The sequence below is a fragment of the Pseudophryne corroboree genome, chromosome 5, assembly GCF_028390025.1.
Source record: "Pseudophryne corroboree isolate aPseCor3 chromosome 5, aPseCor3.hap2, whole genome shotgun sequence".
NCBI classification, from domain to species: domain Eukaryota; kingdom Metazoa; phylum Chordata; class Amphibia; order Anura; family Myobatrachidae; genus Pseudophryne; species Pseudophryne corroboree.
The window spans coordinates 49,444,039-49,588,217 of NC_086448.1; the positions used below are offsets into that span (position 1 = coordinate 49,444,039).

The 144,179-nt window shown below is 46.9% G+C and overlaps 1 protein-coding gene across 5 annotated transcripts; it reads right to left on the reverse strand.

Moving 5' to 3' along the window:
- Positions 1–8,517: 8,517 nt before the first annotated feature.
- Positions 8,518–116,585, reverse strand: CCN4 (cellular communication network factor 4). 5 transcript variants are annotated; one of them, XM_063921251.1, is made up of 5 exons: positions 116,259–116,585; positions 34,664–34,940; positions 20,000–20,257; positions 17,931–18,124; positions 8,518–11,250 (listed from the first exon to the last, which is right to left on the reverse strand). In XM_063921251.1, the coding sequence occupies exons 1-5, from the start codon at positions 116,304–116,306 to the stop codon at positions 10,951–10,953; spliced, it is 1,077 nt and encodes a 358-aa protein (XP_063777321.1). In that variant the 5' UTR covers positions 116,307–116,585; the 3' UTR covers positions 8,518–10,950. The 5 variants fall into 5 exon arrangements, with proteins under 5 accessions (XP_063777321.1, XP_063777322.1, XP_063777325.1 ...); XM_063921252.1 differs by lacking the exon at positions 116,259–116,585 and adding an exon at positions 37,160–37,256; XM_063921255.1 differs by lacking the exon at positions 116,259–116,585 and adding an exon at positions 35,390–35,472.
- Positions 116,586–144,179: the final 27,594 nt, after the last annotated feature.

Sequence of the window (144,179 nt, forward strand, 5' to 3'; positions counted from 1 at the left end):
ATTGCTGGAACGTACGATTAGTTAAATCAGCCATTAACCCAATCATCACACTCATAGTGGGACATTCTATAATAATGGAGTTTGGCAAAAAGTCTATAAAATGACCTTAAAAGCAATCTCAACATGTTTGTGCACCTAATTCTGTGTCTTTGATTAAATTCCAAATAATAATAATACTGAAATGTAACATATTATTTAACGCATTTATACAGTACTCCATATTTATAGAATATCCCGTAGGGTGTACAATTTCTGACAATCAATATCATTTAAGACCCAAGCATTTTGGGATATTTGGGGGTACAGAACCTAACACTAGGTGGCAAACAACATAGATATTATGGGGTAGAGCTGTATCAAGACGGCTAAAGACTGGAGAAGACGCCACAGATGTCATACACTGAGACTTCAGACGCGCCAAGCAGACCCACTCAGCACGCCAGGTCCCAGAGGTGGACTGGCTGCACCGAGCATCTTTCTTGATCAAAATACACATCTAATTTGCATAAATAAAACAACAGGAAGTGACAAAACTGTTTTGCTAGATTACACTGATCAATGTGCGACATTTGTACTTGTGTGTGTGCGACTGAGGGGGTCATTCTGACCCGATCGCTCGCTGCAGTTTATCGCAGCGCAGTGATCGGGTTGGAACTGCACATGCGTCGGCACCGCAGTGCGTTGGCACATGCCAGCCGTCGTTGCCTAGCGATCGCCTCTGAGGAAGAGGTGGTTGCTGGGGGGGAGGGGGCAGGCTGTGGCGGACGCTGTGCGATGCTTTTGCATTTCTGCAGGGGGGGCGGCACTGATTGCGGGACGGACTAACCCTGTGCTGGGCATCTCCCCCCCGTACGTCTGAGTGCCTGATCGTGGCTGTGCTAAATTTAGCACAGCTACGATCAACTCAGAATGTCCCCCTGAGCCTGAATCTGTGTACAGGGTGCTCCAATGCATCGGCTGTGTCATTAACTCACACCAAGTTCATTTGTGCTTCATCTGTGACTTTGCAATTAATCCCTGTGTGGGTAACGTTGCAGCCAAGCGTCTCTAGCACACTGTGTGTGGTGTTTTGCTGCATCTGCAATTCAAATAATACACAAACTTTAAAGAAAAACACGCAACACCTGTCGGAGCATCTAGGTCCCATCGGACGCCTTGTGCCATATGGCGCATACATTGCTAGGTCACATCGGTAGTAACCAACCAGCTTCTAGCTAGAATTTATCAAATACATTGTATAAAATGATAGGTATAAGCTGATTGTTACTATGGGTCTCTCCTCTTTAGAAGGCTTGATACATCTACCCGCAGTATTTAAATTAAAACATCATTTACACACAGGCATATCACAGTTGCCTTCACTTTACAATAATTTCCAGTGGTAATTAGCATAACAGAGAATGGCATACGTGGTACAGAGGACATTCGTATTTCTCATCTCTGCCACCAGAGGGAGCACCTTTTCATTTTGAATTTTGTTTTTTTTACATTTATTGCGATTAAACTGTAAACATCAAAGCATTATATTACCCATACACTCCTTTCCTCGTGCTTGTGTTAAGTAATATTCATGAAATGGGGAACTTCTAAAAAAAAAAAAAATAATAAATTACCCGTGTCTCATTGTTCACGTTTAATCCTTTGTTTTGTTATTATGTATGAGTGCTCAAATATGCGCAGGTGGTCACACATAGCACAAGGACGCCCAGCGCCGCCCCCACAACCCGTGGTAACAATTGCAGTTGAGCAGCGTAAACTTTACAGCTTCATTGCTTCTAATTCCATTTGAAATTCAGTCCTTAGCCAGCTCCTCTTTCATTCGGTTGCTATTGGCAACAGAATCCATTGTCGTTTTCTGCACCGCAAGACTATTTGCATCTCCCGTGAAAAAATGTTCCTACCGTGAGCCAGCTGCTCCAGATGTACCCCAACTGCTCCAGACTCTGTAACCTCTAGTGCGATAGTGTCATTTACCCAAACAAAAGTCTTCTTCTTCTTCAAAAAAAATATTTTTTAATATTAATAACAAAAAGTAACATCTCGCACCTTCAGAAAAGGTATCTCGCACCTCCAAGGATTTGCACGCTCCGATCAGTTGCGAAGAATAGTAACATCCCGCACCTTCAGAAAAGGTATCTCACACCTCCAAGGATTTGCACGCTCCGATCAGTTGCGAAGAATAGTTTTAGTTGGAGCACAAAGCTCTCCATAATATGTTAACTGTGTATTTAAATGTTACGCTTAAATAAATAATAATAAGAATTTACTTACCGATAATTCTATTTCTCGGAGTCCGTAGTGGATGCTGGGGTTCCTGAAAGGACCATGGGGAATAGCGGCTCCGCAGGAGACAGGGCACAAAAAAGTAAAGCTTTACTAGGTCAGGTGGTGTGCACTGGCTCCTCCCCCCATGACCCTCCTCCAGACTCCAGTTAGGTACTGTGCCCGGACGAGCATACACAATAAGGGAGGCATTTTGAATCCCGGGTAAGACTCATACCAGCCACACCAATCACACCGTACAACTTGTGATCTAAACCCAGTTAACAGTATGACAACAGAAAGGGCCTCTTAAAGATGGCTCCTTAACAATAACCCGAATTAGTTAACAATAACTATGTACAAGTATTGCAGATAATCCGCACTTGGGATGGGCGCCCAGCATCCACTACGGACTCCGAGAAATAGAATTATCGGTAAGTAAATTCTTATTTTCTCTATCGTCCTAAGTGGATGCTGGGGTTCCTGAAAGGACCATGGGGATTATACCAAAGCTCCCAAACGGGCGGGAGAGTGCGGATGACTCTGCAGCACCGAATGAGAGAACTCCAGGTCCTCCTTTGCCAGGGTATCAAATTTGTAAAATTTTACAAACGTGTTCTCCCCCGACCACGTAGCTGCTCGGCAGAGTTGTAATGCCGAGACCCCTCGGGCAGCCGCCCAAGATGAGCCCACCTTCCTTGTGGAGTGGGCTTTTACAGTTTTAGGCTGTGGCAGGCCTGCCACAGAATGTGCAAGTTGAATTGTGTTACAAATCCAACGAGCAATCGACTGCTTAGAAGCAGGTGCGCCCAACTTGTTGGGTGCATACAATATAAACAGCGAGTCAGATTTTCTGACTCCAGCCGTCCTTGCAATGTATATTTTTAAGGCTCTGACAACGTCCAACAACTTGGAGTCCTCCAAGTCGCTAGTGGCCGCAGGCACCACAATAGGTTGGTTCAGATGAAATGCTGATACCACTTTAGGGAGAAAATGCGGACGAGTCCGCAGTTCTGCCCTATCCGAATGGAAGATTAGATAAGGACTTTTATAAGATAAAGCCGCCAATTCAGATACTCTCCTGGCAGAGGCCAGGGCTAGTAACATAGTCACTTTCAATGTGAGATATTTCAAATCCACCTTTTTCAATGGTTCAAACCAATGGGATTTGAGGAAATCTAAAACTACATTTAGATCCCACGGTGCCACCGGAGGCACCACAGGAGGCTGTATATGCAGTACTCCCTTGACAAAAGTCTGGACCTCAGGGACAGAGGCCAATTCTTTTTGGAAGAATATTGACAGGGCCGAAATTTGAACCTTAATGGATCCCAATTTGAGACCCATAGATAATCCTGATTGCAGGAAATGTAGGAAACGACCCAGTTGGAATTCCTCCGTCGGAACCCTCCGATCCTCGCACCACGCTACATATTTTCGCCAAATGCGGTGATAATGTTTCACGGTGACTTCCTTCCGTGCCTTAATCAAGGTAGGAATGACTTCTTCTGGAATGCCTTTCCCTTTTAGGATCTGGCGTTCAACCGCCATGCCGTCAAACGCAGCCGCGGTAAGTCTTGAAAAAGACAGGGACCCTGCTGTAGCAGGTCCCTTCTCAGAGGTAGAGGCCACGGTTCGTCCGTGAGCATCTCTTGAAGTTCCGGATACCAAGTCCTTCTCGGCCAATCCGGAACCACTAGTATTGTTCTTACTCTTCTTTGCCGTATGATCTTCAATACCTTTGGTATGAGCGGCAGAGGAGGAAACACATACACTGACTGGTACACCCAAGGAGTTACCAGTGCGTCCACAGCTATTGCCTGTGGATCTCTTGACCTGGCGCAATATTTGTCCAGTTTCTTGTTGAGGCGAGACGCCATCATGTCTACAATTGGTCTTTCCCAACGGTCTATTAACATGTTGAAGACTTCTGGATGTAGACCCCACTCTCCCGGATGAAGATCGTGTCTGCTGAGGAAGTCTGCTTCCCAGTTGTCCACGCCCGGGATGAACACTGCTGACAGTGCTATCACGTGATTCTCCGCCCAGCGAAGAATCTTGGCAGCTTCTGCCATTGCACTCCTGCTTCTTGTGCCGCCCTTCCTGTTTACATGGGCGACCGCCGTGATGTTGTCCGACTGAATCAACACCGGCTTTCCTTGCAGGAGAAGTTCCGCCTGGCTTAGAGCATTGTAGATTGCTCTTAGTTCCAGAATGTTTATGTGAAGAGACTTTTCCAGACTCGTCCATACTCCCTGGAAGTTTCTTCCTTGTGTGACTGCTCCCCAGCCTCTCAGGCTGGCGTCCGTGGTCACCAGGATCCAATCCTGAATGCCGAATCTGCGGCCTTCTAATAGGTGAGCCTTCTGCAACCACCACAGAAGTGACACCCTTGTCTTTGGTGACAGGGTTATTCGCAGGTGCATCTGCAGATGCGACCCTGACCATTTGTCCAACAGATCCCTTTGGAATATTCTTGCATGGAATCTGCCGAATGGAATTGCTTCGTAAGAAGCCACCATTTTTCCCAGGACTCTTGTGCATTGATGTACTGACACTTTTCCTGGTTTTAGGAGGTTCCTGACCAGATCGGATAACTCCTTGGCTTTTTCCTCTGGAAGGAAAACCTTTTTCTGAACCGTGTCCAGAATCATTCCTAGGAACAGCAGACGAGTTGTCGGGATTAAATGGGATTTTGGAATATTCAGAATCCACCCGTGTTGTCTTAGCACCTCTTGAGATAGTGCTAAAGCTGTCTCCAGCTGTTCTCTGGACCTTGCCCTTATTAGGAGATCGTCCAAGTATGGGATAACTAATACGCCTTTTCTTCGAAGAAGAATCATCATCTCGGCCATTACCTTGGTAAAGACCCGAGGCGCCGTGGACAATCCGAACGGCAGCGTCTGAAACTGATAGTGACAGTTTTGAACAATGAACCTGAGGTACCCCTGGTGTGCGGGGTAAATCGGAACGTGTAGATACGCATCCTTGATGTCCAAGGATACCATAAAGTCCCCTTCTTCCAGGTTCGCTATCACTGCTCTGAGTGACTCCATCTTGAACTTGAACTTTTTTATGTAGAGGTTCAAGGACTTCAGATTTAGAATAGGCCTTACCGAGCCATCCGGCTTCGGTACCACAAATAGAGTGGAATAATACCCCTTTCCTTGTTGTAATAGGGGTACTTTGACTATCACCTGCTGAGCGTACAGCTTGTGAATGGCTTCCAACACCCTCTCCCTTTCGGAAGAGACGGTTGGTAAGGCAGACTTCAGGAAACGATGAGGAGGATCCGTCTCTAATTCCAACCTGTACCCCTGAGATATTATCTGCAGGATCCAGGGGTCTACCTGCGAGTGAGCCCACTGCGCGCTGTAATTTTTGAGACGGCCCCCCACTGTCCCCGAGTCCGCTTGAGAGGCCCCAGCGTCATGCTGAGGTTTTTGCAGGAGCCGGGGAGGGCTTCTGTTCCTGGGAAGGAGCTGCCTGTTGGTGTCTCTTCCCTCTTCCTCTGCCTCGTGGCAGGTACGACAAGCCCTTTGCTCTCTTATTTTTGTAGGAGCGAAAAGGCTGCGGTTGAAAGGTCGGTGCCTTTCTCTGTTGGGGAGTGACTTGAGGTAAAAAAGTGGATTTCCCGGCAGTAGCCGTGGCCACCAAGTCTGATAGACCAACTCCAAATAACTCCTCCCCTTTATACGGCAAAACCTCCATGTGACGTTTTGAATCCGCATCGCCTGTCCACTGTCGTGTCCATAAGGCTCTTCTGGCTGAAATGGACATAGCACTCACCCGAGATGCCAGTGTGCAAATATCTCTCTGTGCATCACGCATATAGATAAATGCATCCTTTATTTGTTCTAACGACAGTAAAACATTGTCCCTATCTAGGGTATCAATATTTTCAATCAGGGATTCTGACCAAACTACTCCAGCACTGCACATCCAGGCAGTTGCTATAGCTGGTCGTAGTATAACACCTGCATGTGTGTATATATTCTTTTGAATAACTTCCATCTTTCTATCTGATGGATCCTTAAGTGCGGCCGTCTCAGGAGAGGGTAACGCCACTTGTTTGGATAAGCGTGTGAGCGCCTTGTCCACCTTAGGGGGTGTTTCCCAGCGCGCCCTAACCTCTGGCGGGAAAGGGTATAATGCCAATAACTTTTTTGAAATTATCAACTTTTTATCAGGAGCAACCCACGCTTCATCACACACGTCATTTAATTCTTCTGATTCAGGAAAAACTGTTTGTAGTTTTTTCACACCATACATAATACCCTGTTTTACGGTATCTGTAGTATCAGCTAAATGTAACGTCTCCTTCATTGCCAAAATCATATAACGTGTGGCCCTACTGGAAAATACGTTTGAATTTCTACCGTCGTCACTGGAATCAGTGCCCGTGTCTGGGTCTGTGTCGACCGACTGAGGCAAAGGGCGTTTTACAGCCCCTGACGGTGTTTGAGGCGCCTGGACAGGCATTAATTGATTGTCCGGCCGCCTCATGTCCTCAACTGACTGTTTAAGGGAAGATAAACCATCACGTAATTCCACAAATAAAGGCATCCATTCTGGTGTCGACCCCCTGGGGGGTGACATCTGCATATTTGGCAATTGCTCCGCCTCCACACCAATATCGTCCTCATACATGTCGACACCACGTACCGACACACACCGCAAACTCACAGGGAATGCTCTAATGAAGACAGGACCCACTAGCCCTTTTGGGGAGACAGAGGGAGAGTCTGCCAGCACACACCACAAAGCGCTATATATACAAGGGATATCCTTATATTAAGTGCTCCCTTATAGCTGCTTTAATATATATATATATATAGCCATTAATGTGCCCCCCCTCTCTGTTTTACCCTGTTTCTGTAGTGCAGTGCAGGGGAGAGACCTGGGAGCCGTTCTGACCAGCGGAGCTGTGACAGAAAATGGCGCCGTGTGCTGAGGAGATAGGCCCCGCCCCTTTTTCGGCGGGTTCTTCTCCCGCTATTTTTCCAGTCAGGCAGGGGTTAAATATCTCCATATAGCCCCTATGGGCTATATGTGAGGTATTTTTAGCCTTGTATAAGGTTTATATTTGCCTCTCAGAGCGCCCCCCCCCAGCGCTCTGCACCCTCAGTGACTGCCCAGTGAAGTGTGCTGAGAGGAAAATGGCGCACAGCTGCAGTGCTGTGCGCTACCTTATGAAGACTGAGGAGTCTTCAGCCGCCGGTTTCCGGACCTCTTCACGCTTCAGCATCTGCAAGGGGGTCGGCGGCGCGGCTCCGGGACCGGACTCCACGGCTGGGCCTGTGTTCGATCCCTCTGGAGCTAATGGTGTCCAGTAGCCAAGCAGCAAATCCACTCTGCATGCAGGTGAGTTTACTACTTTCCCCCTAAGTCCCACGTTGCAGTGATCCTGTTGCCAGCAGGACTCACTGTAAAGAAAAAAAACCTAAACTAAACTTTCTCTAAGCAGCTCTTTAGGAGAGCCACCTAGATTGCACCCTTCTCGTTCGGGCACAAAATCTAACTGGAGTCTGGAGGAGGGTCATGGGGGGAGGAGCCAGTGCACACCACCTGACCTAGTAAAGCTTTACTTTTTTGTGCCCTGTCTCCTGCGGAGCCGCTATTCCCCATGGTCCTTTCAGGAACCCCAGCATCCACTTAGGACGATAGAGAAATGTTATTAATCCTGGAGAATGGGCACAGATTGTGATAATGATATTGAATAAACTGTATTAGGTGAATTATATTTGCGCCTAACCAGTTTTGAACAATAGGGAACTTGTAATGGTGGAGCTGTAATTCCCTCCCCCTAAAAAGTTATTTATTTATTTGTGCCTGGCACGAGAGAATTTATATTATATATATTGTCTGCATTTTCTTCTGTACAGGCTCTGGGAAAATTCAAGGGGTTGTGCCAACGTTTATCTCGACATCTGAGATAATGTAGTATGCACCTCTTGTCTTCGTGATCGTCCAAAATAATGCCCCAATTAGCCTATGCCCTACAAATTGTTGAACTGCAAGAGACTTCTCACAGCTCAAAAAAAAAAACCGACGGAAGGAGGGTTCTTTGAAAACAGATTACAGTGGGGCAAAAAAGTATTTGGACAGCCACCGATTGTGCAAGTTGACCCACTTAAAAAGATGAGAGAGGTCTGTAATTTCCATCATAGGTACACTTCAACTGTGAGAGACAGAATCTGAAAAAAAAAAACAGGAAATCACATTGTATGATTTTTAAACAATTTATTTGTATATTCTTGCAGAAAATAAATATTTGGACAATCAAAAAGTTTAACTCAATACTTTGTAATATAACCCCGGTTGGCAATTACAGAGGTCAAATGTTTCCTGTAGTTCTTGACCAGGTTTGCACACACTGTAGAAGGTATTTTGGCCCACTCTTCCATGCAGATCTTCTCTAGATCTGTGATGTTTTGGGGCTGTCGCCGGGCAATACGGACTTTCAACTCCCTCCACAGATTTTCTATCGGGTTGAGGTCTGGAGACTGGCTAGACCACTCCAGGACCTTGAAATACTTCTTACGGAGCCACTCCTAGTCCTTAGTTGCCCGGGCGGTGTGTTTGGGTCATTGTCATGCTGGAAGACCCAGCCATGTTCCATCTTCAATGCTCTTACTGAGGGAAGGAGTTTTTTGCCCAAAATCTCACAATACATGGCCACATTCATCCTCTCCTTAATACGGATTAGTCGTCCTGTCCCCTTTGCAGATAAGCAGCCCCAAAGCATGATGTTTCCACCCCCATGCTTCACAATGGGTATGGTGTTCTTGGGATGTCATTCATCATTCTTCTCCCTCCAAACACGGTGAGTGGAGTTTATACCAAAAAGTTTGATTTTGCACTCATCTGACCACATTACAAATCCTCCTCTGGATCATCCAGATGGTCACTGGCAAACTTTAGATCAGCCTGGACATGTGCTGGCTTAAGCAGGGGGACCTTTCGGGCCCTGCAGGATTTCAATCCATGACAACGGAGTGTGTTACTAATGGTAACCTTTGTGACTGTGGTCCCAGCTCTCTTGAGGTCATTGACCAGGTCCCCCCGTGTAGTTCTGGGCTGATTCCTCACTGTTCTCAAGATCATTGATACCCCACGAGGTGAGATCTTGCATGGGGCCCCAGGTCAAGGGAGATTGTCAGTGATCTTGTATTTCTTCCATTTTTTAATAATTGCGCCAACAGTTGATCTCTTCTCCCCAAGCTCCTTGCCTATTGTCGAGTAGCTCATCCCAGCCTTGTGCAGCTCTACAATTTTGTCCCTGGTGTCCTTAGACAGGTCTCTGGTCTTGGCCATGGTGGAGAGGTAGCAGTCTGACTGTTTGAGGGTGTGGACAGGTGTCTTTTATACAGATAACCAGTTCAAACAGGTGCCATTAATACAGGTAACGAGTGGAGGATAGAAGAGCTTCTTAAAGAAGTGACAGGTCTGTGAGAGCCAGAAATCTTGCTGCTTGGTAGGTGTCCAAATATTTATTTTCCACAAGAATATACAAGTAAATTGTTTAAAAATCATACAATGCGATTTTCTGTGTTGTTTTTTTCAGATTCTGTCTCTCACAGTTGAAATGTACCTACAGATGTTGCCACCTTTATCTTGACCGATTCTCCGCCAAGACGGACGTTTAGTCACGCTAAGGCGATAGCTGAGTTTAATCACAGGCAGGCGCGTTGAGGCGATTCTAGATACTCAGCATGCATTACACATCTCCACCACTGGGTGGCTAATGCTCCACTAATCCAGTACTTTCGATCGTACAGTATTGTGGCGGATTGATCTACAGCTCTGGCAATTGGTCAGTGACGACTGTAATGTTAATACTGTAGGCGTAACGGGAGGCGGTGGAAAAAGATGGTGACCTACACTGTGCTTTTAAAATACATGTACAGTACATGAGCGTCTGAGTTCCCTAAGGCATAATGGGAATGGTGGGCTAGCGGGAGGCGGTGGAAAATACCGTGCTTTACAAATGCGAGCGTCTGAGTCCCCTAAGGCATATGATGGAAATTACAGACCTCTCTCATCTTTTTAAGTGGGTCAACTTGCACTATCGGTGGCTGTCCAAATACTTTTTTGCCCAACTGTATGTGCAAGAGAAGAGAAGCAATGGCACCTGTACTGAACGATGAAATCTGCAGGCAAACTTATTAACACCATCATAGAAACTTGTTAAAGTCCTATAACATGGAAAATTTTATACTTTTGTGCCTTAATGTATAACTTAGGCGGACAGTGGAAATACTGTTAAAAAAGGATTAGAGTGCCTTTAAAATGTGACACTGGCGCTGGAAATTAGGGTCAGTTGGCAACTATGACACGGGTACTTACTCTTCAAATAAAGAAATGAAGAGGCATCTGACGGAAAACACTGACAAAAAGTGGCATAGTGTGATTACATATAGGCTTCAAAAGATATAAAAGTAAAAAGAGGCATATTGTACAATTTTTACATTCTAATATCCTCATAGACAACAAGTGCTGTAATTCCTGTAAATATAGAAAATAATGGTAATAATTTAGGATTATGAAGTCAAATCTGGCCCTGAGACTCGTTATTACGGCACTTTTTACGGTATAGCACCAAATGTAATAATGGCATTTATATCACCCCCCTCCCACCCTGTATTCTCTCTTTACATGCCCATGCTGATCCTTTATCCTGATTGGTCAGTTCATGACTTCGGTATAATCGTGATAGCTTTCCAGATCGGCAAAAATGTCATTGGGCTTTTTGCAGTTCAGGTTACAAAAGCAAGCGTTGATCCACATGACGTTCCAGGAGACCCCGCTACCGTCAGGGCAGTCGAACTGGACTTCGATGGTCTTTGACTTGTAAGGGGTGCAGCACCTGTCATCAGTGCACACCCCGCAGTACTTGGGCCTGTAGGCTTTCTTACTCACACAGCCAGATATTGTAAGATTCTTTGGTTCATTTTCCCGGTAAACCGCCAGACATTTTTTGCCAGGCTATAAAGAAAAAATATATATTTATTATTATTAATAATAATAATATAAAAATAATAATCATAATATAAAAAGAAGTAATTTCAAAAATATTTGAGAAAATAAAAAAGTTCAACCACATTTATTCTTATGCTGCTCTGCAATTATTTGTTTCATCTCTTACATCTTAAACTCTATTTTAGGTCTATACCTATCACTTAGTGTCGCTTAGTTTTAAATATTCTCGCCAAAGGACACAGAATAACTGTATGAAGCATTGAGAGTAGTAATGTCCGTTCGATGGCTAGGACTGTCAGTCATAATGATTGACAGGAGGCTAAGCAGCACTTGACAATGGGGGTCATTCCGAGTTGATCGTAGCTGTGCTAAATTTAGCACAGCTACGATTATTCACACTGATATGCGGGGAGACGCACAGCACAGGGCTAGCCTGCCCCGCATGTCAGTGCCGCCCCCCCCCCCCCCCCCCCCCCCAGTGCAGAAGTGCAAAGGCATCGCACAGCGGCGATGCCTTTGCACTTCAAGAGTAGCTCCCGACCAGCGCAGCTTTAGCGTGCTGGCCGGGAGCTACTCCTCGCTCCCCGGCCCGCAGCGGCTGCATGTGACATCACGCAGCCACTGCGGCCCGCCCCCTGTTTGGTCCGGCCACGCCTGCGTTGGTCGGACCGTGCCTACGTTGCCGTTTCGTCCCCTCCCGCCCAGCGACCGCCTCTGCCTGTCAATCAGGCAGAGGCTATCGCAGCCCTTCCACGGCCTTCGGCCGTCTGGCATGCGCAGTAAAGACCCGGTCGCTTGGCTGCGATAAACAGCAGCGAGCGAATGGGTCAGTATGACCCCCAATATACAGAAGCTCAGAATGACAACCAAAGTTTTATGTAAGTAAATATCACAGTCGGGTTGCAGCGATTTCAAGAGAACACCGTTAGACAATGTCTATTTAAAAACCCAGCTCTAGTTATTATTGTATGGTAATAAGGTAAACGGTCTTTAGGTCGACACAGCTTCGGTCGACAGTCATTAGATCGACCACTGAAAGTCGACATGCATTCGGTCTACATGGTCAATATGTCGACGTAGTCATTAGGTCGACATGTACTAGGTCGACAGGTCAAAAGGTCGACATCAGTTTTTCACATTTATTTTTAATTTTGTAAAAAAAATTCATACTTCACGATCTACATGGACTATGATTGGAACGGTAACCTGTGCTGAGCAAAGCGGTAGCGGAGCGAGGCACCTTGCCCGAAGCATGGCGAGTGAAGCGAGCCATGCAAGGGGACACAGTGCACTAATTGGGGTTCCCCTTCACTTTACGAAGAAAACGACACCCAAAAAAGAAAAAGAAAAACATGTCGACCTTTTGACCTGTCGACCTAGAGATGTCGACCTAATGACCATGTCAACCTACTGTCCCTGTTGACCTAATGCATGTCGACCTTCCATGGTCAACCTAATGACTGTCGACCTAAGTTGTGTCTACCCAACGACCCATACCCGGGGGTGGTCTTCAGTATGCCGGCTCTTGGGATCCCGGCGCACAGTATACCGGCGCTTATTCTCCCTCGTGGGGTCCACGACCCCCCTGGAGGGAGATACGCGCGGCACCGTGCCCGCAGCGTGGCAAGCGCAGCGAGCCCGCAAGGGGCTCATTTGCGCTCGCCACACTGTCGGTATGCCGGCGGTCGGGCTCCCGGCGCCGGTAAGCTGGTCGCCGGGAGCCCGACCGCCGGCATACCATACTACACCCATACCCGGTAATAATGCTGGACAACTCATGTAATGCAATGATGGTTACCTATGAGACTGTACAGTGGGCTGAGGCAAATCACCTGTTACAAAAACTATTACATGCGCATATTTTATGGAAAAGTAAGTGCCACAGATACTACATACAATTCACCAAGAAAAAGTTCCAGGGAGACAACGGGTCCAGACAAAACTTGATTAAGCAAACGAGAATTTAAAGCTGGTCTATTGTATACATAGAGTATGGGAGGTGGCCATTTGGTGGGCTGGAAATTAAGCCCATCAATTCAGAAGGACGGCTGCCTCAGGCCTTATAAATAATGTTCCTCCATGTTGGCACTAGTTGAGTCCATTCATCTTGAGCATTGAATACGTAATAAGCTCCCGACATTTTGTAAAGTTAAATCAGTACAATACAAGGACCGAGCATGATGCACCACAACTACACCCCAAACTGCCCGAACTACAGTACACCCAGACATTCCCACCAATGCCCACATCCTCACAAAGCCCAATGGCAAACACAGAATTTCTAGAGGGGGGTTTCCAAATGCAGTCCACAATCTCCCCTCTGCAGAACATTGGAGCAAGTGCAGGAGTCTGTGGTAGCAGTAGAAGAACCTAGTAACGACCCTGGACATTAATGTAAGCATTGGTCTTTTTATACACTGGATACTGTATGGAATACAGCATTAATATCTAACACTATAGATGGTCTCTAGTATAAGCTGTATCAAACATTTAAATAATATAAATACTGTAAGTGGTCAGAAAAAGGTTAAACATACCATAATAAATAAATAAATACACAATATTATAGAACAAGTACTGCACTTTCTAAGCACACATTCTCCCACCTCAAGGTAAGGCTCCCGTCTCTTCTTCCTGCTAGCTACTCTCTGGTCCAGTGCACAGCTGGGCATGTGCAGCACCTCTGCTCTGTCCCTTAAACTGCAAGTTTTGGCAACAGCTCAAATAAATATACCATTGCTGCTGTTGTCATAATTTGAGTCACTTGCCAAGAGGAGGGGTGTTTCCAGGCAACTTTAACCCCCCCCCCCTTCCCCCCCTGCATTTGCCTATGAAGCCACACCCTTTTTGGGGTTCAATAATTAAAATGATGCTGCCAAACTGGGACAACTGAGATGTACAATTCAGTCCTCATTGGAGGTCACTGTCATTTATGAAGGGAAAAACAGACACTGTGCCGGGCAAAATCAGCTCTGTACCCACTGCACAAATGCACCTAGATTTCTTAAGAAGGACATAGTTTTCTGGGACAAAAAAAAGTCTCTTCCCTCCAAGATCCTTAGCTAAATAGCATTAAGGCCCATATAGATGGGCCGATGTGGAAGAGATGTGTGCTGAGCGAACCGCTCAGCACACATCTCTCCCGCCGCTCAGCACAGCGCAATCTGTGCTGAGCGTGCGGGGGGAGACGGGGGGGGGGGCGCTCATTTCACCCAGCGGGTGAAAATGGCCAATCTAGCACCAGCGATAGCGATGTGCGGGGCTGCGCATCGCTGTCGCTGTAGGGGGCACACACGGAGCGATAATGCTTAAATTCTAAGCAATCTAGTCAGATTTCTTAGAATATCACTCCGTGAGTACCCCCCTTTAAGGTCTACCCAATACCCAGGGACAATAAGGGGTCAGAGAAATTAACAATATCCGGACCGGGCCCACAGTGGGCCACCATAACTTGGGTTCATTAAAGGCTTTAAAAAAATAATTAGGAAATTATTTTCATTCTATTAATATATGTTTGTTAGTATTTATGTTGTCCTCAAAAGCATAAGCTCTTTTTAAGTGAAGCTTGTAATAATGGATTCATTTTCTTATAGGCTATGGTGGTCATTCCGAGTTGATCGCAGCAGCAATTTTGTTAGCAGTCGGGCAAAACCATGTGCACTGCAGGTGGGGCAGATATAACATGTGCAGAGAGAGTTAGATTTGGGTGGGGTGTGTTCAAACTGGAATCTAGATTGCAGTGTAAGAATAAAGCAGCCATTATTTACCCTGCACAGAAACAAAATAACCCACCCAAATCTAACTGTTACATCTGCCCCCCTCCCCACCCCCCTGCAGTGCACATGGGCCCTCATTCCGAGTTGATCGGTCGGTATTTTTCATCGCATCGCAATGAAAATCCGCTTAGTACGCATGCGCAATATTCGCACTGCGACTGCGCCAAGTAATTTAACAATGAAGATAGTATTTTTACTCACGGCTTTTTCATCGCTCCGGCGATCGTAATGTGATTGACAGGAAATGGGTGTTACTGGGCGGAAACACGGCGTTTTATGGGCGTGTGGTTGAAAACGCTACCGTTTCCGGAAAAAACGCAGGAGTGGCTGGAGAAACGGAGGAGTGTCTGGGCGAACGCTGGGTGTGTTTGTGACGTCAAACCAGGAACGACAAGCACTGAACTGATCGCACAGGCAGAGTAAGTCTGAAGCTACTCTGAAACTGCTAAGTAGTTTGTAATCGCAATATTGCGAATACATCGGTCGCAATTTTAAGAAGCTAAGATACACTCCCAGTAGGCGTAGGCTTAGCGTGTGTAACTCTGCTAAATTCGCCTTGCGACCGATCAACTCGGAATGAGGGCCATGGTTTTGCCCAATTGATAACAAACTTGCTGCTGCGATCAACTCAGAATTACCCCCTATGTATCACAGTAATGCTACTGGTTCCCAATGAAATAAAAGGTTGGGGCAGTAATCTTGTTCCCTTGATATAATAAACAACGGGGGGATCTGTAGAGAACTGATGGAAAGGAAACCCCTGGGGGTGAGATGTATCAAGCCTTGGAGAGAGATAAAATGGAGAGAGATAAAGTACCAACCAATCAGCTTCAAGCACAGCCTGTAAAATGACAGAAGTTGCTTGGTTGGTAGTTTGGGGGATATTTATTAATGTCTGGAGCGAGATAAAGTAGAGACAGATAAAGTACCAACAAAACAGTTCCTAACTGTCATTTTGCAGGCTGTACTTGAAGTTGATTGGTTGGTACTTTATCTCTCTCTCAGTGTCAGTGTAGTATCAGATTAGATTTTTTATTTTTTTATATAGGAGGGGCTTTGATGTTTTGTACAAGGCAATAGAGTGATCCTTCCTCTTTTCTTCTGTTCTCCAACAGCCCCTCCCTCACCACCACACCCTCTCCTTATGGGGCAGATGTATTAAGCCTGGAGACAGTGGCGGAACTACCGGCTCAAACTGACTCATTACATGCCGCTGTGTGCTGCGGGCCACCGCCGCCCGCCGAGGAGAGGAGCAGCAGGGACGCAGCGGCCACGGGGGGTAAGGAGGAGGAGGGAGGTGGAGGAGGGAGCCGCAGCAGCGCAGTGTAATTGGTGGAGGCGCTGCTGCAGCTGTCCCTCTCCTTCCACATAGGCTGTCCTCCACCGCTGTGAATGCTGGGATGCGCTTCCCTCATCACAGCGGCGGCGGGCAGCCTATGTGGAAGGAGGGACAGCTGCAGCAGTGCCTCCACCAATTACATTGTGCTGCTGCGGCTCCCTCCTCCACCTTCCTCCTCCTTCTTCTCCACTGCCCGGCATCTGCCAGAAGAAGCTGCACCGAGGAACCTGACTGCCAGCAGAGAAAGTAAGTATGATCTATTGATTCTTTCTGTCTATCTATCTATCTATCTATCTATCTATCTATCTATCTATCTATCTTATATCTATCTATCTGTTCTGTCTGTCTGCCTTAATGTGTAAAAAGGGGGACTGTCTGCCGTAATGTGTAAAAAAAGGGGACGCTGTCTGCCGTAATGTGTAAAAGGTGGACTCTGTCTGCTGTAATGTGTAAAAAGGGGACGCTGTCTGCTGTAATGTCTAAAAAGGGGAATCTGTCCGCCGTAATGTGTAAAAGGGGCTCTACCAGAGACAGTAAGTATGATCTATTCATTCTTTCTTTCTTTCTGTCTATCTATCTATCTATCTATCTGTTCTGTCTGCCTTAATGTGTAAAAAGGGGGACTGTCTGCCGTAATGTGTAAATAAAGGGGACGCTGTCTGCCGTAATTTGTAAAAAGGGGGACATTGTCTGCCGTAATGTGGAAAAGGTGGACTCTGTCTGCCGTAATGTGTAAAAAGGGGGACGCTATCTGCCGTAATGTGTAAAAAGGGGACGCTATCTGCCGTAATGTGTAAAAAGGGGACTCTGTCTGCCGTAATGCGTAAAAAGGGGAATCTGTCCGCCGTAATGTGTAAAAGGGGCTCTACCTGGTGTAGTGGTGCTATCGTGAGGCGTAATTTGAATAATGAAGAATACTGTGCACCGTTATATGAATCGGTATTATTTTGTGGCCACACCCCTTCCCCATGAAGACACGCCCCTATAATTTTTTGCGCGCGCCTACGCCATGCACTGCCACTGTTTTACATAGGGGGGGGGGGCTCCGATGCTGTTTCTTGCACACAACGCTAAAATGTTTAGTTACGGCACTGTTGCTAGGTATCCATTTCCCTGGCCCTGACCAGGTCCCCCTCACCAGATCCTCTCCAGGGGTGAGGGGGTGGCATTGGACGGGATGAGAGGGGTTCGGGGGGCCCAAAGCATTTTGTCGCACCTTGGCCCACCGCTCGCTAGTTCCGCCACTGCCTGGAGATGTGATAAAGTGGAAAATGATAACGCACCAGCCAATCAGCTCCTAACTGTCAAGTTATTGTCTGGGTTTGAAAAATGACAGGAGCTGATTGGCTGGTACATTGTGTTTTGTATTTGTCTACTTTATTTAGGCAGGAAAGAACGCCAGCGGAGGCACCATCTTGGGTGCCCCAAGAGCAGCAGTAAGGTGTGCATCTGCGCGTCCAGTGCATGTTGTAGATGAGCCCCCTCCTATTTAGGTGATTTCACAGGTAAGTATATATTACGTGGTGTTTCCCAAATAAATGTTTAAAAAATTATATTTTCCAAATTCCTACCCGAATGTGCTTTGTTATATCCACCTCACAGGGTCTCGTGTTGCACAGGCGACTTTCCTTGAGGAGCTTGCACTTCTTGTTGTCATTGGATATCCGTGTAGATATTCCCATGCCGCAGGTCTTAGAACAGGGGCTCCAGGGAGTGGTCTGAATGATGCAGTTATTGTGCCAGGACTCACTCTCACCGCCGTACGCTGAAACATTTCCCAAGACAACAAGAGTCAGACCAATAGCCCTGCACCTTAGATAACATAGTGTGTGTGTGTGTGTGTGTGTGTGTGTGTGTGTGTGTGTGTGTGTGTGTGTGTGTACAGCCAGGCACAGCCCTGACAAAGGCATCACAATCCACTCTGTAGCCATGTACAGGTGAATCTGAAAAAGGAGTGCACTGCTGCGCTTACTCCGGTCTTCTTGTTCTCCAGGGAGGCTTCATGCCCTATCCCAAGATGGCTATCAAGATCTCTACTGAGCATGTGCACTGGCCATCTTAATGTCTTCCACTTAGATCTAGAGTGTTCTTGCACTACAACTCAGTGCCTACATACACTCACCAGCTGGTGAGCTGTATGACAACCCCACTCCATTGAAACTCTGCTCCATCGCCAGAGTACATGCAACAGTGAGTACGGCTGTACGTGCTATCTTTCATTAAACAAACACCACTGAGCTGTTCATAGTTTGAATCATAGGCAGGTGTGTGCCTATATAACGCTGCAATATCAACACCTGCACACACATCATTCCCAACAAATGTAACAAACTATTTGCGTATGTGAAAGTAATCCAACAAATAGCGACTTTCAAAATATGACTCATAGCGGTTACTTGAGGACCAGAGATGATAGACTACTACATATCACTCAGGCATTGTGTATTCCCTTTGCTCTGGAATATATCACCACTTTGTCTGTTTATTTAATAAAATGACATATACAGTACAAGAACTACATTATCATTAAACGGCTGTGATGTACCATTATGGAAAACACATAACAAAGCAATAAAACAAGTGAACTTGCTTACTGAGAACTTTCAGGTCTTGTGCCTGGTACCCTTAAAGTGAACCCCTGACTTAGGGGCATATTAATCACCATAATGCAGCCAGGACTGGTGATCGGTGATCCGGTGAGGGCAATTGGTCATCTGACCCTGTGAGTACACTGTACTGCACCGGGGGTCAAAGGAGGAAAACAGGATCAGATGACCGGCTGCACTCACCGGATTACCGATTACCAGTACCTGGATGCTGGTACAGTTGGTGTTACATTTATTCGAAAACTTTTTATTTTTTACACACTGATCAGACTGTGGTCTATCAGACACACATGGCTGATCACAGGGGCCAGATCGGAGCTCTGCCTTGGCCCTGCCATCAGGCAGGGGAAGGCTGAGTTAGAGTAGATAAACCAGAGGGAAACCTGGATAAAGCTATCTGAAGATGACATTAATATCACAGTGTTCCCCCCGGTATTTTGTTATAATGCAATTTTTAGTCAATTTGAGCAGATCGCATTTCCCATTACAAGTATGGAAAATGCGATCTGATTATTAAAAGATTGCGAATTTAAGGGCTTGGAACAGAATTTTGTGAATTTGTGAAAATGGCCATTAGTACATTCAGATGATGCTAGAAAAATGTGTAAGAAATAATAGTAATAAATTAGTAAAAACAATTTTGCTAAATATGCTCATCAGTGCCTCCGGTGCTACATAGGATCCTTTCGCCATATTAAAAAGAGAGCAAACTCACCAACTGGGTAATTGATGATTTCATGAAGGGGGACATTTACTAAGCAGTGATAAGAGTGGAGAAGTGAGCCAGTGGAGAAGTTGCCCATGGCAACCAATCAGCACTGAAGTAACATCTATAATTTGCATACTATCAAATGATACAGAGCTGCTGATTGGTTGATGGGGCAACTTCTCCACTGGCTCACTTCTCCGCTCTTATCACTGCTTAGTAAATGTCCCCCGAAGTGTAATAACAACATGTGATATCACGCTAGGCTTAGGAGGGGATATATGGACATTCTGGGCTTCATACGATGACATCGCTAACAGCAACCCACCTGGCGAAGCGATGTGGCGTGGAGACGCTTTCCGAAATCTCTTTGATTCATCACATATCCACTGCTCGCAGCATTTTCCTGGGACTTTAACACGCTTGGGGCTCTGACACCAAACCAGCGGTGGCCGGGAGTTTCTGCAGAGCGGGATGCAGCCTATGTCCCCATTCAGGCAGGTGCAGTTGTACTTGCAGTTTGGCTGGAAACTCTGCCCATTGATGTAGCGCACACCATTGAGAAGGCAGCCCACTCCGGTCATTGCTGGAACAGGGAAGAAACAGTGTCATGTATTTGTGCGACGGTGCCTTCCTGATGTCACACGGTATCATTTGCATTTTGCGTTTAAATATTCACAAATGACCTTTAATGAAAACATGCCCTTGATTTGGTTGCTATGATTTAGTTCCAGATTACTAAATGCGGGGTTAGTAAATGGGCTGAACGGTGGGTTATTTATTAACATTACATTCAATCAGATTGGCACCAGTGAGCAATGGTAATAAACGACATTCAGTGAACAAGAAGTAAGTTTTGCTCTTCGGAACAGTGGATATATTAATATTCAATATTTTCAACAGTTGATTAAATGTTGCATGCATGATATTTTTCTGAAATACATAATCAATTTCTTTATCCTCTGCTCCATTTAAATTCATCTGTATAATGATAAGTTTCTTGCAGCAATAGCTCAGCTACCGCACAATTGCCCTCATTCCGAGTTGACCGCTAGCTGCTTTCGTTCGCAGCGCAGTGATTAGGTAAAAAAGCGGCACTTCTGCGCATGCTTATGGGGCGCAGTCCACACGCGCAACATACTTTCACAAAAGCCGATGCAGTTTCGCACAAGGTCTAGCGACGCTTTTCAGTCGCACTGCTGACCGCAGAGTGATTGACAGGAAGTGGGTGTTTCTGGGTGGTAACTGACTGTTTTCGGGGAGTGTGTGTAAAAATGCAGGCGTGTCAGATACAAACGCGGGCGTGCCTGGGAAAACGCAGGCGTGGCTGTCCGAACGCAGGGCGTGTTCGTGACGTCAAAACAGGAACTAAACAGTCTGAAGTGATCGCTAACTAGGAGTAAGTCTCGAGCTACTCTGAAACGGCACAATCTTTTTATGTAGCAGTGGTGCGATCCTTTCGTTCGCACTTCTGCTAAGCTAAGATACACTTCCAGAGGGTGGCGGCCTAGCGTTTGCACGGCTGCTAAAAGCAGCTAGCGAGCGAACAACTCGGAATGAGGGCCATTGGGGGTAATTCAGACCTGATCGCTCCTCTGCGATTTTGCAGAGGTCTACGATCAGATAGCCGCCGGCCAGACAGAGTGAAAACCCGCCTCGTGCAAGTGTGCGAATGCATCCGTACACCGTACGAAAACTTCGCCAGACAGCGGACATCTGCAAATCCATTCGCAACTCACTCACGCACCATCAAATTATTTTTCCAGTGTGTGCGCAGCCCAGGACTTACTCCTACAGTGCGATAGAAACAGGCTGATCAGGCCGGAGCTGACGTCACACACCCTCCATGAAAACGCTTGGGCACGCCTGCGTTTTTCCCAACACTCCCAGAAAATGGCCAGTTACCACCCACAAACATCCGCTTCCTGTCAATCACCTTGCGTAAGCCTAGCGATCAAAATTTTTGCACCATTCTATCGCTGTTTAGGCTCACGCCTGCGCATTGCGGTGCATATGCAGTCATTCGATAATTGCCTGTTGTGCAATTTCGCATAACAGTGATCAGGTCTGAATTGGGCCCAATTAGGGCTCAGAGCTGAGAAGATTAAAAAAAAAAAATAATAATAATGATAATAATAATAATAATAATAAATAATAATAATAGTATTAATAATAATTTGAATTATACAAATATATCAGGTCGACACAGATCAAATTGCAGAAAATACAGTTGGTGATAACCAGGAACCTGTCTCAGTTTTACTCATTTGTGTCAGAAACCCATGGGATGGGCAAATGTAATTAATTTGTGGACCGAAATAATATTCTTGTGAATAAATCCAGGAGGCAGGAGGCACTTTGCGCCTCAGAATGAATGACTTAATAGGGGCCCCATTGATAAAGTTGCTGCATCTGTTGTCTGTAGTTAACAGTTGTCCTATTCCCTGCCACAAACTTTCTCTTCTCCCCTAACTCGAATGCTCCGTACTGGCTGCTCTGCAACAACTATCTGATGCCCTGCTTCCTGCAATCACTGACAGACATTGTATCTAAAGATGGCATTACCCACCGGGTTCAAGCTCCAGAATCTATCTCATAAACTTTCTATTGGCCGATGCCGGACTGTATGACATCATTACACAATAACTTTACAACTAAATATGAACTAACTTAACTTATCTAGAAATAAAGACACAGAGAAATAACAGAAACTGAAATGACCACTGAAATGCCATTAAAATTGGTCAACCGTTATTTATTTATAATACTTAAACTAAGTATGGTGGCAATCAGTGGCGTAAGTTCGCCCCAGTCGCCCGGAGGCATGATAAATGTTGGTGCCCCCCTACATACTGTATACACACACACACACACCCTTCATATGTAGCTATCCGGCACTCATGGTGAACAGTAGTAGCGTGCTCAGGTGCCTTTCCCAATAGTAATATAGATACACAAGCAAAGTGGACGGAACTCCAAGTCAGTCATCACAATAAAATAGACACCAGCATACCTTTATAGCACACCTACAGTGCTCCCTCACCCGCCAGAACGGGCAGGAGAGTGCGGATGACTCTGCAGCACCGATTGACCAACATGAGGTCCCCATCAGCCAGGGTATCAAACTTGAACCCTCGGAAAGGTGTTTGAACCTGACCAAGGAGCCGCTCAGCAAAGCTGTAATACCAAGATCCCTCGGGCAGCCGCCCAGAACGCGCCCCCCTTTCTGGTAGAATGGGCCTACACCGATTTCGGTAACGGCAATCCAGCCGTAGAATGAGCCTGCTAAATCGTATCACAGATCCAGCGTGGAATAGTCTGCTTGGCAGCAGGAACCCCAATCTCGTTGGGAACATACAGGATAACAGAGCGTCTGTTTTCCTAATGTGAGCCATTCTGGCAACAGAGAGTTTCAAAACTTAGACCACATCGAGATATTTCGATGTCGCCCAGGCGTCAGTAGCCACCGGCACCACACTAGGTTGGTTCATGTGAAGCGATGAAACCACTTTTGGCAGAAAGTGCCAACGAGTTCTCAACTCTGCTCTATCTTCATGGAAGATTAAACAGGGCTCTTGTGAGACAAACCGCTAATTCAGATACCCGCCTTGCGGATGCCAAAACCAACCGCATGACCACTTTCCAAGTGAGGAATTTTCACTCAACCTTATTGAACAATTTAACCAATGAAATTGCAGGAACTGCAACACCACGGTAAGATCCCATGTTGCCACAGGGACACAAAGGAAGATGGATGTGCAACACTCCTTTCACGAAAGTTTGAACCTCTGGAAAAGGAGTCTAATTGTTGTAGGAAGAAACCCGATAAGGCTGAAAACGGAACCTTAATCGAGCCCAACTTAAGACCCGCATCCACATGATTTTGTAAGAAAAGAATGGAGAAAACGACCCAACTGGAATACTTCCCTAGGAACTTTCTTGGATTCACACCAAGACACATACTTTCTCCAAAAATGGCGGTAATGTTGTAACGTTACTTCTTTTCTGCCTGAAGAAGAGTAGGGATGACTTCACTGGGAATACCCCTTCGGGTTGGGATCTGGCGTTCAACCCCTAGGCCGTCAATGGAAACCGCGGTACATCCTGGAACATACACGGCCCCTGCTGTAACAGATCCTCTCTCAGAGGAAGAGGTCAGAGAACTCCTATGAGTAATCCCTGAAGATCTGGATACCAGCCCTCCGTGACCAGTCTGAAAGAATGAGGATCACCTGAACCTTTGTTCTTCGTATAATCTTTTAGCATCTTTGGAAAGAGTAGAAGTGGAGGGAACACATAGACCGACCGAAACACCCACGGTGTCACTAGGGCGTCCCCCGCTATAACTTGAGGAACCCTCGACCTGGAACAATATCTCTGAATTTTCTTGTCGAGGCGAGACGCCATCTTGTCTATTTGTGGAATTCCCCAAAACTTGTCACTTCTGTGACACTCGCTTGATGAAAACTCCACTCTCCTGGCTGGAGAACGTGTCCGCCGAGGAAGTTTGCTTCCCCGTTGTCCACTCTTGGAACGAACATCGCTGACAGAGCGCGTAAACGTTTTCGTCGCCCAGCGACAAAGCTTTCTGGCTTCTGCCATTTCTTCTCCGGTCTTTGTTTGTAGGAAATCGTTATAAACGGCCCTTAAATTCAGACCGTTATCGTCGTGACAAGTATCCTAACTTGACCCTTGTCCTCGGTGAGAATTGCGACGCTACCACAGGAGTGATATTCTGGTCTTGAAACCATGATTATCCCAGGTGGGAACCGGACCACTTGTCCAACAGGTCCCGCTAACACTCTGGCATGCAAGCTGCCCACTGAATGGCCTCGTAGGCTGCAACCCTCTTTTCCAGTAACTGAATGTATTGAAGGATTGACCCTGTTGCAGGTCTGACCAGATTCTGAATCCTCAGAGCTTTTTTTACTGGAAGCAAATAATATTTCCCAAGCCGACCACCGCGTCGTTGGAGCCAACAGGGATTTTGGCAAGTTCTGCTGTCGAAGAACTGTCAGGTAGAAACAACGTTTTTCACCATTTGGCTTCTTAATCCCTCCGTAATTCGGGAGAGCGATCCAGTACAGAATAATTATGTCTCCTTCCTATCGAAGGAAACCCATCAACCCGCCATTACTCTGGTGAATTGGTAACGACAATCCTGAATCGCAAACCTCAGGTAAGCCTAATGCGAAAGAAACCGTAATTAGGCCTCCTTTCTCCATTTTGAGAGTAGAGAAACCTGCCATGAGAGAATCCCTCATGGATTTTAAGTAGGAAATTTGAGATTTCAGATATAGGATTTGGTCTGACCGAGCCGTCCGGCCTCGGAAGCACGAAAAAGCTTGAATAACAGCTTCTCTTTTTTTCTCCTCTTTTTTTTTTTTTTTATGACTGGGACAGCAGGACAATGTCCTGATCCTGACTAGAGATGAGCGGGTTCGGTTCCTCGGAATCCGAACCCCCCCCAACTTCACCCATTTTACACGGTTCCGAGGCATACTCGGATCCTCCCGCCTTGCTCGGTTAACCCGAGCGCGCCCGAACGTCAACGTCATCATCCCGCAGTCGGATTCTCGCGAGATTCGGATTCTATATAAAGCCGCCCGTCGCCGCCATTTTTCACTCGTGCATTGGAAATGATAGTGAGAGGACGTGGCTGGCGTCCTCTCACTTTGTTTCAGGGGGCTGCAGTGCAAATATCTTTATTCTGGGGACCAGCAGTATTATAGGAGGAGTACAGTGCAGAGTTTTGCTGACCAGTGACCACCAGTATTATACGTTGTCTGCCTGAAAAACACTCCATATCTGTGCTCAGTGTGCTGCATATATCTGTGCTCACACTGCTTTATTGTGGGGACTGGGGACCAGCAGTATTATATAGGAGGAGTACAGTGCAGAGTTTTGCTGACCAGTGACCACCAGTATTATACGTTGTCTGCCTGAAAAACGCTCCATATCTGTGCTCAGTGTGCTGCATATATCTGTGCTCACACTGCTTTATTGTGGGGACTGGGGACCAGCAGTATTATATAGGAGGAGTACAGTGCAGAGTTTTGCTGACCAGTGACCACCAGTATACGTTGTCTGCCTGAAAAACGCTCCATATCTGTGCTCAGTGTGCTGCATATATCTGTGCTCACACTGCTTTATTGTGGGGACTGGGGACCAGCAGTATTATTATATAGGAGGAGTACAGTGCAGAGTTTTGCTGACCAGTGACCACCAGTATACGTTGTCTGCCTGAAAAACGCTCCATATCTGTGCTCAGTGTGCTGCATATATCTGTGCTCACACTGCTTTATTGTGGGGACTGGGAACCAGCAGTATTATATAGGAGGAGTACAGTGCAGAGTTTTGCTGACCAGTGACCACCAGTATACGTTGTCTGCCTGAAAAACGCTCCATATCTGTGCTCAGTGTGCTGCATATATCTGTGCTCACACTGCTTTATTGTGGGGACTGGGGACCAGCAGTATTATATAGGAGGAGTACAGTGCAGAGTTTTGCTGACCAGTGACCACCAGTATTATACGTTGATCTATTACTGGCATATAATTCCACACATTAAAAAATGGAGAACAAAAATGTGGAGGGTAAAATAGGGAAAGATCAAGATCCACTTCCACCTCGTACTGAAGCTGCTGCCACTAGTCATGGCCGAGACGATGAAATGCCATCAACGTCGTCTGCCAAGGCCGATGCACAATGTCATAGTAGAGAGCATGTAAAATCCCAAAAAATAAAGCTCAGTAAAATGACCCAAAAATCTAAATCAAAATCGTCTGAGGAGAAGCGTAAACTTGCCAATGTGCCATTTACGACACGGAGTGGCAAGGAACGGCTGAGGCCCTGGCCTATGTTCAAGGCTAGTGGTTCAGCTTCACCTGAGGATGGAAGCAGTCATCCTCCTGCTAGAAAACTTAAAAGAGTTAAGATGGCAAAAGCACAGCAAAGAACTGAGCATTCTTCTAAATCACAAATCCCCAAGGAGAGTCCAAATGTGTCGGTTGCGATGCCTGACCTTCCCAACACTGGACGGGAAGAGGTTGCGCCTTCCACCATTTGCATGTCCCCTGCGATTGCTGGAAGGAGCACCCGCAGTCCAGTTCCTGATAGTCAAATTGAAGATGTCACTGTTGAAGTACACCAGGATTAGGTTATGGGTGTTGCTGGCGCTGGGGAGGAAATTGACAAGGAGGATTCTGATAGTGAGGTGGTTTGTTTAAGTCAGGCACCTGGGGAGACACCTGTTGTCCGTGGGACGAATATGGCCATTGACATGCCTGGTCAATATACAAAAAAAAATCACCTCTTCGGTGTGGAATTATTTCAACAGAAATGCGGACAACTGGTGTCAAGCCGTGTGTTGCCTTTGTCAAGCTGTAATAAGTAGGGGTAAGGACGTTAACCACCTAGGAACATCCTCCCTTATACGTCACCTGGACCGCATTCATCAGAAGTCAGTTACAAGTTCAAAAACTTTGGATGACAGCGGAAGCAGTCCACTGACCACTAAATCCCTTCCTCTTGTAACCAAGCTCCTGCAAACCACACCACCAACTCCCTCAGTGTCAATTCCCTCCTTACACAGGAAAGCCAATAGTCCTGCAGGCCATGTCACTGTCAAGTCTGACGAGTCCTCTCCTGCCTGGGATTCCTCCGATGCATCCTTGAGTGTAACGCCTACTGCTGCTGGCGCTGCTGTTGTTGCTGCTGGGAGTCGATCGGCATCCCAGAGGGGAAGTCGGAAGACCACTTGTACTACTTCCAGTAAGCAATTGACTGTCCAACAGTCCTTTGCGAGGAAGATGAAATATCACAGCAGTCATCCTGCTGCAAAGCGGATAACTCAGGCCTGGGCGGTGAGAAACGTGTGTTCGGTATCCACCGTTAATTCAGAGGCAACTAGAGACTTGATTGAGGTACTGTGTCCCCGGTACCAAATACCATCTAGGTTCCATTTCTCTAGGCAGGCGATACCGAAAATGTACACAGACCTCAGAAAAAGAGTCACCAGTGTCCTAAAAAATGCAGTTGTACCCAATGGCCACTTAACCACGGACATGTGGACAAGTGGAGCAGGGCAGACTCAGGACTATATGACTGTGACAGCCCACTGGGTAGATGTATTGCCTCCCGCAGCAAGGACAGCAGCGGCGGCACCAGTAGCAGCATCTCGCAAACGCCAACTCGTTCCTAGGCAGGCTACGCTTTGTATCACCGCTTTCCATAAGAGGCACACAGCTGACAACCTCTTACGGAAACTGAGGAACATCATCGCAGAATGGCTTACCCCAATTGGACTCTCCTGGGGATTTGTGACATCGGACAACGCCACCAATATTGTGCGTGCATTACATGTGAGCAAATTCCAGCACGTCCCATGTTTTGCACATACATTGAATTTGGTGGTGCAGAATTATTTAAAAAACGACAGGGGCGTGCAAGAGATGCTGTCGGTTGCCTTGAAGAATTGCGGGCCACTTTCGGCATTCAGCCACCGCGTGCCGAAGACTGGAGCACCAGCAAACAGTCCTGAACCTGCCCTGCCATCATCTGAATCAAGAGGTGGTAACGAGGTGGAATTCAACCCTCTATATGCTTCAGAGGATGGAGGAGCAGCAAAAGGCCATTCAAGCCTATACATTTGCCTACGATATAGGCAAAGGAGGGGGAATGCACCTGATTCAAGCGCAGTGGAGAATGATTTCAATGTTGTGCAAGGTTCTGCAACCCTTTGAACTTGCCACACGTGAAGTCAGTTCAGACACTGCCAGCCTGAGTCAGGTCATTCCCCTCATCAGGCTTTTGCAGAAGAAGCTGGAGACATTGAAGGAGGAGCTAAAACAGAGCGATTCCGCTAGGCAAATCGCTAGGCATGTGGGACTTGTGGATGGACCCTTTAATTCGCTTAACCAGGATTCACGGGTGGTCAATCTGTTGAAATCAGAGCACTACATTTTGGCCACCGTGCTCGATCCTAGATTTAAAACCTACGTTGTATCTCTCTTTCCGGCAGACACAAGTCCGCAGAGGTTCAAAGACCTGCTGGTGAGAAAATTGTCAAGTCAAGCGGAACGTGACCCGTCAACAGCTCCTCCTTCACATTCTCCCGCAACTGGGGGTGCGAGGAAAAGGCTAAGAATTCCGAGCCCACCCGCTGGCGGTGATGCAGGGCAGTCTGGAGCGAGTGCTGACATCTGGTCCGGACTGAAGGACCTGCCAACGATTACTGACATGTCGTCTACTGTCACTGCATATGATTCTGTCACCATTGAAAGAATGGTGGAGGATTATATGAGTGACCGCATCCAAGTAGTCACGTCAGACAGTCCGTACTTGTACTGGCAGGAAAAAGAGGCAATTTGGAGGCCCTTGCAGAAACTGGCTTTATTTTACCCCTCCAGTGTGTACTCCGAAAGAGTGTTTAGTGCAGCCGCTCACCTTGTCAGCAATCGGCGTACGAGGTTACTTCCACAAAATGTGGAGAAGATGATGTTCATCAAAATGAATTATAATCAATTCCTCCGTGGAGCCTCCAGAAAGTACACAGGGACCTGAGATGGTGGATTCCAGTGGGGACGAATTAATAATCTGTGAGGAGGGGGATGTACACAGTGAAAGGGGTGAGGAATCGGAGGATGAGGAGGAGGTGGACATCTTGCCTCTGTAGAGCCAGTTTGTGCAAGGAGAGATTGATTGCTTCTTTTTGGTGGGGGCCCAAACCATAATTTCAGTCACAGTCGTGTGGCAGACCCTGTGGCTGAAATGATGGGTTTGTTAAAGTGTGCATGTCCTGTTTATACAACATAAGGGTGGATGGGAGGGCCCAGCTTAGTCACACAGCTACCTCATTGCGCCTCTTTTTTTCTTTGCATCATGTGCTGTTTGGGGACTATTTTTTTTGAAGTGCCATCCTGTCTGACACTGCAGTGCCACTCCTAGATGGGCCAGGTGTTTGTGTCAGCCACTTGGGTCGCTTAGCTTAGCATACCTCCCAACTGTCCCGATTTTCGTGGGACAGTCCCGTTTTTTGGGGACTGTCCCGCTGTCCCACCCGCGGGCCGCAGTGTCCCGCGGTGGGGGGGGGGCAGTTGGGAGTCTCTGTGTCTCGCTGCCCTGCTTAGCAGGGCAGCGGTGAATAGACGCTGTGCGCATGCGCACAGCGTCTATTCACTGGATTCAGAGGGAGAGGGGGCATGCCAGCGGCTCATAGAGCGCTGGGCATGCCCCCTCAGTGACGAAAACGGGGCGTGGCTCGCGGTCGCGGGTCCTCCGCGAAGCCACGCCCTTTTTCTTAGGCCACACCCCCTTTTTCGGGAGCACACGCGGCTTCGCCGCGCGCATGTCCCTCTTTAGGTAACTGTAAAGTTGGGAGGTATGGCTTAGTCACACAGCTACCTCATTGCGCCTCTTTTTTTCTTTGCATCATGTGCTGTTTGGGGACTATTTTTTTGAAGTGCCATCCTGTCTGACACTGCAGTGCCACTCCTAGATGGGCCAGGTGTTTGTGTCGGCCACTTGGGTCGCTTAGCTTAGTCACACAGCTACCTCATTGCGCCTCTTTTTTTCTTTGCATCATGTGCTGTTTGGGGACAATTTTTTTAATCTGCTATCCTGTCTGACACTGCAGTGCCACTCCTAGATGGGCCAGGTGTTTGTGTCGGCCACTTGGGTCGCTTAGCTTAGTCATCCAGCGACCTCGGTGCAAATTTTAGGACTAAAAATAATATTGTGAGGTGTGAGGTGTTCAGAATAGACTGGAAATGAGTGGAAATTATGGTTATTGAGGTTAATAATACTATGGGATCAAAATGACCCCCAAATTCTATGATTTAAGCTGTTTTTGAGGGTTTTTTGTAACAAACACCCAAATCCAAAACACACCCGAATCCGACAAAAAATTTTCAGGGAGGTTTTGCCAAAACGCGTCCGAATCCAAAACACGGCCGCGGAACCGAATCCAAAACCAAAACACAAAACCCGAAAAATGTCCGGTGCACATCACTAATCCTGACACAACTCTTGTATTGCGTCACTTACCTACCTCCCTGTCCAGAGGAGAATCGGTAAAGTCTATTTGAAAAAATCAGTGAGGGGAAACGTCTGGAAAAACTCCCGTATGTCCCACTAGGGACTCTATCCTTAACTCACTGGTCCATGTCCTTTCCAGGGCTGACTGAAGAGTTTTAGACGTGGTCCCACCGGTGTGGGCTCCCGCAAGATAGACCCAACGTCCTGCGGTGGACATGGCAGAAAACATAGGACAAGTTCTGCCTGTGAACTTGAAAAAGGTAGCTGACCTCCTACCTCTTTTAACCTTCCTTTACCTGTAAAGGAAAGGGAAACCTTATCCATTCGGTCGAAATGACTGCATCCTACAATAATGCGTCCCCAACCGTAGTGATGTATCCTAGGGCAAGAAGGTAGACTTACAAGTGGTATCTGCCGTGAGCATATTAACAAAGCCATCAGCAAACCAGGCTTCACCTTCATAGGGAAGAGACTCCGCTTCTTCTAGGAGTCAGCACCAGCATCCCCTTGGTGAATCCACAATGCCCTCCTAGGCGAGACCGCCATGGAATTGGCTCGCGAACCCAAAAGTTACGAATGCCTTGTAGTCGCACGGTAGTATGCTACACTGTTCTAGATATGACCCAACTTAAGGAGTATCCCATCTCTCCCCAGGGTAATTATATCGGATGACAAAGTAACCGACCATTTCTGAACACAAGCACTCCCCCATGCGCATGTAATGCAAGTATAATCAACGTATAAAATTAAAATATCACTTAGCTTCCTGTATACGATCCTCTGTGACAGGGCCCCGTGCAGGACAGGGGTCGACTCTCACTTTATTCTATCCACGGCGGGAAAAGAATAAACACTCGGCCTCCTCGTGAGGATTTGAAACCATCTTGTCACGGCTGACCTTGAGTATTTTCTACAGAGCGACCAGCACATGAAAAGGAATAACTTTACTTCAGCCACTGGCGTGCGCAGCACATTTTGTTAGGGGGTGCACCGTCGGAGGGGTGTGTCTAGCACCGCCTTTTGGGCGTATCTAGCACCATCTATTGATGGTCAACGCATATAAAATATCCACCTTTGTACCAATCCTAATAAAGCAGATACATTGTCAGATGTTGTGGTGTGCTCCAAACAAACACCCCTGATGGCACTCACTGCAATTACACTGTTCCTCCTCAGCCTGGTCTGGCTCTCCCTCGCTTTCCCCTGCAAGATGCAGCAGCTTACTTAGAAGTCAGTCTCTCACTGACACTGACAGTCGCAGACTAGTATTGCCGCTGCTGGAAAAACAAGTGATGTGTCCATGCTGCTGCCGGCCGTCTGCCAGTATTGAATTTGTCTTCCTAAGAGGAACGTTGGCTGCATGCTGATCCTCATCAGTGGCTGGCGTTGGCATAGCATAGAAGGAGAGAGGTGGGCTTGTGGCGGGTGTGACGGATGGGCGTGCGAGCAGCATGACATAATCATGTCACATCACACTGTTTTTATACATGGAGGTGGAGCTGGGAATTTGAAAGCCGGTGTCAGTGGCACCCTTGATTAACCCAGGCGTCCGGTCAGTAATGCAGTCCTGACAGGGTGCAGTGCAGAGGGGACAGTAATCAACCTGCTCGGCGATCGCTGCATCAGGCATGTGAGATCGGGGTGCCGGACATTAGGGGGTGCCTGTGCGCACCAGGCATCCCCCCTGCGCACACCTATGACTTCAGCATTCATTATAAACCCTTATGCACATTTAAATACACATATACACACATATATCTATATATACATACCCTCCAACTGTACCTTTTTAATAGGTACAGTACCTTTTTTTCATGGTCTGTACCGATTTTTGCCTCTCCAAACTTCCATTGAAAGTATAGGAAAAGGGGCGTGACCACGCCCTCTTTACACGCGGCCACGCCCCCTTTTCGGATTTGTACCGATTTTTCTGTGTAAAATGTTGGAGGGTATGTATATATACATATTTTGTCAGGAACAGCAGGGTCCCTAGTGACGTCAATACGTTCTTAATGTGTATGAAACATGTACTGAATGCTGATTTTTGTGGCTCTAATCAGGAAACATTATGGTTGACATAAGAAACAGTATTCATGTCGATATCAGGGAGTAGTAACTGGGCAAAATAAAATTTCTTTTTTTTTCTTTCTTTTTTTTTGGGACCCCGAGGGGTCTGAGAGAAATATATTATACATATATACATACAGGTATAGCTTTGTCAATTTTTACGCAGTCAGATTTGTTGGCGCCGACAGGGTCACCCACCCACCCACATCTGTGTCTCCCATATAGTTTTCTCTTTGGAAAAACATACATCTACCGACATGTGACACTTATGTACATGAACCAAGTACCATCAGGCGTCGGCGATGCCGACTGAGACATTCCCATAGCCGCTTTTGTGGCAGAGTGCTCAGCCTCAGACATGCCGACACACATGTACTAAACACCCACTGACATTACACTGACTATTTTGTGTCAGGGATAAACAGAAGACGTTTACTAGCTCTTTCACACCATGCTCCCTATCTATTGTGCTTTACTTTTCACATATATTGCACCAGAACACTGTGCCCCCCCCCCCCCCCCCCCCATTTTCCACTGTGACCTGTTCAGCAGTGCTTTGGCTGGGCCAGCGTCTCTGTGAGGAGAAAATGGCGCTGTTTAGAGCTGTGAGGGATAAGCCACGCCCCCTTAATGGCGCGCTTCAGCCCCGCTATTTTCTAGATATTTATACTGGCGGGGGTCTGTATACAGTGCCTATGCACTGTATACCTCTTATGCCAGGATAGATAGTGAGGTTTTATTGCTGCCCAGGGCGCCCCCCCCCCCCTTGCGCCCTGCACCCTTGTAGTGCCGCTTGTGTGTGGGAGCACTGGCGCGCATCGCGACCGCTGCGCAGAACTTCTGCCGTCTTAACTGAAGTCTTCTTGTCTTCTTTTACTCACCCGGCTTCTTTCTTCTGGCTCTGTGAGGGGGACGACCGCGTGGCTCCGGGAACGAGCAGCTAGGCAAACCAAGTGATCAGACCCTCTGGAACTAATGGTGTCCAGTAGCCTAAGAAGCAGGGCCTTTAAACTCACAGAAGTAGGTCTGCTTCTCTCCCCTCAGTCCCACGAAGCAGGGAGCCTGCTGCCCGCAGTGCTCCCTGAAAATAATAAACCTAACATAAAGTATTTTCCGAGAAACTCAGTAGAGCTCCTCAGAGTGCATCCAGTCTCACTGGGCACAGAATCTAACTGGAGTCTGGAGGAGGGGCATAGAGGGAGGAGCCAGTTCACACCCCTTTTAAAGTCTTAACGTGCCCAAGTCTCCTGTGGATCCCGTCTATACCCCATGGTCCTTTTGGAGTCCCCAGCATCCTCTAGTACGTATGAGAAAAGCAAGTAACAGGGCAAAACCATGTTGCACTGTAGGTAAGACAAATGTAACATGTGCAGAGAGAGTTAGATTTGGGTGGGTTATATTGTTTCTGTGCAAGCTAAATACTGGCTGCTTTATTATTACATTGCAATTAAAATTTCAGTTTGAACACACCCCACCCAAATCTAACTTTCTCTGCACATGTTACATCTGCTTCACCCGCAGTGCAGCATGGATTTGGCCAGTTGCTGTTTTTTTTGTCTTTACTTACAAACATGAATCAGGACCTTCATCTCTCTCAACAGATTTACCATATTTCCCCCCACAGTGTGCAAATAGACGTCTCCTGCTCCTACCTTGCAGGTGACACTTGGCTAAAGACAAGGTAGCGAGGTGATACAGCTGTAAGGACCAGAGAGGGACACTAGGAATGGCCGCTGGGGGTGGAAACACCTGTGCCATCTTTGAGATGATGCCCAAAGCTTTTGCCTTGATTTAATTTGCCTCTGTACTATGAGCTCCTGTTGTGCATATAATTTACAGTGAGCAGACAATATAAAACACATGAGTAAGAAACACGTGCGATACTTACGTCCACAGACACCTACTTCATACCTAGGCATGTCCGAGCTGTAGTCACAGTACAGTCCTTTGTGTGTGTCACACGTGTCTGCTTCCGTGCAGTTCTCTCCCAGCTGCTTGGCGCAGGTCTTGCAGCAGTCGCAGCCGTCCGTGACCACGCTGACCCCTGGTGGGCACACGGGGCGGACGCGGGGGCACTCGCAGGGCCACTTACAGTACTGTGTCCTAGTGTACTCTTCTGAGACAGCAGGGGCAGGTGGCATTGTGGTGGTGTTTTGTAAAATGACCTGAAATAACACAGAGATAGATTTATCACTGCCGGAGAACTATATAATAATGAAGAAAAATAACATTGTAAGAATATTCCTGACATGGCCCCGATGTGTCAGCAAGTCATTTAAAATCCATGTACAGTAAATGATTCATTCCCTGGGAGCCTGTAACAGTTCTGGCTCAGGTCTGGGTGATATCACTAGTTCCTAGTGGACTGAGACATATGTTTGGAAGAAGGTTGCACCTCACTGAGATCATTAGGATGAGGGAAATGGGCCTGAGTCAGGCGCAAAGTGGCTGTACAGTAGTTGCCGGCAGACGCAGAAGCCCGATTTACTCTCTTCTGCTAATGCAGGAATCAGCGGGACTGATACGTGGATCTGTGCGTCGGCAAGCGGAAAGCCACAACGCAGACTGATTTTATGTGAAACACAGCAGCAGTCATACTAGCACTTATACCAACCAGCTAGATGCAAGCAGGGCAGTCAAGAGCCGGGATGGGCCCAGGTACTTTTCAAGGGGCGTGGCCTCATCACAGGAGGTGTGGTCATGTACCCTTAGAAAAAAATTGTATTTTAAACACCTCCATGGCCACACTGCAGCCCAGTACACAGCGGCGTGTGATGGGCTGAGGAAAAGAGCTGCAGCTGCTGCTGCTGCTGCTAGGTAAGGTGGAGGGGGCCTGGGCCCCTGCATCAGACCTGGGCCTGGGTAATTTGTACCCTCTCCCCCCCTCTCTCGGCAACACTGGATGCAAGAGATCCGTTATAAAGTGGCTTCCACCTGGCAGGCGTGTGACTTATAATTGCACACTGCTTTACATACACTCCCAAGGCACACCTGTGACACTCCCACAACTCAAGGTGGATACCACGCGATCGCATTGTAGCTGCCCAGTTCCTGCCCTAAAAACGCCCAAGGTCCCGGTTGGGTTGACCATCGATGGTTACAAACCATCAATTGTTTTATAGCAAAATTACCAATTACCAATGGTTCGCCACCGTTGATGGTGTAGAACCATACAGTGGTTATCCCCGACCAAATGCACCCTCCCCCAGCACCCTCCCCAGTTTGTGTCTGGACACAGAGCCTAGTTCTACCACCCAGTGCACCAATGAAGCTTTGCCCCCTGGACCTGATTGGCACGTGGGCCATTCAGTGAAAGAGCCACCAGTGGCTTTGGGATTCCCAATAGCTGCGTATGAAGACGCAGTGTCGGTCGCAGATCAGTCCTTTATCAAAGTTCTGAGCAGCCTATGGCAGCGCAGCCTGGCTGCAGGAAGGAAGACGCCGGAGCCATTGCAGCTGTATACAGGATTCCAGCCGTAGTCTCAAATACAACCCCAAAACGCCCCCGTTACCTCCCCTAAATGTCCCCTGACTGTCAATCACCTTGTGAATAATTCCTCACTGCGACCACCGTCCCAATCCCGCGGCAGCACATGTGCAGACCGCCAATAATCACCCAACTGCACAAAAATCCAGTTTGCGTACATCTACAACAACCCAAAACCTGATGGGGCTTGTAGTTCCACAGCAGCTTTCGATTTACAAATAGTTTTTCTTTTTATTATACAGTGGTGTTGAATTGATAATGGGGTATACACCTCCTGAACGATACCCATCGATTTCAGGAGGAATCACTCGCTGAGGAGCCTTCACCCCAAGGATAAGACAATATGCGTCCTTGACATAAGAGAATCATTTGTATCATACATAAAAGACACATTGTTACGTAACAATAAGAGCTCTTGTGCTAACATGTATCAGATTAGTGACAGGTCATTTGCATTGTACGATACTTTCTGCATGTTTGTTCATATGCACAGTCATTGTATAACCTGATGTAGGATTCAGATAGGTAGAAGCAAATTATAACTTGGAAATCCTTTTCAGAAAATGAATATAGAGACACGCTCAATAAAGCAGCACTAAAGTTCAGCACGTTGTGTATTTGGGTGCTACAGGGTGCGTGGCTAAGCCGACTCGGGGAAGTATTTACTTGGAATTCTATACTTTGTGGTGCATGCCGATAGGAAAGGGGCAACAGGCAACCCCGTTCCTGTGTAATCTGTGCAATATAATTATTTAAATAACTCAAAAAGAACTTCACACCTCATGTGCCGCAGCAAAACTGAAATTGCGCAAAAACTATTTTTTTGCAAATTAATTGTGGAAACAATATTAAAAATACAATAACAAATACAGTTAAAAATGCATAATAATACATTACATTTTCCAATCTACTGTAAAAGTTGCACATTTGCAGTCAAAGACATCTCTTTCCCCAATGCTCTACTTTATCTCTCTCCGAGACTTGATACATCTCCCCCCAGGGCTGGATTAAGGGCCACATGTGCCTGCTGCTGAAAATGTTCAAGGGCCTATACTGAGAAGGGGAGGAGCTTTGAACAGTGCTGAGTGGGTGTGGCCAGTAGTGTGTGGGTGTGGTCAACACTATGTGGGTGTGGCCAGTGCTATAACCGGTACCAATGGCCAATGTATACACACAACACAGCTGACTGTGTGGCCAGCTGGAGCTCCGTCCACCCAATTGTTAATCTGGCCCTGGGTACTCTGTAGCCTTAGCGCATTCTGTGGCACCTCCCAACATTTGGAAGTTACAGACCAGGACCCCGTGTGCATTCCTAAAAATGGGTGTGGCCTCACTGGAAGGAGCTTGACCTCATGGCATGTGCCCATTTACATCACACCTGGAGACATGGGCTGCCCCCCAGCTCTCCCCGCACTGTAGAGATGATGTGCGCATGATATCTATTCCCCCGCTGCTCTGCTGTGCTGGGTTATGGTGACAGAGTGTTCCCCGCACTGTAAAGATGATGTGCGCATGATATCTATTCCCCCACTGCTCTGCTGTGCTGGGTTGTGGTGACAGAGTGTTCCCCGCACTGTAAAGATGATGTGCGCATGATATCTATTCCCCCGCTGCTCTGCTGTGCTGGGTTGTGGTGACAGAGTGTTCCCCGCACTGTAAAGATGATGTGCGCATGATATCTATTCCCCCACTGCTCTGCTGTGCAGGGTTGTGGTGACAGAGTGCTCCCAGTAACTCTAAGTTTTCCACCCTGCACGACACTGCAGCCTGTGAGTGGGGTAGCAGTACAGCCCAGAAAAGCGGAACTGCCTCACCTAAAGCGGGACAGTCAGGGGTCTGGCCATCAGTCCCAACATGGAAGATCGCTGCTACCCTGTGGCAGGTGCAATTTTGGCATCTGACCGTGGCCACCTGTGTCAGTGCAACTGTGTCTTTAGATGCATTCGCTGAGCGCTACACGCCCGCGTCTGGCTAGCCGACTCCATTACCTCTCTGAGACACCCGCTGCATCTCTCTGCCTGCAATATCATTCTGCGTCTCAGAGCGGTAACCATAGGGGACGCATATGCAGTGCGACTCGGATGCATGCACAGACTCCTGCTTGCGTGTGTCAGCAACACTGCGACCACCCCAGAATGAGGCCCTGTAACTGGAATAAGCTGGCAGGAGCATGAAAAAGGCACCAATTTAATTCAGCGCACACAGCACAGCTATTGCTGTAGTACCGGATAGAGACGCTCACAAACACCCTGTAAATCACTGCTTGGAGATTGGACATTTATTATTTCAGCAAACGCTGACAGTATATGTGCAAGTGTCATATCTAATCTTCCATTCCGGGAAGCTGTGACCAGTGTATAGCCTGCATCAGTGTCTGACTGGGCCATGAAGGGCCCAACGCGGAATGCAGTGTTAAGGGCCCATATTTATGGGTGTGGCCGCAGAGGCTTAGCTAACCATTAGAGAGTGCCTGGTCTGGGCCACTTGATAAATATCCATATACTGTATATATAATGTAACATATGCATAATGTAAGTACACAGGGCCTACTTCAGACCTGTTAGCTCGCTAGGGTCTTTTTGCAGTCCTGCGTTCACATAGTTGCCGCCCATAGGGGAGTGTATTTTCGCTTTGCAAGTGTGCAATCGCATGTGTAACGGAGCTGTACAAATACATTTTGTGCAGTCTCTGAGCAGCTCAGGACTTACTCAGCCGCTGCGATCACTTCAGCCACAAACGCCTTTTTCCTGTCAATCTCTTTGCGAACGCCTGTGCGAGTGGATCCTCCGCAAAAACCCATCGCTGAGCGGAGATCCGCTTTGTACCTGCGCGATGTTCCTGCGCATTGCGGTGCATATGCATGCACAGTTTAGACCGGCAACTATGCGAACGCAGGACTGCAAAAAAACCCCTAGTGAGCGAACAGGTCTGAAGTAGGCCCACAGTCTGGAACCTGAACCCTAGAGGAGGAGATGGTCCCCCAGGCATTGGGGCCCACCGGAGGTTTCCCCTCTACTCCTGTGGGCCAGTCCCACCTTGGCCTGCATGTTGCATAAGCCAGTGACAAGCCTGTACGCTGCATACGCCTCATTACAGTGACAGCACATGTAACACCTGCGCATCTCCAGCCACATCTGTTCCGGCACACGCACCTGGGGATGAGAGGCCAGTGCTTATTAGCATTGGTACCACCATAGTACCCCTGACCGGTGGGAACAAGGGAGAAAAAAAGTGTACCCCCTTATTAGCATACTATAAATAAACAAATATAAGCAACACCATCATAAATTGTTTCCCCTCTATTGTCTTAGGGGGTCAGTCAGATCTGATCGCTGCTTTGCGTTTTCGCACAGCCAGCGATGATATCCGAACTGCGCATGCCTATGCACCACACTTCACCGGCGCGTCACACGGCTGCAACGGGGATCGCCGTCAGCGACAGGATTGTGCGAAGGATCCATTCGAACGGGCGATCGCAAGGAGATTGACAGGAAGAAGGCGTTTGTGGGTGGCAACTGACCGTTTTCTGGGAGTGGTTGGAAAAAGGCAGGCGTGTCCATGCGTTTGCAGGGAGGGTTCCTGACGTCAATTCCAGTCCCGGACAGGCTGGAGTGATCGCAGCGGCTGTGTAAGTCCTGGGCAACTCAGAGACTGCACAAGATCTGTTTGTATAGCTCTGCTACTCATGGGATCGCACACCTGCACGGCGAATATATACTCCCCCAGTAAGCGGCGACTATCTGAACGCAGGTCTGCAAAATTCGCTCCTTAGCGTTCAGGTCTGAATTACCCCCTTAGTTTGCACTGTTGACAAATAATGACCCCTGTGATAAACACGGTTAGCGGCTGCGGCACGGTGCTGCGTCTCCCTCGCTGAATGAGGTGTGAGAATCTGTGCTAAGCCAGATGCTTTTCGCCCTGTGCACCAGAGCCCTGGGATGCAGCCTGAGCAGTCATAGTATAGGATTACTGTGTCACTCCCTGAGCCTATGTTTACATTTCCTCCTCGCTATCCCCTGGGTGGTCTGGAAAGGCTTCTGTTCTCTGCAGCTCACTAACGAAGCGTCGCAGGAGGAGCAGAGAGCCGTTACTTCCAGCGATTAATCAATACCAGCGCCCAATATAAAATGTTAATGAGATCATTCCCGTGGAAGGATACGGGGAGGACGGAACTCGGAAACATTATATCCCTCATTTCTCGGAGATGTACATTCCATACGTGTGAAATCATGAGGAATTACTGATACTTCCAGGACCTAGCGAGAGAGAGCCGGGGCCCATCCAGCAGCGCAGTACAGTCCAGGCAGACCATGGCCGCTCTGTTCCGTCTACTCAGCCGGAGACAACGGACGGATCACAAACACAAACATGAAAGTGACAGCGTGCGGGGGACAACTGCCAAATGGCAAAGCCAAGAACGTTAGTCAGGATGCTTGGAGGCCAGAGCATGAGTTTGGAGGCATGCTGGAGTGTTAGGACGGGAATATAAAACAGGCTGTGAAGCTGGCAGCTGTGGGACAAAGAGTCCCAGCATGCCCTGTCAGCTTCTGATCAGGGAATGCGAGAACTTGTTACCAAACAGCTTAGAAAGCGGGAAATACACTCCCCTGTAGGCGGCGACTATCTGATCGCAGCAGTGCAAAAATCTCTGCCCAGCGACCAGGTCTGAATTAGCGCCATAACTACTTATTGACTGTCTTTCATTTCTCTATTGCCTTTCTGAAAATGACAGACAGCATCTGATTGGTTGATACGGGCGACAGCACCAATTCTCTGTTTTAGAAGCTTTAGTACAATTACCCCATACAACCAATTCATGAACAGATCAAGACTTATCAGCTCAATGTCGCGGACATGTCTCCTGTACATTGCCTGTGTACATTGAATTGTGTGGATCGCGCTAATCTGCGCAGTTCATTCACAATCTTGGTTCGCGGTTCACATCCGTAGCAATGATAATATGTCAAAGTATTTTTTTGGCATCTTTAAATACTAATATTTAAAAATAATTAAAAATTATTTGAACATTTCTAAATTCAAACCGCCACTGTTACTGTGTTACCCTTAAGAGCCCGTCTTAATTTATCATTAAAGGGGGCTCTTTAACGGAAGAACCATGGGGGCCATTCCGAGTTGATCGCTCACTAGCTGTTTTTAGCAGCTGTGCAAACGCTATGCCGCCTCCCACTGGGAGTATATTATAGCTTAGCAGAAGTGCGAACGAAAGGATCGCAGAGCAGCTACAAAAAAAAAATTGTGTCGTTTCAGAGTAGCTCCAGACCGACTCAGGGCTTGCGATCACTTCAGACTGCTCAGTTCCGGATTTGACGTCACAAACACGCCCTGCGTTCTCCCAGCCACGACTGCGTTTTTCCGGGCACGCCTGCGTTTTTTCCATCACTCCCTGGAAACGGTCAGTTGACACCCAGAGACGCCCACTTCATGTCAATCACTCTGCGGCCAGCAGTGCGACTGAAAAGCTTCGCTAGACCTTGTGTGAAACTACACTGGCCGTTGTGAAAGTATGTCGCGCGCGAGCATTGCGCCGCATACGCATGCGCAGAAGTGCCGTTTTTTTGCATCACCGCTGCGCAGCGAACAGTTTCAGCTGGCGATCAACTCGGAATGATCCCCCTTGTCTACATTCACTGTTACTCAGTGGGCGCACTCTCATTGTTACCCCCCCCCCCCCTGAAAATGACCATGGCATAATGCAGGTGAGCTGCGGTATCAGAGTATAAATTGTTTTTTCTCTAACACAAACAATTAATAATATGTGTCCAAGCAATGACGATAGTGCATGTGTCACCATTAGCAACATATTTGCAACCAGTCAATGGCTAGCAGCCGGCTAGTGCTGACATCATCCACTATTTGCACCTCTCATTGACCTCATGCTTTTATCAAGCCATGTCCGGGGGCACTGAGTGGGGTGGGAGTGGGTAGTGATCACCTGGGCCACGCGTCTCTGTAGGGGACCGCAATTACATGGAGACGTAGCCATGCGCTCACTGTGCCATGGTCATACCTGCGTTATGCTGCGGCCTTTGCGGTATCCGGGTCATAGGTCACAGTGTCTAGGTCAACAAGAAATAGGTTGACACCATATAGTCGACAAACATTTGGTCAACAGGGTACAAAAGGGTCAACAGAAGGCCGACAGGTACAATAGGTTGGCATGACAATGGTCGACACAAATGGTAGTCACATGTTTTTTACATGTTTGCCCAGCTATTGCTTGATTCACTATCTATGTGGACTACGAATGGGAATAGTGACCGGTGGCGAACGCAGCGGTAGCGGAGCGAGGGCAGACATTTCGACTGATTGTGGTCACATATGATGAAACATACAAAATAACACCCAAAAAACCAAAAAACTTTTAAAAAACTTGTGTCAAACATTTATGTGTCGACCTTTTGACCCTATCGACTTTTAAGTGCCTGGTGACCTTACCCACTCTCTACATTTTACCTGTTGGCCTTCTGTCTCTGTCGACTTTTTGACCCCATCGACCTAACGCATGTCGACTGTATGGGGTCAACCTAATGACTGTCTACCGAGACACTGAAGACTTTCTATACCACTCCCGGCTTCTGCATGCACATAATACAGGAGATATACAGTAAGTAAGGGATTTGGAACCCATTTATCAAGCCTTGGAGAGTGATTAATAGCACAGTGATAAAGCACCAGCCAATCACCTCCTAATTGTCATGTCACAGTCTGGGTTTGAAAAATGGCAGTTAGGAGCTGATTGGCTGGTACTTTATCACTGTGCTATTTATCACTCTCCAAGGTTTGATAAATCTGGGCATTAATATGATATCCCGATGGACGGAATGCCGGCGGTTATAATACCGACACAAGCATCCTGACCATCAGAATCCCAAAAACCCCACATAAAGAACCCTAACCCTCCCCTGCCCCCTACCCTAACCCTCCCTTGTGGGTGTCTAAACCTAACCCTCCCCTGTGGTGCTTAACCCTAATCTCCACTTCCAAGTGCCTATTCCTAACCCTCCCTCCCTGGTACCTTACCCTAACCCTCCCTCCCCAGTACCTAACCCTAACCCTCCCTCCCTGGTACCTATCCCTAACCCTCCCTCCCTGGTACCTAACCCTCCCTCCCCGGTACCTATCCCTAACCCTCCCTCCCCGGTACCTAACCCTAACCCTCCCTCCCTGGTACCTATCCCTAACCCTCCCTCTCTGGTACCTAACCCTAACCCTCCCTCCCCGGTACCTAACCCTAACCCTCCCTCCCTGGTACCTATCCCTAGCCCTCCCTCCCCGGTACCTAACCCTAACCCTCCCTCCCTGGTACCTATCCCTACCCCTCCCTCCCTTGTACCTATACCTAACCCTCCCTCCCCGGTACCTAACCCTAACCCTCCCTCCCCGGTACCTAACCCTAACCCTCCCTCCCCGGTACCTAACCCTAACCCTCCCTCCCTGGTACCTATCCCTACCCCTCCCTCCCTGGTATCTAACCCTCCCTCCCCGGTACCTATCCCTAACCCTCCCTCCCTGGTACCTATACATAACCCTCCCTCCCCGGTACCTAACCCTAACCCTCCCCGGTACCTATCCCTAACCCTCCCTCCCCGGTACCTATCCCTAACCCTCCCTCCCCGGTACCTATCCCTAACCCTCCCTCCCTGGTACCTATACCTAACCCTCCCTCCCCGGTACCTATACCTAACCCTCCCTCCCCGGTACCTACCCCTCCCTCCCTGGTACCTATCCTTAACCCTCCCTCCCTGGTACCTAACCCTAACCCTCCCTCCCTGGTACCTAACCCTAACCCTCCATCCCCGGTACCTATCCCGAACCCTCCGTCCCCCGGTACCTAACCCTAACCCTCCATCCCTGGTACCTAACCCTAACCCTCCCTCCCCCGGTACCTAACCCTAACCCTCCCTCCCCCGGTACCTAATCCTAACCCTCCCTCCCTGGTACCTAACCCTAACCCTCCCTCCCCCGGTACCTAACCCTAACCCTCCCTGGTACCTAACCCTAACCCTCCCTCCCCCGGTACCTAACCCTAACCCTCCCTCCCTGGTACCTAATCCTAACCCTCCCTCCCCGGTACCTAACCATACCTTTCCCGTCCCTGCACCCTAACCCCCCTTCTCATGTCTAAACCCCCCCCCCCCCCCCCGCATGCTCGCGGCAGGACGCCAGCACGTCCCGCTGGAAGAACAATCAGGATTCCAGCTGTCGGTATTTTGACACTGGTAATCCCGAGCACCGTCGGTATTCAGACGCCAGGAATCTGGCGTCAGTATATCAACCGCCGGGATCTCGTCCTTCGGGATATTAACTGCGTCCCATAAGTAATACAGCAATAGACAAGCCACAGACATAAATAATACACAACTTCCACGGCTTTTGTATTCCACCCTCACAGGTACCAGGTGAGGCAGCCATCTTGGTCGCGCTGCGTAGGATTAGCCTGGGTGGAATAGTCCACCCCTAGAAGAGATGACACTAAATGGGGTGACTGCAGCGTCCTAACGCTCAGAATAGGGTTCCAGCAAAACCGTCTGTTGTACTTTTTATTTTGTCCCTTCCCCACCTTTCAGCCCAGATACATTTCTCCAGGGGCAAATCCTAAACCCAGTAGCGGGATTTGCTCCTAACCCTAAATGATCCCCTTAGTGTGTACACGACCCGCAGGGCGTTGCTGCTGTGTGATGTGGCTGGTTGTCAGGATGGACAGAGAGCAGGAGAAACATCTGGTGCTCTGGCTGAGAGGTAGACCGCGGACGTGGAGTTTATAGAGAGACAGGGAGACGGCAGCCTGTGTTACAGGGTCAGACAGTATATGACACGTTACTGTAATATCAGCCAGGACATCTATGTGCGAGAGCTGATGTCAGGCTGATTTCCCGACCCCGTGTGAGGTTGCCATATGGAAAGTCTTATATTTAGGTGGCCCTGAATAGGAAATGTTAAAACATTATTATAATGCCTGTGAACGAGAACATCCTATATAATAAAAGGCTATCGCTGCTCCTGACCTCTATGGGGGGAATTCAAGTGTTTGCGTGCCGGCAGCCACTAGATGGCGCCTGACAGAGCATTTCAAGTGTTGCTCCATTCTGGCACGCAGCGCGCGGAACTGACATTACCGTTATGCTGTTCCGCAGTGTCGGACTGGGTCATGAAGGGCCCACCGGGGGGATGCAGTTATAGGGGCCCGTACTTAGGAGTGTGTCCAGCCTACAAAGGGGGTGTGGCCAGCCTCCACAGAGGCTTGAAATACACAATAGTTTAGTGCAGTGTAATGCAACATATCTACCATGTATAATACAAGTGCACAGTCTAGAACCTGATCCCAAGAGGAAGGAGTGGGCCCTCATGCAGTGGGGCCCACCGGTGGTTTCCCTGGTACCCCTGTGGGCCAGTCTGACCCTGCTGTTCCGTCATTTTAACGGGCTGGTAACTAGTTATAGTGTAATCGTAACAATTCCCTAGATCACTACATAAGCTGAGCGGTCACGGAAAGTAATGAGGGCATGCAGCCATCCAGTCGACGGTCACTATACTGACATTGATAATGTTGAGACCACAAAGTCGATAGTAAGAACTTGTCATGTCTAGATTAATACAATTTCGACATCATAAAAGTCGACACATGGAAAATGTTGGTATGGAAAAAATGTTGACATGCTGTATGAAATGTTGACGTAGTTAAAATGTCAACATTAGGCTTAGGGATATTGTAAAGAGAGACTGTTGAGATTCTGACCATGTCAACATTTCATCGCACTCTGGAGGTCCCCCCGCACATCGCTACATCATCAGTGTGGGGGGCACTGTGGCATAATGTGAACTGGGGGGCGCTACATGGTGTTTAACACATTTGTGGTGCTGTGAGTATTTACACATACTTGTCTAACGTGTATTGTGATCAGTTCCGATGCGTACATACGTGGTCCGCAGTTACACCCGCCATGCTCGCACGGAACGGAATTCACCCGTATTCCGGGTTTTCAGCGTCACACAGCATTGTCCCAGTTCTGTCGCTAGGTACAAAATCAACTTTTTGATGGGACTCATTTTGTGATTGACCAGTTGTGTTGGATGCAACAAGCTGCTAGAATATTGAGGGTCATTCTGACCCATTGGCTCGCTGCGTTTTAACGCAGCAGAGCGAACGGGTCCCTGCTGCTCATGTGCCGGCGCCATAGTGTGCCTGCGCATGCGGGATGGCCGAAGGCCATAGCAGGATAGCGATCGCCTCTGCTTGATTGACAGGCAGAGGCAATCGATGGGCAGGAGGCGTTTGACCGCCGTTTCGTAGGTGTGGTCCGGCCAACGCAGGTGCGGCTGGACTGAACGGGGGGGGGGGGGGGGCAGCAGCAGCTGCGTGACGTCATACGCAGCCGTTGCGGGCCAGGGAGTGAGGAGTAGCTCCCGGCCAGCGCGCTAAAGCTGCACTGGCCGGGAGTTACTCCTGAAGTGCAAATGGCATCGCCGCTGTGCGATGCCTTTGCACTTCTGCGAGAGGGGCCGGACTGACATGTGGGGTGGACTAGCCCCATGCTGGGCGTCCCCCCACATGTCAGGAAATATGATCGTAGCTTGCACAGCTACGATCAACTCGGAATGACCCCCATTATGTCCATATGTAATTCAGTACCAGTATATCTGTTTTCTGATCAATGAGACCATATCCTAATGTCCAAGAGGTAACCAGTAGAACACTATACTATGAAGGTCATTCAGATCTGATCGCTGGGCTGCTAAAATTGTAGCCCTGTGAACAGATAGTCGCCGTGCAAGTGTGCTATCGCATGTGTACGCCGAGCTGCAAAAAATCCCTCAGTCAGCGGAAAGCTGCAAATCCGTTCGCACCTCACTCACCAGTGAATAATTTTCCCACTGTGTGCAGTGTGTGCGCAGCCCAGGGCTTACTCCTACAGTGCATGAGAAGCTGATCGGAACCGGAGCTGACGTCACACACCCTCCCTGAAAACGCTTGGGTACGCCTGCGTTTTCCCTGACACTCCCAGAAAACGGTCAGTTACCACTCACGAACGTTGGCTTCCGCCTGTCAATCATCTTGCGAACGCCCGTGCGATGGGATTTTTCACACTATCCCGTCGCTGACCGGCGATGCCCTTTGTTGCTGTCCGACGCGTGTGCGCATTGCGGTGCATACGCATGCGCAATTAGTCCCCGATCACCCGTTGTGCGAAAACGCTCAGCAGCGATCAGATCTGATGACCCCCCCTATAGTGGTGATCTACATGTTAAGCAGAAAGTTTCATCTTAAAAAGGAGAAATCACTGGTAGAAAATCATCTCCAGGGGTAAGTGCTCAAAAGAAGCGTATACTTAAAACACACAATGGTCAGGCGTCAATCTCCTAGCGATCTAGGTTTGGATGAGACTCACCGGAAATAAAATGATTTAATAATGATTAGTCTAGAAAACAAACGCTGGGCTATTTTTGTAATTGCAGCTTTATTCTTGGACCTTGTTATTTTTATGACTTCAGCTTCTTGAGCTGAATAATCCCTCTCGCTCTGCATTCCTGCTCTCTCTGCCACGTCTCTGGGTTGAAATATTAGATCTCTACATACTTCTGGCTATATGAGTGTACGCGAATCTCTCCGGTTTCCGTGGTTTCCAAATATTGTCTTGGAAGGCTTCCATTTTTCACATATTCAGAATTTCTTCCCGCTGCCCAGGTTACTTGTACAGCAGGTGGAGGTGTACAGGTGTTTATGTGGGTTTACATCACTCTTCACCTCTTACATTTTTTTATGGTCTGAGTTTTGAACGGGGTCTGGAAAACAAGAATCTGTAGCCAGTCACTGCATCAGTTGTCCACAGCAGCACATGGTATTTAAGGAGTGGAGCAGCGACGCTTGAAAGTTTTCAGATATGTTTGGAATTCAATTCAGTCTCACTAGTAGGACGACCCAATTTGAGTTTGTGGTCCGAAGTTTGTCGTCGCTGTTCGCATAGGAGGGTAAAATAAATGTCATTAAAAAGTGGTTTAAAATATTTTTATTTTTCACCAATGTTTTTAAATTCGATTTTTGCCCACGATAAACGTATTTAGACATCTTTCGTGATTTTAAAGGAGCAGGGTCCCCCCAGCAGCACAGAGTATATCAGGAGGTGAGTGATGTGTCAGTGAGGACAGGGCTGCATGTGACAGGGGCAGTGACATGATGTGAGGAGGGAACTGGAGGCAGCTGGAAGCCACAGACTGAGAGTTATATAGTGGAAGGAGCAGGGTCCCCCCAGCAGCACAGAGTATATCAGGAGATGAGTGATATGTCAGTGAGGACAGGGCTGCATGTGACAGGGGCAGTGACATGATGTGAGGAGGGAACTGGAGGCAGCTGGAAGTCACAGACTGAGAGTTATATAGTGGAAGGAGCAGGGTCCCCCCAGCAGCACAGAGTATATCAGGAGGTGAGTGATGTGTCAGTGAGGACAGGGCTGCATGTGACAGGGGCAGTGACATGATGTGAGGAGGGAACTGGAGGCAGCTGGAAGCCACAGACTGAGAGTTATATAGTGGAAGGAGCAGGGTCCCCCCCAGCAGCACAGAGTATATCAGGAGATGAGTGATATGTCAGTGAGGACAGGGCTGCATGTGACAGGGGCAGTGTCATGATGTGAGGAGGGAACTGGAGGCAGCTGGAAGCCACAGACTGAGAGTTATATAGTGGAAGGAGCAGGGTCCCCCCAGCAGCACAGAGTATATCAGGAGATGAGTGATATGTCAGTGAGGACAGGGCTGCATGTGACAGGGGCAGTGACATGATGTGAGGAGGGGAATGGAGGCAGCAGGAAGCCACAGACTGAGAGTTATATAGTGGAAGGCGCAGGATCCTCCAGCAGCACAGAGTATATCAGGAGATGAGTGATGTGTCAGTGAGGACAGGGCTGATTGTGACAGGGGCAGTGACATGATGTGAGGAGAGGGATGGAGGCAGCTGGAAGCCACAGACTGAGAGTTATATAGTGGGAGGAGCAGGGTCCCCAGCAGCACAGAGTATATCAGGAGATGAGTGATGTGTCAGTGAGGACAGGGCTGATTGTGACAGGGGCAGTGACATGATGTGAGGAGGGGAATGGAGGCAGCAGGAAGCCACAGACTGAGAGTTATATAGTGGAAGGAGCAGAACCCTCCAGCAACACAGAGTATATCAGGAGATGAGTGATGTGTTAATGAGGACAGGGCTGCATGGGATTGCATACCTCCCAACTGTCCCGATTTCAGCGGGACAGTCCCGCTATTCGGACACTGTCCCGCTGTCCCTCCCGCGGGTCACAGTGTCCCGCGGGCGGGGGGGCAGTTGGGGAGGCTTTGATCACTGCTGCTCTGCTCAGCGAGTGATCTCTAAATAGATGCTGTGCGCACGCGTACAACATCTATTCAGTGCAGGGAGTGAGCCGGGGGCTGCTCAGGGAGCGCTGGGCACGCCCCCAAAATGACTAAAATGGACCCTCGGCGCATGGCTACGCCCACTTGCCCATAGCCACGCCCTCCCATACGAGGCCACACTCCCTTTTCGAGACGCGAGCGGCTACGCCGCGCCGGGTGGCCTGATTTACAATCATTAAAAGTTGGGAGGTATGGGATTGGTACTACAGAGTCTTTATATATAATAGTAACAGGATCCCTACAGATAGGTCACTAACATGTGATTATATTATAAGCAGAGAGCTAATCTTCCCAGAAGGTACTGAAACACCTCCAGCAGATATGCTATTATATTATAACAACTACTGAGGCAGTTTTACTGTATATTGGGGGTAATTCCAAGTTGATCGCAGCAGGAATTTTGATAGCAGTTGGGCAAAACCATGTGCACTGCAGGAAGGGGGGGGGGGGGGGGCAGATGTAACATGTGCAGAGAGAGTTAGATTTGGGTGGGGTGTGTTCAATCTGCAATCTAAATTGCAGTGTAAAAATAAAGCAGCCAGTATTTACCCTGCACAGAAATAAAATAACCCACCCAAATCTAACTCTCTCTGCACATGTTATATCTGCCTCCCCTGCAGTGCACATGGTTTTGCCCAATTGCTAAAAAAATTCCTGCTGCGATCAACTTGGAATTACCCCATAGCATACCTCCCAACTGTCCCGATTTTCGCAGGACAGTCCAGTTTTTTGGGGACTGTCCCGCTGTCCCACCCGCGGGCCACAGTGTCCCGCGGTGGGGGGGTCAGTTGGGAGGCTCTGTCAATCGCTGCTCTGCTTAGCAGAGCAGCGGTGAATAGACGCTGTGCGCATGCGCACAGCGTCTATTCAGTGGAGTCAGAGGGAGAGGGAGCATGCCAGCGGCTCACAGAGCGCTGGGCATGCCCCCTCAGTGACGAAAACGGGGGGCATGGCTCGCGATCGCGGGTCCTCCCGCGAAGCCATGCCCCCTTTTCATAGTCCACGCCCGCGTGAGTGTCCCGCTCCACAAAACAGCAAAGTTGGGAGGTATGCCCATAGACTTTTTCTGATGGGTGGCAACTACTTGCTGGGGTAACCGTTTGCTCCACCATGTATTTCATTCTTCAGTTTCAGGCGCCTGTTTCTACATTATTAGTATCAACTAGCAAGTGTTGGTTAGAGCAGTGGTTCTCAAACTCGGTCCTCAGGACCCCACACAGTTCATGTTTTGCAGGTAACCCAGCAGGTGCACAGGTGTATTCATTATTCACTGACATATTTTAAAAGGTCCACAGGTGGAGCTAATTATTTCACTTGCGATTCTGTGAGGAGACCTGCAAAACATGCACTGTGTGGGGTCCTGAGGACCGAGTTTGAGAACCTGTGGGTTAGAGCAGGGATTCTCAAACTCGGTCCTCAGGACCCCACACAGTGCATGTATTGCAGGTAACCCAGCAGGTGCACAGGTGCATTAATTACTCACTGACACATTTTAAAAGGTCCACAGGTGGAGCTAATTATTTAACGTGTGATTCTGTTAGGAAACCTGCAAAACATGCACCGTGTGGGGTCCTGAGGACCGAGTTTGAGAACCTGTGGGTTAGAGCATACTGTATATGTACCTGTTAAGGATATGTCCTGTCAGTATTCTGAGTCCCTGCTGCAAAACTGATTCTGGCCAGCAGAGGGCGCACAACCTCTCTTCCTATCTTCTGTACTAGACAATTAAATAAGTGTTTTACAGTAGCATATTGCTACATTAATTGATGCGATGATTATAGATTATAATACTTATTATTTATGCACACTGTACACAGACCCCGATTCATGCGTAATCCTCATAGGTCCAGGAATAAGGTGTCAGAGTTGCAAGGGTTGCAATCTTCGTTGTTTCTGCTTGTAATTACTTTTTATTGAACATACATCAGATCAGAATCCGAAGACTCAAATTTAAAAATATCTAAAGTAGGCTGCAGCAGGTAGAATATATTTAAAAAATAAAATAAAAAAAATTAGGATGCTGGGGTTACCTCTAAAAACTCAAGACGAGTAGAAAATTAGTCTTTTGATGACATGGTATATTGCTGGACCAAGAGTGGATACATTACCAATCTGAGCGTCTCCTCTATGTTACTAGGGGGCATCCAGCACACAGTTTAGGGAGGAGGGGACTCCCCTCACAGGAATTTGTAGCTGCATGATCCATAGGGGGCAGAGAGTGAGCACTGTCAGTGTGTCTGTCTGACCTGTCAGTTTTCTATCACTGTCATTGTGACTGTCTGACCTGTCAGCCTGTCTTCTATCACTGTCAGTGTGTCTGCCTGACCTGTCAGTCTTCTATCACTATCAGTGTGTCTGTCTGACCTGTCAGCCTGTCTTCTATCACTGTCAGTGTGTCTGTCTGACCTGTCAGCCTGTCTTCTATCACTGTCACTGTGTCTGTCTGACCTGTCAGTCTTCTATCACTGTCAGTGTGTCTGTCTGACCTGTCAGCATGTCTTCTATCACTGTCACTGTGTCTGTCTGACCTGTCAGTCTTCTATCACTGTCACTGTGTCTGTATGACCTGTCAGTCTTCTATCACTGTCAGTGTGTCTGTCTGACCTGTCAGTCTTCTATCACTGTCAGTGTGTCTGTCTGACCTGTCAGTCTTCTATCACTGTCACTGTGTCTGTCTGACCTGTCAGTTTTCTATCACTGTCAGTGTGTCTGTCTGACCTGTCAACCTGTCTTCTATCACTGTCAGTGTGTCTGTCTGACCTATCAGTCTTCTATCACTGTCAGTGTGTCTGTCTGACCTGTCAAGTCTTCTGTCACTGTCAGTGTGTCTGTATGACCTGTCAGCCTGTCTTCTATCACTGTTGGTACACCTTAACGTCAGTTCTGTTTGCATTTCTGTCTGTCCTGTCAGTGGGGTTGGGTACGGGATCCCGATAGTGAGAATGCCGACAGAATACGGATAGTGGCATCCCGACTGTCAGAATACAGACACATTTTAGTTAGTACTCTAACTCTTACCCTAGCCTTCACCCTAACCCTAACCCCCCCCTCCTGCAACCTAACCCTAATACTTACCTTTGGAATTGTGACTGTCGGGATTCTGCAGGTGGTATTGTGAGCGCAGTCAGAATTCCGGCACCGGGATTGTAACTGTCGGCATAGCCACCTGTCAGTGAGTTGGGTCGCAGTCTCCACCAGTCCTGACAGTTGCCTAGCATAGGGATGTGTAACATTGGCTGTGATTGTATATTTGTGAGTTTACAGTATTTGTTCTATGGGCTGAAGCCCAGGACGGACTGGGGCCGAGAAGCAGATTTGGCATGTCACTGTGTGCATGACAAAGGGGGTGTGGCCATTGCTCACGGGGGCGTGCCACGCGTCAAGGGGACCTGTCCTCAAGGTATGCCCCCATCGGGTGTGGTTCATAAGTCGACATGAGTTAGGTCGACATACATTGTGTCGACCACATTTGATCGACATGCATTAGGCCGACATGGTCATTAGAAACAAAAATAATTACTCTCCTGCGCTAAATTAGAAAATATATATGATATGGCTGACAATAATATCAAAACTTCTATTTATTTAGTATAATACAGATTTTTTATTCGTAAATGAAGAAATACCACAATAAAAAGCAAGACCGGTCTTAATATCATTAATAACCTTTGAATAAAAGAGTAAATATATATTTTTCTTTATACACTAAAAGGAGGTGGACTTAAGCATGATCTGTGCACAGAATAAGATAGACTGTCTCTATAAATATAAAACTCAGTCCATATAAAAAGTCAATGGTCAACTCGTAGCAGCTGCCAGTAGAACCCGTATAATGATTCAGTATCTGCAATTTGTTACTTTATATCATAGTTCTTTCACAAATGTAACCATCCAATATAACACATTTGGCTGTGTGAGAGCCGTTCCCAGCAGAATCTTACGTGAGGCTATGCAGTCAGCAGAACGAGGATCCCAGTAACTACCACGGTGGTTTCTGGCTGTAGGGAGAGCGGCACTTGAACTGGCGCCTGCCCTGATGACGCGTTTCGCTCCTCCCACAGGGGCTTTATCATTCTGTGATAAAGCCCATGTGGGAGGAGCGAAACGCGTCAGGGTTTTGGATTTGGACCCCTGCTTGAATTGGACCCGTACTTTATATCATCTCTTAATCCTCCGCTGTCGCTAAGTATTATTGCCGGGAGGAAAGAAGCTGCCCAGTGGTGCCTGCAAACGGCACGTAGAGGTGTGGATCCGGGGAGCATAGAAGCCGCACATAATACATCAGGGCAGGCGCCAGTTCAAGTGCCGCTCTCCCTACAGTTCATTGAGATCTTCGCATGCTTCTACCCTAAAGAGGCAAAGAAGTTCCGAAATGCCTTTATGCAGCCACTCCTCCGTATGCTCAAAGAAAAAGAACATCAAACATTGGTTCCGGTCATCCTGAAGACCTTAGTGACCGTTATCCAACTGAGCAAAAAGAAAACTTGGTACAAGTATAATGAGACCCTCAGCCACATCGTAGCAGAGTATCTATGTCAAGACAACCGTGACATCCAGCTACAGGCAACTGTTTGGGGAGCTTGGTCAGCGATGCAGAGTGTTTCCCTACAGTCCCATCACCAGGCTAGTGAGAGAACATTGCTACTCACTAATGCTGAAGCTGCAGAGCTCCAACCTGGAAATATCATCAGCTGCAGCGGTCTGCCTCACCCAGTGCTTTCCCCACCTGGGCTGCAGAACCATCGTCCAGGAAGAGGGCACCGACTGGGACACAAGGGACCCTCGTGCCATTTATCTGGCCCTGGCTGAGAAACACCTTTTAAACCCAATGCTCTTCCAAGCAGCAGAAGATCTGACCAGCTGTGCGGATATTGAGGCCGTTGTGGAGCACATCAAAGTTCTGGGAGAGTTGTTAGCTTATGAGGAGCTTTTTCCCGCTGACTTTGGTAACATACAGAAACTTCTACAAAGGGCAAGGGAATCCTTTAATCCACACTCACGATATGCTGGACACCTATTAACGAAATCACTAGGCAAGCAGTGGCGGTGCCTGGCGCCATAAAAAGACCGTAGAGATGTGAAAGAGGCAGACATACTAAAGAGAAGGAGGTAAAGGAGGGAATAATAGCAAGCGGGTCGTCAACAGGGCGACACGGAGAATAACACCTATCCGATGTCCGCCTAACCCAGCCTATGTGAAGTGCATAGCCGATCCCAAGCCCGGATAAATGGGGAGGGGGTGGTTTCCATGGTGAAGGAACTAACGCCCAGCTACACAACCGATCTTAAGACAACTCTCAATAAAACACAGAGACACAGACTAAGTAGAGCGCAAGTTACAAATCTTACCCATATCTCTACCTGCGCTTGAATAGACATATTAAAAAGACCACTTTAATCAGATAAAGAAGCATGGGGGTAAGGAAAAGCCCAAGAAATGGAAGAGGCCATTAGAAAGAATGATTCACGGCTGCTGCTGTACAGCGTATTACACAGCTGCAATTACTGCTATATCTAGTGTTCACCTAATATCACTGGATTCAGCGTGATTCTAAGGGGGAGACTTATCAAATCTTGGAGAGAGACAAAGTACCAACCAGTCTGCTTCTATGGTTTCTCTAGCACAGACTGTAAAATAGTTAGGGGGGGGAATTCGATTGTTTTACGTGCCCATGCGTCCTATCTCCCATCTAAAGTGATGGAAGACTGTTTTGTTTTTTGCAACGCGAAAAGTGCAGTTTGTGCGCCCAAACGGGTTACTTTTCACTTGCTCCTGCTCGCCAGCCCAAGGGACTGGGAGCTGAAATGCCGACGCGCACAGCTGTTTATGCCCGAACAAAGCAACAATTTAATTTCTCCGTCTGGCGTCAACTAGTGGCTGCCGACACGTAAAACAATTGGATTTTCTATTTACAATCTGACTGGTGGTACTTTATCTCACTCCGAGATTTGACAACTCTCCCCCTAAATGTTCTTTAATATCTCGACACCCATTGTGCAGGCGTGGCTTTGAAATCACAAAACGTTTGCTTTATTTGTAAACACTAATAACACCTATTACACTTTTATTAAAAAACAAAACAACTTTTAACACTTGGAAGAGGAATATAGTTTTTCCCACTGTTTGAGTCTTAAACACCGTACTAAAAATATAATAAAAATAAAATGACACACATACACACACACACACATATATATATATATATATATATATATTTATATACTGTATATATATTTCTCTGACAGGGTCCACAGGTTATCCACAGGACAACAACAGGACACGACGGAGCGACAGCGGACCGGCACCAAACGACCACAAGCCCCCAGGCCCCCCAGGACGCAATGGGTCCATTCTAGACAAGGCCTTTGAAGATAGTTACAGTAGTTTTAGGCGCTGTGCCTTGGTAGTATATGTTAGAGCTTATTGCACATTGGGCTCATCGCTAGGCTGCGTTTTCGTACAGCCTATGATCAGGTCTGAACTGCGCATGTGTATGCACCACAATGCGCAGGTGCGTCGGTCCGCAGCACCGGGCAGGTGCGAGAAAAGCGATCGCACAGGCGAACGCAAGGTGACTGACAGGAAGAAGTCGGTTGTGGGTGGCAACTGACCATTTTGTAGGAGTGTCCTGGAAAACGCAGGAGGGACCAGGCGTTTGAAGGGAGGGTTCCTGACGTCAGCTCCAGCCCCGGTCATCACACTGGAAGAGTAAGTCCTGGGGGTAAATTTACTAAGATGGGAGTTCTGTTTAAGATGGGATGTTGCCCATAGTTACCAATCAGATTCCAGCTATTATCTTTTAGAAGGTGCTAGATAAATGAGAAATAGAATCTGATTGGTTGCTATGGGCAACATCCCATCTTAAATAGAACTCCAATCTTAGTAAATTTACCCCCTGGTCTGTGCAGAGACAGCACAAACTTCTGTTTATACAGCTCTCCTGCACATGCCATCGCACCCCTGCACAGCGGTTTTCCCCCTCCTCCTGTAGGCGGCGACTACCTGATCGCAGGGATGCAAAAAACGCACTCTAGCGATCAGGTCTGAATTAGGCACATAATATGATAGTATTATCAGGCTATCCAATCCTAGCTCGTTATAACTGTGCGGTAAATGGACCGTTTTTTCCAACAATAACACATGGGATCTGGGATAAGTTCTCAGATCCAAGTGTTATCGCAGAAAAATGGGTCTCTAAGGGCTGCACATCTGGGATTCTGCTTCGCGTGCATAACCCCGGTAAGTGGCGCCCACGGGGGATCCGTTAGTTGCGCTAATTTAGCACAGCGAAAAAGGATACCCCCCCTAAGGAGATGAATAAGCTACGTTGTCTGATAACTTAGACAAAAGTTGCGTATCACTCGTTCGTTTGTTAATTAGTGTAAGATGACTTTGCACCCACTCAGTCGGTCACCTGCAATACTATTTCGTTTCGATGGGAGAACGACACCCACACAATTGAATGCCCCGTTCACTTTATCAGCAGTGGGAACAGGCGACTCCGCTGGAGTTTTGCAGCTCGCATTGAGTCAGCGGTGAGACGGTGATAAGAGAAATACGCGGAACTGTGATTTAAAGCGCCTGAATGTTTACATTAGACGTGTGTATTTGTTGTACGATGTTAGCAGAACAGCCTGACGCAGCCTAAACGGATCGTGCTCATTTCCTTGCACTTAACACTTGTAGAAAAACAAAAAAAGAAACAACTCACAACTTTAAGGCTCATTAAACAGCTTTACACAATTTGCATGTAAAAGCACAGAGTTCCCGAGCGCTGGGGAGTCTCCTGCAAGGGATTTCTGATCCACCAGGATATCAGCATTTCTAAAGCCACCGTCGGACATAAATAGAAGTGAAATAACCCAGATACAGCCAAATCGTTCGCTCTCGCTGTTTGTACATCTGTTGTGCGGAAGGAGCACAGGATCGGCGCTGCTTTCTCAGTGTGCAGAATGCTATGGAGACACCGCCACTGGCTGGCACGGCAGTCTTACCCCTCCGCTCACCTGCGGGTCCTGTACAGGACAGCCTTCCATACTTATCACACTGTGGAGTATGTAACAACATAGGGCCTAATTCAGCCCTGATCACAGCAGCAAAACCCTTCTCCAATGGGCAAAACCATGCACACTGCAGGTGGGGCAGATGCAACAGGCGCAGACGTGGATCGTTAAGTATGAAAAAGTTACAAAAATGAAAAAAAATTGAAAAACTCATGTGGACCTTTTTCCATGTTGACCTAGTATATGTCAACCTAATGACCATGTCGACCTAGTGATCATGTCGACCTAATGCAGCCTTCCTCCTCCTCCTCTCCAGTGTCATGTTGCTCCTGTTGTACGCCTTCCTCCTCCTCTCCAGTGTCATGTTGCTCCTGTTGTCTGCCTTCCTCCTCCTCTCCAGTGTCATGTTGCTCCTGTTGTCCGCCTTACTCCTCCTCTCCAGTGTCATGTTACTCCTGTTGTCCGCCTTCCTCCTCCTCTCCAGTGTCATGTTGCTCCTGTTGTCCGCCTTCCTCCTCCTCTCCAGTGTCATGTTGCTCCTGTTGTCCGCCTTCCTCCTCCTCTCCAGTGTCATGTTGCTCCTGCTGTCCGCCTTCCTCCTCCTCTCCAGTATCATGTTGCTCCTGTTGCTTCTCTTCTTCCTCCTCTCATCAGCATCATTCGGCTGCTGTATCACTGATGGCTATGAGACTGACGCTGACTGGTCACTGGGAGGAAATGGAAGCTACAAAAGCACTGAGATGAAAATTCAATAACCCTTTCACCGGGTGTGGTTCATAGGGTCGACCACACTTAGGGCGACAGTGTCTAGGTTGACCACTATTGGTCAACAGTAACTAAGTCGACACCCAAAATAGGTTGACACAAGCATTAGGTCGACATGACCAAGGCTAACATGACAAAAGGTCGACATGAGGTTTTTAAAAAAAAATGTGTCGTTTTCTTTGTAAAGTGACGGGGAACCTCAATTAGTGCAACGTGTCCCCTCGCGGTCAAGGTGCCTCGCTCCGCCTACCGCTGCGCTCGGCACAGGTTACCGTTCCCGATTGTAGTCCTCATGTCGACCTTTTTCCATGTCGACCTAGTACATGTCAACCCAATGACCATGTCGACCTAGTGATCATGTCAGCCTAATGCATGTCGACCAAATGTGGTTGACCCCCAATGTATGTCGACCTAACTCATGTCGACCTAATGACCGCCATACCCCCCATCTATCTGTATACCGGCAATGGGTGGAGGGAGGATGGAAAGGCGGGTTGCCGAGCAGAGAAACGGTAGTCTGCGTTACTCGCCCAGCCCCACTCTTTTTGTGGCCAGATCACCCCATCCGGCCAACGGCCCTTCCAGCATTTGCCAGAAGAGCCAGATGGACAGCCCAGCCCTGGCTGGTGCACACTAAGTCATCATGAAAACATATTTAAAAACCCAATAATACAGAACATATATAACACTGATACTCTCATGTTCCCCCATTGCAGCTGCAGCCCAACATATAGCTCAGCCCAGCCAACACTTCTGATGGTAGCCCAGTGCAGGAGCTAACATAATAAAGCCCCATGCCTGTACCACCAGGGATAGAATCCGGGGTGAGGCAGTGACTATGCTGAGTTGGTTGCATCTTGCTACATTTTGAGTACTGACGCATTTTGCAATTACTGTATGTTTGTGTCCACCTTCCAATAAGGCCACATTATCTATCGGTGCACGCACAAATGTAGCAGCAGAGGGAACAGTGGGGGTCATTCCGAGATGATTGTAGCTGTGCTAAATTTAGCACAGCTACGATCACTCACACTGACATGTGGGGTGACGCCCAGCGCAGTGCTATTCTGCCCCGCATGTCAGTGCCGGCACCCCCACCCACCCACCCACTGCGCAGAAGTGCAAAGGCATCACACAGCAGCGATGCCTTTGCACTTCAAGAGTAGCTCCCTGCCAGCGCAGCTTTAGTGTGCTGACTGGGAGCTACTCATCGTTCCCCGCAGCCGCTGCGTGTGACGTCACGCAGCAGCTGCGGCCCGACCCCGTTCGGTCTGTTCACGCCTGCATTGGCCGGACCGCGCCCATGAAACGGCGGGCAAACACCGCCGTTCCGCCCCCACCCAGCGACCGCCTCTGCCTGTCCATCATGCAAAGGCGATCGCAGCAGCCCGACGGCCTTCGGCCATCTGGCATGCGCTGGCGCCGCATGCTCAGTGCTGACCGGATCGCACCGCAAATGACCCCCAGTGGGAGTTTGTATTACGTTTTCCTTGGTGATGGAGCATAATGAAGCTTCATCACAAGTTACCTAGAACCTTGTGACATTACTTAAGACAATAAAAAGTGCCCCATGCCTCAGTGGAGTCACAAGTTCCTACAGAGTGATGAGCGGCTTTCTCAGGAACATGGATTTAGCCAAACATGTGGCTGCCGGCGCTAACAGACAAATGCTCAGTACAGTATATAAACAATTTACGTGCACTGCAGGTGTATTACCTGTATATGGGTATATTATTAGTATACAGACTTAAAGCCCCATTGTGGCTGTACTGTACTCGCACTTTAAGAATCACTCAGAAACGATGTCTCTGGAAATACGTCCTAATGACATTACATGATGTGTCTGACGCTTGCCAACTACAAGATCTTTGCAGTCACTCCATGTATTATTGCAATACCAACATTTACTGAGTTTCATAAGCTGAGAAAGGTGAAGCTGGGACAACGTGCTATGTAAGGGCCTATATCTGTCCTGAAGTTATTCCTAAAATATTCAGTGATGTCTCACAACGGCGTAATAACCAGTCCACACATTATACAATATTTGATCATACAGGAAAATGTAAATAGTAAATAACGGTGGGAACTCACGGCTTGTAGTTCGGGATATTGAATGCCACTTGTCTATTTATATAACACTTCCAGATGTGTTATTAAACTGATTGCAATGTGAGCAGATATATAAAGGCAGCCCCCAGTCTCTCCCAACACATTGCGGATGATGCCGCCCCCCTCGCCCAACCTCATCAGCAGCGGGCAGTGCCCAAAGTGGGAGTGTTCCCCTGAAATTGGGATGGTTGGGAGGTATGCAGTTAGAGTGTAAGCTCTCATGATCAGGTACCTCCCTACCCTTGGTTTTCATATTTGCATTTATTTCTGCTACAGTGTACAACATGTTTTATGTGTGTCCTGTCCCCGCCACTGCATGGCGCTGCAGAGCTCTGTGGCACCTCGTACACATCTACAGTAATAATAACAGAGATGTCTCTTTTCTACGTGCAGGAGTGGCACATGCCTTATACTACATAGAGGAGGTGCCAGTACAGATGTTAAATACAGCTGCCTGGGGCTACAGACGTGTAGAATTACCCGTCACCTCTGCAGAGCCCTGCGCAGGCGTCTATGATGTGCTGCAGGAGGCGGTGGACCTTCTCAGGATGAGGAAAACTTCATGTGAATTATATTGTCGGACTCTTACTTAATAAATCATATTCATAATATACTGATATATTATTATTATTATTATTATTATTATTATATTAGAGATGAGAGGTTCTGTTACAGTATGTTCCGAACCCTAACAGTGACCCCGACATTGGCGTTACTTTCTATAATGGGTGCAATGGGTGCAGTGCACACGGGGGGGCCCACACCACACCCATTGCACCCATTTTAACACTTACCTTTCCGGAATCCAGCGCCGGGACCTGCAATCACGGTGGAAATCGGCGCCAAAATGGCCGCCGCGCATGCTCGGTAGCCAAATTGGTCTCCGGATCATGGTGGGCGCCATGTTTCCGGAGACCTGCGCATGCGCAGTAGACTCCAGCACAATGCCGGAGTCTACAGCGCCGTACAGAGGAGGGGGCCCTCCCGGAAGTGCACACGGGCCCCCTCCTCTGTAGAAACGCCCCTGGACCCAGATACTTACCTTTGGTATGTTGGAGGTCGGTGTTCCAGAGCCAGGATTCCGTGTGGTGTCAGGATTCCGGCATCGGTCACATGACCGCTGGCATCCCAACTGCCAGCATACTAAACGCACCCCTGCACAGTATGTGCAGTTTCTTCAGGGAAAAGTGTCTGCGTTTTTTTCCTTTCCGTTTATCACATTGAATAATGAGGTTCTGTCATTTTTTGTGTGTTTTACCCAAAGCTGTACCTGTGCACACCTGCGCCCTGGGCCAACCCCAGCGCGCATGACATCACAGATGAGTCCAAGGTTAACAGGAAATATTGAAGTCTTGTTTAATGGGTTAAGGTGGCTGCCGATTATACGGAGCAGAGATGCTGTACATTACAAGATCCACATACTGTATATATGTAATTCACAAATAGCACAAGTCTTTTATACTGAGTAGAAATGAGACGCAGGTGATCCTAACGTACTGTATATGAAAATCTCAGTCACATAGTCAGAGGCGGATTGGCCATAGGATCCACAGGGAAGATTCCCGGCGGGCCGACGCACCCGCGGGGCCTGTTTTGTTTGAGGACATCTGGTCCTTTTTATAGACATAATGAATAAGTTGCAAAATAATTTGCATATATGAAAATGACTTTGCCACTTAGCCTGTGATTGGAGATGATCTAGTGTATGCTCTGTCTGCCTGCTTGGCTGACATATAGATGGAGCCACGTTTATCTTGGCTCCTCTGCTGCACCTAGGCACACCATGGTTTATTACCATAAGCCTTTCATCTATTGTTCTCAGCTGCAATACAATACAGAGAACAATACATCAAGGGATTAAGTCATTACAGCAGGGGATTAAATCTGACTGCCCTGGCTCAATTAATCCTATTAAAGGCCAAGATAAAGATAGCTCTATCTGTACAAGATTGAGTGAATAGTGACTGGGATACGGTTGGTGTAATAAGCAAGAAAATATATCTTTCTAAAGAATTATATAGTTTCCTAAATTCTGAAGGTGTATCATATAATGTGCTCATAATATTTAATTTTATTTCTTTTTAACTTCCCCCTTGATGCTGGACATCCCCACTATCTGAAAAGTCTTGGGGGGAGGGTGCTGCTGCCATGGCCCATGGCTAGACCTTACACCTCTGGTGCTGCCCATGTGGGGCCACTAGTACAAATTTTTCCAGGGCCACTTTTTGTTCCCAATTCATCCCTGCACATAGTCATAGTGTATCAATTGAATCAATTCAAGACGTCATACTGTATACATCCACATGGGTAATATTGGTACTAAGACGAAGAATGTAAATTGTAAATGTCCTTCATAATTACGCCAATTTGTGGCACCTTATCACCACATAAAGATGTAGCCAGTCTCATCATGGCAGCTGAGAATCGCATCAACGACTTGTTTTTTGCGGACAGTATGCACGTGCGTGATCCATACATATTATTGTGCAATCACGGGTGTGAATAGTCGCAGCCCGGCGCACTAAGTAATACCCGCAATGTGTGTACACGTGCGTACGCATCGCGGGTTGAAAGAGCCTGGCTACATCAAGTGTTAAACAGGCATAAAATTACTGTAGTATTAATGCTTGTTATTCCGAATGACATAACGTACAGAAACATATTTGCTGCAGCCACATTACGCAGCCCTTCTACTCGCGCCTAGTCCCGAGTGCGTTTACTAATGCCGAGTGTCTTTTCCCCTGCAAATGCATCTGTATCTGCATATGAAAAGCTACGTTACAGTGTTTTCCACTGACAGTGTAGCGCATCATTCCGTATGCAGATACAGCTGCAGTCGCACACAGAATATTGGCATGACGCGTATCATTTTAATCAGCAGCGTCTGCCCTCTTCATTCACCTGCAGAAGCAGCGAAGCAGTAATCTTTCCTCCAGGTGAAAAATAAATCAATAAGGGTGTTGGGGTATGTGTGTGTGATAAAAATATATCTATATGTGTGGTGGTGGTGGTGGTGTGTGTGTGTGTGTGGGGATGGGGGGGGGGATGGTGTTATATTCACACACATGGAAATTCCCCTACCCCATATAAATCTAAGGGTACCAACTGAATTGATAAACTGAACACTAGGTCGTTCTACAGATACAGTAGGCTGCTGTGCGTTGGTGATGGGTACACTGTATCTTACAAGTCTGGTAATACAGTTATAATTCCTGCAATGCACAGGGCATTCCATTTGAGTGATGGCGACATAGTTTAGTTGTGGTGAGCAGGATACATTTAGAGTAACGTTGTATTTATTCTGGTAATACTGTATGCAATCATGGACGTAGCGGTTTTGAATGTGTTCTGTCATTTTATACTACTCCAGATGTCTTTCTAATATAATCCCAAGAAGCTCTTTGTCTAAGGAGAGTATGTGAGTGGAGGACAGGACACTGGTTAGGGTTCTATTTAGGGCCGTTTGGTGAAGGAGACGGGGACTACTGCATCAAACAGTGGGGTGTCGCAGGGGGTATCCGGACTCTAGTTCGACAGTCATTAGGTCAACCACTATTGGTCGACGTGGTCACTAGGTCGACATGTTCTAGGTCGCCATGACAAAAGGTCGACATGAGTTTTTCACAATGTTTTTCATTTTTTTGAACTTTTTCATACTTTACGATCCATGTGGACTACAATCAGGAATGACAACCTTACTCGCGAGGGGACACGGTGCACTAATTGAGGTTCCCCGTCACTTTACAAAGAAAACGACACTGACATTTTTAAAAAAACCTCCTGTCGACCTTTTGCCATGTTTGCCTTGGCCATGTCGACCTAATGCTTGTGTCGACCTATTTTGGGTGTCAACTTAGTTACTGTTGACCAATAGTGGTCAACCTAGACACTGTCGACCTAAGTGCAGTCGATCCTATGAACCACACCCGGTGAAAGGGTTATTGAATTTTCATCTCAGTGCTTTTGTGGCCTCCATTTCCTCCCAGTGACCAGTCAGCGTCTGTCTCACAGCCATCAATGATACAGCAGCCGTATGATGCCGATGAGAGGAGGAAGAAGAGAAGCAACAGGAGCAACATGACACTGGAGAGGAGGAGGAAAGCGGACAACAGGAGTAACATGATACTGGAGAGGAGGAGGAAGGCTGACAACAGGAGCAACATGACACTGGAGAGGAGGAGGAAGGCGGACAACAGGAGCAACATGACACTGGAGAGGAGGAGGAAGGTGGACAACAGGAGCAACATGACACTGGAGAGGAGGAGGAAGGCGGACAACAGGAGCAACATGACACTGGAGAGGAGGAGGAAGGCGGACAACAGGAGCAACATGACACTGGAGAGGAGGAGGAAGGTGGACAACAGGAGCAACATGACACTAAAGAGGAGGAGGAACGCGTACAACAGGAGCAACATGACACTGGAGAGGAGGAGGAAGGCGGACAACAGGAGCAACATGACACTGGAGAGGAGGAGGAAGGCGGACAACAGGAGCAACATGACACTGGAGAGGAGGAGGAAGGCGGACAACAGGAGCAACATGACACTGGAGAGGAGGAGGAAGGCGTACAACAGGAGCAACATGACACTGGAGAGGAGGAGGAAGGCGTACAACAGGAGCAACATGACACTGGAGAGGAGGAGGAAGGCGGACAACAGGAGCAACATGACACTGGAGAGGAGAAGGAAGGCGGACAACAGGAGCAACATGACACTGGAGAGGAGGAGGAAGGCGTACAACAGGAGCAACATGACACTGGAGAGGAGGAGGAAGGCGGACAACAGGAGTAACATGACACTGGAGAGGAGGAGGAAGGCGGACAACAGGAGCAACATGACACTGAAGAGGAGGAGGAAGGCGGACAACAGGAGCAACATGACACTGGAGAGGAGGAGGAAGGCGGACAACAGGAGCAACATGACACTGGAGAGGAGGAGGAAGGCGGACAACAGGAGTAACATGACACTGGAGAGGAGGAGGAAGGCGGACAACAGGAGCTATTCCCATAATGGTCCCTGGGAAAAGGTTCTAAGTGTGTTATTTCAGTTATGCCTTTATTTGTTCATTGTTTGTTCTTTTTACAAGAACTCGCTAATTAAATAAAAATACTTTGGTGGTTACTGCCCCTTTAATGTCCCGTTCAAAGTAAAGGAGACTCATTTCTGTATAAACGCTCATGTCATATAATAGCCGCACCGCTTTGAAGAAGACGTCTGTAATATGTTTTATACTATATTTCCTTTCTGCCATCCGTTTCCCCCACCAGATGGCTGTTATTATAGAGCACTTTGAAAATATTGTGCTTTCCGTTATGTACACGGTAAATAATTAGCGAGCGCACTTCTTAGAAGTTACCATTAAAACCATATTAGCCTTAAAAGAAAAAGTTTAAAGTACAATTGTATTTGTTCGAGAAAAATGAATGAGAACACACAAGTTATTCTGACACTGGACTGGTCTTAATTTTCTTTGAACATCTATTATTAGGGGCCTATTAGGGATGTAACTAGTAACAAGCAGTGCCACTTCAAAGAGCGCAGAGCCCTGTGTGCGGCACCCCCGCTCGCCCGTACATCTGGCTAGCAGGGTACCGGAAACGTTACCCTGCAGCCAGAATCTCTGCAGCAGTACCACACAGAGCGTCCTTAGGACACTTCAGACGTGCATACCGGAGCATCCTCAGGAAGCTCCGGGCATTGCAGTAATTCCCAGCAATTATGGCCATGCACTCTAGGGACATGGCTGGCACAAGATTCTGGGACAAAGGGGGCGTTGCCTCGGGGGAAGGAGGTGTGGTCTCAGGGGATGGGCGTGGCCTCGTGATTTCATCACTCTGGGGGTCCGGGAGGTGCTGGGCTGCCCCCCGGACACTGCTGTGCCTGCACTGCCGCCTCCTACACTGCTACAGGAGCCGAGTGCTGCACGTAATATTACAGCGCAGCAACCAGCTCCAGTCACTGAGAAGGAGCTGGCATTTTGGGGTCACGATACAGGAAGGGGGAGGAGCAACATGGGCAACTTCTCCACTGGCCTGTTTCTTCGCTTTTTTCACTGCTTCATGAATAGACTCCATAGTTCACAACCTTTGATATACTGCATATACTATTGCCAAGTAGTGCCGCTAGCTGCTCCTTTATGTGCTTTCTCCAGCCTCCGGTGCTCCAGTGTAATTGCACTACATGAATTTTGCCTAGTAAACGTCTAAAGGGTCATAATTATAACTTCCATTTGTGTCACACGCTGTAAAAGGATAACTAGCAGTGCATGCAGGCGTATCGGCCACAGGTTACAGCAGAGAGCTGGAATGTTCCTGTGAGATCATGAGCTACACCGCAGGGCATGTATGCCGCCCAGCCGCGGGAAGGGGGCTTGTAAATGATGTAAATACAAGACAAATCCACAGAGCTGAGGAAAATGACCCAGAGCTGAGACTATAAACCACGATCCTCATCCTGTAGATGTGGTGTAGAGTTTCCCAGCGCACAGGTCTGTGAAATCATTAATGAAAGTCAGTGGCGCACGCTGCCTATACAGAGGGAATATGTCAAAGGAATCTGCAATGGAGAAAATAATCAGCCCCCCCTGGCCAGGGCTGCAGTCAGAAATTAAATAAAAATGAAAGGAAATATATATTTGAAAAAAGAATAATCATTCCTATGCACATACGGAGCAACACAATATTATGCCCCTTGCATCATATTAAGGGGTCTATTTACTAAGCCTTGGATGGAGATAAAGTCGCTGGAGATAAAGTACCAGCTAGTGATGAGCGCCTGAAATTTTTCGGGTTTTGTGTTTTGGTTTTGGGTTCGGTTCCGCGGCCGTGTTTTGGGTTCGACCGCGTTTTGGCAAAACCTCACCGAATTTTTTTTGTCGGATTCGGGTGTGTTTTGGATTCGGGTGTTTTTTTCAAAAAACCCTAAAAAACAGCTTAAATCATAGAATTTGGGGGTCATTTTGATCCCATATTATTATTAACCTCAAAAACCATAATTTCCACTTATTTTCAGTCTATTCTGAATACCTCACACCTCACAATATTATTTTTAGTCCTAAAATTTGCACCGAGGTCGCTGGATGACTAAGCTAAGCGACCCTAGTGGCCGACACAAACACCGGGCCCATCTAGGAGTGGCACTGCAGTGTCACGCAGGATGTCCCTTCCAAAAAACCCTCCCCAAACAGCACATGACGCAAAGAAAAAAAGAGGCGCAATGAGGTAGCTGTGTGAGTAAGATTAGCGACCCTAGTGGCCGACACAAACACCGGGCCCATTTAGGAGTGGCACTGCAGTGTCACGCAGGATGTCCCTTCCAAAAAACCCTCCCCAAACAGCACATGACGCAAAGAAAAAAAGAGGCGCAATGAGGTAGCTGTGTGAGTAAGATTAGCGACCCTAGTGGCCGACACAAACACCGGGCCCATCTAGGAGTGGCACTGCAGTGTCACGCAGGATGGCCCTTCCAAAAAACACTCCCCAAACAGCACATGACGCAAAGAAAAAAAGAGGCGCAATGAGGTAGCTGACTGTGTGAGTAAGATAAGCGACCCTAGTGGCCGACACAAACACCGGGCCCATTTAGGAGTGGCACTGCAGTGTCACGCAGGATGTCCCTTCCAAAAAACCCTCCCCAAACAGCACATGACGCAAAGAAAAAAAGAGGCGCAATGAGGTAGCTGTGTGAGTAAGATTAGCGACCGTAGTGGCCGACACAAACACCGGGCCCATTTAGGAGTGGCACTGCAGTGTCACGCAGGATGTCCCTTCCAAAAAACCCTCCCCAAACAGCACATGACGCAAAGAAAAAAAGAGGCGCAATGAGGTAGCTGTGTGAGTAAGATTAGCGACCCTAGTGGCCGACACAAACACCGGGCCCATCTAGGAGTGGCACTGCGGTGTCACGTAGGATGTCCCTTCCAAAAAACCCTCCCCAAACAGCACATGACGCAAAGAAAAAAAGAGGCGCAATGAGGTAGCTGACTGTGTGAGTAAGATAAGCGACCCTAGTGGCCGACACAAACACCGGGCCCATTTAGGAGTGGCACTGCAGTGTCACGCAGGATGTCCCTTCCAAAAAACCCTCCCCAAACAGCACATGACGCAAAGAAAAAAAGAGGCGCAATGAGGTAGCTGTGTGAGTAAGATTAGCGACCCTAGTGGCCGACACAAACACCGGGCCCATCTAGGAGTGGCACTGCAGTGTCACGCAGGATGTCCCTTCCAAAAAACCCTCCCCAAACAGCACATGACGCAAAGAAAAAAAGAGGCGCAATGAGGTAGCTGTGTGAGTAAGATTAGCGACCGTAGTGGCCGACACAAACACCGGGCCCATTTAGGAGTGGCACTGCAGTGTCACGCAGGATGTCCCTTCCAAAAAACCCTCCCCAAACAGCACATGACGCAAAGAAAAAAAGAGGCGCAATGAGGTAGCTGTGTGAGTAAGATTAGCGACCGTAGTGGCCGACACAAACACCGGGCCCATTTAGGAGTGGCACTGCAGTGTCACGCAGGATGTCCCTTCCAAAAAACCCTCCCCAAACAGCACATGACGCAAAGAAAAAAAGAGGCGCAATGAGGTAGCTGTGTGAGTAAGATTAGCGACCCTAGTGGCCGACACAAACACCGGGCCCATCTAGGAGTGGCACTGCAGTGTCACGCAGGATGGCCCTTCCAAAAAACACTCCCCAAACAGCACATGACGCAAAGAAAAAAAGAGGCGCAATGAGGTAGCTGACTGTGTGAGTAAGATAAGCGACCCTAGTGGCCGACACAAACACCGGGCCCATTTAGGAGTGGCACTGCAGTGTCACGCAGGATGTCCCTTCCAAAAAACACTCCCCAAACAGCACATGACGCAAAGAAAAATAAAAGAAAAAAGAGGTGCAAGATGGAATTGTCCTTGGGCCCTCCCACCCACCCTTATGTTGTATAAACAAAACAGGACATGCACACTTTAACCAACCCATCATTTCAGTGACAGGGTCTGCCACACGACTGTGACTGATATGACGGGTTGGTTTGGACCCCCCCCAAAAAAGAAGCAATTAATCTCTCCTTGCACAAACTGGCTCTACAGAGGCAAGATGTCCACCTCATCATCATCCTCCGATATATCACCGTGTACATCCCCCTCCTCACAGATTATCAATTCGTCCCCACTGGAATCCACCATCTCAGCTCCCTGTGTACTTTGTGGAGGCAATTGCTGCTGGTCAATGTCTCCGCGGAGGAATTGATTATAATTCATTTTAATGAACATCATCTTCTCCACATTTTCTGGATGTAACCTCGTACGCCGATTGCTGACAAGGTGAGCGGCGGCACTAAACACTCTTTCGGAGTACACACTTGTGGGAGGGCAACTTAGGTAGAATAAAGCCAGTTTGTGCAAGGGCCTCCAAATTGCCTCTTTTTCCTGCCAGTATAAGTATGGACTGTGTGACGTGCCTACTTGGATGCGGTCACTCATATAATCCTCCACCATTCTTTCAATGGTGAGAGAATCATATGCAGTGACAGTAGACGACATGTCCGTAATCGTTGTCAGGTCCTTCAGTCCGGACCAGATGTCAGCATCAGCAGTCGCTCCAGACTGCCCTGCATCACCGCCAGCGGGTGGGCTCGGAATTCTGAGCCTTTTCCTCGCACCCCCAGTTGCGGGAGAATGTGAAGGAGGAGATGTTGACAGGTCGCGTTCCGCTTGACTTGACAATTTTCTCACCAGCAGGTCTTTCAACCCCAGCAGACTTGTGTCTGCCAGAAAGAGAGATCCAAGGTAGGCTTTAAATCTAGGATCGAGCATGGTGGCCAAAATGTAGTGCTCTGATTTCAACAGATTGACCACCCGTGAATCCTTGTTAAGCGAATTAAGGCTCCATCCACAAGTCCCACATGCCTAGCGGAATCGCTCCGTGTTAGCTCCTCCTTCAATGTCTCCAGCTTCTTCTGCAAAAGCCTGATGAGGGGAATGACCTGACTCAGGCTGGCAGTGTCTGAACTGACTTCACGTGTGGCAAGTTCAAAGGGCAGCAGAACCTTGCACAACGTTGAAATCATTCTCCACTGCGCTTGAGACAGGTGCATTCCACCTCCTATATCGTGCTCAATTGTATAGGCTTGAATGGCCTTTTGCTGCTCCTCCAACCTCTGAAGCATATAGAGGGTTGAATTCCACCTCGTTACCACTTCTTGCTTCAGATGATGGCAGGGCAGGTTCAGTAGTTTTTGGTGGTGCTCCAGTCTTCTGTACGTGGTGCCTGTACGCCGAAAGTGTCCCGCAATTCTTCTGGCCACCGACAGCATCTCTTGCACGCCCCTGTCGTTTTTTAAATAATTCTGCACCACCAAATTCAAGGTATGTGCAAAACATGGGACGTGCTGGAATTTGCCCATATTTAATGCACACACAATATTGCTGGCGTTGTCCGATGCCACAAATCCACAGGAGAGTCCAATTGGGGTAAGCCATTCCGCGATGATCTTCCTCAGTTGCCGTAAGAGGTTCTCAGCTGTGTGCGTATTCTGGAAAGCGGTGATACAAAGCGTAGCCTGCCTAGGAAAGAGTTGGCGTTTGCGAGATGCTGCTACTGGTGCCGCCACTGCTGTTCTTGCGGCGGGAGTCCATACATCTACCCAGTGGGCTGTCACAGTCATATAGTCCTGACCCTGCCCTGCTCCACTTGTCCACATGTCCGTGGTTAAGTGGACATTGGGTACAGCTGCATTTTTTAGGACACTGGTGACTCTTTTTCTGAGGTCTGTGTACATTTTCGGTATCGCCTGCCTAGAGAAATGGAACCTAGATGGTATTTGGTACCGGGGACACACTGCCTCCAACAAGTCTCTAGTTGGCTCTGCAGTAATGATGGATACCGGAACCACGTTTCTCACCACCCAGGATGCCAAGGCCTCAGTTATCCGCTTTGCAGTAGGATGACTGCTGTGATATTTCATCTTCCTCGCAAAGGACTGTTGGACAGTCAATTGCTTGGTGGAAGTAGTAAAAGTGGTCTTACGACTTCCCCTCTGGGATGACCATCGACTCCCAGCAGCAACAACAGCAGCGCCAGCAGCAGTAGGCGTTACACGCAAGGATGCATCGGAGGAATCCCAGGCAGGAGAGGAATCGTCAGAATTGCCAGTGACATGGCCTGCAGGACTATTGGCATTCCTGGGGAAGGAGGTAATTGACACTGAGGGAGTTGGTGGGGTGGTTTGCGTGAGCTTGGTTACAAGAGGAAGGGATTTACTGGTCAGTGGACTGCTTCCGCTGTCACCCAAAGTTTTTGAACTTGTCACTGACTTATTATGAATGCGCTGCAGGTGACGTATAAGGGAGGATGTTCCGAGGTGGTTAACGTCCTTACCCCTACTTATTACAGCTTGACAAAGGGAACACACGGCTTGACACCTGTTGTCCGCATTTCTGTTGAAATACCTCCACACCGAAGAGCTGATTTTTTTTGTATTTTCACCAGGCATGTCAACGGCCATATTCCTCCCACGGACAACAGGTGTCTCCCCGGGTGCCTGACTTAAACAAACCACCTCACCATCAGAATCCTCCTGGTCAATTTCCTCCCCAGCGCCAGCAACACCCATATCCTCCTCATCCTGGTGTACTTCAACACTGACATCTTCAATCTGACTATCAGGAACTGGACTGCGGGTGCTCCTTCCAGCACTTGCAGGGGGCGTGCAAATGGTGGAAGGCGCATGCTCTTCACGTCCAGTGTTGGGAAGGTCAGGCATCGCAACCGACACAATTGGACTCTCCTTGTGGATTTGGGATTTCGAAGAACGCACAGTTCTTTGCGGTGCTACTGCTTTTGCCAGCTTGAGTCTTTTCATTTTTCTAGCGAGAGGCTGAGTGCCTCCATCCTCATGTGAAGCTGAACCACTAGCCATGAACATAGGCCAGGGCCTCAGCCGTTCCTTGCCACTCCGTGTGGTAAATGGCATATTGGCAAGTTTACGCTTCTCCTCCGACAATTTTATTTTAGGTTTTGGAGTCCTTTTTTTACTGATATTTGGTGTTTTGGATTTGACATGCTCTGTACTATGACATTGGGCATCGGCCTTGGCAGACGACGTTGCTGGCATTTCATCGTCTCGGCCATGACTAGTGGCAGCAGCTTCAGCACGAGGTGGAAGTGGATCTTGATCTTTCCCTAATTTTGGAACCTCAACATTTTTGTTCTCCATATTTTAATAGGCACAACTAAAAGGCACCTCAGGTAAACAATGGAGATGGATGGATACTAGTATACAATTATGGACGGACTGCCGAGTGCCGACACAGAGGTAGCTACAGCCGTGAACTACCGTACTGTACTGTGTCTGCTGCTAATATAGACTGGTTGATAAAGAGATGTAGTAGTATGTATGTATAAAGAAGAAAGAAAAAAAAACCACGGGTAGGTGGTATACAATTATGGACGGACTGCCGAGTGCCGACACAGAGGTAGCTACAGCCGTGGACTACCGTACTGTACTGTGTCTGCTGCTAATATAGACTGGTTGATAAAGAGATGTAGTAGTATGTATGTATAAAGAAGAAAGAAAAAAAAACCACGGGTAGGTGGTATACAATTATGGACGGACTGCCGAGTGCCGACACAGAGGTAGCTACAGCCGTGGACTACCGTACTGTACTGTGTCTGCTGCTAATATAGACTGGTTGATAAAGAGATGTAGTAGTATGTATGTATAAAGAAGAAAGAAAAAAAAAACACGGGTAGGTGGTATACAATTATGGACGGACTGCCGAGTGCCGACACAGAGGTAGCTACAGCCGTGAACTACCGTACTGTACTGTGTCTGCTGCTAATATAGACTGGTTGATAAAGAGATGTAGTAATATGTATGTATAAAGAAGAAAGAAAAAAAAAACACGGGTAGGTGGTATACAATTATGGACGGACTGCCGAGTGCCGACACAGAGGTAGCTACAGCCGTGGACTACCGTACTGTACTGTGTCTGCTGCTAATATAGACTGGTTGATAAAGAGATGTAGTAGTATGTATGTATAAAGAAGAAAGAAAAAAAAACCTCGGGTAGGTGGTATACAATTATGGACGGACTGCCGAGTGCCGACACAGAGGTAGCTACAGCCGTGAACTACCGTACTGTACTGTGTCTGCTGCTAATATAGACTGGTTGATAAAGAGATGTAGTAGTATGTATGTATAAAGAAGAAAGAAAAAAAAACCACGGGTAGGTGGTATACAATTATGGACGGACTGCCGAGTGCCGACACAGAGGTAGCTACAGCCGTGGACTACCGTACTGTACTGTGTCTGCTGCTAATATAGACTGGTTGATAAAGAGATGTAGTAGTATGTATGTATAAAGAAGAAAGAAAAAAAAACCACGGGTAGGTGGTATACAATTATGGACGGACTGCCGAGTGCAGACACAGAGGTAGCTACAGCCGTGAACTACCGTACTGTACTGTGTCTGCTGCTAATATAGACTGGTTGATAAAGAGATGTAGTAGTATGTATGTATAAAGAAGAAAGAAAAAAAAACCACGGGTAGGTGGTATACAATTATGGACGGACTGCCGAGTGCCGACACAGAGGTAGCTACATCCGTGGACTACCGTACTGTACTGTGTCTGCTGCTAATATAGACTGGTTGATAAAGAGATGTAGTAGTATGTATGTATAAAGAAGAAAGAAAAAAAAACCACGGGTAGGTGGTATACAATTATGGACGGACTGCCGAGTGCCGACACAGAGGTAGCTACAGCCGTGGACTACCGTACTGTACTGTGTCTGCTGCTAATATAGACTGGTTGATAAAGAGATGTAGTAGTATGTATGTATAAAGAAGAAAGAAAAAAAAACCACGGGTAGGTGGTATACAATTATGGACGGACTGCCGAGTGCCGACACAGAGGTAGCTACAGCCGTGAACTACCGTACTGTACTGTGTCTGCTGCTAATATAGACTGGTTGATAAAGAGATGTAGTAGTATGTATGTATAAAGAAGAAAGAAAAAAAAACCACGGGTAGGTGGTATACAATTATGGACGGACTGCCGAGTGCCGACACAGAGGTAGCTACAGCCGTGGACTACCGTACTGTACTGTGTCTGCTGCTAATATAGACTGGTTGATAAAGAGATGTAGTAGTATGTATGTATAAAGAAGAAAGAAAAAAAAACCACGGGTAGGTGGTATACAATTATGGATGGACTGCCGAGTGCCGACACAGAGGTAGCTACAGCCGTGAACTACCGTACTGTGTCTGCTGCGACTGGATGATAAATAATGATATAAAAAAAATATATATATCACTACTGCAGCCGGACAGGTATATATTATATAATGACGGACCTGCTGGACACTGTCTGTCAGCAGAATGAGTTTTTTATAGAATAAAAAAAAAAACACCACACAAGTGAAGTCACACGACGAGTGTTTAACTTTTTCAGGCAATCACAATATAGTATACTACTAACTATACTGGTGGTCAGTGTGGTCAGGTCACTGGTCAGTCACACTGGCAGTGGCACTCCTGCAGCAAAAGTGTGCACTGTTTAATTTTAATATAATATGTACTCCTGGCTCCTGCTATAACCTATAACTGGCACTGCAGTGCTCCCCAGTCTCCCCCACAATTATAAGCTGTGTGAGCTGAGCACAGTCAGATATATATACATAGATGATGCAGCACACTGGGCTGAGCAGTGCACACAGATATGGTATGTGACTGAGTCACTGTGTGTATCGTTTTTTTCAGGCAGAGAACGGATATATTAAATAAAACTGCACTGTCTGGTGGTCACTGTGGTCAGTCACTAGTAAACTCTGCACTCTCTACACTTCTACAGTACTCCTAAGCTCCAGTAAATCAGGTCAATCTCTCTCTCTCTCTCTCTCTTCTAATCTAAATGGAGAGGACGCCAGCCACGTCCTCTCCCTATCAATCTCAATGCACGTGTGAAAATGGCGGCGACGCGCGGCTCCTTATATAGAATCCGAGTCTCGCGAGAATCCGACAGCGTCATGATGACGTTCGGGCGCGCTCGGGTTAACCGAGCAAGGCGGGAGGATCCGAGTCTGCTCGGACCCGTGAAAAAAACCATGAAGTTCGGGCGGGTTCGGATTCAGAGAAACCGAACCCGCTCATCTCTAGTACCAGCCAATCAGCTCCTAACTGCCATGTTACAGGCTGTGTTTGAAAAATGACAGTTAGGAGCTGATTGGCTGGTACTTTATCTCCAGCGACTTTGGGGTATATGCAATTGCGGTCGAATTCCCGAAATTGTCGAATTTCGGGTCATTTTCGCCCAAAAAAAAAATTCGCCTATGCAATTCAGTGCTTTCCGACCAAAAAACGGACTTTCAAAATTCGACTTTTTGAAATTCGAATTTTTGCAAAATCGACTTTTCTGCAATGATACAAGTGCTGCAATTCGACCAAAGCATATTCAATTCAAGTTTGGAAATTCGACAGCAGTGCTTTTAGACAGCAAATTCGTCATTTTCAATCCGCCACACTTTGGAGGGTGAAAACAATAAAAAAAAATTTAAACATGTTTTTTTTGGTGTTTTTTTTTTTAGGAATAGCATATCTATTTATATTAGAAGGGATTAGGTACTTTTTTTTTTTTTTTGGAGGCACAAATATTATTTATATATTTTTTAAAATATTATTATTATTTTTTATTATTTTTTTATTGCTGGAACGGTAAAATCCTTTAAAAAAATGGCGTGGGGTCCCCCCTCCAAAGCATAACCAGCCTCGGGCTCTTCGAGCTGGTCCTGGTTCTAAAAATGCGGGGGGAAAATTGACAGGGGATCCCCCGTATTTTTAAAACCAGCACCGGGCTCTGCGCCTGGTGCTGGTGCAAAAAATACGGGGGACAAAACGAGCAGGGGTCCCCCGTATTTTTCACACCAGCATCGGGCTCCACTAGCTGGACAGATAATGCCACAGCCGGGGGTCACTTTTATGCCGTGCCCTGCGGCCGTGGCATTAAATATCCAACTAGTCACCCCTGGCCGGGGTACCCTGGGGGAGTGGGGACCCCTTCAATCAAGGGGTCCCCCCCCCAGCCACCCAAGGGCCAGGGGTGAAGCCCGAGGCTGTCCCCCCCCATCCAATGGGCTGCGGATGGGGGGGCTGATAGCCTTTTGTGATCATGAAAAGAATATTGTTTTTCCAGCAGTACTACAAGTCCCAGCAAGCCTCCCCCGCAAGCTGGTACTTGGAGAACCACAAGTACCAGCATGCGGGAGAAAAACGGGCCCGCTGGTACCTGTAGTACTACTGGGAAAAAAATACCCAAATAAAAACAGGACACACACACCGTGACAGTAAAACTTTATTTCATACGTCGACACACACATACTTACCTATGTTCACACGCCGACATCGGTCCTCTTCTCCATGTAGAATCCACGGATACCTGAAAATAAAAGATCAATATACTCACCTCAGCCATGGTCCAGAGATACATCAACGTACTTGGCAAAAAAAGAAAACGAACACACGGGCCACCGGACTGAAAGGGGTCCCATGCTGACACATGAGACCCCTTTCCACGAATGAGACCTGTCAGTGACAGCTGTCACACAAAGGTCTCTAAAGCCAATCAGGAAGCGCAACTTCGTTGCGCTCACCTGATTGGCTGTGCGCTGTCTGAACTCAGACAGCGCATCGCACAGCCCCGTCCATTTTATTCAATGGTGGGAACTTAGCGGCTAGCGGTGAGGTCACCCGCCGGTCAGCGGCTGACCGCGGGTAACCCCACCGCTAGCCGCTAAGTTCCCACCATTGAAACTAATGGAGCGGCTTTGCGATGCGCTGTCACAGCACAGACAGCGCACAGCCAATCAGGTGAGCGCCACGGAAGTAGCGCTTCCTGATTGGCTGAAGGGACTTCAGTGACAGGAGTCACGTGATGTCCCGGCATTCGGGAGAAAGGGGTCTGATGTGAAAGCATGGGACCCCATAGTCCGGTATGGAGCGGGTGTTCGGTTTGTTTTTTTAACAAGTACGTGGATTTATATCTGGACGTGGATGTACCTCTGGACGCTGGAAGGTGAGTATAATTTTTTCACAGGTACCCTCGGATCGTCGGAGACCGTGGCAGTCGGCGTGTCAACATAGGTAAGTATGTGTGTGTCGGTAGTGTGTAATAAAGTTTTACTATCAAGGTGTCTGTGTACTGTTTTTATTTGGGTATTTTTTTTTCCAGTAGTACTACAGGTACCAGCGGGCCCGTTTTTCTCCCGCATGCTGGTACTTGTGGTTCTCCAAGTACCAGCTTGCGGGGGAGGCTTGCTGGGACTTGTAGTACTACTGGAAAAAACAATATCTTTTTATTATCACAAAAGGCTATCAGCCCCCCCATCCGCAGCCCATTGGATGGGGGGGGACAGCCTCGGGCTTCACCCCTGGCCCTTGGGTGGCTGGGGGGGGGGACCCCTTGATTGTAGGGGTCCCCACTCCCCCAGGGTACCCCGGCCAGGGGTGACTAGTTGGATATTTAATGCCACAGCCGCAGGGCACGGCATAAAAGTGACCCCCGGCTGTGGCATTATCTGTCCAGCTAGTGGAGCCCGATGCTGGTGTGAAAAATACGGGGGACCCCTGCTCGTTTTGTCCCCCGTATTTTTTGCACCAGCACCAGGCGCAGAGCCCGGTGCTGGTTTTAAAAATACGGGGGATCCCCTGTCAATTTTTTCCCCGCATTTTTAGAACCAGGACCAGCTCGAAGAGCCCGAGGCTGGTTATGCTTTGGAGGGGGGACCCCACGCCATTTTTTTTCCGGGTTTTTCACGTTTTTTCCCATTTTTTAAAATCGCGGCAAAATCCGCCAAATCGGCCGATTTTCGCCCGCGGGTCTGTCGAATCCGTTTTGCATTGAATATGGTGAATTCCAGCAGCCACCTGCCGGAATTCACCTGTCGAATTGTGTCGAATTTAAAAACGGCGATAATTCGCCGCGATTCGCCGTGAATTGCATATACCCCTTTATCTCCATCCAAGGCTTAGTAAATAGACCCCTAAGTCCCCACCATAACAGTAATATTATGCCCCCACAGTTTTATACCCCAGTCAACCTATAATGCCCCCACATTAATGCCCTTATCAACATATTATGCCCACAGAGTAATTATGCCAGTACCTGCTCGTTGTCAGGGGTTCTGCTCATTATCCCTTGCCGCCCGGGCAAGGGACGCTGTACGCGCCTTTCTGCTTCAAACTATTGAAAACGTCCTTCCCAAAATGGCCACCGCCTTCCCAACGTCCTTCCCAAAATGGCTACCACCTGAGAGGAGTCAGTTGTTCAAAATACTAGAGTCTCCTCAAGTACCTTTTAATAACTGTTTCCTCTGAGGCGGTGGCCATTTTGCGAGAGACATTTTCAATAGAACGTAGCAGATGGACGGGGACGGACGACGCCAGGCCGGAGGCAGCATGAGCAGCCCGGGCTCTACTCTCTCAGTCATAAAGGCTGGGCCCAGGACAGCTGTGCCCCCGTTACCCCCCTGATGGTCGGCCCTGGCACTGACAACTCGCTCGTAAGAAAACCGATACTCTCATATTCATACTGATAAAGACAAATAACACAAAGAGCAATGTTAAAAGATGAACGTCTACCTGCTTCCAAATTCTAATTGTATTTGTACAGTAGTTGTGTGTTTTGTGCAGTTTTCCCCTATCACTGCTTATGCTCTATAGTCTATAACTACTCTCCTATAATTCGTGACACCCTGTGGGATAGATGTCCCAAACCCTGCAAAGAGAAGAATTAAAGGTGTTAAACATAGCAACCAACTCTAGTCCATTCTATAAAAAGATATACAGGGCCAGATGCATCATCGCTTGGAAAGTGATAAAATGGAGAGTGAAAAAGTGCCAGCCAATCAGCTCCTAACTGCCATTTTTCAAACACAGCCTGTGACATGGTAGTTAGGACCTGATTGGCTGGTACTTTTTCACTCTCCATTTTATCACTTTCCAAGCGATGATGCATCTAGCCCTTAGTATCAGATTGGTTGCTATGAGCAACGTCTTAACTTGTCCTCTTTAGATGGTTTGATAAATGTCACCCTGTGTTCCTTACTTTATGATACATTATTAGGCATGCTGGTTACTGCAGTGAGCGGAGGTGCACGGATGGCGGTTACTGGCCAATTACAGGACCCAGGCATGTCCGATTAGAGGCGCCACTTGACCAAATTGAAGGCACTGATCCTGGCAGCAAAATCTCTTGTACGGCCTGATTACGTTTCATTACTCTCTAAGAACATAATTATATTATTGCATGGCCACCAGAGGGCGCCAGGTGCTATGGTTGGACGACGCTGGCAAGACCTGGACTTGTGTTGATCTTGACTGACAGTTTGTTTTGTCCTACCCTGTGTTGCACAGTGTCAGACAGAGGCTGGGTATCAGGTTATACAGTAATTACTATCATATTGTGAGACACTAATCCAGTCTAGTGATGTTTGACACACTTTCCCTGTGAATACTGGAGGCTGAATCCCTGTTCAGTGGCAGGGAACAATGGTGTTTGTAACCCTGGCGGATTACCAGCCCTGGTAATGGTGTAGGATCAGGTTCCACTAATCCCACTAGTTTCTGTGCTCCACCGAATATACAGTATATACTACATAATATGTTCTACAACAACCTGCAGTGTAAATCAGGATGTGTCTCTTCCTTCTGTTTTCTAGGGAGGGCTGTACAGAACCGGAGAAATTTAGTTGGATGCAACACAGCCAGGTTTTATCTTACTACTCGCAGGTCACAGTCAATGACGTAAAATCGCTGCCACACTACCGAAAACAGGACCCAGTTGGGGAATTACTGCGATTTGCAAGTTTAGGGAAAGAAAAAAGTCCAACAACTTTATTATTTCTTCTTCACAATACTAGAACGATGCCCGAGACATCTGAATAAGCTACAAGAAGGCTTTCTCCACATGCAGGAGGTAACACTGTTGTGAATGAATAATGGGAATACGGCATAGCTGCCTACCCTCCCGAATTCTGCAGGAGACTCCCTGAAATAGTAACAATCTCCCTCACCCCCTGAATAGTCCAACAATCTCCCTGATCGCACCTTATCCCCATTCAGTAGCTGTTATATTCTTGGGGAAAATATATATCAGAGATACATACATACAAATGGACTCATCAGCGCCATTTCCCTGTATTTTTTATAAGGCATGGGGCAGATGTATTAAGCCTGGAGAAGGGATAAAGAGGTGATAAAGCGGTGATAAGTGCAAGGTGATAAACGCACCAGCCAATCAGCTCTTAACTGTCACTTTTCAAATCCGTAATGATTGGCTGGTGCATTATCACCTTGCACTTATCACTGCTTTAACACTTCCCCAGGTTAATACATCTGCCCCAATGATCCCTAAGGCTTCATGCACTTTAAATAAGGTTTCTCGTGGCCATTTACAGTATATGGAACCTCTTGTAAAACACGGGAGGCATTTGATATGCCGGCTGTCGGATCCCGGCGCTCAGCATACTGACGCCGGAAACCCGGCAGCCGGCATACCAACAACTATTCTCCCTCTTGGGGGGTCAAAGACCCCCCTGGAGGGAGAATAAATAGCATGGAAAGCGTTGCCCCGCAAGGGGCTCTTTTGCGCTCGCCTCGCTGCCAGCATACCGGCGGTCGGGATCCCGAGCGCCGGCATGCTGTAGTAGACCCGTAAAAAAACATTGGGGGTAAATCAGACCTGATCGCAGCAGCAAATTTGTTAGCAGTTGGGCAAAACCATGTGCACTGCAGGTGGGGCAGATGTAACATGTGCAGAGAGAGTTATATTTGGGTGGGTTATTTTGTTTCTGTGCAGGGTGAATACTGGCTGCTTTATTTTTACACTGCAATTTAGATTTCAGTTTGAATACACCCCACCCAAATCTAACTCTCTCTGCACATGTTACATCTGCCCCACCTGCAGTGCACATGGTTTTGCCCAACTGCTAACAAATTTGCTGCTGCGATCAGGTCTGAATTACCCCCACTGCACAAACAAATCCTGCAAAATATCAGTGTCTTTTCTTCAACAAGTAGATCTTAGTAACTTTGAGGTTCATTTACATTTGGATGTCGGTCATTTTTATGACACGCCTCTCGGATGTAGCAGTACACGTCAGCGCTCATAGGTGTCACTTTCACAATCTCCCATAAATGCTTTTTCAAAAGTAGGCAAGTGTGGAATACGGTTCCCCCACTTGTGGAATATAAGGATATTAAAGTCTCAGAGGAGTTACGTTGGTTAATGTCTTCAACTTCTATTTGAAATCATATTTGTTCCTGTCCAGCCATCACTGAGACGTGGGTCCAGAGCACCCACCATGCTTATGGTTTGACCAGCTGAATAGTCCATGTGTAGGATGACCAGTACACAATCCATTATGGAATACATTCACAAGTCAATGGGGTAAATTTACTAAGGGTTGCTTTTTTGTTCCTGTCGATTTTGAGGTGATTTGGTAGTCAATTTAAAGGTCAGGTATTTACTAAGGGATCCGGCCTCTAGGTCGACAGTAACAAGGTTGACACTATTTAGGTCGACCACTATTGGTCGACAGTAAGTAGGTCGACAGGGTTTCTAGGTCAACAGGTCAAAAGGCCGACATGAGTTTTCACAATTTTTCTCTTTTTTTGAAACTTTTCATACTTTACGATCCACCCACGTAGACTACAATTGGGAACGGTAATCTGTGCTGAGCGAAGCGGTAGCAGAGCGAGGCACCTTGCCCGAAGCATGGCGAGCGAAGCGAGGGGACACGGTGCACTAATTGGGGTTCCCGGTCACTCTACGAAGAAAACGACACCAACATTTTTTTTTAAAACTCATGTCGACCTGTCGACCTAGACCATGTCGAACTAAAAACCTTGTCGACCTAGTTACTGTCGACCAATAGCGAGCGAATCGAGCCATGCGAGGGGACACGGTGCACTAATTGGGGTTCCAGGACACTCTACGAAGAAAATGAGACACACACAAAAAAAGAAACTCACGTCAACCTTTTGACCTGTCGACCTAGACCACGGCGACCTAGAGACCCTGTCGACCTAGACACTGTCGACCTAGTTACTATCTACCTTCCATACCACACCCATTTACTAAAGGCAAAACCGACTCAATATCGCATCCAATCAGGGACGTGCGGAACACAAATAGAACCTTAGATAGGCCATCCCCATAGGTAGCAATAGTAAACGCTCATTTACTAACGGGCGATTTTAAAACCGACCAAAACTCGTCCATAAATAGACCAAAATCGCCATTTTCAATAGATCTATCAGAAACCGTTCTCTCTGAGTTTTAAATCAAGTGGAATTATCTGAAACCTCAATATAATGGAAAACACATGGGAGGAAAGCACGTGGGGCAATCTGGCTGCAGAAATCAAGCATTCAAAGGCACAGTAATGATTTAAAACATTTTGTGGATATGCAAATTAGCCCAGGAAGTAAGGTATTTGTGGGTGATACAGTGCACGTGACCTGTTTCGGCCAATAGGGATGCTTGTGTATAATTTGGTCGGTTTTGTGTCGATTTTTATTAAGGGTGAATAAAACATATTTAGAACGGGAGGCATTTTATATGCCGGCTGTCAGGATCCCGGCGCTCACCATACCGGAATCCCGACAGCCGGCGCACCGACAACTATTCTCCCTCTTGGGGTGTCCACAACAGCCCTGGAGGGAGAATAAATAGTGTGGCGTGCGTAGCTCGCCCCTGTGACCGCAGCGTGGCGAGTGCAGTGAGCCCGCAAGGGGTTTTTTTGCGCTCACCCCACTGCCTGCATGCTGGCGGTCGGGATCCTGATGCCGGTATGCTGGGCGCCAGGTTCCCAAGCCAATTAGAACCAATGGAACATCGAAATCAGAATGGACCAAAAATCAACTGTTAATAGTAAATTATCTATTTGGAATAGAAATACTGTGGTCGATTTTGTGGGGATGTTGGTCAATTTTGGTCAATTTTAAAACTAAACCCAAATGTTTTCATTGATAGCAACAAAATTTATGACCGTGCTGAGTCAACAAAACTTATTGCCCCTCCAACACTCATCCTGCTGGCTTATAGTACGAGAAACAGGGATGCTCTGTGTGACTGCAGCATTGCCCAAATGATTTATATGCAGGGGTTAAAGTGAGCTGCAACGGTGCGGAACTGCGTTCCGTCAGTTCCACTTGGAGACGGAACACAGTTCCGCCTCCTCCGGCTCACCTAACCTGCTGTGTGCCGCCGCCGCTGGAAGATGCCGGGCGCCCGCTGGTAACACAGCTCTCTCTTCACAGCGTCAGCCGGAGGCAGGAGCTCACTACTGAGCTCTGGCTTCCGGCTCTGTCACTGTGCGCTATGGGAGAGACGTCATGACGTCTCTCCCATAGTGCCGAGGAGCGGATGCCCAGAGGACTGCAGCGGTCAGACACGGGAGTGGGGCACGGAGAGTATGGTGATTTTTGTTTTGTTTTTCATAGGTGTAGCGGCGCTACTACTAGGGGGGCATTACTACTGGGGGCAAACTACAGGAGGGCATTACTACTGGGGGGCATAACTACAGGGACATTACTGGAGGCATAACTACAGGTGCATTACTACTTGGGGGCATTACTACTGGGGGCTAAACTACAAGGGGGAAAGCTACAATGGGACAAGCTACAAGGGGGCTAACTACATGGGGGCTAACTACTGGGGGCTAACTACTGGGGGCATTACTATCGGGGGCAAACTACAGGAGGGCATTACTACTGGGGGCAAACTACAGGAGGGCATTACTACTGGGGGCAAACTACAGGAGGGCATTACTACTGGGGGCAAACTACAGGAGGGCATTACTACTGGGGGCAAACTACAGGAGGGCATTACTACTGGGGGCAAACTACAGGAGGGCATTCCTACTGGGGGCAAACTACAGTGGGGCATTGCTACTTGGGGGCATTACTACTGGGGGTCTAAACTATTGGGGGCATTACTAACGGGGCTAACTACTGGGGGCAAACTACAGGACGGCATTCCTACTTGGGGGTATTACTACAGGGTGGCTAAACTACTGGGGGCATAACTACAGGGGTTAAACTACTAGGGGCATTACTACTTGGAGGCATTACTACTGGGGGCAAACTACAGGAGGGCATTACTACTGGGGGCAAACTACAGGAGGGCATTACTACTGGGGGCAAACTACAGGAGGGCATTACTACTGGGGGCAAACTACAGGAGGGCATTACTACTGGGGGCAAACTACAGAAGGGCATTACTACTGGGGGCAAACTACAGGAGGGCATTACTACTGGGGGCAAACTACAGGAGGGCATTACTACTGGGGGCAAACTATAGGAGGGCATTCCTACTGGGGGAAAACTACAGTGGGGCATTGCTACTTGGGGGCATTACTACTGGGGGTCTAAACTATTGGGGGCATTACTAACGGGGCTAACTACTGGGGGCAAACTACAGGACGGCATTCCTACTTGGGGGTATTACTACAGGGTGGCTAAACTACTGGGGGCATAACTACAGGGGTTAAACTACTAGGGGCATTACTACTTGGAGGCATTACTACTGGGGGCAAACTACAGGAGGGCATTACTACTGGGGAGTATAACTACAGGGGTATTACTACTTTGGGGCAAACTACAGGGGGGCTAAACTACTGGGGGCATAACTACAGGGGTTAAACTACTGGGGGCATTACTACTTGGAGGCATTACTACTGGGGGCAAACTACAGGAGGGCATTACTACTGGGGAGTATAACTACAGGGGTATTACTACTTGGGGGCAAACTACAGGGGGGCTAAACTACTGGGGGCATAACTACAGGGGTTAAACTACTGGGGGCATTACTACTGGGGCTGAACTACAGGGGTTAAACTACTGGGGGCATTACTACTGGGGCTGAACTACAAGGGGGCAAACTACTGGGATCATAACTGCAGGGGCATTACCACTGGGGGCATAACTACTGGGGCTAAACTACAGGGGGCTAAATGACTGGGGGCATTACTACAGGCAACATTACTACTGGGGGCAATACTACACAGGGGCATTACCATTAAGGGCATTACTACTGGGGGCACTACTAATGAGGGCATTGTAAAGGGGGAACTTCATAAGGGGCATCACTGCTGGGGACATAAGGGGCACTACTATTGCGGGCATTGCAAAGGGGCACCACTACTATGGTCTCTATATAAGGGGCACTACCAGTACAGTGGACATTGCATAAGGAGCACTACTACTGTGGGCATTGTAAAAGGGGCGCTACTGCTGTGGGCATTATTACTATTGTGTGACCATGCCCCTTTATTTTTGAGACCACGCCCCCTTTTTGCCATCATTTTCTCCTTGGAGGGGAGTTCCACCCCCTCTCTAGGACCACTTTAAGCACTGTTTATATGTATTACAGCATCATCTGAATGGCAATTAATGTCTGTGCATTCCCTAGCGGGAAAAGTCATTTACACAGCAACACGCTATAAGCTGCTATTCAATTGTCTACGATAGGTTACCTGTGATAATTCTGCACATATAAGCTGCTATTCAATTGTCCACGATAGGTTACCTGTGATGATTCTGCATATAGGCCCTCATTCCGAGTTGTTCGCTCGTTGCTGATTTTCGCTATGCTGCGATTTGCTGCTAAATGCACATGCGCATGGTACGCAGCGCGCATGCGCTAAGTTATTTAACTAAAAACTTAGTAGTTTTGCTGGTGTTCGTACGACGCTTTTCAGTCGCACTGCTGATCGGTGAGTGATTGACAGGAAAGGGGCGTTTCTGGGTGGTAACTGAGCGTTTTCCGGGAGTGTGCTAAAAAACGCAGACGTGTCAGGGAAAAATGCGAGAGTGTCTGGAGAAACGGGGGAGTGGCTGGCCGAACGCAGGGTGTGTTTGTGACGTCAAACTAGGAACTAAACGGACTGAGCTGATCGCAATCTAGGAGGTCTGGAGCTACTCAGAAACTGCAAAGAATTATTTAGTAGCAGTTCTGCTAATCTTTCGTTCGCTATTCTGCTAAGCTAAGATACACTCCCAGAGGGCGGCGGCCTAGCGTGTGCAATGCTGCTAAAAGCAGCTAGCGAGCGAACAACTCGGAATGAGGGCCATAAGCTGCTATTCAATTGTCCACGATAGGTTACCTGTGATAATACTGCACAGGTTTACCACAAATTTCACTTCACCACCTCTGAGCTTGGGGAAAATCTCTATTTTAATTAATTTTTTTATTATTTTTAATTGGCCAATAATGACATGTCATTTTTGAGGTCAAAAAATGCAACATGTTGGAAATTGGGGTACAAGGTATGGGACAGGTATACTGAGGTGCTTTATGAGTAGGATAAGTGTTTGCAGGTGGGAGTAATTGGTGAGGGGGGGAAGATTTGGAATATTTTTTAAAATGGCCCAAATATATACTTATAGCCATTTTTATGTACCCCCAATTTCATCTGTGCACATATTTTGCTGGAAAACACTTGCTTTCTAGAATTTTTTTACTTTTTTTAGAAAAATGCACATAACAGCCAATTGACCCAATTTAAGTACCCCAAATCTTTTTATAATGACCACCAATTGACTTCTATATTGTTTTCCTATATTAACTTTTTTGGGGGTACGGGCAGATTTCCCCATTTTCTCCCTTTCTCTCGATTTGACGGCCGCAAATATCGCAAGAATCCCGTTTTCATAAATTTGCAATAGGATAGGTCAAATCGCCGGAGCGCGCACACCTGCGTAAGCAGATTTTTTTGCAGTCATTTTTTGGCAGTGTCGTGAAAAGTCAGATCGCGGGAAATTACTGTGATTCGCAGCTAACTGCATTCCCCCCTTAATTGCAAAGTGATTGACAGTCAGGCACCTTTTGTGTTAGGTAACGGGTGAGTGACAGCAAAAACACAGGCATGTTGCAACCATTTTCAGGGTGTGCCTTAGCCTGCAACTGTGACCTGTATGCAACGCCAATGTCCCTGGCATCTTACTTCCCGTGGCCATTCTGCATGTCCATAGGGCTACGGAAAACATTGATAATAATCAACTGATCTATGCTGGACGCTGCGATACGATCTGTTGATACTTATTCTGTCAACAGTTGTCAGCAGAATACCGACGCAATACTAATGTTATTTAAATCATGATAACAGTAAATGTGACAGTGAAGCGTTTTATTTCCAGCCGACCCAGTTAACATGCTTTAAATAACATTAGAATTGTTTCAGCATTCCTCTGTCCAATACCGTAACAATATTCCTGCACACTCTGTGTCGGCCCAGCTGCCTAAGTGCATGCCGCTATGATGTGGCGCAGAGGGGTGGGCCACCAACACGGGGAAGTGCACCACTGTCCGCAGCATCCTGAGAATGCGTTGAGCTTGCCGGTGCATGCCCGGAGCGCCCAGTCTCCTCTCTCCTCGTGCATGGCATGTTGCTATACAGCGGCCAGAGGTAGGCGGCAGTTTAGAATAAGTAGTGTTCTGGAAGGGGGTGATCGCACTGATTTCCCCACCCCCTGGATCCGCCCCTGGCTGAGGGGGGGGGGAGTCATTTTTTTTGGGGGGGTAAGGGGCGTGTCCATGACTCATTGATTTTGCACACGCCCCTTCCAGTTGACCCGCCCTGTTGTCACTGTGACTGTACTGTAAGAGGAACACTTCTCTCCTGACCAGAGCCGAATCCTCCATTAGCCAGTCTAGACTTCTATCTTGGGCCCATTGGCCATCGACGGTTTTGAATAGTACCAATTAATTTGATGTGCTCTTTTGAAAAATGGGGTGGGGACGGGATCCATACCAAAATCTTGCCTAGGACCCCTTGTGGTCCACATTAGGTTCTACTACCAACATGTTAACTTGCTGCAGACAGGTGACCGCGTGATGCTCATAATTACTAAACTACAAATCCGGGAATTATTTCTCCATAAAACGCTCCTTTTAGACTTCGTTAATAAGCATTCACTTCTTTTCCTTTACTTATGTCACCCAACACTGATGTTGTTTTAATTGCGCGTTTATACTACGCTACATTTTCCTACCTGGTCACTTTGTCATCGCTTGGGTAATACATGAAAGGAATGGATTCATTTTCCCTATAGAGTTTAAAAAAAAAAAAAAAACTAATTGAGAAATGTATTTTGTTTAATTAGTATAACTGCATACTGTACTTAGCGGCCATCTCCTTCCATATAGCCGGTGCTCCTCCTTATCCACCAGTGCGCTCTGGGCACAGCAGCGCAGCCGCTGTGTCTTTTTACGTGACGGCTGTGCGATAATTGGCTAATGCTGCAGGCGTTATCTTGTATAAACAGAAGACGCCTCCTGCCGGCTTCTGTGATTCGCTGCTGCATCCCAAGACGCAGCATCTGATCATCGGCGTGAACATTAGTCATCTGATTAACACCGCGATTACTCAGGTTGGTCGGTGTTTATGCACTGCCGTGGCCAAGGACTCAGGTTCACTGCCCTCGGTACACCCAGAAAACGAGGGTGATACACCCCCTTTTTCTGGACTGCTGGCCTTCGTCCCCAATTTTCAACTGCGCACGTGTCTTAAGTTGCTAAAAAGTTGCATGTCGCACAGACAGCGACTAAGTCGACACATGAAACAGGTCGACGCGGCCATTAGGTCGACCTGGATAAGGTTGACAAGAAAAAAAGGTCAACGTGAGTCTTTAAATTTTTTTTTGAAAAACTCATGTCAACCTTTTCATGTGTTGACCTTTGCCATGTCGACCTACTGACCATGTTGACCTAATGACCACGTCGACCAATAGTGGTCGACCTAATGAGTGTCGACCTAAAGACCGGATACCCATTGGAGGCCATGCTGTGATCTGCACCTAGCATGGGGCAGCTGCGAGTTTTCACGGTGCGACCGATGCTTGTGTCTAAAGCAGTGGACTCCAACCTTAATTGGGGTGTGAGCTACTTTCGGAAAATAAAACCTCTGAAGGAGCCACCCCCTCCCCCCAATGCGCGTGCGTTCCTGCGAAAGTGGGTGTGGCCTCACAAAAGTGGGTGTGTCCTCACAACTACAAGTAATGCCCCACCCCGCGTAGTGCCAGATACACAAATAATGCCCCTCAGCAGTGCCAGATATACAAATAATGCCCCCCAGCAGTGTCAGATACACAAATAATGCCCCCACCAGTGGCAGATACAATTCCCCCCGCAGTGCCATTTAAAATGCCCCCCGCAGAGCCAGATAAAATGCCCCCCCCCTGCAGTGTCCGATACAGTGCCCCACACAGTGCTAACCCTTGCTGGCTTCTTCTACTGCCGCCGCTACTGCTCCTCCTGTATGAGGGACGGAAGGGGAGGAGAGCGCAGCGCGCACCTCTCCTGTGATGTCCGGAGAGCGGCTGTGGTGAGGGTGACAGAGTCTCCGGCTGCGGCGGGCATTTAAAATATGGTGCTGGTAAGTGAGCCAATCAAAACTCGCGGTCCAGCAACCAATCAGGTGCCGCCACTGCCGGTCCACGAGTTCTGATTGGCTGACGGCCGGCACAATACTAAAAATGAAGGGAGGAGGAGTGCCAGTGACTGCCCAAGCCCCTGCGCTCTGTGAGCTACTGAAAATACTACGGCGAGCTACCGGTAGCTCGCGAGCTACGGGTTGGAGATCACTGGTCTAAAGACTCACCAAGGGGTAATTCAGCTTCTAAAGACGCGCAGCGAGAGATGTACTAAGCCTGAAAATGCAGTCAGTACTCAGAAAATTATGTACCAATTTCTGAAATGCAATACGTTCTGGAGCTTGGACCCGGTAGGTGATGCCATAGAAGCCAATGTGCTTCTTATCACATTTCTTCTTATGGTAAGAGCTATCCTATGCGATTTTAATCACATTTCTAAGTGATAGCTGCGTCATTAACTTATCTTATGCAAACTGTGCACGCAAGCACAGTTTGCAAAAAAATTGCGAAACGCGTCAAGAATTTGGAATTATATACAACTAAGAATAAGGCTCAGAGGCCCTTTTTTAATCCCCAATCAGACAAGTCTTTCTTTGATTATTTTAAACAAATCCGTGTGATGAAAAGAGACAGATCCGGCTTAATAGGCGACTGTTTTTGACTAATGAAATCAGTGACTTAGATACAGTAACACAACTTACTGCAATATCTCCTGTAGGTATTCTGCATAAAAGCAGCATTTGCATACCCTCCAACAATTTACACATAAAAATCGGTACAAGTTCAAAAGGGGGCGTGGTCACGGGGTAAATGGGCGTGGCCACGTCCCTTTTCCTATACTTTCAATGGAAGTTTAGAGAGCCAAAAATCGGTACAGACCATAAAAAAAGGTACTGTACCTGCCAAAGAGGTACAGCTGGAGGGTATGCATTTGGAGGGCTCGGACCCGGCTGTCACTGCCAATTGGCAGAAGCGTTGGGAATATCTGACATTCCTTAGCAACATCTGTAGCTATGAAATTGCACAACTCATGATTTTGGGTGAACATGCAGATTTAAGCACCATCCATGGGTCCAGTTAGCAGTCGTTCCTAGCATAATGATTGTCAATATTAATTTTTTACAATTTTTTTATCATCTGTAAGTGGGGTTATCCTTTCAGTGAGTTTAATTTTATTTTATCTGCTACTAGCAAGATTTACGTGAGCTGTATTGGGCCTTGGCTGTCCAGCTTATAATATCATTCTCCTAAAAGCCTGTATGAGTCTTTAACAGATGGACATAAAACTCACCTCTTATTAAAATATTTCTTCCAGAAATTCCAGCCAAACCGCACATAGGCCCTCATTCCGAGTTGTTCGCTCGTTAGATTTTTTCGCAACGGAGCGATTAGTCGCAAACTGCGCTTCGCAGTGCGCCTGCGCCAAGTAAATTAGCACAAAAGTTTGGTATTTTACTCACGGCCTAACGAAGATTTTTCATGGTTCTGGTGATCGGAGTGTGATTGACAGGAAGTGGGTGTTTCTGGGCGGAAACTGGCCGTTTTATGGGTGTGTGCGAAAAAATGCTGGCGTTTCTGGGAAAAACGCGGGAGTGTCTGAAGAAACGGGGGAGTGTCTGGGCGAACGCTCGGTGTGTTTGTGACGTCAAACCGGGAACGATACTGACTGAACTGATCGCAGTGGCGGAGTAAGTCTCGAACTACTCAGAAACTGCAAAGAAATTTCTATTCGCAATTCTGCTAATCTTTCGTTCGCAATTCTGCAAAGCTAAGATTCACTCCCAGTAGGCGGCGGCTTAGCGTGTGCAATGCTGCTAAAAGCAGCTAGCGAGTTAACAACTCGGAATGAGGGCCATTGGCCCTCATTCCGAGTTGTTCGCTCGTTAGATTTTTTCGCAACGGAGCGATTAGTCACAAACTGCGCATGCGCAACGTTCGCAGTGCGCCTGCGCCAAGTAAATTGCAAATAAGTTTGGTATTTTACTCACGGCCTAACGAAGATTTTTCATGGTTCTGGTGATCGGAGTGTGATTGACAGGAAGTGGGTCTTTCTGTGCGGAAACTGGCCGTTTTATGGGTGTGTGCGAAAAAACGCTGGCGTTTTCTGGGAAAAACGCGGGAGTGTCTGAAGAAACGGGGGAGTGTCTGGGCGAACGCTGGGTGTGTTTGTGACGTCAAACCAGGAACGAAACTGACTGAACTGATCGAAGTGGAGGAGTAAGTCTCGAGCTACTCAGAAACTGCTAAGAAATTTATATTCGCAATTCTGCTAATCTTTCGTTCGCAATTCTGCTATGCTAAGATACACTCCCAGTAGGCGGCGGCCTAGCGTGTGCAATGCTGCTAAAAGCAGCTAACGAGCGAACAACTCGGAATGAGGGCCATAATTCGGTGTTACGCTGAAGTGGTCATGTTAGGGGTACCAGCGGCTTATGGTCAAGTACTACCTCTTGGTACTATTGTCCGTTTGGAAGCTGACCGGCTTTGGAGATCCTCCGATGCACCTCGCCATAGGTGCCTCCTCGCAACTGTGACTGAGACCTACAACGGGGGCCGTCCACGGATAACAAACGGATATACTCCTGGCTGTGAGTATAAAGTGGACAATCTTGCAAATATGGCCTATTAGCACAGTGAGAGTGGATGGAAAAGGTCTTTGACACAGATACCGGAGCATAAGCATTCAAAGCATCTGGCCGTTCAGCGGCAGTAATTAACGGAGTGGAAAGCCTGCTGTTATCAGATACATAAGGAGATCTCTATTAGTAAGTGGAAAATACTTACAGCTGAATTGAAACAGCAGGCATTAAATTGTTCTTAAATTGGACTGCACACTGTTCAGGACTTTTTAATTGAAAATAAGGTTATACCAAGCGCTACAAATTTGGACATAGCACTAGTGTCCATTTAAAATTTGATCCGCTGCAGCAGGGGGAATTTTTAATTGATTGTTTATTCAATTTTATATGTACATGTGTTTATCTGATTTTTTAATATATATGCAATAAATCTGAGCTATAAAGCTATGGCCCTCATTCCGAGTTGTTCGCTCGGTAAATTTCATCGCATCGCAGCGATTTTCCGCTTAGTGCGCATGCGCAATGTCCGCACTGCGACTGCGCCAAGTAAATTTGCTATGAAGTTAGGATTTTTACTCACGGCTTTTTCTTCGCTCAGGCGATCGTAGTGTGATTGACAGGAAATGGGTGTTTCTGGGCGGAAACAGGCCGTTTTATGGGCGTGTGGGAAAAAACGCTACCGTTTCTGGAAAAAACGCAGGAGTGGCTGGAGAAACGGGGTAGTGTCTGGGCGAACGCTGGGTGTGTTTGTGACGTCAAACCAGGAACGACAAGCACTGAACTGATCGCAGATGCTGAGTAAGTCTGAAGCTACTCTGAAACTGCTAAGAAGTTTGTAATCGCAAAATTGCGAATACGTCGTTCGCAATTTTAAGATGCTAAGATTCACTCCCAGTAGGCGGCGGCTTAGCGTGAGCAACTCTGCTAAAATCGCCTTGCGAGCGAACAACTCGGAATGACCTCCAATATGCGCTCTCTGATAATCTATTATTATCCTTTGTGCTGTTTTTTTTTGTGCGGACAGGTCAGTACTGTCCAGTTGAGAGCTGCTTATTTCAGCACATATGACCCATATTGTATAAGCTAGGGGGTGGTGACGCGCTGGAATTATCTGTTTCTTGTTTCATGTTAGGGGTACCGCTGTAGTATTTAAAGGAACTGCAACCTCAAACTTCTTTCCATAAAGTGAAGTGTTGTCTTCATTCAACTTACTCTGTTAATGCACTAAGAACTAGGGACACCAGTGAGGCATGAGGCACTATGGGGTATATGTAATAGGATCCAAGTTTGCCGGAGGTGTCGAGAATTGCCGTATTTTTAAAGCGGCAGTCATTTGCAACTAGTTCAAACCAGGTTGGTTTTGACCGTGCTCCATTGTCATTTAAGGCATTTTCAGAATGTGCTAGATGTTCTTAAGAGATAATACCGAACCGGTAAAAGGAAATAAAAGTGTGCTATCAGACAGACCAGAGCTATGCCGCGGAGGGAGCATACCGGCCTTGGGCACATTATGGGGCTGATTCTGGTTTGGACGCATCTTCAACTGTTTTTCCGTGTTTGTACTTTATTGTGATATTCAAATGCAACATTCCGCCATGGTGTGTCAGACTTCTGTGCGACTGAATGCTCTAAGGGGTATATTCAATAAGTGTCGGATCCATTCCGACATGCATTTGCCGGAATGGATCCGACAAGAGCTATTCAATGAACGGGCAAATCTGACTGTCGGATTTGTCTGTTCCCGGTGTCCTGCCCTGCTGCTGCTGTCAGCGGCAGTGGGGGGAGCTGACAGCGACGGGCGGCGGGGGGAGCAGACAGCGGTGGCTGGCGGCGGGAGGACATGTCTGCGGCGGCAGGGGGAGGTGCTGCCGGGAGTAAGGAGCCTGGCCGGGGGGACGCCCTGCTCAATCCGACTTTTTTAGGATTAAGATTGTCGGAAAGGGGGCCAAAACCTGTCGGATTTGGCCCCGTTTCCGACAGAAGCACGCGGATCGGCGCCTATTCCGCAGATTTACATGTTTTCTGACAAGTTTGAAATTCCCAACTTGTCGGAAAAAAAACTGCTCTCTTTGAATGGTCGGAACCCCTTCTGACAGAAATCTGACGGAAACTTTCGTCTTTCCGACAAGACAGCAGCTTCTGACAGCTATTGAATACAGCCCAATGTCTCTCCCGCCCACTCTGTTAGTGTTTGTGTATACAGCTGTCATCATTATTATCTAGATCTCCGCCAGCCCCGTGCTTGGTGTAAATTATCCGTCTGTAAAGGAATCTGATTACTCTGCGGCTGCTAAAGGACGCAACGATATTCTAATACATGCGCTCAAGATACTCCAATACAATTCCTATGGAAATTAGCCCTGCCGTGCAACTCAGTGCTCCCGGCCCATTTCATGCTAATCAGCTTGTGAACGCACACAGACGGAGATACAAATTTGACGCATGTGCAAAGCAAAATCTTGGACAAATATGGTTGCTGATTCCCTGCATGACCTCCATAGCATCTGATTTCTAATCAGGCTCCTTATCTATCCACAGAGCGTGTGTGTCCCATGTAGGACCCTGGCTGCGCAATCTTTTTGCTTCCCGCGTTGCGGCCTTGGAGTCATTAGCTCAGAGAGGTGGCAGCAGTGGGGCGCTGACTCCTACCTCATATCCTCAAATGCAGAGCAGGTGCTACCCACTCAGCAAGGGTATGCAGTGCAGGGAGGCGCTGAGCTGAATAGGCGCTCTTCCCGCTCTGCTACCCTGCTGCAGTACCTCACCTGCCATAAACTTTTTACTCCAGAGTTCTGACTATAAAAATGATTAGAATAATACAAAGAATATATTTCTAATATATTCTAAACTTTATATAGTCAAAACTTTTGCGTATGACAGGAAAAGCTCTGCCTCACCTCACCGCACGTCACTGGAGTATTAATGTGTAGCGTAATGTGTATAAGGGGCACTACTGCGTGACGTACTGTGACAAAGAGGCACTACTGCGTGACGTAATGTGACAAAGAGGCACTACTGCGTGACGTACTGTGACAAAGAGGCACTACTGCGTGACGTAATGTGACAAATAGGCACTACTGCGTGACGTACTGTGACAAAGAAGCACTACTGCGTGACGTAATGTGACAAATAGGCACTACTGCGTGACGTAATGTGACAAAGAGGCACTACTGCGTGACGTAATGTGACAGAGGCACTACTGCGTGACGTAATATGACAAAGAGGCACTACTGCGTGACGTAATGTGACAAAGAGGCACTACTGCATGACGTAATGTGACAAAGAGGCACTACTGCGTGACGTAATGTGACAAAGAGGCACTACTGCGTGACGTAATGTGACAAAGAGGCACTACTGCGTGACGTAATGTGACAAAGAGGCACTACTGCGTGACGTAATGTGACAAAGAGGCACTACTGCGTGACGTAATGTGACAAAGAGGCACTACTGCGTGACATAACATGAGTAAAGGAAACTACTATGTGGCATACTATGAATCAGGGGCACTATGTGCGGTGTAATGTGAATAAGATTGTGCTACTGTGTGGTGTAATTTGAATCAGGGGTACTAGTGTGTGGCCATATCCCTTCCTTGTGAGATCACACCCCTTTTTGTTGCCCCTTTTTTAAGTGTGGGAAGGCACAAATGTATCATTTGCAGGGGGGCGCCAAACACCCTAGCACCAATCCTGCTCACATGCGATCAGCACAATGAGGAGATCCGGAAAATTGCGGTTGGGAGAAATATGCTGCACACAGAAAATGGGAGATTTCCAGAGATCCGTGGGGTCCTATATGTGCACACGCGTGGGGGGGTCCATCTATGTGGTGTCCAGCGTGCCTGCACACGAATATATCATATATTACAGTGATAACAATTAATTACATAGACAATAAGTAACCCTGGGGTCTGTTGACTAAGCATTGAAGAAGATAAAGTGGAGAGAGATAAAATACCGGCCAATCAGCTCTTAACTGCCACGTTACAGGCTGTGCTTGAAAAATGAGCTGGTTGGTTGGTACTTTATCTCTCGCTTAGTAAATAATGCATGTGATGCTTTCTCCGCTTTGCTTATTATACCCGTCCCCCCGCCATTATTCTGCACAGGAATGTGGAAATCTCCTGAAAGGAGGATTCTTCAATTAGCGTTATAATTATAAAATGACAGCAGGCATCTGCTTTTCAGGCATGTTAATGGTAATGTATAATGTGCTGCATTATGGGGGTCATTCCGAGTTGTTCGCTCGCAAGCGGATTTTAGCAGATTTGCTCATGCTAAGCCGCCGCCTACTGGGAGTGAATCTTAGCATCTTAAAAATGCGAACGATGTATTCGCAATATTGCGATTACACACCTCGTAGCAGTTTCTGAGTAGCTTCAGACTTACTCGGCATCTGCGATCATTTCACTGCTTGTCGTTCCTGGTTTGACGTCACAAACACACCCAGCGTTCACCCAGACACTCCTCCGTTTCTCCGGCCACTCCTGCGTTTTTTCCGGAAACGGTAGCGTTTTTTCCCACACGCCCATAAAACGGCCTGTTTCCGCCCAGTAACACCCATTTCCTGTCAATCACATTACGATCGCCAGAACGATAAAAAAGCCGTGAGTAAAATTCCTAACTGCATAGCAAATTTACTTGGCGCAGTCGCAGTGCGGACATTGCGCATGCGCATTAAGCGGAAAATCGCTGCGATGCGAAGATTTTTACCGAGCGAACAACTCGGAATGACCCCCTATATTCCTTTCCGTTCCAAAAACTGGAACACAAAATTTTTATGTTCTTGGACCTTTTCCCGGATTATTTCTAAAAGTTCTCTATAAAAAAAACAACCCTTTTCTTATCTGATTTAAACGGGGTTATTTTCCATCAGTAAAACCAGAGGTGCATGGCGTGCTCCATTTAAAAGAATCTTTATTTCAAATTGATTGGCAAAGGTGAAAGCGATGAATAAGTCATGTATTAAAGTTTCACTTTTCACTGAACTGAAATACTGCATGGTGCATTCTTCTGAGCTGTACTTGTGGCAGGAGATAGCATCACTCGCCTGAGGTCACAAATTCCTAGTGAGCGACATGTTACCTGGATTTCTCCAGCTATTGCTCTATGACCAATGAGTTCTTTCTGGCTGGTGGAAACGTTGCTGCAAAATCGCTGCAAACAGACGATAGAATTTATTTGCTGTGTCTGGGGCAGAAGATAAACCTCTGCACTGACCCTTATGACGTTTGCAGCCCAGAGCGCTATGACTTCATGAATAAGAAGGAAGCATGGTCGCAGACGTACTGTAGCTTAGGGCATGAGTGCACAAATAACAGACACCTGCATTTTCATATATATGCAAAGCATTTCTAGGTAGGGACACCTGGCTTGCAAATTGCACAGACAAGCACGTGGGTGTGTTTTCTGTGGCTGCACTCTATGATCTTACTGGTTGACATAAAATGGTTTGATTTTCCACCATGCACACCCATATCAATTTGCACAACTTGTTTCTAACCTATCTACTTGTGGGGCTGATTCAGAGTATTATTCAGTGATCTTTACTGGTTGACATGAAATTATTTGATTTTCCACCAAGTACATCCAAAACAAATGTGCACAACTTATTTCCAACCTATCTACTTGTGGGGCTGATTCAGAGTATTATTCAGTGATCTTACTGGTTGACATGAAATGGTTTGATTTTCCACCATGTACATCCAAAACAATTTGCACAACTTGTTTCTAACCTATCTACTTGTGGGGCTGATTCAGAGTAGCATGCAAGTCAATCGCAGATAAGTCCACATGGCGTGCTTGGAAATAAATTCGGAACACCTTTGCCTATGTGGAGGTGTCTCCAATATCCATCTGCTTGGGAAAGTAGCCACCATTAATATTGTCGCGCAATTGCAACAGCCCTGCCCTTAGTGCAAGAGTTCCGTCTACAATATCTCCGCGTACCCTCACAACTAATTAGCCGGCAATTCCAACTACGTCCAAAACACTAAGGGGCCCATTTATCAACGAGGGATAAAACTTTGTGAATGATAAAACTCATTGCATATGATAAATGATGCCCCAGCCAATCAGCTCCCAACTGTCATTTTTCAAACACATGACAGTTAGGAGCTGAACACATGACAGTTGTGAGATGATTGGCTGGAGCGCCATTTATTATATGCAACGAGTTTTATCTTTCACAATGAGTTTTATCGCTCCGAGACAAATATTTTGCTGAGCAGTTTTCTATTTGTTTTGTTTTTTAATTAAGTAATTTTATTTGAATTACATTAATTACATTTTAAACAATACTGCAAACAAACATTGCAGTAAGAGGGGGGCAAAACAAATATAGAACATTTACAAAAGGGCCACATGAGATAAATGATGTAGAATTGCAATCAAAATACAAATATATTAGAAAGAAGGCAGGGTTATACATCAACAGAAAAAAAGCTAATTTGCAATAATAAGTATCATATAATATAATAAGGTACCGGTGCACCAGGAGCCGATAGAAATGAATTATGGAACAGAGGCTGAGACAGAGTTTGGAACAGGTTTCAAAATGTTGCACATCTTAGGTGTAAGGAGGTAATTAAATACAATTTGCCCCATACAGGCTACAGCACAATCCCATGTACAGCAAGCGCCTCTTTATACACCGATATTTGCACCTGTTCAGGTGTTCCTCTGTGCAATCACCGAGATATACAGTACACAATGCACCGGTAGTGTAACATATTTGCATCAACTGTGATAAATATTCTTATCGTTGATAACACAGATTATAATAATGTACAGTACAGTGTGACATAGATAATATTGTACTGGAGGTCGTTTATGAAGCCAAAGCGCACCTAGGTTTACACAAAAGTACATACAGTAGATTCATGAATGGTGACATTTGCTGGGGAAATAGGATGGAACCTGATGATCAGCATCTTACATGGCAGAGATTCCCAAACCTGGTCCTCAACAGTGAAGGTTTTAAATATAACCAAGTTTGAGCACAAGTAGGGGTCTATTGGACGGAGATAAAGTGGACGGGAGTTAACCAGCCAATCAGCTCCTATCTGCCATGTTACAGGCTGTGTTTGAAAAATGACAGTTAGAAGTTGGTTGGCTGGCACTTTAATTAGACCTTTTAATTAGTACCTCAATCAATTTGATTTAACCATCTGTGCTCAGCCTTGGATATCCTTAAAACCTGGACCATTAGGGTGCCTTGAGGACCGAGTTTGGGAACCTGTTGTTGTCCCTCAGGGTTCTGTCCTCAGCCCCCCTTCTGTTCTCCCTGTATACTTCTTCCCTGGGTGCGCTCATTACCACCTCTATGCTGATGACACACAACTCTACCTCTCCTCTCGTGATCTGTCCCCCTCTGTCCTCTCTCAGGTTTCCAGCTGCCTCTCCGCCATCTCCTCCTGGATGTCTGAGCGTTCTCTGAAGCTCAACATGGACAAAACTGAACTCATTATCTTTCCCCCAGCCAGAGTAACACCCCCTACCAATATCTCTATCACTGTTGACAACACCACCATCTCCCCCATTCCCCAACTCCGCTGCTTGTGCGTCACTCTTGACTCCTGCCTCTCCTTTGCACCCCACATCCAAGCTCTGGCGCAATCCCGTCGGTTCCAGCTACGCAACATTGCTCGCACCAGGCCATTTCTCTCCCAGAGTGCAACTAAACTTATCATCCACTCACTGGTCATCTCACGGTTCGACTACTGCAATGTTCTCCTCACTGGCCTCACTTGCTCCCCTCCAATCTGTCCTCAACTTCGCAGCTAGACTCATCTTCCTCTCCCGCCGCTCCACATCTGCCACTCCCCTTCGACAAAATCTACACTGGCTCCCATTCCCTTACAGAATCCTCTTCAAACTTCTCACCCTTACATACAAGGCCATCTCTGATTCCACTGCTCCCTACATCTCCAACCTCCTCTCCCTTCATACTCCCTCCCACCCCCTACTGATGGCCAATGACCGTCGCCTCTCCTCTGCCCTGGTCACTGCTTTCCATGCACGAGTTCAAGATTTTGCCCGTGCTGCACCCCTTCAGTGTAACGTTCTCCCCCGCTCCATTATACTCTCCCCGACCTTGCAAAATTTCAAATGGGTACTGAACCCACCTATTCATCAACGCATACCCTTCCAATGCATAACCTAACCCTGAGGCTGCTCCTCCATCTCCCTGCCTCATACCTTGACCATATCTGCTTTGCTTACATCCTGCCATCAGGATACCTCCCGTTTGCTTTCACCTCATATCCTCTGTTTGTTGCCCCTTCCTACTAGATTGTAAGCTCCTCAGAGCAGGGCCTTCTTTCCTTTTGTTGTCAAAGCCCTCTTCTCTACACATTTCACTTGCAGCTCTCTCCTACTCAGCGACCATCTTTACCCGCTTTTTCTCCTGCTGGTAAAGGCTCATCTCTATCTATGGCCGCCAGCCCCAAGTAGTACGATGATTACTCCCTTGCTACTTGCATCTTAGCTGTATTATGTATAAGAATTGTGGCTCTTTGTTACCTGTACTCTATTTCTGTTATTTATTTACTGTAATGTTAAGTTTTGTCTCCCTGTACTGACCTTTGTACGGTGCTGCGAAACACTTGTGGCGCCTTATAAGTAAAATGTAATAATAATAATAACCTCTGTCCTATGGTTAAAAGACAAGTCTTTTTGCAGAGTGGGAATGGCCGTAACAACTTTTGCACATAACAAGTGCCCCCAAAGTGCATCCTATCCGTCTCTTTACCTTGTGCGTCTGCTCGGCAAAATAAAATCATGTCTTTGCAACTCCACCACTCTGCCTGTGCAAGCTTCTCGTCCTACTCAAACACCACCATCTGCTTTAGCAAAAATCCAGGCGCACCTGTGCAGATGGAGGCGCACTTTGTGCAACCCAATATGGTATTGGAGCTAAACTTCGCCCTCTACTTTTTCGTTGTATGACTCCCACCGCATTTCACCATAGCCTACAACTTCACCTATAACACCGCCCTCCTTCTGTAGCCAGACATCACACCAACCACACGAAGTCAGTGTTAGTCATAAAAAGGATAATCACTATACAATAAGTATTGCTCTAGTGCCCTGGTTCTCAAACTCGGTCCTCAGGACCCCACACAGGTCACGTTTTCCAGGTCACCCGGCAGGTGTACAGGTGCACTCATTACTCACTTGTGATTCTGTGAGGAGACCTGGAAAACTTAATAAATATACTAAAAATAGTTAGTTAGTTAGTTAGTTAATTAATTAAATAATGGGATTCATGGGGATCAGGTCAGGATCATGGCGGTTGGAGATCCTGGCAGTTTGAATACCGACGCTGGAATACCGACATTGCTCGGAATACTAGGGTTAGGCTGCAGGAAGGGAGGGATAGGGTTAGGCACTCCAGCGGAGGGCTAGGGTTAGGCTGTGGGAAGGGTTAGGGTTAAACATCACTAGGGATGGTTAGGATCAGGATGCGGGGAACGGGGGGGGGGGGGTAAGATGGGTTATGGATTAGAGGTAGCATACTTACTAATTAGCCCGAGCGCCGGGATATTTAAAAAGAAATACAAGAATATTAACATCACTTTTTGAGCTCTACAGTATTGTCCTTATATGGTGCTCAAATTCCTTGATTACTTCTAATATACTGGTATATCACAATAGCGAATGCCGGAGCCAGTGGTACAGGGTGCTAGAGTTTTGCTAAGTTGTAAGACAGACAACAGGGTTGGGTACAGTACAAAGAATGAGGCACAGAGTGACACAATGTGTCACGATACCAGCATGTACTGCACTGATGGAACGTAATACAATACACATGATTATATGAAATTACTTCTGCTGCTCACACACATAAGAGGTAACATAGGGGGTTATTCAGAGTGGACCCTATCACTGCTGAGCATTTTCGCACAGCAGCGATCGGGTCTAAACTGCGCATGTCTATGCACCACAATGCGCAGGCGTGAGGCCCCCCCTAGCGACGGGGAACGCCGGACAGTGACGAGAAGAATGAAGAAAGCGATCGCACAGACGATCGCCAGAAGATTGACAGGAAGAGGGCGTTTATGGGTGTCAACTGACCGTTTCCAGGGAGTGTCCGTAGAAACGTAGACGTGTTCAGCCGTTTGAAGGGAGGGTTCCTGACGTCAGCTCCAGCCCAGATCATCGCACTGGTAGAGTAAGTCCTGGGCTGTGCAGAGACTGCACAAACATTTGTTTGTGCAGTTCTCTGCACTTGCGATTGCACCCCTGCACAGCGACTACCCCCTCCCCCTGTAGGTGGCGACTACCTGGTCGCAGCAGTGCAAAAAAAGCCTGCTTGCGATCAGGTCTGAATTTGGCCCATGGTCCTTAAATACTACTTTTCCAACTTCTTCAATTCAGATGAAACACATGAGGCACAGTACTGTACATCTATTCCTGTATATAGCACAGTACTGTACATCTATTCCTGTATATAGCACAGTACTGTACATCTATTCCTGTATATAGCACAGTACTGTATATCTATTCCTGTATATAGCACCGTACTGTACATACATTACTGTACATAGGCCCTCATTCCGAGTTGTTCGCTCGGTAAAAATCTTCGCATCGCAGCGATTTTCCGCTTAATGCGCATGCGCAATGTTCGCACTGCGACTGCGCCAAGTAAATTTGCTATGCAGTTAGGAATTTTACTCACGGCTTTTTCATCGTTCTGGAGATCGTAATGTGATTGACAGGAAATGGGTGTTACTGGGCGGAAACAGGCCGTTTTATGGGCGTGTGGGAAAAAACGCTACCGTTTCCGGAAAAAACGCAGGAGTGGCCGGAGAAACGGAGGAGTGTCTGGGCGAACGCTGGGTGTGTTTGTGACGTCAAACCAGGAACGACAAGCACTGAACTGATCGCAGATGCCGAGTAAGTCTGGAGCTACCCAGAAACTGCTACGAGGTGTGTAATCGCAATATTGCGAATACATCGTTCGCAATTTTAAGATGCTAAGATTCACTCCCAGTAGGCGGCGGCTTAGCATGAGCAAATCTGCTAAAATCCGCTTGCGAGCGAACAACTCGGAATGAGGGCCCTAGAACAGTACTGTACATCTATTCCTGTATATAGCACAGTACTGTATATCTATTCCTGTATATAGCACAGTACTGTACATCTATTCCTGTATATAGCACAGTACTGTATATCTATTCCTGTATATAGCACAGTACTGTACATCTATTCCTGTATATAGCACAGTACTGTACATCTATTCCTGTATATAGCACAGTACTGTCATAGGCGTGCGCAGCACATTTTATTAGGGGGTGCACCGTCGGAGGGGTGTGTCTAGCACCGCCTTTTGGGCGTGTCTAGCATCATCTATTGATGGTCATCGCAATATAAAATATCCACCTTTGTACCAATCCTAATAAAGCAGATACATTGTCAGATGTTGTGGTGTGCCCCAAACAAACACCCCTGATGGCACTCACTGCAATTACACTGCTCCTCCTCAGCCTGGTCTGGCTCCACCTCTCTTTCCCCTGCAAGCTGCAGCAGCTTACTTACAAGTCAGTAACTCACTGACACTGACAGTCGCAGACTAGTACTGCTGCTGCTGCTGGGAAAACGAGTGACGTGTCAATGCTGCTGCCGACCGCCTGCCATTATTGAATTTGCCTTCCTAAGAGGAACGCTGGCTGCATGCTGATCCTCATCAGTGGCCAGCGGCGTAACTAGAAATTTTTCTCCCCCAAGCCAAAAAATCCTTCGGCGCCCCCCCCCCCCCCCCCCCCACAATGTCTGTGACACAGTATGACACACACCACAATGATCCTGAGACATTATACCACATACCACAATGCCCGTGATATAGTATACAACACACCGTAATGCCTGATACATTATGACACACACCGCAATGTCCGTGATACATTATGCCACACACCGTAATGCCCATTACACATTAAGTTCTACAGTAAGGCTTCTAATTACTTTTAAATTACCTGCTCGTTGCCAGGGGTTTCATGCTCTTGGTTCCATGCACGGTGCCAGGGGTTTTCATGCTCAGGGTGTCATGCTCGTTGCCAGGGGTTTCATGCACTGGGTGTCATGCTCATTGCTAGGGGGTAGTGCTTGTTGCTAGGGCCATGCTCCCAGTGCCACATATGCCCCCAGTGCCAGATATTCCCCCACAGTGACAGGTATATGCCCCTAGTGCCAGATATTCCCCCACAGTGCCAGGTACATGCCCCCAGTGCCACATTTACCCCCCCCCAGTGCCACATATGCCCCCTCAGTGCCTGCTCCCCCCAGTGCCAAATATTCCCCCACAGTGCCACATATGCCCCCACAGTGCCTGCTCCCCCCAGTGCCAAATATTCCCCCACAGTGCCAGGTATATGCCCCCAGTGCCAGATATTCCCCCACAGTGCCAGGTATATGCCTCCAGTGCCAGATCTTCCCCCCACAGTGCCAGGTATATGCCCCCAGTGCCAGATCTGCCCCCACAGTGCCAGGTATATGCCCCCAGTGCCAGATCTGCCCCCACAGTGCCAGGTATATGCCCCCAGTGCCAGATCTGCCCCCACAGTGCCAGGTATATGCCCCCAGTGCCAGATCTGCCCCCACAGTGCCAGGTATATGCCCCCAGTGCCAGATCTTCCCCCCACAGTGCCAGGTATATGCCCCCAGTGCCAGATCTCCCCCCCCCCACAGTGCCAGGTATATGCCCCCAGTGCCAGATCTTCCCCCCACAGTGCCAGGTATATGCCACCAGTGCCAGATCTTCCCCCCACAGTGCCAGGTATATGCCCCCAGTGCCAGATCTTCCCCCCACAGTGCCAGGTATATGCCCCCAGTGCCAGATCTTCCCCCCACAGTGCCAGGTATATGACCCCAGTGCCAGATCTGCCCCCCACAGTGCCAGGTATATGCCCCCCAGTGCCAGATCTTCCCCCCACAGTGCCAGGTATATGCCCCCAGTGCCAGATCTTCCCCCCACAGTGCCAGGTATATGACCCCAGTGCCAGATCTGCCCCCCACAGTGCCAGGTATATGACCCCAGTGCCAGATCTGCCCCCCACAGTGCCAGGTATATGCCCCCAGTGCCAGATCTTCCCCCCACAGTGCCAGGTATATGCCACCAGTGCCAGATCTTCCCCCCACAGTGCCAGGTATATGCCCCCAGTGCCAGATCTTCCCCCCACAGTGCCAGGTATATGCCCCCAGTGCCAGATCTTCCCCCCACAGTGCCAGGTATATGACCCCAGTGCCAGATCTGCCCCCCACAGTGCCAGGTATATGCCCCCCAGTGCCAGATCTTCCCCCCACAGTGCCAGGTATATGCCCCCAGTGCCAGATCTTCCCCCCACAGTGCCAGGTATATGACCCCAGTGCCAGATCTGCCCCCCACAGTGCCAGGTATATGACCCCAGTGCCAGATCTGCCCCCCACAGTGCCAGGTATATGCCCCAAGTGCCAGATCTTCCCCCCACAGTGCCAGGTATATGACCCCAGTGCCAGATCTGCCCCCCACAGTGCCAGGTATATGACCCTAGTGCCAGATCTGCCCCCCACAGTGCCAGGTATATGCCCCAAGTGCCAGATCTTCCCCCCACAGTGCCAGGTATATGCCCCCAGTGCCAGATCTTCCCCCCACAGTGCCAGGTATATGACCCCAGTGCCAGATCTGCCCCCCACAGTGCCAGGTATATGACCCCAGTGCCAGATCTGCCCCCCACAGTGCCAGGTATATGACCCCAGTGCCAGATCTGCCCCCCACAGTGCCAGGTATATGACCCCAGTGGCAGATCTGCCCCCCACAGTGCCAGGTATATGCCCCAAGTGCCAGATCTTCCCCCCACAGTGCCAGGTATATGCCCCCAGTGCCAGATCTTCCCCCCACAGTGCCAGGTATATGCCCCCAGTGCCAGATCTTCCCCCCACAGTGCCAGGTATATGCCCCCAGTGCCAGATCTGCCCCCCACAGTGCCAGGTATATGACCCCAGTGCCAGAATGGCCCCCACAGTGCCAGGTATATGACCCCAGTGCCAGATCTGCCCCCCACAGTGCCAGGTATATGACCCCAGTGCCAGATCTGCCCCCCACAGTGCCAGGTATATGCCCCAAGTGCCTGCTCCCCCCCCCCCCCCCCCGTGTTGGAGGGACACGGAGCGCATCGCGCGTCTCTCCTGTGACCCTCCTGGCTCTCCCCCGGCTGGTCTAATAAAGGAAGTGCCGGTTCGTGAGCCAATCAGAGCTCACGAACGGCACTTCCTTAGACCGGCCGGGGGAGAGCCAGGGAGGGACACAGGAGAGACGCGCGATGTGCGTTCCGTGTCCCTCCAACACAGCAGGGAGGGAGAGGAGACCGCAGATTGACATGCGGACGCTCGTCCGCATGTCAATCTGTTCTAAGTCAGTGGCACCCCCGCAGCCCCTCGCCCCCAAGCCACCGCGAGGACTGCGGGGGCAGTAGTTACGCCACTGTCAGTGGCTGACATTGGCATAGCATAGAAGGAGAGAGGTGGGCGTGTGGCAGGTATGACGGGTGGGCGTGCGATCAGCATGACATAATCACGTCACATCACGCTGTTTTTATACATGGAGGTGGAGCCGGGCGTTTGAAAGCCAGTGGCAGTGGCACCCTTGATTAACCCAGGCGTCCGGTCAGTAATGCAGTCCTGACAGGGATCAGCGCAGAGGGGACAGTAATCAGCCTGCTCGGCTGCATCAGGCATGTGAGATAGGGGTGCCGGACATTAGGGGGTGCCTGTGCGCACCAGGCACCCCCCCTGCGCACACCTATGAGTACTGTACATCTATTCCTGTATACAGCACAGTACTGTACATCTATTCCTGTATATAGCACAGTACTGTACATCTATTCCTGTATATAGCACAGTACTGTATATCTATTCCTGTATATAGCAATGTACTGTACATATATTACTGTACATAGAACAGTACTGTACATCTATTCCTGTATATAGCACAGTACTGTACATCTATTCCTGTATATAGCACAGTACTGTACATCTATTTCTGTATATAGCACAGTCCAGTACATCTATTCCTGTATATAGCACAGTACTGTACATCTATTCCTGTATGGAGAGAGAATTGACAAACATAGGAGAGGAATGGGTTAAACATCCTGTGAGGGGTGGACCTAGCTGTGAGGTAGTACAGCCTTAGGAAAGGGGGAGGGTTAAGGTATATATAGGCTGGAGTGGCCATTTTAGGTCTCTTTGCTTGCTGAATTTTCTTCCCGCCCTCCCGCCCTAAGGGTAGAGGTTGTTTTGTTTGACGCGGAGTGCATTGGTGGTTAATTGCTTAGCTGTTTTCATTCGTTGGCTATTTATAGGCGGAAAAGAACGGCAGTTTGTAGTTGTATGGTTTTTTATAGGTAGTAAGTTTCAGTGTTATATGGTTTAGGTGCACTCACCTCCATCGACTTAATGGCCGCTCGACCACCCATCCGGGAGGCAGCGGCAGGGCACCCAGGAGCGGTGGGAAGTCACTGTGGGGGTTGTGTTGACACCTATTACCGGTTTTGATAGGGTGCTGGACGGTTTCGGTCAGTTTACCAATTTAAGTTTACCAATAGTTTAATAGAGCCGTTCTTTTTTCTGCCACCATTATGCCGGCTGATTCGGCATCTTAACAAATTTTTCCCAATTACAGGTTTTGCTATGGTTAGGGTCAAATAAATAGCTAGCAATTTTTCTGCCAAAATCATGTCTCCGTGTCTTTATTTACTGGTATAAAAGGTAACTAAGGTTTACTTCAATAAAGGGGGTCCACCAAATATCACTAGGATGTTTAATAACACAGTACTGTACATCTATTCCTGTATATAGCACAGTACTGTATATCTATTCCTGTATATAGCACAGTACTGTACATCTATTCCTGTATATAGCACAGTACTGTACACCTATTCCTGTATACAGCACAGTACTGTAATCTATTCCTGTATATAACACAGTAATGTACATCTATTCCTGTATATAGCACAGTACTGTACATCTATTCCTGTATATAGCACAGTACTGTACATCTATTCCTGTACATAGCAGTACTGTACATCTATTCCTGTACATAGCACAGTACTGTACATCTATTCCTGTATATAGCACAGTACTGTACATCTATTCCTGTATATAGCACAGTACTGTATATCTATTCCTGTATATAGCACAGTACTGTACATCTATTCCTGTATACAGCACAGTACTGTACATCTATTCCTGTATACAGCACAGTACTGTAATCTATTCCTGTATATAACACAGTACTGTACATCTATTCCTGTATATAGCACAGTACTGTACATCTATTCCTGTTAGCACAGTACTGTACATCTATTCCTGTACATAGCACAGTACTGTACATCTATTCCTGTACATAGCACAGTACTGTACATCTATTCCTGTATATAGCACAGTACTGTACATCTATTCCTGTATATAGCACAGTACTGTACATCTATTCCTGTATACAGCACAGTACTGTAATCTATTCCTGTATATAACACAGTACTGTACATCTATTCCTGTATATAGCACAGTACTGTACATCTATTCCTGTATATAACACAGTACTGTACATCTATTCCTGTATATAGCACAGTACTGTACATCTATTCCTGTATATAGCACAGTACTGTACATCTATTCCTGTATATAGCACAGTACTGTACATCTATTCCTGTATACAGCAGAGTACTGTATATCTATTCCTGTATATAGCACAGTACTGTACATCTATTCCTGTATATAGCACAGTACTGTATATCTATTCCTGTATATAGCACAGTACTGTATATCTATTCCTGTATATAGCACAGTACTGTACATCTACTCCTGTATATAGCACAGTACTGTACATCTATTCCTGTATACAGCACAGTACTGTATATCTATTCCTGTATATAGCACAGTACTGTACATCTATTCCTGTATACAGCCCAGTACTGTAATCTATTCCTGTATACCTGTATAACACAGAACTGTATATCTATTCCTGTATATAGCACAGTACTGTATATCTATTCTTTTATATAGCACTGTACTGTACATCTATTCCTGTATATAACACAGTACTGTACATCTATTCCTGTATATAGCACAGTACTGTACATCTATTCCTGTATATAACACAGTACTGTACATCTATTCCTGAATACAGCACAGTACTGTATATCTATTCCTGTATATAACACAGTACTGTACATCTACAGTACTGTATATCTATTCCTTTATATAGCACCATACTGTACATCTATTCCAGTATATAACACAGTACTGTACATCTAATCCTGTATATAGCACAGTACTGTACATCTATTCCTGTATATAGCACAGTACTGTATATCTATTCCTGTATATAGTACAGTACTGTACATCTATTCCTGTACATAGTACAGTACTGTACATCTATTCCTGGATACCTGTATAACACAGTACTGCACATCTATTTCTGTATATAGCACAGTACTGTACATCTATTCCTGTATATAGCACAGTACTGTAATCTATTCCTGTATACAGCACAGTACTGTACATCTATTCCTGTACATAGCACAGTACTGTACATCTATTCCTGTTTATAACACAGCACTGTACATCTATTCCTGTATATAACACAGTACAGTACATCTATTCCTGTATATAGCACAGTACTGTACATCTATTCCTGTATATAGCACAGTACTGTACATCTATTCCTGTACATAGCACCGTACTGTACATCTATTCCTGTACATAGCATAGTACTGTACATCTATTCCTGTATATAACACAGCACTGTACATCTATTCCTGTATATAACACAGTACAGTACATCTATTTCTATATATAACACAGTACTGTACATCTATTCCGGTATATAACACAGTACAGTACATCTATTCCTGTATATAGCACAGTATTCTATATATATTCCTTTATATAGCACAGTACTGTATATCTATTCCTGTATATAACACAGCACTGTACATCTATTCATGTATATAGCACAGTACTGTACATCTATTCCTGTATATAGCACAGTACTGTACATCTATTCCTGTATATAGCACAGTACTATATATCAATCTATTCCAGTAGCGGATCTTGCCACGGGCAAGCAGGACTTTTGCCCGGGGCGCCGCATTCCGGAGGGCGCAGGGCGCCGCACCAGGGAAAGATCCACTGCTGCTGTGTGCCCCCCGCTGCCCGCTGCCCCCCCGCTGCCGCTGGGAAGGGAAAGTAGACGCGTACGCGTCTAGTTTCCCTTCGTGGAGAGGACCTTTGCTGTGCGGTGCGCAATGACGTCATCGCGCACCGCACATCATTTCAGTCTGTACAGGGGGCGTAAATGACCACGCCCCCTGTACGAAGCCACACCCCCTAATGCCGCCTGGGCCGCCAGAAGCCCCAGAACCGGCCCTGATCTATTCCTGTATATAGCACAGTACTGTACATCTATTCCTGTATATAGCACAGTACTGTACATCTATTCCTGTATACAGCACAGTACTGTAATCTATTCCTGTATATTACACAGTACTGTACATCTATTCCTGTATATAGCACAGTACTGTACATCTATTCCTGTATATAGCACAGCACTGTACATCTAATCCTGTATATAGCACAGTACTGTACATCTATTCCTGTATACAGCACAGTACTGTAATATATTCCTGTATATAGCACAGTACTGTATATCTATTCCTGTACATAGCACAGTACTGTACATCTATTCCTGTATATAACAGTACTGTACATCTATTCATGTATACAGCACAGTACTGTAATCTATTCCTGTATACCTGTATAACACAGTACTGTATATCTATTCCTGTATATAGCACAGTACTGTATATCTATTCCTTTATATAGCACCGTACTGTACATCTAATCCTGTATATAGCACAGTACTGTACATCTATTCCTGTATACAGCACAGTACTGTAATCTATTCCTGTATATTACACAGTACTGTACATCTATTCCTGTATATAGCACAGTACTGTATATCTATTCCTGTACATAGCACAGTACTGTACATCTATTCCTGTATATAACACAGTACTGTACATCTATTCCTGTATACAGCACAGTACTGTAATCTATTCCTGTATATTACACAGTACTGTACATCTATTCCTGTATACAGCACAGTACTGTACATCTAATCCTGTATATAGCACAGTACTGTACATCTAATCCTGTATATAGCACAGTACTGTACATCTATTCCTGTATACAGCACAGTACTGTAATCTATTCCTGTATACCTGTATAACACAGTACTGTATATCTATTCCTGTATATAGCACAGTACTGTATATCTATTCTTTTATATAGCACTGTACTGTACATCTATTCCTGTATACAGCACAGTACTGTAATCTATTCCTGTATATTACACAGTACTGTACATCTATTCCTGTATATAGCACAGTACTGTACATCTAATCCTGTATATAGCACAGTACTGTACATCTAATCCTGTATATAGCACAGTACTGTACATCTATTCCTGTATACAGCACAGTACTGTAATCTATTCCTGTATATTACACTGTACTGTACATCTATTCCTGTATATAGCACAGTACTGTATATCTATTCCTGTACATAGCACAGTACTGTACATCTATTCCTGTATATAACACAGTACTATACATCTATTCCTGTATATAACACAGTACTGTACATCTATTCATGTATACAGCACAGTACTGTAATCTATTCCTGTATACCTGTATAACACAGTACTGTATATCTATTCCTGTATATAGCACAGTACTGTATATCTATTATTTTATATAGCACTGTACTGTACATCTATTCCTGTATATAACACAGTACTGTACATCTATTCCTGTATATAGCACAGTACTGTACATCTATTCCTGTATATAACACAGTACTGTACATCTATTCCTGTATATAGCACAGTACTGTACATCTATTCCTGTATATAACACAGTACTGTACATCTATTCCTGAATACAGCACAGTACTGTAATCTATTCCTGTATATAACACAGTACTGTACATCTATTCCTGTATACAGCACAGTACTGTATATCTATTCCTGTACATAGCACAGTACTGTACATCTATTCCTGTATATAACACAGTACTGTACATCTATTCATGTATACAGCACAGAACTGTAATCTATTCCTGTATACCTGTATAACACAGTACTGTATATCTATTCCTGTATATAGCACAGTACTGTATATCTATTCCTTTATATAGCACCGTACTGTATATCTATTCCAGTATATATCACAGTACTGTACATCTAATCCTGTATATAGCACAGTACTGTACATCTATTCCTGTATATAGCATAGTACTGTATATCTATTCCTGTATATAGTACAGTACTGTATATCTATTCCTGTATATAGTACAGTACTGTACATCTATTCCTGGATACCTGTATAACACAGTACTGCACATCTATTTCTGTATATAGCACAGTACTGTACATCTAATCTTCTATATGACAGTACTGTACATATATTCCTGTATATAGCACAGTACTGTACATCTATTCCTGTATATAGCACAGTACTGTACATGTATACCTGTATATAGCACAGTACTGTACATATATTACTGTACATAGAACAGTACTGTACATCTATTCCTGTATATAGCACAGTACTGTATATCTATTCCTGTACATAGCACAGTACTGTACATCTATTCCTGTATATAACACAGTACTGTACATCTATTCCTGTATACAGCACAGTACTGTAATCTATTCCTGTATATTACACAGTACTGTACATCTAATCCTGTATATAGCACAGTACTGTACATCTAATCCTGTATATAGCACAGTACTGTACATCTAATCCTGTATATAGCACAGTACTGTACATCTATTCCTGTATACAGCACAGTACTGTAATCTATTCCTGTATATTACACTGTACTGTACATCTATTCCTGTATATAGCACAGTACTGTATATCTATTCCTGTACATAGCACAGTACTGTACATCTATTCCTGTATATAACACAGTACTATACATCTATTCCTGTATATAACACAGTACTGTACATCTATTCATGTATACAGCACAGTACTGTAATCTATTCCTGTATACCTGTATAACACAGTACTGTATATCTATTCCTGTATATAGCACAGTACTGTATATCTATTATTTTATATAGCACTGTACTGTACATCTATTCCTGTATATAACACAGTACTGTACATCTATTCCTGTATATAGCACAGTACTGTACATCTATTCCTGTATATAACACAGTACTGTACATCTATTCCTGTATATAGCACAGTACTGTACATCTATTCCTGTATATAACACAGTACTGTACATCTATTCCTGAATACAGCACAGTACTGTAATCTATTCCTGTATATAACACAGTACTGTACATCTATTCCTGTATACAGCACAGTACTGTATATCTATTCCTGTACATAGCACAGTACTGTACATCTATTCCTGTATATAACACAGTACTGTACATCTATTCATGTATACAGCACAGAACTGTAATCTATTCCTGTATACCTGTATAACACAGTACTGTATATCTATTCCTGTATATAGCACAGTACTGTATATCTATTCCTTTATATAGCACCGTACTGTATATCTATTCCAGTATATATCACAGTACTGTACATCTAATCCTGTATATAGCACAGTACTGTACATCTATTCCTGTATATAGCATAGTACTGTAAATCTATTCCTGTATATAGTACAGTACTGTATATCTATTCCTGTATATAGTACAGTACTGTACATCTATTCCTGGATACCTGTATAACACAGTACTGCACATCTATTTCTGTATATAGCACAGTACTGTACATCTAATCTTCTATATGACAGTACTGTACATATATTCCTGTATATAGCACAGTACTGTACATCTATTCCTGTATATAGCACAGTACTGTACATGTATACCTGTATATAGCACAGTACTGTACATATATTACTGTACATAGAACAGTACTGTACATCTATTCCTGTATATAGCACAGTACTGTACATTTATTCCTGTATATAGAACAGTACTGTACATTTATTCCTGTATATAGAACAGTACTGTACATCTTTTCCTGTATATAACACAATGGCACCTATGGATGAATTAGGTCACCTGCTTTCTCTGTCTACAGACCTATTTATACCAACGCTGGGAATCGCTCGGACCGTGACATCACTGAGGCACGAGGCATCAGTGATGTCATTAGGGTTTAGGGAATTCACGGGCGGCATTTCGATGAACATTGTTTCAGCCCAGAAACACTGTCTCCGCTGTGTGATAGGGGCACAATCAAATAATCCAACGGACTGGTTTGTGTCCAGTGGATGGTTTGTGTCCAATGGACTGGTTCTCCAGCCTGTCCTAATGATGACCATTTGCAGGTTGTGTGTATAGGCATTGCTGCTGGAGCACAGGTGGCTCTATCTCTGGTTAGGTTTACTTTTCTCTCCCGCTGGGTGATCAGGTCCACTCGGGAACAGAACCCTGACCTACCAGTGACCGCTAGTTCAGATGCTCGCTGCCACTTTTTTGCAGGCCACATCTGTCTCTTGTCTGCCTTTCCCAGGCACCCACGGTACGGATGCTGCAAATCCCAGAGGAGATGAGTGGGCACCTGCGACGTCCTCTGTTACAACATATCCCAGATAAATGGTTACTAGGATCTGGAACTGGTTGAAGCTTTAAAAAAAAAAAAAAAAATAGAGATCTTTAAAATAAATAGAATCAGGAAAGCTTCTCCCCCCCTTAAGAGGTATCACATTCGCTCCAGAGCAAATGAAGAATGCTGACTGAACTCTCCTCCCAGGGGATTAAGGTCTGACAGCGGCAGAATGACATGGAATCACTGCTAGCACAAATCCATACATCACTCCAGCAGCCCCTCAGGCAGTGTCATCGCTTCTTTAAAGTATGGACTTGTTCAGACTTTCAGGACTGCCTCGGATCTACCTGGCGGTGGCTCGGATATGTACAAGAGGAATGGATAGCTGGGACAATGGACAAACTGTGAATAGACCCAGAAAGCAGCACAGCCAGAGGTCCACTGCAATGTGAAGAATTCATTTATCCAGATACGAGAAGCAGCAAGATCTCAGGGAACACTGGGACTATTTATTGTGTAGCAAATGAGTCTTCTCTTTCCAAGCACATAACTTGTTCCCTAATGTTGTGTCCCCCCCCCCCCCCCCCTCCTTCTCTCCGCAGCATGCAGTCTCTGCCACGTGTGTTACTTCAGACAGACCCAAAACTTGAGAAGGGGACAATGTGTGCCTATACAGGATGAAGCGACACCTTCAGAGGTGTCACAAACCATTCCACAGACCCCATATTATTTCATAGATCTACAGGGACAGCCAATCAGGGGGAAAGTACCGTGCAGCAGCTGTAGAACTGCAAGTCTCAGCATGGCTGGGGCTTGCAGTACCACAACTGCTTGAGTGCCTCAGGTTCCCTAGATAATGTGAATACAATGATGCAGATTTTCCTAAGCAGACTCATTTCATTTCTATGAACATAGACATTAAGTAGAATTCACCATTAAATGTTACCCTGGGGGGATGTAGTTATTTAAATGTTGGGTTTAACGCCTTCATTGCCAGAGAGCAGGTCTAAGTCACCCAGGCGGGCGCAGATTACAGCCAAGCCAATGCTAATATGACTTAAACTCACCTGAGTAATGCTGATTGCTGCTAGAATCCAATGTAGGAGCCGCCTCATCACTAGGAACCAGTGTTAAATACATTGATTGAAGGCAGCCTGAGTTCTCTTTGATGCAGAATCACTGGTGGGGAGCGATGAGGTACCAGGCAATTCCCAACTGATGCACCACAAAAAATACTACTTATGTCCTTTTGTCTCACTCTTTTTTTAAAAGACAGGTCTGACGTCAGGACAAGCCCTACAAATCCCCTGCTGTAGACAGCTCGCCTGCCTCCTATTCTCTTCTCCCCACCTCCTGCACTCACTCTACTGTGTGCTCTTAAAGGAGTAGGGAAGACATCCCTGCTTATATATGTATAGCCTTAGCAGTGTCTGGAAAGCCATCCGCAGCAGTGCTCGCTGGGTCTGCTGCTAATTACTGTACAGACAGTACCACGTTGGCTGACGTACTGCAAAACATACTTAACAGTCATTTCATCCAACTGCAAGACCAGAGCTAATTAGGAAACATGGTTTTAATAAATCTTTGCTGTTTCTGTGCTTTGACTCTTACGCAAAACTGCAACAACTGGAGAATTAGATTTATTTCCTTAATCAAATGTGATTCCTGTTACCATCTGCAGCACACAGGACCAGAGCCGGTCATAGGCATAGACAAACTAGGCAATTGCCTAGGGCATTTGATATGCCTAGGGACATCATCAGCTTCTGCTGATTAAAATGATATGCGACATGCCTATATTCTGTGTGTAGCATTTCATATGCAGATACAGCCACAGTCTCACACAGTATATTGGCATGCTGCATATCAGTTTAATCAGCAGAAGCTGCTTGTGCATCCTAGCCACATAGCAATGCAAATAAGATGCATTTTCATAAAAAAAGGTGCCCAACGTTAGCATTGAGGCAAGATTTATGAGGACACATCTGTATCCAAGCAGAGGCAGAGGTCACAGTGTTAGTGGAAGTGTGAGTGCTGTGTGCATGTGAGTGGGTTAGTTGTGCAGTATTGTTCGGAATATTTGTAAGGAGCATTATGTGTGTCATGTAAAAATGCATTAATAATGTGCAACATATGTGTAAAGGCCACTATGTGTGTCATTATGTGTATAAGGGCATTAATAATGTGCGGCATATGTGTAACAGGGTACTACTGTATGTGTGTCATTATGTGCATAGGGGCACTAATAATGTGCAGCAAATGTGTAGGGGGCACTATGTGTGTCATTATGTGTATAAGGGCATTAATAATGTGCGGCATATGTGTAAGGGACATTATGTGTAAAAGGGCATTAATAAAGGTTGTCATAATGTGTAAGGTGCATTATGTTTATAAGGACATTAATGTGTCTCATGTGTAAGGGGCATTACTTTGTGGAATTGTGTATAAATGCATTACTAATGTGTGGCATTATGTGTATAAGGTGCTCTACTATGTGGCGTTGCAAATAGAAAGGGCACTACTGTGTCGTCTAATGTGAATAAAGAGCAATAAGGTGTGGCATAATGTGAATAAGGAGCAATTCAGTGTGATGTAATGTGAATAAGGGGCTCTACTGTGAGGAGTAACATTTATAAGATAAAGTGATACTACTGTGGGATGTAATATGAATTATGGACACTATCGCAAGATAAAATGTGAATAAAGTTGCAGTACTGTGTGGCGTAATTGGAATTGGGGTTACTATTGTGTGGCCATGTCCCTTCCCAGCAAGAAGATGCCCCTTTTTGGGCTGTGCGTCAAATGTGCGAACTGTTCCTATTTAAAATATAGGAGGTACAAGGACTGCTATGGGTGAGGGGTGATGGTGCTGGGAAAGAGGTGCAAGGTCAGAGGCAGAACCAGCGGTGGTGCTAGGGGGCACCAGCCAAAATCTTGCCTAGGGCATCATATTGGTTAGGACCGGCTCTGCACAGGACCATTCCTTTTCCAGTACCTCAAGCTAAGAACAGGCTGCGGATAGAGATGAGCGCCGGAAATTTTTCGGGTTTTGTGTTTTGGTTTTGGGTTCGGTTCCGCGGCCGTGTTTTGGGTTCGACCGCGTTTTGGCAAAACCTCACCGAATTTTTTTTGTCGGATTCGGGTGTGTTTTGGATTCGGGTGTTTTTTTCAAAAAACCCTAAAAAACAGCTTAAATCATAGAATTTGGGGGTCATTTTGATCCCAAAGTATTATTAACCTCAAAAACCATAATTTACACTCATTTTCAGTCTATTCTGAATACCTCACACCTCACAATATTATTTTTAGTCCTAAAATTTGCACCGAGGTCGCTGTGTGAGTAAGATAAGCGACCCTAGTGGCCGACACAAACACCGGGCCCATCTAGGAGTGGCACTGCAGTGTCACGCAGGATGTCCCTTCCAAAAAACCCTCCCCAAACAGCACATGACGCAAAGAAAAAAAGAGGCGCAATGAGGTAGCTGTGTGAGTAAGATAAGCGACCCTAGTGGCCGACACAAACACCGGGCCCATCTAGGAGTGGCACTGCAGTGTCACGCAGGATGTCCCTTCCAAAAAACCCTCCCCAAACAGCACATGACGCAAAGAAAAAAAGAGGCGCAATGAGGTAGCTGACTGTGTGAGTAAGATAAGCGACCCTAGTGGCCGACACAAACACCGGGCCCATCTAGGAGTGGCACTGCAGTGTCACGCAGGATGGCCCTTCCAAAAAACCCTCCCCAAACAGCACATGACGCAAAGAAAAAAAGAGGCGCAATGAGGTAGCTGACTGTGTGAGTAAGATAAGCGACCCTAGTGGCCGACACAAACACCGGGCCCATCTAGGAGTGGCACTGCAGTGTCACGCAGGATGGCCCTTCCAAAAAACCCTCCCCAAACAGCACATGACGCAAAGAAAAATAAAAGAAAAAAGAGGTGCAAGATGGAATTGTCCTTGGGCCCTCCCACCCACCCTTATGTTGTATAAACAGGACATGCACACTTTAACCAACCCATCATTTCAGTGACAGGGTCTGCCACACGACTGTGACTGATATGACGGGTTGGTTTGGACCCCCCCCAAAAAAGAAGCAATTAATCTCTCCTTGCACAAACTGGCTCTACAGAGGCAAGATGTCCACCTCATCATCATCCTCCGATATATCACCGTGTACATCCCCCTCCTCACAGATTATCAATTCGTCCCCACTGGAATCCACCATCTCAGCTCCCTGTGTACTTTGTGGAGGCAATTGCTGCTGGTCAATGTCTCCGCGGAGGAATTGATTATAATTCATTTTAATGAACATCATCTTCTCCACATTTTCTGGATGTAACCTCGTACGCCGATTGCTGACAAGGTGAGCGGCGGCACTAAACACTCTTTCGGAGTACACACTTGTGGGAGGGCAACTTAGGTAGAATAAAGCCAGTTTGTGCAAGGGCCTCCAAATTGCCTCTTTTTCCTGCCAGTATAAGTACGGACTGTGTGACGTGCCTACTTGGATGCGGTCACTCATATAATCCTCCACCATTCTTTCAATGTTGAGAGAATCATATGCAGTGACAGTAGACGACATGTCCGTAATCGTTGTCAGGTCCTTCAGTCCGGACCAGATGTCAGCATCAGCAGTCGCTCCAGACTGCCCTGCATCACCGCCAGCGGGTGGGCTCGGAATTCTGAGCCTTTTCCTCGCACCCCCAGTTGCGGGAGAATGTGAAGGAGGAGATGTTGACAGGTCGCGTTCCGCTTGACTTGACAATTTTCTCACCAGCAGGTCTTTCAACCCCAGCAGACTTGTGTCTGCCGGAAAGAGAGATCCAAGGTAGGTTTTAAATCTAGGATCGAGCACGGTGGCCAAAATGTAGTGCTCTGATTTCAACAGATTGACCACCCGTGAATCCTTGTTAAGCGAATTAAGGGCTCCATCCACAAGTCCCACATGCCTAGCGGAATCGCTCCGTGTTAGCTCCTCCTTCAATGTCTCCAGCTTCATCTGCAAAAGCCTGATGAGGGGAATGACCTGACTCAGGCTGGCAGTGTCTGAACTGACTTCACGTGTGGCAAGTTCAAAGGGCATCAGAACCTTGCACAACGTTGAAATCATTCTCCACTGCACTTGAGACAGGTGCATTCCACCTCCTATATCGTGCTCAATTGTATAGGCTTGAATGGCCTTTTGCTGCTCCTCCAACCTCTGAAGCATATAGAGGGCTGAATTCCACCTCGTTACCACTTCTTGCTTCAGATGATGGCAGGGCAGGTTCAGTAGTTTTTGGTGGTGCTCCAGTCTTCTGTACGTGGTGCCTGTACGCCGAAAGTGTCCCGCAATTCTTCTGGCCACCGACAGCATCTCTTGCACGCCCCTGTCGTTTTTTAAAAAATTCTGCACCACCAAATTCAAGGTATGTGCAAAACATGGGACGTGCTGGAATTTGCCCATATTTAATGCACACACAATATTGCTGGCGTTGTCCGATGCCACAAATCCACAGGAGAGTCCAATTGGGGTAAGCCATTCTGCGATGATCTTCCTCAGTTGCCGTAAGAGGTTTTTAGCTGTGTGCGTATTCTGGAAAGCGGTGATACAAAGCGTAGCCTGCCTAGGAAACAGTTGGCGTTTGCGAGATGCTGCTACTGGTGCCGCCGCTGCTGTTCTTGCGGCGGGAGTCCATACATCTACCCAGTGGGCTGTCACAGTCATATAGTCCTGACCCTGCCCTGCTCCACTTGTCCACATGTCCGTGGTTAAGTGGACATTGGGTACAACTGCATTTTTTAGGACACTGGTGAGTCTTTTTCTGACGTCCGTGTACATTCTCGGTATCGCCTGCCTACAGAAGTGGAACCTAGATGGTATTTGGTAACGGGGGCACACTGCCTCAATAAATTGTCTAGTTCCCTGTGAACTAACGGCGGATACCGGACGCACGTCTAACACCAACATAGTTGTCAAGGCCTCAGTTATCCGCTTTGCAGCAGGATGACTGCTGTGATATTTCATCTTCCTCGCAAAGGACTGTTGGACAGTCAATTGCTTACTGGAAGTAGTACAAGTGGGCTTACGACTTCCCCTCTGGGATGACCATCGACTCCCAGCAGCAACAACAGCAGCGCCAGCAGCAGTAGGCGTTACACGCAAGGATGCATCGGAGGAATCCCAGGCAGGAGAGGACTCGTCAGAATTGCCAGTGACATGGCCTGCAGGACTATTGGCATTCCTGGGGAAGGAGGAAATTGACACTGAGGGAGTTGGTGGGGTGGTTTGCGTGAGCTTGGTTACAAGAGGAAGGGATTTACTGGTCAGTGGACTGCTTCCGCTGTCGCCCAAAGTTTTTGAACTTGTCACTGACTTATTATGAATGCGCTGCAGGTGACGTATAAGGGAGGATGTTCCGAGGTGGTTAACGTCCTTACCCCTACTTATTACAGCTTGACAAAGGCAACACACGGCTTGACAAATGTTGTCCGCATTTCTGTTGAAATACTTCCACACCGAAGAGCTGATTTTTTTGGTATTTTCACCAGGCATGTCAACGGCCATATTCCTCCCACGGACAACAGGTGTCTCCCCGGGTGCCTGACTTAAACAAACCACCTCACCATCAGAATCCTCCTGGTCAATTTCCTCCCCAGCGCCAGCAACACCCATATCCTCCTCATCCTGGTGTACTTCAACACTGACATCTTCAATCTGACTATCAGGAACTGGACTGCGGGTGCTCCTTCCAGCACTTGCAGGGGGCGTGCAAATGGTGGAAGGCGCATGCTCTTCACGTCCAGTGTTGGGAAGGTCAGGCATCGCAACCGACACAATTGGACTCTCCTTGTGGATTTGGGATTTCGAAGAACGCACAGTTCTTTGCGGTGCTTTTGCCAGCTTGAGTCTTTTCAGTTTTCTAGCGAGAGGCTGAGTGCTTCCATCCTCATGTGAAGCTGAACCACTAGCCATGAACATAGGCCAGGGCCTCAGCCGTTCCTTGCCACTCCGTGTGGTAAATGGCATATTGGCAAGTTTACGCTTCTCCTCCGACAATTTTATTTTAGGTTTTGGAGTCCTTTTTTTACTGATATTTGGTGTTTTGGATTTGACATGCTCTGTACTATGACATTGGGCATCGGCCTTGGCAGACGACGTTGCTGGCATTTCATCGTCTCGGCCATGACTAGTGGCAGCAGCTTCAGCACGAGGTGGAAGTGGATCTTGATCTTTCCCTAATTTTGGAACCTCAACATTTTTGTTCTCCATATTTTAATAGGCACAACTAAAAGGCATCTCAGGTAAACAATGGAGATGGATGGATACTAGTATACAATTATGGATGGACTGCCGAGTGCCGACACAGAGGTAGCTACAGCCGTGGACTATTGTACTGTACTGTGTCTGCTGCTAATATAGACTGGATGATAATGAGATGTAGTATGTATGTATAAAGAAGAAAGAAAGAAAAACCACGGGTAGGTGGTATACAATTATGGATGGACTGCCGAGTGCCGACACAGAGGTAGCTACAGCCGTGGACTACCGTACTGTGTCTGCTGCTAATATAGTCTGGTTGATAATGAGATGTAGTATGTATAAAGAAGAAAGAAAAAAAAACCACGGGTAGGTGGTATACAATTATGGACGGACTGCCGAGTGCCGACACAGAGGTAGCTACAGCCGTGGACTACCGTACTGTACTGTGTCTGCTGCTAATATAGACTGGATGATAATGAGATGTAGTATGTATAAAGAAGAAAGAAAAGAAAAACCACGGGTAGGTGGTATACAATTATGGACGGACTGCCGAGTGCCGACACAGAGGTAGCTACAGCCGTGGACTACCGTACTGTACTGTGTCTGCTGCTAATATAGACTGGATGATAATGAGATGTAGTATGTATAAAGAAGAAAGAAAAAAAAACCACGGGTAGGTGGTATACAATTATGGACGGACTGCCGAGTGCCGACACAGAGGTAGCTACAGCCGTGGACTACCGTACTGTACTGTGTCTGCTGCTAATATAGACTGGATGATAATGAGATGTAGTATGTATAAAGAAGAAAGAAAAAAAAAACCACGGGTAGGTGGTATACAATTATGGACGGACTGCCGAGTGCCGACACAGAGGTAGCTACAGCCGTGGACTACCGTACTGTACTGTGTCTGCTGCTAATATAGACTGGATGATAATGAGATGTAGTATGTATAAAGAAGAAAGAAAAAAAAACCACGGGTAGGTGGTATACAATTATGGACGGACTGCCGAGTGCCGACACAGAGGTAGCTACAGCCGTGGACTACCGTACTGTACTGTGTCTGCTGCTAATATAGACTGGATGATAATGAGATGTAGTATGTATAAAGAAGAAAGAAAAAAAAACCACGGGTAGGTGGTATACAATTATGGATGGACTGCCGAGTGCCGACACAGAGGTAGCTACAGCCGTGGACTACCGTACTGTGTCTGCTGCTAATATAGACTGGTTGATAATGAGATGTAGTATGTATAAAGAAGAAAGAAAAAAAAAACCACGGGTAGGTGGTATACAATTATGGACGGACTGCCGAGTGCCGACACAGAGGTAGCTACAGCCGTGGACTACCGTACTGTACTGTGTCTGCTGCTAATATAGACTGGATGATAATGAGATGTAGTATGTATAAAGAAGAAAGAAAAAAAAAACCACGGGTAGGTGGTATACAATTATGGATGGACTGCCGAGTGCCGACACAGAGGTAGCTACAGCCGTGAACTACCGTACTGTGTCTGCTGCGACTGGATGATAAATAATGATATAAAAAATATATATATATCACTACTGCAGCCGGACAGGTATATATTATATAATGACGGACCTGCTGGACACTGTCTGTCAGCAGAATGAGTTTTTTATTTTATAGAATAAAAAAACACCACACAAGTCACACGACGTGTGTTTAACTTTTACAGGCAGACATTCTTTCACAATACAATATAGTATACTATATACTGGTGGTCAGGTCACTGGTCAGTCACACTGGCAGTGGCACTCCTGCAGAAAAAAAGTGTGCACTGTTTAATTTTAATATGTACTCCTGGCTCCTGCTATAACCTAACTGCTCCCCAGTCTCCCCCACAATTAAGCTGTGTGAGCACAGTCAGATATTGGGTGGTCTTCTGTTTGCCGGCGGTCGGGCTCCCGGCGCTCAGTATACCGGCGCCGGGAGCCCGACAGCCGGCATACCGACAATTATTTTCCCTCGTGGGGGTCCACGACCCCCATAGAGGGAGAATAAAATAGTGTGGCGCGCGTAGCGCGCCACCGTGCCCGTAGCGTGGCGAGCGCAGCGAGCCCGCAAGGGGCTCATTTGCGCTCGCCAAGCTGTCGGTAAGCCGGCGGTCGGGCTCCCGGCGCCGGGATGCTGGTCGCCGGGAGCCCGACCGCCGGCCAGCCGTAGTGAACCCTCAGATATTATACATAGATGATGCAGCAGCACACTGGGCTGAGCACAGATATGGTATGTGACTGAGTCACTGTGTATCGTTTTTTCAGGCAGAGAACGGATTATATTAAATAATATAAAACTGCACTGGTGGTCACTGGTCAGTCACTAGTATAACTAACTAATACTATCAGCAAAATTCTGCACTCTCTGTCTGAGTACTCCTCCTAAGCTCCAGTAAATGAAGTGTCACTGTCTCACTCTGTCACTAGTATAACTAACTAATACTATCAGCAAAATTCTGCACTCTCTGTCTGAGTACTCCTCCTAAGCTCCAGTAAATGAAGTGTCACTGTCTCACTCTCACTCTCCTATCTATTTCTTCTCTAAACGGAGAGGACGCCAGCCATGACTCTCAATGCACGTGTGAAAATGGCGGCGACGCGCGGCTCCTTATATAGAATCCGAGTCTCGCGATAGAATCCGAGCCTCGCGAGAATCCGACAGCGTCATGATGACGTTCGGGCGCGCTCGGGTTAACCGAGCAAGGCGGGAAGATCCGAGTCGCTCGGACCCGTGTAAAAAAAGCTGAAGTTCTGGCGGGTTCGGATTCCGAGGAACCGAACCCGCTCATCTCTAGCTGCGGACAGGAGGGCTCTCTGGGAGGAGGGAGAGGGAATGTGGGGGAAATAATCACCGGCACCGCGCCTGAATGGCGCAGCAAGCAGACTTACCGACACCGCCGTGGAAACCACGGGGCCTATTTATTGAAGTTCTTGTTACTTTGGTATTAAGGCCGAGATTTATCAAGCCTTGGAGAGTGATAAATTGCACGGTGAAACAGTACCAGCCGAGCAGCTCCTAACTGTCATGTTACAGGCTGTGCATGAAAAATTACAGTTATGAGCTGATTGGTTGGTACTTTATCACCTTGCAATTTATCACTCTCCAAGGATTGGTAAATCTGGGAGTTAATGGCCCTCATTCCGAGTTGTTTGCTCGCTAGCTGCTTTTAGCAGCATTGCACACGCTAAGCCGCCGCCTACTGGCAGTGAATCTTAGCTTAGCAGAATTGCGAACGAAAGATTAGCAGAATTGCGAACAGAAATTTCTTTGCAGTTTCTGAGTAGCTCGAGACTTACTCCTACACTGCGATCAGTTCAGTCAGTTTCGTTCCTGGTTTGACGTCACAAACACACCCAGAATTCGCCCAGACACTCCCGCGTTTTTTCTTCAGACACTCCCGCATTTTTCCCAGAAACGCCAGCGTTATTTCGCACACACCCATAAAACGGCAAGTTTCCGCCCAGAAACACCCACTTCCTGTCAATCACACTCCGATCACCAGAACGATGAAATTTCTTAGTTAAGCCGTGAGTAAAATACCAAACTTTTTAGCAAATTTACTTGGCGCAGGCGCACTGCGAACGTTGCACATGCGCAGTTTGCGACTAATCGCACTGATGCGAAGATAAAATAACGAGCGAACAACTCGGAATGAGGGCCAATGAGACAGGGATTGCACAAACAATGATTAACAGAAAGTACAGCCACTACAGTATTTCACATTTATATATACTGTGTATCATATGATTGCTCTGTATATTATACATGAAATTACTGCGGGTGTTTATAAAGAAGTCTGTCAGACTCTCACTTCTCTGCATCAGGTTTCCATATCAGATGGGCAGTGTCTCTCTAATAGACATAACGAGGAATTCAATTGTCTGTGAAACCACAGAAATTTATCGTGGATTAACTTTTCGGGCATGTCGCGCAAAAGTGTAGCAAAAACGTTTTGCCTTTTCGCCAGTATGAGAGCACCCATTTTTTTCTACTTATCTAATTGCAAATGTGCGAAAACTGGATTCGCGCAATAAGTCTTGCCAGAAAAAAACAGTGAAAAGTGTACGTGTAAATGGGGAAATCTGCCTGTACCCCAAGAGAAGCTAAAATAATATAGGATAACAGTATAGAAGTGTATGAGTGGTCATTATTTGGGGTACTTAAATTGGGTCAAATTAAATAAAAATAAATGCTCAGATTAATATATATATGTATATATATATATATATATATATATATAATAAAAGTTTGATATAATGAAACATTCTGCCCTTGTAAATGAGTGCTCTGTGTGATGTCCACTGACGGGTCTCTTGTCTCCCATGGATTGGTTGTGGAATTTACCTTATGCCCAATTCTGAACCTTACATCATAACGCCCTCATCTACATCATTAAGACCCTTTTAATATAATTAGCTCAGTGGCATAATAATTATCTTACTGCCTCACAGCACTGAGGTCCTGGGTTCAATTCCTACCAATGCCCTATATTTGTGTGAAGTTTGTATGTTTTCCCCATCTTTGCATGTGTTTCCTCCAGGTACTCCGGCTTTATCTCGTAATTCAAAAACATGCCGATAGGTTAATTGGCTTCTCTGACAACATATTAATCCTAGTGTGTATATGGTAGGGAGGGCGGTTCCGGTGGAGCTCAAGCTACAGGCGCCCAAGACAGTACAGGGCGCCGCAGCTCGACTCCGCCGGAACCTCCGCCTGGCCGCAAGCAGCTCGCAGCCGCAGCTGTCAGTCACTGACAGCTGGAAGCCCGAGCTGCATCAAATCTCTCCCTCCCCTCCGCTCCCCTCCACTCCATGACTTGCGTGTGACGTCACGCATCACACGCACTGGTGTCTGACGTCATGACATCAGATGGGCGGAGACGGACCATCAGCACTCGAGAAGCAGGATCGGGGCAGTTGAGTATTGTTTTGTTTTTTTTCTTTAGTGTTTGCAAGCGGCGCTACCAGGGGGCACAAACCAGGGTGCACAATTACTCTGGGCACAGCTACAGGGGGCACACCTACCGGGGGCATAGCTACAGGGGGCACAACTACTCCGGGCACAGCTACAGGGGGCACATCTACAGGGGGCACAACTACTGGGGGCAAATCTAGAGGGGGCACAACTACTGGGGGCAAATCTAGAGGGGGCACAACTACTGGGTCCATAGCTACAGGGGGCATAACTGTGGCCACGCCCCTTCCCTATGAAGCCACGCTCCTATTTTTTGCAGCGCGCATTCGCCGCGCACTATGTTTATCCTATGGGTGGGGGGGTGCGCCAAAGGAAACTTTTGCCCTGGATGCCACAAGGTCTAGAACCGGCCCTGGTGGCCACGCCCCCAATTCAGTAGAGTGGAGGGGGGTGCTGAAACATACCTTGCTCCAGGAACCATGACACCTTGCTACACCTTTGGTAGAGAATATAGGGGGTCATTCCGAGTTAATCGCTCGCTGACGATTTGGCAGCACAGTGATCAGAGGAAAAATCAGCATTTCTGCGCACGCGTATGGGCCGCAATACGCACACGCGTCGTACGGGTACAAAGCTCGTTGTGGTTGTGCACAGGTTGTAGCAAAGTTTTCAGTCGCACTGACAGCCGCAAGAAGATTGACAGGAAGGGGGCGTTTCTGGGTGTCAACTGACCGTTTTCAGGGAATGTTTGCAAAAACGCAGGCGTGTCTGAAAAAACGCAGGCGTTCGCTGGGCAGGTGTATGACGTCAAATCTGGACAGGAATAGGCTGAAGTGATCGCAAGCGCTGAGTAGGTTCAGAGCTACTCAGAAACTGCACAAACTGTTTTTGCAGAGCTCGGCTGCACATACGTTTGCACTTCTGCTAAGCTAAAATACACTCCCCAGTGGGCGGCGACATAGCGTTTGCACGGCTGCTACAACTAGCTAGCGAGCGATCAACTCGGAATGACCTCCATAGGGGGTAATTCAGAGTTGATTGCAGCAGCAAATTTGTTAGCAGTTGGGCAAAACCATGATGGTCATTCTGAGTTGTTCGCTCGCTAGCTGCTTTTAGCAGCATTGCACACGCTAGGTCGCCGCCCTCTGGGAGTGTATCTTAGCTTAGCAGAATAGCGAACGAAAGATTAGCAGAACTGCTACTAAATAATTTGCTGCAGTTTCTGAGTAGCTCCAGACCTACTCCTAGACTGCGATCAGCTGAGTCCGTTTAGTTCCTGGTTTGACGTCACAAACACGCCCTGCGTTCGGCCAGCCACCCCCCCGTTTCTCCAGCCACTCCTGCGTTTTTACCTGGCACGCCTGCGTTTTTTAGCACACTCCCTGAAAAAGGCCAGTTTTCACCCAGAAACACCCACTTCCTGTCAATCATACTACGATCAGCAGCGCGATGAAAAAACGTTGCTTGAGCTTGTGTAAATCTACAAAGATTTGTATGAAAGTACTTAGCGCATGCGCGCTGCGTACCATGCGCATGCGCATTTTAGCCATTTTTTCACTTGATCGCTGCACTGCGAAAATCGGCAGCGAGCGATCAACTCGTAATGACCACCCATGTGCACTGCAGGTGGGGCAGATGTAACGTGCAGAGAGAGTTAGATTTGGGTGGGTCATATTGTTTCTGTGCAGGGTAAATACTGGCTGCTTTATTTTTACACTGTAATTTAGATTTGTTTGAACACACCCCAGCCAAACCTAACTCTCTCTGCACATGTTATATCTGACCCCCCTGCAGTGCACATGGGGGGTCATTCTGACCCGATCGCATGCTGCAGTTTATCACAGCGGTGCGGTCGGGTCAGAACTGCGCTGGCGCCGCAGTGCCGGGGGGGTGGAACGGCGGCATGTGGTGGGTGCGGTCCGGCCAACGCAGGCGTGGCTGGTCCGAATGGGGGGCGGGCTGCAGTGGCTGCGTGACGTCACACGCAGCCGCTGCAGGCTGGGGAGCGATGAGTAGCTCACGGCCAGCACGATAAAGCTACGCTGGTCGGGAGCTACTCTTGAAGGTGCCTTTGCACTTCTGCAGGGGGGGGGGGGGGGGGGGGGGCGGCACTGACATGCGGGGCGGGCCAGCCCTGTGCTGGCAGTGCCCCCGCATGTCAGTGAGAATGATCGTAGCTGTGCTAAATTTAGCACACGATCATCTTGGAATGACCCCCATGGTTTTGTTCAACTGCTAACAAATTTGCTGCTGCGATCAACTCTGAATTAGGCCCATAGAGTGTAAGCTCTACTGGGACAGCAGATTATATGAATTACTATTTATTAAATGTAAAGCGCTGAGTAATATGTGTGCTATATAAATATCTTAATAAACAAATCAAATAAATTAACCCTGTCTCATCAGTCTCTATAATAATATCATTCCCTTTCGGGGTAATATCTACAATCCCGGCAATGAAAGGGATTTTGACTGACAGATGGCCACGGTCATGTGACTGTCAGGGACCGGTGCAGGGGGCTGTTCAGGTCATGGCGGCAGTTACGGCACACGTTGTATTGTAGCTGTGATTTCCCATGTCTGATTGCTATCATGGCAGGCAGCTGTGTATTAGGAGGACGTGGGGAAACATCTGCTATGCAGCTTGCACAGCGCACTGTGGTTTCTGGCTCCTCTGCAAGGTGCTGCAGTCTGCCGCCCAGTTTATTCATCTGTATTGCATATGCTGTCATTTAATGTTTTATGCATTTGCTATATCGCAAAACAACAAGCAGAGTACCATGACTGTATAAACGTTACTCAGTGTATTGTGCTATTATCAGTTATAATTAGTGATGTGCACCGGACATTTTTCGGGTTTTGTGTTTTGGTTTTGGATTTGGTTCCGCGGCTGTGCTTTGGATACGGACGCATTTTGGCAAAACCTCCCTAAAAAAATTTTGTCGGATTCGGGTGTGTTTTGGATTCAGGTGTTTTTTTACAAAAACCCCTCAAGAACAGCTTAAATCATATTTGGGGGTCATTTTGATCCCATAGTATTATTAACCTCAATAACCATAATTTCCACTCATTTCTAAACACCTCACACCTCACAATATTATTTTTAGTCCTAAAATTTGCACCGAGGTCGCTGGATGACTAAGCTAAGCAACCCAAATGGCCGAAACAAACACCGGGCCCATCTAGGACTGGTACTGCAGTGTCAGACAGGATGGCACTTTAAAAAAAATAGTCCCCAAACAGCACATGATGCAAAGAAAAAAAGAGGCGCAATGAGGTAGCTGTGTGACTAAGCTAAGTGACCCAAGTGGCCGACACAAACACCTCGCCCATCTAGGAGTGGCACTGCAGTGTCACGCAGGATGGCCCTTCAAAAAAATACTCCCCAAACAGCACATGACGCAAAGAAAAAAAGAGGCGCAATGAGGTAGCTGTGTGACTAAGATAAGCGACCCAAGTGGCCGACACAAACACCTGGCCCACCTAGGAGTGGCACTGCAGTGTCACGCAGGATGGCCCTTCAAAAAAATACTCCCCAAACAGCACATGACGCAAAGAAAAAAAGAGGCGCAATGAGGTAGCTGTGTGACTAAGCTAAGCGACCCAAGTGGCCGACACAAACACCTCGCCCATCTAGGAGTGGCACTGCAGTGTCAGACAGGATGGCACTTCCAAAAAATAGTCCCCGAACAGCACATGAAGCAAAGAAAAAAAGAGGCGCAATGAGGTAGCTGTGTGACTAAGCTAAGCGACCCAAGTGGCCGACACAAACACATCGCCCATCTAGGAGTGGCACTGCAGTGTCAGACAGGATGGCACTTCAAAAAAATATTCCCAAAACAGCACATGAAGCAAAGAAAAAAAGAGGCGCAATGAGGTAGCTGTGTGACTAAGCTAAGCGACCTAAGTGGCCGACACAAACATCTGGTCCATCTAGGAGTGGCACTGCAGTTTTCTAGCGAGAGGATGAGTGCTTCCATCCTCATGTGAAGCTGAACCACTAGCCATGAACATAGGACCGGGCCTCAGCCGTTCCTTGCCACTCCGTGTCGTAAATGGCATATTGGCAAGTTTACGCTTCTCCTCAGACGCTTTTAATTTTGATTTTTGGGTCATTTTACTGAACTTTTGTTTTTTGGAATGTACATGCTCTCTGCTATGACATTGGGCATCAGCCTTGGCAGACGACGTTGATGGCATTTCATCGTCTCGGACATGACTAGTGGCAGCAGCTTCAGCACGAGGTGGAAGTGGATCTTGATCTTTCCCTATTTTACCCTCCACATTTTTGTTCTCCATTTTTTAATGTGTGGAATTATATGCCAGTATCCATAGCAATGGCCTACTACTATATATACTACGCACAACTGAAATGCACCACAGGTATGGGTGGATAGTATACTTGACGACACAGAGGTAGGTAGAGCAGTGGCCTACTGTACCGTACTGCTATATATTATATACTGGTGGTCAGCAAAAATATGTACTGTACTCCTACTATATACTACAATGCAGCACAGATATGGAGCGTTTTTCAGGCAGAGAACGTATGATACTGGTGGTCACTGGTCAGCAAAACTCTGCACTGTACTCCTCCTATATAATACTGCTGGTCCCCAGTCCCCACAATAAAGCAGTGGGAGCACAGATATATGCAGCACACTGAGCACAGATATGGAGCTTTTTTTAGGTAGAGAACGTATAATAATGGTGGTCACTGGTCAGCAAAACTCTGCACTGTACTCCTCTTATATAATATACTGGTGGTCCCCAGTCCCCACAATAAAGCAGTGTGAGCACAGATATATGCAGCACACTGAGCACAGATATGGAGCGTTTTTCAGGCAGAGAACGTATAATACTGGTGGTCATTGGTCAGCAAAACTCTGCTCTGTACTCCTCCTATATAATATACTGGTGGTCCCCAGTCCCCACAATAAAGCAGTGTGAGCACAGATATATGCAGCACACTGAGCACAGATATGGAGCATTTCTCAGGCAGAGAACGTATAATACTGGTGGTCAGTGTCACTGGTCAGCAAAACTCTGCACTGTACTCCTCCTATATAATACTGCTGGTCCCCAGTCCCCACAATTAAGCAGTGTGAGCACAGATATATGCAGCACACTGAGCACAGATATGGAGTGTTTTTCAGGCAGACAACGTATACTGGTGGTCACTGGTCAGCAAAACTCTGCACTGTACTCCTCCTATAATACTGCTGGTCCCCAGAATAAAGATATGCAGCCCCCTGAAACAAAGTGAAAGGACGCCAACCACGTACTCTCACTATCGTTTCCAATGTACGAGTGAAAAATGGTGGCGACGGGCTGCTCCTTATATAGAATCCGAATCTCGCGAGAATCCGACAGCGGGATGATGACGTTCAGGCGCGCTCGGGTTAACCGAGCAAGGCGGGAGGATCCGAGTCGCTCGGACCCGTGAAAAAAAAGGTGAAGTTCGGGCGGGTTCGGATCCCGAGGATCCGAACCCGCTCATCACTAGTTATAATAGGTGGAAAGTAAGGGCCTGATTCAGACCCTGTCGCTGATGTGCAAAAATTACTATAAAGTGATTCTGACACATCTGCGCATCATGCACGTACGCCGGAACGCGCATGTACAAGGTCCTAAACTGCGTTCGCTTCAGAAAGCAGGTTAAGACCTGGAGGAGGCGAGAATAGGTCATTGACGCCGCATATTGTGGGTGTCGATGCTCCGTTTAAGGTGCGCAGAGACATGTCTGGACCGTTGCTGAGGTTGGTCATGGTGTCTGTGTGATGTCATACGCAGCCTCAGCGACCCTTAACATGGTGGGTGGAGATCTGTCTTCGCAGGCAGAGTGCTACGCAAAGCAAGCAAAAGCATCACAGCCGTGCAATGATTTTGCATGTCTGCGTGCGAGGGGGGGGGGGTGCTGGATCCAGCATGTGGGTCGGACTTGCCCTGTGCAGGGCGTCCACCGGTATGTCAAAGATTTTGATCGTAGATTAGCGTTTTTTCGCACATCATAGATCAGGTTTGAATTACTCCCTAAGGGGCCTATTTATCACCATTTGCATCCAGGATGTGGATGACAGGTGATAAAATCGCCAAAACTCGCACTGCGATAATTGATTTAATCGCAGGGATGTATCAATTATCGCCTGCAGGGACAGAGCTTGCGGTCAAGCTCTGACCCTGCGATGATACTCCGCAGCATCATCGGGGTATTTTTCTGAAAAAATTCCCTGATGTCCTGCTGCGCATGCGCCACCCCCGCCGACATCGCTGCTACCACCGCCACCCAGTCGACACTCCTCCCGTTGCGACTACCCCCGCGCACTGCGGACCCCCCCAAGAAGATCAATATACTCACCAGTCCAGGGAGCCGGTCCACGCTGCTACTGCTGGGCTGCCAAGCGCCGAATCCTGTGCGCTGCGGTGACCCCCGGTGCTGTAAAGTGCGCTGCCGCTTTGCAGCATCACTTTACTGCACCGGGGTCACTTTGCAGCACATGGGCGACCCGGCGCTCACCGGAGCAGCGGACGCCGGCTCCCTGGACAGGTGAGTGTGTTTTTTGTTTTTTTACTCTTTCTTTTTACACTGTGATCAGCTTGTGTGTCCATCGGACACACATAGCTGATCACTCTGCCGGGTCCTCGCTCAGCTTTCTCTGCCAGGGGCAAATGCCACATTATCGCAGTGCTGCCCTGTGACCTCACCAGCCTGAGCTGGCGGGATTATCACAGGGCACACTGCGGTATTTTTTCACATTTTTTTTTAGTAAATTTGGCCACGTCACATTTCCCATTATAAGTATGGGGAATGCGATGTGGGTTACTAAAAAAAAGTGAATTAAAGGGTTTGGAGCAGTTTTTCATGAAAACATTCAGGTGGTACTAAAGTAATGTGAGAAGGGTGTGAAAACAGAAAACACCCTTTATGACAATATTTTAGTAAGAATAATGTTAATAAATAGACCCATACGTCTGTACTGTAAGTAGTATCACAACTGTCTGATTGTAACTGATAAATCCAATACTAATATCCTTTTCTATCATAGACACAGTCTGTACAGTATGGTGTATGTTATAGCAATGTATTTATACTTGCCTACTTTAGAAAAAGCATGTAACGGAGATGTGAAGTAGCGCCTATGGGGGTCATTCCGAGTTGTTCGCTCGTTGCCGATTTTCGCTATTCTGCGATTTGTTGCAAAATGCGCATGCGCAAGGCACGCAGGGTGCATGCACTTAGTTATTTAACTAAAAACATAGCAGTTTTGCTGTGGATCCTGCGGCGCTTTTCAGTCGCACTGCTGATCGGTGAATGATTGACAGGAAAGGGGCATTTCTGGGTGGTAACTGAGCGTTTTCCAGGAGTGTGCTAAAAACCGCAGACGCGTCAGGGAAAAACGCGGGAGTGTCTGGAGAAACGGGGGAGTGGCTGGCCGAACGCAGGGCGTGTTTGTGACGTCAAACCAGGAACTAAACGGACCAAGCTGATCGCAATCTAGGAGTAGGTCTGGAGCTACTCAGAAACTGCTAATTATTTATTAGCAATTCTGCTAATCTTTCGTTTTCTATTCTGCTAAGCTAAGATACCCTTCAAGAGGGCAGCGGCCTAGCTTGTGCAATGCTGCTAAAAGCAGCTAGCGAGCGAACAACTCGGAATGAGGGCCTATAAGCGCAGACGTGTGCCCCTATACATATCTGAGAGGTGTCATAAAATGACTACACCCAAATGTAAATGAGCCCCAAAGCAGTCAGTAAGATCTACTTGTTGATGGAAAGACACTGATACGTCTCCGGGCTTGCTCGTGTATGGTGTTTTAGCAGTTGTTCCATATAAGTGGCCACAAGAAACATTGGGCGGGATGTAATACCGTCCGAGGTTCTGCGGCCGTGCGGGATGCTGGCCAAACTTGGATGTTTTTTTAAAGGGCAAAATTGTGCAATGAATAGACGCTGTATGCATGCGTGCAGCCTTTATTCTCGGGAGACAGAGGGACTGGGGGAATGTCAGCAGCTCACAGAGCGCTGGGCATGCCCCCACAGTAGAGATGTGCGCCAGACCATTTTTACTGGATTTGGATTTGGCTCCGATTTATCATGTAGATTTGGTTTTGGATTTGATTTTTTTTTTTAAACTTACAAAAAAAAACTAAAATCACTTTTTTGTTCCTAGAGTATTATTAACTTCAATAATATTAATTTCCAGTCAATTTTGACCACCTCACAGCTTACAATATTGTTTTCACCATTATTGGGCAAAGGCTGCAGCGACCTGGTTTGTTACTAAGCGACAGAGCAGCGGCACAAACACAGAAGTTTATAGCATATCTGTGAAACATTGCCACAGAGCAGTGGTAGAAATTAAAGTTGGTGCAATATGGCATTGTCCTTGGGCCCTTCTTCCCTCCCTTATGTTGGATATTAAAAAGGGCATGCACAGTTTAAGAAACCAAGCACTTCAGCAACAGGGACTGACAGTTTTGTGGCTGAAGTGCTTGCTTTATTTGGGCCCCCACAAAACATTTTTTTTGGAAGGAATACAGTTCCTTCGATCACTAATGAGGAGGTTGATGATGAGGGTGTTAACTACATTATAATCTTGTACAATAAATTTCATGAACTCGCTGTAAATGACTTAACATGGAGGAGGCGAACGTCCCTACTTCTATTAAATTTGACCTTACAAATGGAGCAGATACCCAGGGGAGTAGCTAGGGTGGCTCCAGTGGAGCTTGAGCTCCAGGTGCCAGAAAAGTTAGAGGGTGCACTGCTGCCTGTCCCCCATCCTCCCTCAGCTCGCTATACGGCGAGACTCTGCACAGGTAGCCACAGAGCAGGAGGAGGAGAAGCAGAAGGGTGTGCACTGACATGGAGACTAGGTAGGGAACAGGGCAGGCCAGAGTTGACAGCAGGAGACACAGACAATCGCCACATGCCAGAGCTCTGCCACCCTCTTTATATATCTCACTGCTTGTCGCTGTGCAGCACCTCTTTCTGCCCTGGCTGCTGCAGCACCTCACTCTGTCCCAGATGCTCCAGCACCTCTCTCTGTTCCAGCTGCTGCAGCACATCTCTCTCTCCTGGCTGCTGTAGCACCTTTTCCTGTCTAGGTTGCTGCAGCACTTTTTTCTGCCCTGGCTGTTGCAGCACCCGTCTCTGCCCCAACTGCTTATGTAGCTCCTTTCACTTCATTAGTAGCTGCAGAGTAACATATATAAGCGGCTCTACTGTGGTGTAGCATATATAAGCGGCTCTACTGTGGCATAACATGTATAAGGGCCTCTACTGTGTTACATAATATGTATAAGGGGCTCTACTGTGTTACCTAATGTGTATAAGGGGCTTTACTGTGTTACCTAATGTGTATAAGGGGCTCTACTGTGTGGCATAAAGTGTATAAGGAGCTCTACTGGGGTGTAATGTGAATAACTGACACTACTGTGTGGTGTAATGTGAATAACTGACACTACTGTGTGGTGTAATTTGAATAATGGATACTACTATGTGGTGTAATCTGAATAATGGACACTACTGTGTGGTGTAATCTGAATAACGGACACTACTGTGTGGTGTAATCTGAATAACGGACACTACTGTGTGGTGTAATCTGAATAATGGACACTACTGTGAGGTGTAATCTGAATAATGGACACTACTGTGTGGTGTAATCTGAATAATGGACACTACTGTGTGGTGTAATGTGAATAACGGACAATACTGTACAGTGTAATTTGAATTGGTACTATTCTGTGGCCACGGCCCTTCCCAATGAAGCCACAGTCCTATATTTTTGTTGGTGCCTTTGGTGTGCACTATGCCTATTTTATTCATAGAAGTGCCCAAAGAAATATTTTGCACCGAGCTCCAGAAGGTCTAGAACCAGCCCTGTTACCAATTTAGGATTTTTAAATAATTTTTCTCTTCAAATGTAACATGTTGGCTAGGCCTCCAATTCAGTACAGTAGAGGGGGCACCAAAACATACCCTTGCTCTGGGCACCATGGCACCTAGCTACACCTCTGCAGATACCCTCACAAACATTGTCAGGATTTGGGTAAAAATAGCTTCACATCCAAGAGGTGGCTTTTTTGGGCTTATGCCCAGGCATCACAATGGCTTTCTTTTTATCACAGGCAAGAATTGCAGCCACTGGTGGCTGACTTACACTAACAAATCATCATCAACATCCTCATTGTCAGATAGTACTAGTACACACATATCCCCCTCATCCTGTTCCACTTCCACACATGAATCCTCAACTTCTAGTATGCCGTCATCATCACCATCTTTACTTCTGCGCATGCACAGATGGTACAGAAATGGTGAAAGGTGACGAAAGAAGCTTCTCTATGAGTACAGTATAAAAAAAATGTCAGACTCACACATAGCCAAAGTGGACAACCCTAAATGTCCCTCAGGAATATTTGATGGTTCTGAACACAAAAATTGTTCTACTGCCTTAGTGGTTTTAATTTTTTTGACACCTCTTCTAGAGGAAAAAGTTCTTGCATCATCATGAGAGGAAGAAGACGATGGCTCACTGATAGTTGCAGAACCACCACTCAGAAATAAAGGCCAAGGTCTGAGCCTTTCCTAGTCACTGCAAATGGTGAATGGCAAGTTGGCAATTTTATTTTTTTCTGCACCAAACTTTCCCTTTATAAGAGGTGTCTCTTTCTTTAACACTGCATATTTGTTTTTTTTATTTTAGATGCTCTGATTAGACCTGTTATGCCCTTGAGCATTAGCTTTAGTAGATGACACTGCAGGACTGGTATTGTCATCATGACTGGTGGCAGCAGATGCTGCACTAGTATTTGGTGGATCTTCTCTAAACTGAGAGATATCCATTTGTCTGTCACTGCACGGATCACAAGGCTTATAGATGCACGTGATCAAAATGCACTTGAGTAAAGCACACCAACAAGCCAGTACAAAAACAATATATTATGTATATTTATTTGTCTATTTTTAAACCTACAGCTCAATTCCCAATGCATGGATCACAGGGCTTATAGATGCACGTGAACAAATAGTGCCAACTACAGAAATATATATTTTATTTTTCTATTTTTTAACTTGCAGCTCGGTTTGAACTGCCTGGATCATGGGGCTTATAGATGCATGTGAATAAAGTGCACTTGAGTAAAGCACACCAACCAACCAGTACAAAAACAATAGATATCTATTTTTAATTTCTGTTTTTTAACTTGCAGCTCGGTTTGGACTGCGTGGTCACAGGGCTTATATATGCACGTGAACAAAGCACACTTAAGTAAAGCGCACCAACCAACCAGTACAAAAACAACAGATATCTATTTTTTATTGTTCTGTTTTTTAACTTGCAGCTCGGTTTGAACTGCGTGGTCACAGGGCTTATACATGCACGTGAACAAATCGCACTTGAGTAAAGCACCGAAAAATAGAACAGAGTACAGCGCAACACACAGCAGCGTGCAACATGCCCCTATATACACAGTCACTAATACTGCGCAACCACTTAGTGAAGTCTGGAGTCTGGACATAGCACAGCCTAAACAGTAGAGTACAGCGAAACATGTCCTATGTACACTGTTAGTATACTGTACAGCCACTTAGTGAAGTCTTTAGTCTCTGACACAGGTCAGCCAAAACAGCAGAGTATAATGCAGCAAACAGCAGTGTGAACTGAGTGAAATGGCGCTGAGTCCTGGCCGCGGCGACTTATATGGAATCCAAGTCCCACGAGAATCCCATGCAGGGAGGATGACGTTCAGCCTTCACATGGGATCTCAGTCTGGCGGGAACATTGGAGCTTGGGTGTGCTCAGATCCCCATTGTATCGGAGTAGTTCCGATTCCGTGGAATCCGAACTACTCATGTCTACCCCACAATGACGGAAAAGGGGGCGTGGCTCATGACCGCAGCACTCCAACAAAGCCATGCCCCCATTTCAATAGGCCACACCCCTTTTTTGGTCATGTGCTGCTTAACTGCGCAAGGGAGTTCCACATGGCCACATCCAGATGTTGGGAGGTATTCTTATAACCAATGCAGGGATATGTCACTGATCATCCCATTTAAATGTTATATCTCTGATTTCCTTTTTTTTTATCTAAGTACAAAACCTGTGGTTCATACAAATTGATTAAATCCATTGATAATGTAAATTATTATCTTAAAACACAAAGCTATACCACTAGAACCTCTATTACCGTGGAGCCGCTATGGCCGCTAGACTAATTACACACACTACGTACTAAGTACGCTATTTGCGTACTGAGTACCGTATTGATACCCACTTAGCGCATCAGGCGCTGTGCCGTGGGCACAACGCACACGCGTGGTACGCACACGGATTCATGCTACGTACTAAGTACGCTATTTGCGTACTGAGTACCGTATTGATACGCTCTTAGCGTATCAGACGCCGTGCCGTGGGTACAACGTACATGCGGCGCGGACGCACACAGAGTGAAATACTGTAAATCTTATTAATGAAACAATGTAAGTATATGCTTATACTTTAAACCTTAGCAGCCAAGTACTGCAACAATGTAATACCTTAAAACCTTAAGTAGCGCTGGCGGTATGAAGTACCCTCAGTGCATACACCTTAACAATGCTTATACACTTTATACCGATTAATACGCTATGAAAGCCCTTTGCAGGAAAGTGAAAACACAACACCGGTTTGTGGTAAACCACTGGGCTCTAACACCGCAGTGGATTATTCAGAGATAAAGGGGTAAACAGATACAAGTTATACACTACAAACTAACAAGGAAATCTAAACAGAATAAGTGAGAATAATGGCTACAGAGAATATACATACATGGGGAATCGTTCGCAAGCGCGTCCTGGACCAGTCCTCCGCTCTCAGGTAGAAAGCGTTTAGAGTCTTCTAGCTGGCCAGGCAACAGTGGTCTTTTTATACACAACATGCATACACAATACAATGGTCACTGTAATCTCATTGTTCATTGGACACAGAGATGTGTCTCTACATTACAGTAAAGGTCAAAGGTGGATTTAAAAAGGTGGGCTGTGTCTTTCCCCAACTGCTCTTGTGGGTGGTATCCTCTGGATTCCCGCCGCATGTGTAATTTACAGCAAATACAGTTAATGTTCATATTCTACTATATGCAGGAGCAAGCGATCTTTTCCTAACTAACACCGGAATGTTACCCTTAAAATACCCTACAGCTGGATACTAGACACCACCTTTCAACCTTTATCTGACCCTTCCTATCATGCAAAGAGGAATATCTCTGTCCAGGAACTGTTTAAACTAATATTACTCGCTGACATGGTCTAGGGCAGGGCTGGCCAAACCGGTCCTCGAGATCTACCAACAGTTCATGTTTTCCAGGCCTCCTGGAGGTCTGTAGAATTGTCTGTTAGGAATGAATGCAGCACATCTTAATTAGTAATGACTACACCTGTGCACCAGCTAGGTGGTCTGAAAAATGTGTACTGTTGGTAGATCTAGAGGACTGGTTTGGCCAGCCCTGGTCTAGGGGAACTATGGATACAAAATGCATTATTTGGGTTAAATATGTTATGTTCTGATAGCACGCTACACGCTCACAAACTCCGCCGTAAATACACATATCACGTGCAGGGTCGCCGGAGCGACTCCTACGCAAACTGCATATCATGCACAGGATCGCTGGAGCGACTCCTACGCAAACTGCGTATATGTGCACGCACGGAGGACTGAGTGCATGAGCAGCGGTGTTAGGATCTCCTGCTCTGTGCTGCCACGTCGCCATGGCAACCGGGAGGCAAGTGTTAGCGAAGTAACCTGAGCGCAGCTTATACTCCGGTCCGGGCATTTACTGTGCAGTGGTTACAGGCTCTGTGCACGGCAGGGAATCCGGCGCTGGTTTTGTGCTCACAGTCTGTGAGGTCTGAGTGGGGCGTGGACAGCACCTGCTATATAAACTATCCTCTCAGGCTAGGCAAATGCTGCTGAATCTTTGTTTGTTAGTCAGTTCCAGAGAGTTAGCTAGTACTGTGTGACTTTGTATTTACTTGTTGCTTACTGCAAATAGGCCTTGGGATTCGGTACTTCATTCTGCCAATCCGGACCTAGCAGTAAGACTGGAGTCAGTTGTTTAACTTGCTGGGGTTCTTTTGCTATTCTGTGAACCCAGCAGGTTTGCGGCTGTACTCTCAGACCTGCTTGCTTAATCCTCCCTCACTGTGCAGGGCGTCCAGGTGTCAGTTTAGTGGCAGTAAGCTGAACCTGTGCCCTGCAAGTGGGGGTTAGGATTGTGGATACTCTCCTTGTGTCTATATTACTATCTCTGACCAAGGAGTTTATTCCCACACCCGTTGGTAACCCTTTGGGGTTTTTTCTGTTGCTCTTAGCAACATCATTTTGGGTGCTCCACATGTTAAATCACTACATCTCGCTTCATTGTCCGCTCTATTCTATCTGAGCATTCCTGACACCAGGGAGACACCCAGTTCCTGAGCCTTTGGGCTTCTCCGTGCACTTTGTGTTTATTAGTTATTCCATCACCTCCTGTGTATGTTATGTTATACTGTCTGTGAGTTCGTTTGCTTCACATTCCTCTCTGTTCATACACCGGTATACTCCTGTTAGCACTGGTGTGCGTAACAAGCAGGCATGTGCATGGGGTTAGTGCAAGGCATATGTATTATGATATTTTTTTACTTTGACAGTCCACCCTTTGGCAGTCAACAATAACTGCCACTATCTAAACGGAAAAACAGAAAAATATACAATACAATCTCTACAGATGGTTAGATTAAAAGGAAAACAATACAATACCTAAAAATGATTGGGTAATAGGAGAAGAGGAGTAGGCAGGAAATGTATGAGCTAGTGAGATAGTAAAAGCATGTATGTATGAACTTCATGTCTGAGGGGCATGTATCATCGTGCCGTACATGTTCTAGATAAACTTCGAGGTATTGCGAAGTATACATTAAATCCTTCTTATCCCGTATTAAGGGTCTGTAAGTGGGCCAACAAACACTACCAAGCTCTTTTCGGCTTCTTGTTCCAACAAATGGGGTGCACATTTAGTTGATGATACATGGAGGGGGAAAAACATGTGAATGTTAATATGTGGATATATTTATCACCTGTCGACTATGTGTGTCACTACCTGAAGGTTGTAGAGATGAAGATAAGAAACATATCACAAATACATTCACATAATAATGTGCAATCATCTTTGGGTGTTGGTTGAAGTCTTGTCCGGATGGATGTATCCTTGCTGTGGGTGGTAATCAAAGTCTTTCAAGTGTCCATAAAAAGTCTTTAAAGTCTTTAAAGTGTCTATCAAAGTCTGTAGAAGGTCCATCAAGGTCTGTAGAATGTCCATCAAGGTCTGTAGAAATGTGTCTGTAGTCTTCTTCCGAATGGATGTATTTTTGCTTAAGAGAAAAACAAAGGAGAAACGGGTGAAAGAAACGGACCGTGGAATCACGTCTTTTCACAACATTGTCTCGATTGATGGGTCATAAATTAAACCGGTTGTTGTAACAATGCCCTCGCTCCTTAAACTCATCACTTTGGTATTATGCTTGCGCTGCATTAAAACTCGAACACATCTAAATATCAAACCAATCATTATGACAACTCCCAGGATACACAAGAGAAACTTTCCTACATTCACGATAACATTTTGAGCCCATTCTCCTAAACCTGAGAACCAATTGCGTGGGTTCAACCATGAGACCCAGCCGGTCAGTTCATTACTCACAGCAGTAAGGTTAAGGTTGTGTCTCCTTCGGAACTCCCATTTCAGTTGCAAGATATCGTCCATCTTTTGATCTATGACCTCGGTTGGGCCATCAGTGCTGTTTGTGATATATGTACAACACTTCACACCATACTGAGTTGCTAGGGTGACACAATATCCGCCTGTCACCGCTGTGATGTAATTGAGAACCATCCTGTGCTGGATCAGTTCTGTTTTGTAAGCTTGCAATTCCCTCCCAGTATACCTGAAGGTGTCATCATACATCTCGGTGATATTGTCTATCAGGTTCGCTAGCGCATGAATATACCTAAAATGTATAATTCCTCTGGCGGTACGGGTGATATCTAACGCGAGTAGGAATTGAATCCCGGTGGATTCGTGGATCAAATCAGAGGCTGCGTGCTCTGTCCTATCTATAAGGTGTCTCTTAACTATGTGTTCATAGTGAGTGTGAGTGTAAGGAGCTTGAGCATTGCGGTGAACGTCTTTCATCTTATTATGGGTAATGGTCATTACTTCTGGTAACACTCTTCCAATGTAACACAATCCCTCTGAGTTTGGGGCAAGCCACTTATACGCCTTCCTCCCGCATATGAAATATGCATCATCGGGGAGAACATATGGAACAGAATATGACATTACCATATTGCAAACCTTCCAGGTGAAAAATCCTATCCCTAACTCTCTCATCTGTTCAGTACACGTATCAGGCTGTATGATATGCGCACAGTACCCTGAAGATACTTCTCCAACCCGCATGGTCCTACTTCCTAGAGTGTACCTATACCGAAAATATCTCCCACCGTCGGCTATTTGGCGTATAAGTTCAGGGTCTACAGGCATTCTGTCAGCTCTGTGTGAAAATGCCATGGTTTGGTTATTCCATGTTACTTCCCAATTTCCTGGCTTTCGGGGATTGGAAATGTTGAAACATACTAAGGACCTATCCACATGATATTGGTGGAGCTTCAAACTCGGAGGCCTAGAAATATAAAATTTCTTGTCCACCTGTCTCCCACCCCTTAATTCAAGTACCTCATCTAGTGTTAAAGGGTACGGTACTAATCCTGACTTGCTCTGACCTTGAGGTACTGGTGA

Bases quoted from the DNA above. Each gene is read 5' to 3' on its own strand.
- CCN4 (XM_063921251.1), bottom strand. From the start codon at position 116,306: ATGAGGCGGCTCCTACATTGGATTCTAGCAGCAATCAGCATTACTCAG. The intron at 18,125-19,999 runs GTGGGTTGCTGT...GAAATGTTTCAG, and splicing joins ACGCCACATCGCTTCGCCAG to CGTACGGCGGTGAGAGTGAG. The intron at 11,251-17,930 runs GTAGGAATTTGG...TTTTCTTTATAG, and splicing joins ATATAACAAAGCACATTCGG to CCTGGCAAAAAATGTCTGGC.